The sequence below is a fragment of the Stegodyphus dumicola genome, chromosome 6, assembly GCF_044657685.1.
Source record: "Stegodyphus dumicola isolate Sdum_Otavi_A_Nest chromosome 6, ASM4465768v1".
NCBI lineage: Eukaryota > Metazoa > Arthropoda > Arachnida > Araneae > Eresidae > Stegodyphus > Stegodyphus dumicola.
This window is the reverse complement of record NC_140773.1, coordinates 39973355-40117533: the sequence shown is the minus strand read 5'-3', so window position 1 is coordinate 40117533 and position 144179 is coordinate 39973355. Positions and strand designations below refer to the sequence as shown.

Sequence of the window (144179 nt, the reverse complement as noted above, 5' to 3'; positions counted from 1 at the left end):
TCGAATGGGTGAGACATCCTTCCCAGACAAACAGTGGGGACAGTTAATTTTTATCATGTCTATAAGACATAATAAAAATTAACGAAAAGTTTTTTTTTTTTTTTTTTTTTTTTTTTTTTTTTTCAGCTGTGAGAAATTTTTTCCCAGCCGACTCGATGGACAAGATACCATTTTTTAATAATGGACTCTCGTTTACCTATTTAAGCTTTCCAAGTTTCGTTTCAGATGAGTCCGTGCTGCGGATACTGTTCTCCTGAAGATCTTTCAATAATACCACTTTCTCGGATAAAATTCATCACCATTCGCTTTTTTAGCATAACTTAGATAGATATAGAGAAATTCCTCATTTTTATGATCTTTCGGGTAATACTCATTTCCATTTTCGTCTCGTGCATATCGGATGTAATTCGTCTCTGGCTTTTCCCGAATTCTATCCTGTATATAATATTCTTTTCCAATGCTGGATTTAGGATAAATCTCTCCTCCCCTCGCATTGACAGCATACGTTTTCACATTTACATCCAATGAATTTAACGGGTATTCTCCTCCATTGTTTAATTTAGGATAAAATTCGTCTCCGGAATTGGATTTGGCGTACCGACGAGGAAGCGCTATGTATTCATGACCCCGATATTCCACAGCGTAATATTCATTTCCATGCTCGTCTTTGGCAAAAATAGGTCGATTGTCATTATCGAAATAATATAGCTCCTGTTTAGGTTTTTTAGGATCTTTTGGATATCGTTCTTTTCCAAATTCATCTATGGTGTAAACCGAAACCATGTTTTTTTCCTTTACCGATCTTGATATTTACATGAGTCACCTCCGATTATCCAGTTATCTTTTGATACATCTTTCGAATCCAGTCTTCAATCGATTGGCCCGTCGTTTTGAGATGTTCGGAATTATGAACGGTCAAATAAGCCATGTAAGCAGCTAGACCAAACGTGAGGACTAATAAAAATAAAAAGATGAGCCGGTTCGTTAAGAGGGTGACTGCGACTAGGATGATGCTGATATAAACCGTAGAGTAAAACAATATGCCTTGACCTAAATAACGATCCATTTTTTTTTCTACTTTATTCCATTTGAATCAACGAGTCGGCCGAGACCGGATAGTCATCGGTCGTGACGGGCTTTTCGGTCATTTCACCTGTGTACAACAACGTCATGTCAGGATCGGGGAGGGCTTTTAATTTTCGGTCTTCCCAGTAAGCTGAACGAGGATGCGTGACGAGAATTCTAAAAAACAATTTCCTGTCGCGCTCGGTCCAAATTTCATAGACTGAAGTGAGGAGGGGGATACCTTCGGGATGCTGCGTCGCATCAAAAACAGCTTCTCGTCCATCTATTTTATATCGCGCTCCATGTTCCGGTATAATACGACTCAGCTCTTGAACTTCAAGTCGAAGGGTTAATCCAGCCGGTAAAATCCCTTCATAGGCTTCTTCTTTGGGTACGCATACGTGATACCCATACGGAGTGACTCGAATTCCTTCTGTGGAGGAAGAAGGACAAAAGACAAAAGGTTGACGCCAATTACAAGTGGCGTATAATACGGAATCGGGAATAAATCGTCCCGATCGTATGCGATGGCCTTCACGACACGTTTCGGGAACACTATAAGTCGAAGCCTGTTTCACGAATCGCTGCGACCAAAATTTCAAACCTTGCCGTCGAACGCCTTTCTTTCGAATTTTTCCCTTTTCGAAAAGACACATGTGAGGAGAAGTGGGTAAATAAATAGCCGTTTTCAATTGTTTGAGGAATGGGTACGGCGTGCAGTCGGGATGAGAACAAATATTATAGCCGGGAATATAAACTTCTTCGTTGGTTTCGTCACAAGAGGCACGAGGTTCATGATCAAGAGTCGTCCAGGGCCGAATCCAATTCGCAACGATCGATAAATGATCGAATTTAAACACATCGAGATGCCGATACTGAAACGCGCCGGGGATGCGCGGTCGACATTCATTTCCGTCAAAAAATGTTTGAGGAGGACACGTTTGAATTTCCCTCCGAGCGCAATCAAAATATCGATCGCTCGTATCGCCTATCGCGAGTTTCGACGATGACGATTTATCCTCACAAGCCCATTCAACCGTATATTGATCCGACACTCGATAGCCTGGTTCTAGAACCGTACGTTTTCGGGTTGGATCACACGTGTAAGCTACAGCTCGATCCAAGGATGTTGAAAATTGATAGGACGGGAGATGTTTCGTATACTCGTGAGCGGGAACGACAATTTCTTTCGAGCTCGGTTGAACATTTTCACAGAAAAGAGGCGGTTGACATGTTTGGGACGTTTCGTCGTACACCATCGGTAAATGGAATAAGGCATCGCCGATCCATGTGTCCCAGGAAAGAGGACAGGATATAGTGTCGCGAACCATTCCGTTTTCACAAATCGCGTAACCCGGAGAGTACAGAAAAGATCCTTTTTGGACGATGGGGAGAGGTCGTTGCGTATTATCCGGAAATCCGTCGCAGAGATCAGACACGCATCGCCGATAATGTGTCGAATATTTTTCTCCGGGCGAACATCGAATCATTTTCGGTCGATGGCCACGACACTCGATATACGTCACCTCGTCAATCGGAAAATGTTGACCGTCTTCACAGTAAGATACGAAATGTTTTCGCGAAGTGCAAGCGTCGTAGTAGAAAAATGTCTTGGGCGGACAGGCGATTCGAATCGGTTGTTCGTTCTGGCATTCGTAATAAAAACGTCGATTGGTTGGATCGGGTAAAACCGATCCGTCATGCTGATCGATGCAGGGATTGACAGGAATGCAGGTAGAAGGAGAATGTTCTTCTTGACACATGAGCACGTCTAGAACACGACCGCGCCGACATCGATAATAATAATACATCATGGACTTTTCGCGGGGTACAAAACTCTGCGATCGTAATAAAAACAGGTAGAGGTTTTTCCCCGTTGCGGGGAGCTGAGTATCATCGGGCTGTCCAAAACATTCATCTTTTTCCCAAATCCGTCCTTCCGCGAAATAATATTCGGGTGGGAGAGAAAACGTCCATGTTTTTTCCGTGGAGGTGTGAAACGAAACCTCGTTGTCGTTTGAGGTCTCGATCTGATATTGGAAACGCGTCGTTGTCGTCCGAGGAGAAGAAGGAACTTTCGGGGACGGGACCGAAAAATTATAGAAATACAAGTAGCAGTAGTATAAACCCAAAACGAATAAAAGTATGGCGAGCATCCAGCCTTTATTCATAAACGAGATGTGCCAATTATGGAAAGAGCAAAAAATTCCGAAAAAGGACGCAGCAGCGTGTTGTTCCAAACCGAATTATCGACATTTTTTAAAACAAGATCGCGCGTTGGATGAAATGCCGGCTCTGTATCGTGAATGTTTATCCTGTCAACAAAAAAGAAAGATCTTGGCGCGATAAAAAAGTAAGTCAGAATGGATTCGTATCGTCTAACCCGACGTTATTTTCGTCAATTGCAACGGCTTCACTTCCTCTCGCAAATGCGGCAACGCGATTGGTATCATCATATCGTCATCCAATACGTGATGGATCCCCAAAAAGGACGCCATTTCACACTTTTTCATCCGGCTATGGATACCCATACAGAAGAGTCGCTGGTTTTCTTTGGAAAACGTCGCTTGTTTCTTACGTTTATGTTGAAACGGATCGATCACCAAGGTTTGAATGCCGAACAACGGTTACAACCGAACGCGTTATTGCCTCTCAAATCGCTCGACGATCCCGTCTATGAAACACAACGCAAGGCTATTCAAAATATTTGGGAGGTCGATGCTCATTGGTATACTACGGAGAATAAAAACGATATTGCCGTGAAGAATACGGCTCCTTTCATCAAAACTGAACCTCAAGCTCTGTAATTTAAAATATCCATCGGATGGGTGAGATGATTCGGATACGACACGATTTCAATCGTATGAGGCCATTTTAGCATGTATTTATAATGTAAAAGATCGTGCCGCTTCAGCGTATCGAGCCGGATAGCTGAAATATAGGTTTTTTCTTCGTTGGTTTTCTCGTACAAATAACAAATACCTTGATCGACGAACACGTAAACATCTTGAGGAAACAGTTGCAGAAGCGACTTGTCCTTGGAAAAGTGTCGAATCGCAGTATAATGAGAACTCGTAGGGATTGGAACCGGTTCTAATTTATAAAGGAGGAAAGAAAGAAAAATGATACACCCGAGCGCGATCATTCTATGCATTGTATTTCTAGTGACTCTCTTGAATCTTTTTTATAAACCCGATCTCCGGATGCCTTCTATTCCTCCCTCATCATCATTAGCCTTACCAGAAATTTCAACCGAGACGTATTGCCCTTTCCAAATCTTTCAGTGTCCCGATAGCCATTGCGATTGTTCTCAGCTCTGTGAAACAAATCCCACGTTTTACGAAAAACTCACTCTTTCTGATAAAACATGGAATCATCTCGAACCGGGTACTTATTGTATTCCCCAAGGAATCCGGACCGCTTGTCTTTCTTCCTCGGAAATTCCTATTTTTTCGCCCTCGGGATGGCTCTGTGCTCCTCGTTCCTCTTTCACCCATCCCTGTCAACATCCAGAAGCCCGTGATCCTTCTCTCAATGTTTTAATAGATCGTCAAACCCAACAACCCGCTCAAGAAGTAGCCGATTATTACGAAACGTTAGAAGATGGATCGTTCCGATACCAATGTCAATGCCATTCTTTAGATCGACGAGGTAATCGAATGATTCAAACATCTCCGTGGGTCTGTTCTGTCGATTACTGCGTTCGAGATTTGTGGAACGTGCCCGGACTAGGATGGGACGCCGAACGACACGTCTGTGAATGTGGACCCTACGTGCATCGAGTTCTGGGCGATCTATCTTCCCCTGTGTTTTGGAATATACACACATAGACGAAAAGCATAGGTTAACGGGAAAACGAGAATGTATGACTGACCAATCTGTTGAATTCCGACCAATTTATTGTCCAGAGAATCAGTCGGTTTTATGGTTCACAAAACGGGTCTTGCGAGGCAACACAGCGTACGATTATGTCATTGTACATGGAACAAGTGTTCCTAAAATTTCGAGAGGTCAAGAATGACATCTCATTTCAAACGAATCGAGAAAAATTTTCAAACGGACCAAGAATTGAGTCGGTTTGAAAAGGAAGACGAAAGCCCCAAAGAGGAAGGATGGTCGAAGAGACAAACGTTCGCCATTCATTTACTACTGGTAACGGCAGGTCCTACGATTCTTTTTGCTTTACTGGGCAACGTATTGAAGATTCATTATTATGTCGTCTGTTTAATTCTATTATTTTACTTTGGAGCTTTGGCCTACTTGATACGATACCGATTTCAGTGGCTATTGAAAGCTTTTAAAGAAAGCCAGAAATATATTCGTTGAATATGGGACTTGAAGAGTGGATTATATAAAAAAAACTTTGAAAAAAAATGAAGAGGGAGAAGAGTAATAAAAAAGGAAGAAGCAATAATTTAACCATGGCGATGGATCCTGTACTTATTCATCTATCTCCCAAAAATTCTGAAGGTAAAGAGTTAGATTTGGAAATATGGATAAACCCCGATGATACGGATGACAAGATTATAGAAATACATCGTCATGATCGCAAAGACAAAACGAAAGAATTTGAACCCTGTTGTCAAAATCCTTTTTTAACTCCCGCTATCCTCCAACGTAGAGAAAATGAAAAGAATAAAACGATAGATAAAACATTAGAATTGACCAAAGAAGCCATCCACATGTTGAAAGAAGTCTTTTCGGGAAATGGAGAATTCAGTACAATGGAATTTGATGCATCGTCCACTGAGGTAAGAGCTGATTTTAGACAGCCGACCAAAGAACCTGAAGTTGAGAAAGCAACAAGTTGTCAAGGTCGTAAACATAAGAAAAGAGTTAATAAAAAGAAATAGTACATTTAAAAAGACCTCCCCATCTTTCCATAAATTTCTTGAACAATGAACTGTTTTCACGAGACACAATCCACATCTTTGCTGGATCTAAAGAGAATCTTGAGAGAAGACATGGCTTAAACTGTTTCCAGGAGAGTTGAAGTGCAGGCTTTTTCAACAGCACAGAGGGATCTGAATCAAAACTTGAAATGCTGAAATATATAGAAGAGAAATTCCATTCTTAAAAAAAAAACTGGGATGCCTTGTCAATCGAATCGGGTGAAAAAAAAAAAAAAAAAAACTTTTTGTTAATTTTTATCATGTCTTTAGACATGATAAAAATTAACTCTACCCTCCTTTTTGTTTTGAATGATGTCTCACCTTTCCTAAAAATAGATTTCTAAGAATGATCATGTTTTTCTTGGAAGTCTATTGTTTACAAACATGTCTAGACAACATGTTGACATCATTCAAAACGAAAAGGAGGGTAGAGTTAATTTTTATCATGTCTAAAAGACATGATAAAAATTAACAAAAAGTTTTTTTTTTTTTTTTACTGAAGAATTTTTTCTCCTAGTTCTTAAAAATATTTTTCAACGATATCTCGATACCTCTACCTATTTTATTCCCCCCTCTCTTAGTATATAAATGGTTGAAAAAGAAATCGGGGTTCATTGTGTTTCGTAAAAAGATAGCGAACACATGGCAACGGATAACTTAGTCATTTCATGTGAAGAAGATCCCTTTGAGGATATTCCAGATACGGAACCCACTTTTTATGGACCATTTTCACCCGTTTTTAGAGTACCGAAAAAGTCTTCTCCTTCTCCAACTCATTCTTTGGAAATACTGTCTTCTCCTCCCTCGTTATCCACTCATCAGCGCTCTAGAAAGAAGAAGTCCTCACAGACCAAGCTCCACCAAAAAATTGTTGGTGTGTTGGCTGTCACCTCTGATGGATATACTCTTACGAACTGCGTCCGGTTTATAGCCAGAGACCTGAAAACACATACGAAGGAATTTATTCAGCAATTGAATGCGGATCTGGAACGACTTCATATTGAAAAACTCTACGTGGCGAATGAACCCACTCGAGAAAAAATTCATCAAAAGGTACATCTCAAGTTTTTATGGACTGTTATTTACAAACCCCAACATCGTCAGCCACAGCAATGTCCATCTTGTCGATCGAAATCTTGTCATCGATTTATGGCCATGCTAGCGCTCCAACGATTAGTGAAATTTGCTGTTCATAAATGTATTCATTGAGTGGATAGGTAATCAAGGAATTTTTCTATTTTTTTCCTTTTTTCAGATGATCCCGAGAAACAAATACTCTACTTCATATGGTTTAGTGGTAAAGACCTCATCAGGACAGGTGGTGATGATTCATCGAAAAATGCCATACTGTTTTCAAAATTATTTAATTCAGCTTTTAAAAAATAAACGTATCGAACCACCCTTCGATTTGGAAAAAATATCGGTGCTTCAAGATGAATTTGAAAACCATATTTATCCGACTCTCCATCCCAATTTACAAGACGATTATGATCGGTACAAGGCTAAATTAGCTTATGAAGATGAATGGGATTTCCCGCATGGACAAATGGATAAAAGACGCTTCAAGAAAGACGACGACCCTCGATTCAAATGGTTCAGAGTCGCGTATCAGGAATTTGAAGAAGAGTCCGGCTACCGATTCGCCTACCAACCCTCGGACGTGGCTCAGTATCCCTTAATCAAACTAGAATTTACGGGATTAGATCAATGCATTTATACACAATATTTTTTTATAGTCGAACATCCTAAACATTTACGCCGTAATACCTACTTTGATAATTTTTCTCCTTTCCAATCTCAAGCTGCTTATAGAATGGCTCTCGAACGCAATATCGGGAGTATTGATGATCGGATGGTCTATCGGGGTTACTTAATTAAAATCGAAGAGGCTCTAAAGTACCTAACACGTCAACAGGAAATGAAAAAGGACGGGAAGGATCAAGTGTTGCTATATTTTTTAGAAGGAGATAAATGGAATCCACCCGATTCTATTTGTTATTTAGAAAAGTAAAAAAATGGAATATAATCCCTTAGCCACCCCGCATTTCCCATTTGAAGAATCCATCCTATCTATTCTTTTTTTAAATGTCTCGGGATGTCATCCGACGTATTCTCTCCGCCAAAAAAACGAGTTCCTCCCACCTACCCCAAAAAGAAAAAGAAGAAGAGGAAATTTCCCATGAGTCTTTTCGAGAACACTCCTTCCCCTCTCTCTTCCTATATATAAAAGAAACCGAGAGAAAAGTTGTCTTTTCTTTTTTTTCCATCTCATCCTCAGGAGAGAGAGAAAAAACCAAACGCCATAGAGTGGTTACGGCGAGAGTCTTTTTCCCTCGCGATTCATTTCCGTTTCGCCAAGACAATTCCCCTCACGTTTTACTTGGGGTCGGGCACGCTCTATTTTCGAGGATCGGAACTCGTGACTTGCCTTTCCCAGCAAGGGACTTGGATGAGTCCGAAAAGGCAACGGACTATTCAGCAATGGATCTCTCGAGCCCCTTTTCGCCCTTACCGATCCTTAACGACGGATCTCTGGATCGATACGTCGGACCGCCCTAGCCGGATTCTCCGCTATACTCCTTTTATCACCTTCGATTCCCTGGAAAAACTGCTCAACGATTTGGGTCCAGACGCTCTCCTCTTTTCGAGGGGACCTATCTATATATAGAGAGCTATATATAGATAGGGTCCCTCCTAACTCCCTCTATTATGACTATTAGTCTTTTTTTTTCCCAAGAAATATAGAAAGAATGATCCACAGTTTTATTTTTCCGTTAATGAAAAAACAAATATGCTTCTACCTTCCGACTTCTTTTTAGTACCTCTTTAGGTGTCTCCTCCTTCTGGATCTTTTCCTTCTCCTCTCTTCCTCGCGAGCAGGGAATTGGAAATGCTGTTCAGGATGCAACGCTCGTAAAGACTCCATTTTCTTCCTGGAGAGGACGTCTACGGCAAACACCGTCTTGTCATGAAATTGGAGTTGGTAGTAAAGAGGTCCGTAAATAATATACACGGAGCGAGCTCGCAGTCGATAGGGAATCATACGATACCCGTCGGCTTCTGATTCCATTTCCCATCCATAAAGGCGGATAGAAGCTTCTCCGGTTTGAAGAATATGAACCCACTCGGGTGAAACGTAAAACAGTTTTAAAAAAGTTCCAGCATCGACGGCGATCACATTTTCCCATCGCAGATAAGCGTGTAAGCGAAAGGTTCCTGCCTCCATCATCGATTGGAAAGCAAAATGCTTGAAAACTTCGATGGACGAAAAATAATGCAGGATTTTTCCATCGTAACAGGATAAATAGCACATGGTTTCTTGGACGATTTGTTCCATACACTCCGGGTCCCGAAACCATTCTTCGAAACGGGAGAGAGGTTCCCATTGATCAGCTACATCGAGATGACAGACGGGCGTGATTTCCACCAGGGTAGGTAGAACTGCAACGGCATCGGTCGACATTTTAGTTTTGCTCGGTTGAAAAGGAAGAACGAGAATGAACCCTGTAGGCAGAAAAACTCGGATCTATATAAATACTAGAGGAAAAAAGGCGGGGGGAAGGGAAGTTCTTCCTTCCTCCCAAAGAATAAGAAAAGTGGAAAGAAAAAAACCATTTCACTCTCAGGAAAAAAAAAAGAATTTTTTTTCTTGTCAACATGTTGTCTAGACATGTTTCTAAAAATAGATTTCCAACAAAGGTTCATTCTTTTCTTAGAAATCTATTTTTAGAAAAGAATTGACATATCCTTCACAACAAATTTCTTTTTTTTCCCCTCCCTCCAGCAGCCAACTGGATGGGCAAGCGTTTCGGGTCAGATCAGTCCGTGCTGACATTATTTTTTTTAAATACAATGGAATTAGTATAGGAATGTACTAGAAACTGACCCAAGGTTGAAAAGAAAATATCAAAATCAATACTCACTTCTTGACGATTTCTTTTTTCCAAAAACCTGTTGAAGAATTCTTGATGGGTTATCCAATCTCTAGACCTGTCTGAAGGGAATTCAATCTAAGGTGAGCGCGCATTTACCTGACGCGAAATTCGGAATATCTGCATAAATAACAAAACGTCCATTCTTAAAAACTTATCGTCTAGTCCATTGAGTTGGTTGGAGGGGGAGAAAAAATTTCTAAGCAATAAAAAAAAACTTTTTGTTAATTTTTATCATGTCTTATAGACATGATAAAAATTAACTGTCCCCTCTTTTTGTCAAGGAAGGATGTCTCACCGTTTCGAAAACGAAACCAAAACTCATCCTTCTCATGGCAATTATTCCAAGAATGAGTCACGGTTTGTTTTTCAAAACGGTGAGACATCCTTCCCAGACAAAAAGAAGAGAGAGTTAATTTTTATCATGTCTAGAAGACATGATAAAAATTAACAAAAAGTTTTTTTTTTTTTTTTTATCACTCAGAAATTTTTTCCAAAGCTCTGAGAATTTTTTCCCAGCCGACTCGATGATCCAAACAAGACAGATCCAAATTGTTTCTAGAAGGAACTCCACTCGTGTTTCCAACTTCAATTCAGTCTGTGCTGTGAATTCGACCTGGATACACACTTCTCACTTCCTGGAAAGAATTTCTGTGAAGGTATGCGAACATTTTTCTCAGCTCTTAGAAAAATTTTACCAGCTGACTTGATCGACGAGAGACATCTCCAACATTCTGTTATCTGCGGAAGTCGTTTCATTTTCGTGCAGTCCATGCTGTGGACTCACCTGAATATCCATTGCTCCCTCCCCCTTCTGGAAAGGGTAGTAGCTTTTTTAGATCCTCGTCGCTCTTTTTACGTTTCGTTGCATATCTAGGACGAACTTTTTTACCTTATTCCTTTCAAACTCTAATATTGAGGTTGGAGAGCCGTCATGGAAAATCAGCCATGATCCTGACGAATCTAAACCGACTCCTTGAAAGCAGAGCTATGTCATGTTTTTTTTGATGACAGATTTCCAAGCTCCGAGTGATGAGAAATTTAGAAATTTTGCAGTGTTAACGGAAAGGAGGAGACAGAAACCTGGAGAATGGAAATGAAGCTGAGAAAAAATGCTAAAAGCTCAGGAAAAAAAAAGGCTCTTTCCAGGAGGGACGAGAAGCGCAATTCTAGGTTGAGTGCACAGCACACACGGATCTGAAGTTGGAAACGCGAGGGGTTTAAATAGAGAAGCGAGAGTTTCTTCTAGAAACAATTTTGGATGTCTTGTTGTTTGGATCATCGAGTCGACTGGGAAAAAAAAATTCTCAGAGCTCTGGAAAATATTTTCTGAGTGATGGAAAAAAAAAAATTTTGGTTAATTTTTATCATGTCTTCTAGACATGATAAAAATTAACTGTCCCTCCTTTTTGTCTAGGAAGGTTGTCTCACCGTTTCTAAAAATAGATCATGACTCATTCTTGGAATAATTGCCTTGAAAAAGGGTGAGTGATGGTCTATTTTTAGAAAGGGTGAGACATCCTTCCCAGACAAAAAGAAGAGAGAGTTAATTTTTATCATGTCTGTAAGACATGATAAAAATTAACCAAAAGTTTTTTTTTTCAATCTCATTTAGAGAATTTTTTCTAGCCGACTCGATCGACAAGACATGACATCACCATTGTTTCTTTTTTTTTAATAATGGACTTTCACCTATCCCTTTCAACCCTCCGAATTTGGCTTTGGATCCGTGTCCTTGCTTCCACATTCAGAGCTCTTTTCTTCAACATTTCGTTGCAGGGGAAGAATCAATTCTCTCACGACGTTTAGATATTCTTTCAGAATGCTAGAAAACTCATTCAAAGAAGAAGTATCTAAGGGTGGAGTTGCCGGTTGAGGAAAATTTACGAGTCTTGGAATCGGATTATGCGAATCCGTCTGTATGCCAAACTGTAAAGGAGAACCACCCGCTTTAGGAGAGCAGATAATAGTAAGATCCATCTTTTTTCAATTTTTGATTTGAATATACTTGTTTCTTCTTACTCGGAACATTTTCCTTTTTCTTCCTCCTCATCCAGGAACTGAATTCCAGGTGGAACGGAAGCATTTGTAATAAACTGTTGTTTCTTGGTTCCACACGCCTGACATTTTCCCGTGACCATCGGCCGTCGATTTTTCGACATGCGATAGTGGACGTCGACCGTATCGGTCTTGGTTCGGCATTTCACACACCAAATGGAATACGAAACAGGTTCCGCGTCAGAATGCTCCATTGCAGTAACACACTCTTTATTATTTTCTTCTCTTTTGAGAGAGAGAGATCTTAACCAGAAATGTAGATATAAAATTTAGGATACGTTTCGGATCCGTCGGCTCTTTTCGCATACCCCACTTTGTAAGGATCTTAAGTTTTACTAACGTTTATTTTATTTTAAATCTTTACTATCACTTCTTATTTTCTACTTCCGGCCAGAATTATAAGCGTGAAGGATTTTATGCAAAGTTGTCTGGCGAACGCCAAGTATTTAAGTGTGGCCTTTTTGCCAAGCAGGAGAGAGGAAGCAGTGAGTTCGAAGCAGGCCGCTTACCTTAGAAGTTACGCAGTTGCTATTTGCCTTCCAGGCCAGAGGTTTTAATCCTCTTGATAAATTAAACGTATTGTAGTGTTCACAGTCTCTGTGCTACATACGCTTCCTGTTATTATAAGGCCAATCTTATTCTAAAGTTAAATTAGAGTTTAGTTTTATTTTTATACCTTTTACGTTAGACCCCGAGTGGAGGGTCATTGTATTCCGAAGTACGGAAGTCATTGTATATAAAGAAAAATAAAGGGTCTTGTATACCCTTCGTCTGTATCCTGTCTACTTACTACAATTAGTGAACATAGCTTTAGTAAGCTCTCTGTTCCTAGTCAGGTCATTGTATGTTTCCGAAGAAGGTTAGAAGAAACATTGAACCTGATAGTGGCGCCCGACGAAGAATAACCATGGCCGAATTTCAAGAAGAACCTGTGCTGCCTGCAGAAACGTCTCAGAATCCAGAAATGCCAGCTGCCGCTCTGGAAGGATTTGGGTACATCGTCCAGACCATGCGCGCTTCGATGAAACCAGAAGCAACGTTTAATGGAAACTCACAGGTAACCAGTTTTTTGGAAAAATTGGATGACCACTTCATGCTGTACCCCGTGCACGAGTTTCAAAAAGTTACCTTAGCTACCAGCGCTTTGAGGGGCCAAGCGCTTAACTGGTTCAAATGTATCGGCAGAAGTCTCTTGGGTCAAGCAGGAAGTCCCACCTATACTTACGAAAATTTCAAGACTGCCCTACTAAAAGCCTTCCTTGTTGTAAGGGATCGTGCGAAATTAGAAACAGAACTTTTCAGTATATATCAACAAAGAATGGAAAACCTCTCGAGCTTTATTTTAAGAAAAATTCACGTTTTCAAGCTCTTGTATGGAAACCGTCCGGATCCTGAAATAATTCAAGTGATTTTGCCGAGGTTACTACCCCAAGTGCAAGACTTTATTGAATTACGAAATCCGACTACACTGGAAAAGTTTTTAGAGCTAGTCTTAGATTAAATATCCTGCAAGAGCTCCATGACAGCCCTTTAGCTTCTCATGCTGGTATTCGAAAAACTATCCAACGCGTACGCGAGGCAGTCTACTTTCCTGAACTGCAAAAGTTAACAAGGGCGTATGTCCAGTCCTGCCCAACATGTCAAGCCGTTAATTATATTAATTTCCGCCCGGCCGGGTTTCTAAATAGTATTAAATCCGAATTTCCAAATGAAATAATCGGCATCGATTTATTGGGCCCTTTCCCAAAAAGTCTGTTAAACAAAAGTCGCTATCTCCTTGTTATGGTTGATCATTTTAGTAAATGGACCGAAATTGTTCCCTTAAAACGAGCCTCCGCGAAATTAGTTACTGATTCTATTTTAAATAAATATATTTTAAAATACGGGGCGCCCCTAAAAGTTATATCGGATAATGGTCCTCAATTTGTAAGTAATATATTTGAAGACATGTGCCAAAAACTGGGCATACGTCATTTAAAAATGGTCCCGTATCGGCCGCAATCAAATATAGCGGAACGGGTCAACAGAAATATAGTGAAAATTATCCGTAGTTATGTTAAAAATTTTCATAAAAGCTGGGATAACTATGTCAATGAATTTGCTTTCGCCCTTAGGACCGCAAAACATGATACAACGGGCAAAACTCCTGCTGAGTTATTTCTAGGCAGAAAGGTTATAACACCGTTAGATAAACTATTTTATGTGCAACAAAGAGCCCCAGAATTTAAAATGGGTGATATAGAAAAACTAATAAAAGAAGCAAAAAAGAATACGGAAGTAGCACAAAGAAAACAGAAGTTATACTATGATCTGAAACGACGGGGAGTAACTTATAAAGTAGGGGATGAAGTTTTAAAAATCAAGCATTCACTTTCTTCAGCACCAGAAGATAAAACTGCCAAATTTTTTCCACGCTTTGAAGGACCATATGTTATAGAAAAAATAACTCACGCTGTTGTAGTGTTAAAGGCAAGAAATGGTGAAACCTGTTCCGCAAATATTGATCAAATTAAACCCTACTTCGATCGTAATAAAATGAAAATCTTTTCAGATCTTTTGCAGGATCCGGTACGGCAGACACCGCAGGTACAAGTTCCAGAGGTGGGAAAACGACAAGTACAAGGGCAAGCCAATGAGAGACAGAAGCAAGTGAAAAGAAAATTGCCCCGCGGAAAAACTGAAGGTAAAAAGAAAAAGAAGCCGTTCCACCGTCCAGAAAACAGAGTGCACGAACACCCCCAGAATGAAGAAGGGAGAAGGACGACGTATGTGGAAAGGACGGCAACTATAACCCGGCTGTGAAACGGAAGATTGACTCATCCGACAGAACTCTCCGCAGCAAAAGTCGCCGAACTGCGGAAGGGCCATCAGCGGCGGAGGAAAAAGTACAAGAAAAATTTGAACGGCCAACAACGAGGTCCAAGCAGGATCACGACAGAAGTTTCCCGGTTCCACCAAGACCAGCTGCCTTCAAACGGCCAAGACCACAAGTAGAGCACAAAAGGAAGGTGTTCAAGGGTGGCCGTACTGGTGAAAAACGGAAGCTTCCAGAGGAAAGCACTGAAGGGCGAGCCCGTACAAGAAGGAGGATCAACCAAGCTACTATCAGCTATACCTTTAAAGACTGGGCCCAGAAAAGGATGTCTGAATTTTACAAAGATAAGTAAAATTTTATGTTACTTTACAAACTTAAGTTAATCTTTCATTCTTACTGCAAGTGGCAGATTTCAAGAAGTTTTACTTCATGCGAGGTCTACCTTTATCGCCAAAAGGGCGAGAAATGAGTTGTGACCGATTTTCTTATTATGTTTTTCAATTACTCGCGCGTAAAACTAAAGTTGATGTATAATAGCGTTGTGTAAAGACTTAAATATTGTAAAAAGTTATTGTATAAATTTTATTTAAAACATTCTAGCAAGAAAGAAGTTTTAGTCTGAAAGACCTTTTGAAATGTAGTATTATTTCAATGTAGAAAGAATTGGCACTTGCTTTGAAAAGAATAGAAGTTAACAATGTACTACTAATGTATGTTTTAAAATGTGTAAAATTAACGGCATGTTGATATGTTCTTGTATACATGTGAACTGTTATTTTGAATGTTAAGAAATACCGTGATATGGTAAAAGTGAAAGTAATGTTAAAAATTTTTTATTCGTGTGACTGTAAAGATTAAATCATGGTGAATATGTGTTAAAGGTTGAATGATGTAGTTAGGCTCTCTGACGCTACACTTTAGAGTTAGCCACTTTCAGAATAGTACCTCAGGGTTTAGAGTTGAAAGTAGGGTGTGTTAAGAGGTCTCGTATGTTGAATTTTAACACGTTAGTGTTTTGATTGTAGGAGGAAGTGTGGCACACGTAGACAGAAACACATACGTGTTTGGTGTTCTTTTACAACACATGTCAGAGAGCACGGGGAGAGATAATTAAAATAGTCATGAATGAAATAAGAATGTTAAGAGAAGTATATTCTATATGTTAATTGCAATGTCATTCTGTAACATTTCATTAAACTAGTTTTCCTTCCAGATCTCTGGAAGGAACCAGAATTGAATAAAGCTCCTGTTTAGATGCAGTACAGATGAAAAAAAAAAAAAAAAAAAAAAAAAGATTGTTGTATATCCCGGGAGCTGCTATTGTAACAAATTTCTTTCTTTTAAATTTTCTAGTTTCTAGCTAAGTTATGATTGTAAAAGGTTGGCCTCGCGTTAGTTTTTAGAGCTAAAAGTTTTCAACAAGGTCGTTTTAGACCTCAGTTTCAAACAAATTAACTCTGGCGGGAAGTATGTAAGGATCTTAAGTTTTACTAACGTTTATTTTATTTTAAATCTTTACTATCACTTCTTATTTTCTACTTCCGGCCAGAATTATAAGCGTGAAGGATTTTATGCAAAGTTGTCTGGCGAACGCCAAGTATTTAAGTGTGGCCTTTTTGCCAAGCAGGAGAGAGGAAGCAGTGAGTTCGAAGCAGGCCGCTTACCTTAGAAGTTACGCAGTTGCTATTTGCCTTCCAGGCCAGAGGTTTTAATCCTCTTGATAAATTAAACGTATTGTAGTGTTCACAGTCTCTGTGCTACATACGCTTCCTGTTATTATAAGGCCAATCTTATTCTAAAGTTAAATTAGAGTTTAGTTTTATTTTTATACCTTTTACGTTAGACCCCGAGTGGAGGGTCATTGTATTCCGAAGTACGGAAGTCATTGTATATAAAGAAAAATAAAGGGTCTTGTATACCCTTCGTCTGTATCCTGTCTACTTACTACAATTAGTGAACATAGCTTTAGTAAGCTCTCTGTTCCTAGTCAGGTCATTGTATGTTTCCGAAGAAGGTTAGAAGAAACATTGAACCTGATAACTTCTTCACAGAGGTATTCCGTTTGCTGATCCACTCTTCGAAGATAAAACTCGTTTCCCCAAGCATCGCGAGCATAACGAATTCGATCGCCGGCCGTTAAACAATATTCGACTCCATCCGCCTTTTTAGGATACATTTCATGCCCCGATTCGTCTTTGGCATAAGGGAATAAAACAGACGTATAAAGCGAATACTCGTCCCCATTTTGAAATTTCGGGTAGTATTCTCGTCCAAAAGCCGTTCGGGCATACCGTCGAGGAGCTAAAATGTATTGGTTTCCGTTTAAATCTACTGCGTAATACTCATGACCGTTTTCGTCTCGAGCCAAGATAGGATTTCCTTCAGGATCCGTAACGTATAATTCGTAATAAGGATGTTGGGGGTCGGTCGGGTATCGTTCTTTCCCCGATGCGTCTACTCGATAAACAGACATGCTTAGTTCTCGTCGCCTGCTCCTTCCTTCCTCCCACTCGAGACCCGTTGAGATGAAGGTATGAGGTTGATATCTATAAAATGGGTTGATCCTTTCAAACTATTCCATTGTTTAAAGACGCGTGGGTTAGGAAAAAAAAATATTAATAAAAGCAAATATCTGAACGGTTCAACACAACGGGTGAATGGAAAAAAGGAATAGTTCTCTCTATCCAGTCACAGGATGGTTTCTTCTTCTAGAACGGCTCACACTCAACTGAAGCGAATCTCGGAACTCGAAATGTTTAAATAGATCATAGAGTCCATTCCAGAAAGAATCCGGAGATGTCTTGTCCATCCAAGTCGGCTGGGAAAAAAATTCTCAAAGCTTTGGAAAAAAAAAAATTTGGTTAATTTTTATCATGTCTTATAGACATGATAAAAATTAACTGTCCCCTCTTTTTGTCTGGGAAGGATGTCTCACCCATTCGAAAAAAACAAACCATGACTCATTCTTGGAATTCTTGCTATTAGAAAGGGTGAGTGATGGTCTATTTCTAGAAAGAGTGAGACATCCTTCCCAGACAAAAAGGGGGTTCATTAATTTTTATCATGTCTAGAAGACATGATAAAAATTAACCAAAAGTTTTTTTTTTTTTTTTCAGAGTTTCATAAATTTTTTCCAGCCCACTCGATCGACAAGACGTCCCCATTTTTTTATTTAAGAATGGATTCTTGTTTATTTGTGTAAGCATTCCGAGTTTCGTTTTAGATGAGTCTATGTTGTTGAAGAGAAAACATGGGTACCCTCATTTTTTTTTTCCTATCTGATTTCTAAGATGAATTCAGTGAGTTCACCTTGACCTTTTCAAATTTTGTTTGTTTACTTTTAGCCCAGAGGTCGACGGATAAATCGTTCTGATTTTTTATATATTTTTTTTGTGTCGCTCTCTCTCTTTCTAAGAAACCTATCTCGTTCCAAGTCTTCTCGAAGTGCTATTGGTTCGTTTCGAGACGAGGTCATTTCACACACACACCCCTCGTCGAAAAGTATATGTATATAAATTAAAGGAAGTGATTTTTTATACACACACTTCACCTTTTTGAGTGGTGTCACGATGAGCCTATCCAGTAGAGAACGTCTTAGGGAAAGAATGCGTGAACAGAAACGACGCTGGCGAAGCAATTCAGCTAATCGAGAGCGAGAACGAATACTTCAAAGGGAATGTTATGCTGTTCTTAAAAAGAACTCCCGACCGCGAAAGAAATATCTTCCTCCCAAGCAGTGGGAAAGCTATACGAATTTGCAGTATAAGGATATGTGGTCCGAAGAAGCCTATCAAAAATGTATTCGACAATGTAATAAAGAGCAATACAATTTCCTGATCTACGTTCTCGTCCGTTTGTACACTTATTACGCGTTACCTGAATCGAAACGTCCCCCTCCTCTGGATATTATTGTGCAAGGATCTGCCGGAACGGGTAAATCTTTCCTGATCCAAGCTTTATACCAAACTCTGATTCGAACGCCTCTTTTTAGCGAAGCGTGCTCGGTTCTCAAACTCGCACTCAGTGCTCAAGGAGCGGTCTACATTACGGGAGATACTTTGCATCATGCCCTGCGTCTTCAAATGAACGGGACTTTTGTTCGACCTCTGACCCAAAAGACTTTAGACTATTACAGACCCCTGTATGCTCCTTTACGGATGGTGATTTTGGATGACGTTTCCACGATCGGATCCAATTTATTTTCGCGCCTCGACCAGCAACTTCGACAATTGTGTCATGTGCCGGATACGCCGTTTGGGAATGTGCATATGATTAAATTCGGAGATTTGCTGCAGCTCCAACCGATTCGCGACATGCCCATTTTTTATTCTGAAGGGTGGTGGACGCCTCAATCCACGCTCTACTATGAACTAGTCAAATGTATGCGATTCTCTCTGGATTACGAGGAGAGACTCGATCGTTTAACGAGAAATCACTTTTTAGAACCGGACGAAGTGGCATTTTTTCAGTCCCGCGTTCGCAGTTTCGACGAAATTCCTCGCGAAGCTATTATTCTCTGTTTTTCGAGCAAGGATGCAGAGAAATATAATATGAAACGTCTCCAATCCCGAGGGACGTACTGTTCGTGTCTGGCTCGAGACGTGATTTATTCCGAGAGCGAAAAATTGCGGAAGAGGATGATGAAACGGAGTCAACATTTACATCGATCTCAGATCGCGAATCTCGAATCCATCCTCCATTTACAAAGAGGAGCGCGATATCAATTGACTAAAACGCTCGACAGATCCAAAGGATGGATGAATGGAGCGATTGGAACACTACACCAAATAGACCAGGATGAAGACGGAGTTGTGACGCGAGTCTGGCTGCAATTTTCGAATAGTCTAGCTCCTATCGATCGCGTCTCCATTCGTATTGACACCTGTTCGACAAAAACACTCGCATTTTATCGCGAACAGTTTCCTTTGATGTTAGCCGAAGCGATCACGGCTCATAAAGCCCAAGGAGCCACCTTTCCGTCGATCGCAATTTACATGCACGGACCTTTTAATCGATTTCAACAATATGTCGCTTTTTCTCGAGTGACTCAACCCCAGGGATTGTATATTCTGGACCAGTTTCGTCCCCGCATGAAATTGGCGAGCAAGCAAAAATACGAGGAGGAACTGGAGCGATTGCAAAACATGTCCCGGATTCCGTATGATATATTTTCTCGAGAAGAGAACCAAGATCCGTACGAGTTTCTCATGAACCTTCTTCAATGTGGGAATCGTCTTTCCTTCCATCTTTCCAATAGAAACATCTCCCAAGAAAAAGAAATCGTCAAACTAGAAGAAAAACCTTCTTTCCATGTAAAACCTGTTATAAAATGTGAATCTTAAATCTTTTTTTTTAAAAAAAATTCAATAAAAAGAAATATTCTCTATCAAAACCCCTCCATTCTTTCAAAGCTTCACAAAACGCTCAACAATGTCCACACAATGGGAAGAGAAAAATCGATCTCAACGGTCCACACAACATGTTGACTCCTCAAAATATGTCTCTCCCAAGTGACAGGATGCTTCGTCTTCAACGGCTGACACTCATCTAAAGCCAAACTGGGAATGCTTAAATAGATAAGCGAGAGTTTATTCTTAAAAAAAATGGCGCTGTCTTGTCAATGGAGAATCGAGTCGGCTGGGAAAAAATTTTGAGAGCCGTGAAAAAAAGAATTCTCTAACTCTTAAAAAAAAAAAAAAAAAACTTTTGGTTAATTTTTATCATGTCTTCTAGACATGATAAAAATTAACTCTACCCTCCTTTTGTATGGGAATGTTGTCTCTCCGTTTCTAAAAATAGACCAGAACCCATTCTTGGAATTTTATTCTTTTTAGAAAGGATGAGTGATGGTCTATTTTTAGAAACGGTGAGACAACATTCCCAGTCAAAAGGGGAAGGTAGTTAATTTTTATCATGTCTAAAGACATGATAAAAATTAACAAAAAGTTTTTTTTTTTTTTTTTTTTTTTTTTCAGAGTTAGAAAATTTTTTTTCCTGGCTCTCAAAATATTTTCCCAGCCGACTCGATTCTCCAATTGACGACACAGCGCCATTTTTTTTAAGAATGGACTCTCGTTTATCTATTTAAGCATTTCGAGTGTCACTTCAGATGAATGTCAGCCGTTGAGGAAGAAAAACACAGATTCCCATTTTCTCATTTCCTTCAGAGAGAGAGAGAGGCCTAGATTTTCGAGACTCGATGACATTTCAAGCATTTTTTGTTTAAGCTATTCGACTTCATATTTGTCTGACGTTCAAGAGTATGATCTCTCGTGGATGGATCTCTTCCACCTCATTCTCTTTCCAGTCGATTTAGAAGGGGAAGGGGAGATTTTTTTTTCCCTCATGGAGGATGTCTCCTGAATACCGTTCAAAGAGTCTATGGAGAAATTATATGGTCAGAGTTACGGATTTCCAGGGCAATCTGCTTCTCAGCTAAAAAAAAAGGATCTCTCTTTCCCAGCCTGTCTTCGATTGCCTCGTTAACTGTGAAACCCATCGCTTTTCCGATTTTATGGTTCTCCCAGTATAATCAGACAGTCGGTCACAAAAGTATTCGAACACCGGTACCCTATCAGAAAATGACAAGATGGCGTTTTTTTTTCTCTTTCTCTCTGTGTGTCGTGTTATTCCATCCTAGGTTTTCTTCTCCCCCCCATCTTGGAAAAAACTGGAAAAAATTAGTCACGATCTCTTTTTGAATGGGGAGATGCCATTTTGAGAAAAAGCTGACGACCCTATCTTGGAGAATGAACATGACCGCTCTACACACCTTTTCACTCTCTCTCTTTCTCTGAATTGGGAAGCCATTTTCGGAAAAAAGCAGACGACCCTATCTTGGAGAATGGAAATGAACGCCTCTCCCTCTCTCTTTGAAATGGAAAGCCATTTTGGGACCCTCTATTCTTGGGAAGGGAGAAAACTGAAGTCTGCACTTCGCTGTCTCTGAATGCGGAAAGCCATTTTGGGAAAAGCGGACCCTCTTCTTCTGATCTTGAAGAACTGAAAATGAACGCTCTACACGATCTCTCTTTGAATTCAGAAGGTATTTTGGGACCTTCTAATGTTGGAAAACTGAAATGGACGCTCTACGCTTTCTCTCTCTCTTTCTCTCTCTCTCTCTCTCTTTGAGATGAGTAGCCATTTTTGAGGATTCTCCACCACCATCCTAACCTTGGAAAACTGAAATGAACGCTCTACACCTTCTCTCTCTCTCTTTCTCTCTTTCTCTGAAATGGGTAGTCATTTGAAAACTCCCTAACTTTGGAAAAAAAACAGAAATGAACGCTCTACACCATCTCTCTTTGAAAATGGGGGTGTCATTTTGAGACCTCCCTCCCCTAAATTTGGAAAAAAAACTGAAATGAACGCTCTACACTTTCTCTCTTTGGACATGGGTAGCCCTTTGGGGACCCTCTCCTCTTGGTAGGAAAAAAAGAACTGAAGTGAAGGCTCTACACAATCTCTCTTGGAATGGGATCCATATTTCGGGAAACGTGGATCACCTCATGCTGGAAAACTGAAGTGAACCACCAAGATTGGACTCTATATAATATTTTTTTTTAAATTGACATCATGACCCTCCTCCAATTTGTTATTAAAAAATTGTTTTTTTTTGTTTTGGTTTTTATCCCATTTCCGATGTGATTTCAGAAATGCAATTCCATAACAGTTCAATTTCATTCGAGGTTAAATGATCTAAACAGTCTTTGACCCACCCATCCGTATGATTATTTTCTTCTCCTTCCTGTTGCACCAAATTTTGTAAGTCCATATAATCATTCCATACGGGAAGGGCTGGATCCTCACAAGGCTGTCTTGAAACACTTGGAGTCTCTTTGGGATGAGTGGAGGGATCTAGGATGTCTGGACCCGGCTGCGATTCTACCTCCATGATTTCTGGACCCGTTGGAACTTGTTTACCCGGCTGAAATTCTACCTCCATGATTTCTGGACCCGTTGGAACTTGTGAACCCGGCTGTGATTCTGCCTCCATGATTTCTGGACCTGTTGGAACTTGTGGACCCGGCTGACATTCTACCTCTACGATGTCGGGACAGGTTGGAGAAGAAGAAGAAAAAGAAGAGGATACTGGAAGAGGTTCTGTCTGTGAGGAGTCCGAAAGAGGTTGCCTGTTTGAACAAGTCGGAGAAGAAGAAGAAGAAGCTTCTGGATTCTGAAGCGGATCTTGCACGCCAGGTAGGTTCCGGTAAGTCGACCGTTTTTTAAGAGGTAATTTTTTTTCTTCCTCCTCATCTTCAATTGTGATGACTTCAATTTCATTCCGTTGCCGGGTCGATTTTGTTTCGGGAAATAACGGTTTGGTCCAGCTCCTCTTATCATCTAAGGAAGGGATGGGTAAAGGTGGCGGAGGGTTTTCTTCTTCTTTTTCTTGAAACATCATCGGCGATTGGAAAGAAATCTCCTCTTTCAATTGTTTCCAAAGCGAGTACGAGCACCGATCGACGAGAAAGAGACTCTTCTGGGTTGTGACGATGAGATATTGCGTTTTCGGGGGAACGACATAGTTTTGAAAACGTCTTAGAATATATTTCTTATATTTCATCCTGTCGCTGACTTTAAAACTTCTTTCCTTCAGATTGGGGGACGATGATTCGTAATAGGCGAGAGGAGCGGCTGTGGTTTGAACAATATGAACTTCGTCCTCAGCCGTCGTTCTCACTCCAAACGTAAAATATCGTTTCGTGAGAAAAATATTCTTCCACCGAAAACTCGTGCGCGGATCTGTATATCGCCGGTCTGTTTGAATGGGCCGTCTCAAAGCTCGATCCATCCGATTCCAAGAGAAGGGAGATTCCTCTTTCGTTTGTTGCGATTCGAATAAATTTCTGTATATATTCTGAACGAGCAGGTTGGAGGATTCGACATCTTGGTTGAAAGAAACGATCGCTTGATGAGGCGGTAAATGCGGAATAAATGTCGCACAATGACACGCCAAAAAAATTTTCAAGTTGGAGGTTTGCTTTAGCGTCTTCAAATCCTCCCCGTTCGAAATCCGTTGAGTTGGAAAAATGTCTAATAGCGACATGGCTCCCAATGGAAAAGAAATGATCTCGCCCAGTACTCTCGTCTTTTTATACTCGTATATCTATATAGACACACACAGACACACATAGAGGCTCTATGACGTCCGTTTTATTTGTTTTTTTTTTGTTTCTCTCTCTCTCTTCTTTCCAAGAAATCTTATCTCCATGACCTCTTTTTCTTTTCTTAAAAAGATGAATGTGTGTGGGAATGAGGAAGTGAAAGTAATAATTTAATAAACAAAAAATTATCCAACCATGACCTTCTTTTTTTTTTCAAAGTCAACCTTTCCAATCCAAGGACGTCCAGAGATAGAGGAAGCAGAGAGAGAGGAGGAGGAGGGAAGGGAAGGTCACACTCTCTTTCTCTCTATAAATAAAAGGGGAGAGCCCCAAAGTCGTATTTTTGTCCAAGTGGATCATGAGGAGGCATCCCCAGCTCACTACGTGTATTCCTTTCAAATATAAATATGTTGATCTTTCCTTTTATATCATCCAAGGAGTCGTTTACCTGAAAGCCTCCGATTTTTCAAAATGTGCGGGTTATTATACCGTGGGGAGTTATCAAAATATGCGGGACGAATTTTTATCCGAAATATAAAAAATCCTCGAGCAAGAAAAAATAGAATGGTGGAACAACTACCCCATCCCTCTCCCCGAGCATCAAGAGGAGCCTGTTCAGAAGAAAAAGAAAAAACCTTTCCAAAAGCCTATCCTCATCCTCCTCGATAATGATGGGGATGAGGAGAAGCCTGTTCAGATTCCTCTCAGTTTGTCAAAACCCGTCGAGGATGAAAAACCTCTCCCTTCCTCAAAACCCCTTGAGGAAGAGAGACCCCTCGAGAAGGAGAAATCTCTCCCACGAGAATAAGGGAACCAAAACTTCTCTCTCTTTCGAAGAGGAGGGACCTCTCAATTTGTCAAGACCCCTCAAGAATAAGGGAACCGAAAATCCTCTCCCTTTCTCAAGACTTCTCGAGGAGGAGGAGGAGAGACCGCTCCATGTCTCAAGACAGGACCCCCCTCTATCTCTTGAGGATCCGAGGGAAACGATTCCTATTGAAAAAGCATCTATCGACGATCCCCAGAAAAGGTCTTCGGAGGAGATTAGGCTTCCATGTAGAAAACGAATCTGCCACAATAATAATAATAATAATAATAATAATAATAATAATATACCCTCTTCTCAACAACAGAATCCTTGCATTCAAACCAATCCCTTTATAGTAACCCTTTTGATTGGAGAACCCGTGCATTAGCCTCGAAAAATAAAATGAGATTCTAGACTGTTTCTATGACCAGAATGTTAAGCCAATAGATAGGTCTAGCTCAGAATTTTCCTTTTTAAAAGAAAAAAAAATAAATAATACAAAGACTATTCGTAAATATAAATGGTAAAGTCTTGAGTCGGCTGGAAAAAAATTTTCAGAGCTGAGAAAAATTCTACAACTCAAAAAAAAAAAAAAAAAAAAAACTTTTTGTTAATTTTTATCATGTCTTAGACATGATAAAAATTAACGACCCCCTTCCCTTTTCGTCTGGGAATGTTGTCTCACTCTTTTGAAAAACAAATCGTGATTCATTCATGGAATGATTGCCATTAGAGAAAGGATGAGTCATGGTCTATTTTTAGAAAGGGTGAGACATCCTTCCTAGACAAAAAGGGAGGGTCATTAATTTTTATCATGTCTAAGACATGATAAAAATTAACCAAAAGTTTTTTTTTTTTTTTATCATTAGAGAATTTTTATCTCAGCTCTGAGAAATTTTTTTTCTCCCAGCCGATTCGAGAATTTACCATTTTATTAAGAATGATTTCTCCCTGATCTATTATTTCAAAATTCCAAGTTTCGCTTCAGAACCATCTGTGCTGTTGAAGAAGTAACGTGATATATGTATTTTTTTAATGAGTTCTGTCAAGATTGAATTGTGCAGGATCGACCTTGCGAATTTCTTCTCTGTGTCTTTAAATAATAATGATACCGAACCGCTTTTTGTAGAGCGCAATGGAAAAAACCTTTTGTATGGTTAGGACAATTCATGTGTTCGATCCCATTGTATTTAGAATCTCTTGCGTCGATCCCGAAATGCAATAAATGGATCTTTGCAACCATTTCTCTAAAAACTGCCGTTTCATTTCTCCTCGCACCCAAATCATGGAAAAGGGTTCCGTCAACATCGTTAACACCCATGGAAAATAACTGTACGGAATTTACCACGACAAGCCGTGATAATAATCACTCGCCCACACAGCGGTTCGTTTTTCTTTCTCGGTGAGCATTTGCCATGGAAACGGGGGTTTAAAAACAAATACCCCTCGAGAAGTACCGTCCAATGTGACGTAAGCCAATTCTTTCACAATAAAGGCTCTTTGAGAATCGTAGAAACCTTCAAAGTCGAGCACGAGTTCCATGTTTTTTATTTCTTTTTCTTTCCAAGCTGACCTTTATTATTATTATGATGGATGTGTATTGAGATACGCACCATATTATTCAAAAAACAAATATATATATACGAATGTGACCTTTCCCAGAATTCATACGACCTGTCACGTGCAACCTTCTCTCTCTATATATATAAAAGAGGACACGGCGAGAGAACGCTATCCATTTTTCCTTCAGGACACACAGCGAGAGAGAGAGAGAGAATTTTGTTTTCTTTTTTTCCTCAATTGAAGAAGATGGACATTTTGAGTACCAAACCTTTCAAAGATTCCTACATTGTTCTGGACATGGAATACTTTCACTGTTATGATCCAAAGACGGGAGATATATGTTTCATCTTGAAAGAACTGGGCTACATCACTTGCGATTTAACCTTATGCGGATCCATGATTTTTCTCCCTCCTCTCCATTACGATGACTTATCGTCCCGCAATCAAGCTGTGGTCAACCAGACTACAAATAACCGATACGGCCTGCAATGGTTCGAGGGTCGTCTTTCCTACGAGCATCTTCCTACGATCCTGAAAATACTGACCGAAAATGTGGAGGTGATCTACGTCAATGGATAAGATAAAGCCGAATTTTTCAGCAAGCTCTGCCAGCGATCCGTTTACGAGTTTTACATCCCAAGGAAAACCGAGTGGCGGAACAAGTCGAAATGCACGCGACACCAATATTTCCAAAAGATGATTCATTGTGCCGAGAACAAGGTGAGAAATTTTCGATACCATTTGATGGAGGGTAGTTACGTTTTCCGGAAATTACATTGTTACCCCTCCGAGAGCAAAGCTGTCGAAGAGGAGGCGGAAGAATCTCCCCAGGAGAACTCGTGCGACGATGATGAGGAGGAGGAGGATGAACTTTCTAATAATAATAATAATAAATGTCTAAGTTGGGATGCTTTAGAGACCCAAGAATATTGGTCTCAACCCTTATCTCACCTAGACCTGAAAGAGGATCCTCAAGTGTACTCTTTGTGGTCCTCTTCTAAAATTTGGTCTTGGAGAGAACCCTTGAATGTTCATGAATGAAATGGTATGTAAATCCCTAGAGAAAAAAAAATAGAAAAAAAAAGTTCTTTTTTTTTGTAATATGTTGATTTCTTTCCAATCCCATTTCTTTTCCATAACTCCACCCCAATCGACGAGAAGAAGAAGAATTTTCCAAGTTACACAAGACGTAGAAATATTTCACAAGGATTTATAAATTACACGCTCCCACATGATATATGTATAGAGAGAAAAAAACCCTCTGTTCTCTAGCCAATACGTCAAGACTTCCCTAAACTAAGAGAGATCATGAGTACCGAGGAAACCTTAGCAGAGCAAGTTGAAAGACTTTCAAAGAGATTAGAAGAGTTAAGACGGGATAGATTTACAGTTCCGCCGACTAAAGAGGAAACTGTCATCGATTTCAACAAACCGCTGTACTTTCATCCCCTACCCCAAAGAATGAGACGAATGGACTCGCCGTTGAACAGTTCCAATGAGAAACAAAATGTCACTTATTTGAATAGTCAATTTCAACACATGAATATTTCATAAGTATTTTTTTCCCTAAAGCGTAGGGAGATCGGATCAGTAGTTTTTCCCTTTCCATCGTCGAAAAAGATTGGGAGGAAAAATCTTTCTCAGCTCTCTCAGAAAAATTTTTCAGCCTTAAAAAAAAAAAAAAAAAAAAAAAAAAAAACTTTTTGTTAATTTTTATCATGTCTTAGACATGATAAAAATTAACTCTACCCCCCTTTTGTCTGGGAATGTTGTCTCACACTTTCTAAAAATAGACCATCACTCCTCCTTTCCTAAAGAATAGAATTCCAAGAATGGGATCTGGTCTATTTTTAGAAACGGTGAGACCCTATTCCCAGACAAAAGGCGGGTAGAGTTAATTTTTATCATGTCTAAAGTTCAGGGTCCATCCATCTTCTTATGTGAAACGGTGACCCTGACAAGATCGAGATAAACAAGTCCTGTGAGTTGTTTTGTAATCTTGACGCGATCCAAGAAAGACTTTTTATTATTTTTTTTGAAATAGGCGGGGGGGTGGGGAGAGAAAATGTTCTCACGACCCTCAGATATCTTTTCATAAATATATTTTTTATCAAAGTGTTTCTTTCATTCCGATCCTTTTAAGAGGTTGGAATGACCCTGACATTTAGATGGGGTCGCGATCCCGACAGATGTCGCGCGAGTATAAAAGTGTGTATCCTCCGCGAGATTTCTTCAGAGAACAGAAGAAGACGTGAACTGAGCTGGTAAGTCCCTTTGGTCCTATGAATATGGTTTAATCATAACTTCATTTAAAAAGACCTTTGAAACTTTGAAACTTCTTAACCCTTTGAAAAGAAAAATGTCTCTTTCAAGACGACGACTCTAAAACGTTTTATTGTTTTTTTCCCTTTCTAGATCTTCCCTGTTATACATATATACCTTTTCGATTCTTTTTTTTTGCTCCTGTTTGTGGAAGACATCACCGTATTCATCGCCATGGCGTGTTCAGAAAACTTTATCGTGCTCGATCTAGAGGGTTTCCAGTCCTACAACCACAAGAAGGGTGAATTTACCTACGTTTTAAAAGAATTGGGCTATGCGACAAAAGATTTTTTGACCGTGGGATCGTTGACGTTTGCTCCTCCTCACCCCTTCCACCAACTGAATGAAAAAAACCAAAAGACGAATGCCTGGCTGACGAGAAACCGGCACGGACTTCGTTGGAACGAGGGTCATATTCCCTACAACCATTTAGGACGCATTCTCCAATCGCTCACTCACAGCTTCTCCACGATTTATGTGGTGGGATGCCAGAAAGCTAAATTCTTTGCTAAAGCCTTGGATTATCAAAAACCCGTGACGGAAATTTATGTGCCAGATGGAATCATTTGGAAGTATCGGGAAAAATGTGCCCGACATCATCAAAGGATGAAATATTTCCATTGTGCCGAAAACAAAGTGCGCAACTATCGATGGCATATTATGGAAGGAGATTTTCATATCAATCACGTCTATCCAGACGGAACGGAGAAAGAGGAGAGGATTCAGGGGGAAGCAGACAATCCTCTGCAAGCTTTTGATAAGGCCTACGATCAGTTAGAGAAGGATCCGTTCCCAAAAGCGTACGATAACCTCATCCAGAAATGGGATAATCTGTCCTGTTTCCAAGTGATGGAACATCCGGATGAGTATACGCCTTTAAACTTGATGGGCTCTTCTTCTTTGTCGTCAACTTCCTCCAATAACTCGAGGAAGACGGAGGGTTGGGGAGACATACCTGAAAATATTCCCCATTACGATCCAGCAGCCTGTTGGGACGAACCTTCCAAAGAATCTCATGAGACCCCCAAAATATCTTCAGAGGATCCAAAGACAAAATCCACTGAGTGTTGGGACAATGAACGGACGACTCATGCTCCAAAATCTACTGAGACTATGTCCACTGAGTGTTGGGACAATGAACAGACGACCCATGCTCCAAAATCTATTGAGACTATGTCCACTGAGTGTTGGGACAATGAACGGACGACCCATGCTCCAAAATCGACTGAGACTATGTCCGCTGAGTGTTGGGACGATGAAACCGAAAAGACGACAAAGAATTGGGATGACCGTTCTCAAAAGTATTTGAATTGATATATACATAAACTCAGGAGAAAAAAATAAAGAAAAGATTTTTAGAAATAAGTAGGGAAAGGTTCTCCGCTTTCCCTATATTTATGGAAATGGACTGAGAAGAGAGAGAGAGAGAGAGAGACGAATCAGGAGACCAAAAAAAAATGGGTATTGGAAGGAATGAGTGCAAATGCATTCGATTCCTTCCGAGACCCATTTATTTTGGGTCCCTCTCTCATCCAATCTTGGAAAAGAACTTTGTCCTATTTTTCTAGGTCCATTGAAAAAGAAATGAATCTATCCATAAATTTTCTTAAAAGAAAAAAAACAAAAAGATCCGTTACCTCTTGACGGTCCAAAGTCGAGAATTTTGGAAAAAGTTATCCACTCTCTCCATCCAGTCAAGCTTCTCTGTAGAAAATCTAGTAGGTGCATCTGCATTCTCGAACACCCGGCAGTTATTATTGGACGCGAAACGTCGAATGCTGAAATAGTTAACAGTGAGCCCATTCTTAAAGAAACGGGGATGTTTTATTCATCCAGTCGAGTGCGGAAAAATTTCTGAGAGCCGGAGAAAAATTTCTCTGGCTGAAAAAAAAAAAAAAAAAAAAAAAAAAAAAACCCTTTTAGTCTGAAAATTGATGTCTTCAATTTTCCAAAAATTGAAGACATCAATTTTCAAATTTTCAGAGTAAAAGGGGGTTATTTTTTTTTTTTTTTTTTTTTTTTTTTAATATCTAACTTTGAACCACAGAAATTTTTTCCGGCTCTCAGAAACTTTTCCCAGCCGACTCGATGTGAATAAAACTTTACTGTTTGTTAAGAATGTTATTTAATGGATCGATTTCAACCTATCGAGTTTCGCTTGAGTTCCGGCCGTGCTGTGGGCCCACCTGGATACAAGTTTTGCCCTTTTGGAATAGAATTTCCGTCAAGGTAGGCTACTTTTCCTCTTTTTGCATTTTTCATGTCATTTCGTTTGTATTACAATATACTGAATACGGGCGTTCGAACTGATTTCTAGGCTATTTCTATACAAAGAGCTCGATCCAAGAAAGAAATGATGTCTTTTATTTTATTTTGTGGACTGCCAATTTGTATTGGAATATACCGAAAACGGGTGTTTAAGTCGGTTTTCAGTATATTTCAATACAAATAGAGCTCGATCCAAGAAAGAAATGATGTCTTTTTTTTTATTTTGTGGACTGCCAATTTGTATTGGAATATACTGAAAACGGGTGTTTGAGTCGGTTTTCAGTATATTACAATACAAATAGAGCTCGATCCAAGAAAGAAATGATGTCTTTTTTTTTATTTTGTGGACTGCAGATTTCTATTGGAATATACTGAAAACGGGTGTTTGAGTCGGTTTTCAGTATATTTCAATACAAATAGAGCTCGATCCAAGAAAGAAATGATGTCTTTTTTTTATTTTGTGGACTGCCAATTTGTATTGGAATTTACTGAAAATGGTCATTCACGTCGGTTTTCAGTATATTTCAATACAAGTGGAGCTCGATCCAAGAAAAAAATGATGTCTTTTTTTTATGTTGTGGACAGCCAATTTTGTATTGGAATATACTGAAAACGGGCGTTCACGTTGGTTTTCAGTATATTTCAATACAAATGGAGCTCGATCCAAGAAAAAAATGATGTCTTTTTTTTATTTTGTGGACAGCCAATTTTGTATTGGAATATACTGAAAATGGGCATTCACGTCGGTTTTCAGTATATTTCAATACAAATGGAGCTGGATCCAAGAAAAAAATGATGTCTTTTTTTTATGTTGTGGACAGCCAATTTTGTATTGGAATATACTGAAAACGGGCGTTCACGTTGGTTTTCAGTATATTACAATACAAGTGGAGCTGGATCCAAGAAAAAAAATGATGTCTTTTTTTTATTTTGTGGACAGCCAATTTTGTATTGGAATATACTGAAAACGGGCGTTCACGTTGGTTTTCAGTATATTTCAATACAAATGGAGCTGGATCCAAGAAAAAAATGATGTCTTTTTTTATGTTGTGGACTGCCCTATTTTGTATTGGAATATACTGAAAACGGGTATTCACGTCGGCTTTCAGTATATTACAATACAAGTGGAGCTGGATCCAAGAAAAAAAATGATGTCTTTTTTTTATTTTGTGGACAGCCAATTTTGTATTGGAATATACTGAAAACGGGCGTTCACGTTGGTTTTCAGTATATTCCAATAAAAATGGAGCTGGATCCAAGAAAAAAATGATGTCTTTTTTTATGTTGTGGACTGCCCTATTTTGTATTGGAATATACTGAAAACGGGCGTTCACGTTGGTTTTCAGTATATTCCAATACAAATGGAGCTGGATCCAAGAAAAAAATGATGTCTTTTTTTATGTTGTGGACAGCCAATTTTGTATTGGAATATACTGAAAACGGGTGTTCACGTCGGTTTTCAGTATATTACAATACAAGTGGAGCTCCATCCAAGAAAAAATTGATGTCTTTTTTTATTTTGTGGACAGCCAATTTTGTATTGGAATATACTGAAAACGGGTGTTCACGTCGGTTTTCAGTGTATTACAATACAAGTGGAGCTCGATCCAAGAAAAAAATGATGTCTTTTTTTTATTTTGTGGACTGCCAATTTTGTATTGGAATATACTGAAAACGGGCGTTCACGTCGGTTTTCAGTATATTTCAATACAAATGGAGCTCCATCCAAAAAAAAAATGATGTCTTTTTTTTATGTTGCGGACTGCCCTATTTTGTATTGGAATATACTGAAAACAGGCGTTCGAGTCGGTTTTCAGTATATTCAAATACAAATGGAGCTCTATCCAAGAAAAAAATGATGTCTTTTTTTATGTTGTGGACAATCAATTTTGTATTGGAATATACTGAAAACGGGCGTTCGAGTCGTTTTTCCGACTATTTCTACACACATTCCACTATATTAAAATGACGTCATGGTTGAGTCCAAACAGAGTCGTCCCCGGACAGAGTCGTCTCCGGACAAAGTTGTCCCCGGACAATTTTATACCGAATTTGTATAGAGATATACTTAAAATGGGCTTGGAGGGGAGGGCGCTTTCTAGTATATTCCTATATACATTCGGTTCCATTCAGAAACAAAAAGAATGTCTTTTTGATGGACAAAAAACTTTTTGTTAATTTTTATCATGTCTTCTAGACATGATAAAAATTAAATCATCCCCCTTTTGTCTGGGTATGTTGTCTCACCGTTTCTAAAAATAGACTAGAACCCAGTCTTTTCTTGGAATTCTATTCTTTAAAAGGATAAGTCATGGTCTATTTTTAGAAAGTGGGAGACAACATTCCCAGACAAAAGGGGGTGAGTTAATTTTTATCATGTCTAGAAGACATGATAAAAATTAACAAAAAGTTGTTTTTTTTTTTTTTTTTTTTTTTTTTTTTTTTTTTTTTTACATCTCAGAATTTTTTTCTGAGCTCTGAAAAATTTTTCCTAGCCGATCCCATTTCGTTTTTCGACTTTCACTTTCAACTCTTCACTTTTCCTATCCACTGTCGTTGGAATTGTGTTCACTGGAGGCTATTTCTTTTTTTGCAATCTCGCTTTTAGTTTTCTCTGAGATTCTTTAGAAATGGCTATACAAATTTCACCATCTATATAGAGATGATGTCCAAACAAAGTCGTCCCCGGACCATCTTGATGACCGAATATGTATAGAAATAGTCTGAAATTGGGCTTGAGTACCGGTTTCTGGACGATTCCTCTACAAATTCGGCCGCATCCAGAAAAACAAAAATACATAGTTTCTTTTTGGGTGGACAGGAGATGATAAATTTCTTTTCTCTCTCTCTCTCTCTCTCCCAATATTGGAGGAGAGAGTGGCCCAAAAAAATGGGTCTCGGAAGGAATCGAATGCATTTTGAAATGCACTCATTCCTTCCAAGACCCATTTTTTTGGTCTCCTGATTCAACTCTCCAGTCTATGGAATAGGGAAAGCGGAGAACGTTTCCCCTTCCTTAAGCGACTGGAGACCATATCGCATCATCATCATCATCATCATCACCATCACCATCGTCCTCTTTCTGATACTTTTCAACGAAGGCTTGATGTCTCTGGATGATTTTGGGGAGATGATGGATCCCGAATTGAGTGATGAAAAAGAGAGGACTCTTTTTCCTTTCTTGTTCGTCTTGCACAGTCTCTCGGAGGTTGATATACGTTTCCCCGTCCTCCTCAATTTTCGTCAGAGGTCTCATGAATATTTTACACATCCAAGGGAAGAGCGACTTGTTATGCAGGGATTTCGAAGCGACGAAGGCCGCTTCATTCGAAGTGAGGACAATCTGGTTCGGTTGACCCCATTCTTTGGAGTAGTTGTCCAAATCGCCTAGTCGAAGAAAATGGTGTCGATTAGGAAAAAAGACTTGCAGAACACTCGTCGTATGCGAGACGTTCGTAGGCAAGAGAGTCAAGATATCTTTGGCATTCCAGTACAGGATACCTAGATCCACATACGCGTGCACGTAATAGTCATCGTTATATTCCAGTTTGAGCAGCATGGCTTTTGTATTTTTTTTTTCCGTTCTCAAGGCGAAACACTCGTCTGATATGAACAAGAGCTCGCTGGCGATCCGTTTATATAGACTCCTCAGAGAGAGAGAGAGAGAGGGGAGGATGAGGAACAAGGTTGATGAATTCTAAAATAAAAAAAAATGATAACGAAATGAGATCGGCTGGCAAAATATTTTCAGAGCTGAGAAAAAAATTCTGAGATGTAAAAAAAAAAAAAAAAAAACTTTTTGTTAATTTTTATCATGTCTTCTAGACATGATAAAAATTAACTCACCCCCCTTTTGTCTGGGTATGTTGTCTCACCGTTTCTAAAAATAGACCAGAACCCAGTCCTTTCTTGGAATTCTATTCTTTAAAAGGATGAGTCATGGTCTATTTTTAGAAAGTGGGAGACAACATTCCCAGACAAAAGGGGGGGTGAGTTAATTTTTATCATGTCTAGAAGACATGATAAAAATTAACAAAAAGGTTTTTTTTTTTTTTTTTACATTTCAGAATTTTTTTCTGAGCTCTGAGAAATTTTTCCTAGCCGATCTCATTTCGTTTTTCGACTTTCACTTTCAACTCTTCACTTTTCTATAAAAGCATTCCACGTTTCTGTTCAGAACAGTGTCTCTCTCTACCCAAATCTGAAACCCTAGTCACGAGAGAATATGAGACTAGAAAAATAGTTTGGCTTATTGATCTAAAAAATGTTCCATGCTAGAACTCAGAATTATAATCAGAGCGGGGCTTTCCAGTATCCACTTCCAAGATTTTAAATTTGTCATGGGTGACATGTTCCCAAATTCATAAATTCTTCAATTATAGTCCCCTTCTTTGACAAATGGCTAAGAAATTCTTAGAGAATATCATGATAAAGATTTAGCTATCTATATATAACATTATGTTTTCTTTTCAAAAAAAAATCCAGTCTTGATCGAAATGGACTTTACGCACAATTTATTGTATCCCCACCTTTCCAAGATTGGTTTGAAGAAGTGATCAAAAAAAATGGGTCTGGAAGGAAAAGGGTGCAATTCGAGAAAAGAAAAGAGGACCCTCTTTTTCTCGCAATGCACCCGTTTCCTTCCAGACCCATTTCTTTTGCCTCCTCAGAACTCTCTTTCTTTTCTCCTCCCTCTCTCTCTTAAGAGGGATTGAAAGACAGAGGCTAGATGGAAAAGTTTCTTTTTTTTTCTTTCGAGAAGATAAAAAAAAATTTGGAGGAGGAGCAAATTTTTTTTGGGTGGTGGTGGTTGTTTTTTTTAGAAGGTGATAACTTTAGTGACATTTAAAGAGACCACCAGAGGATCCGTTTGAGTCTCGACGACCTTTTCTTGACGGGGGTCTGTCTGGCAATAAGCCCTGGCATATTGTTTAGGGTAAGTAGAAGAATCCGTCATGCCTGGATGAGGCGGTATGTAGCGCACTCCCAGATTAAAGAGGGTGATGAAGTGAAATTTCTCCCCCGGATAGAGCAGTCGGTAAACGGGTTGACTGGGTACAACTCGAACCAGCGGCTGAGTTAAAATGCTATACACCCAGGCCAGAAGCTGATTATTTTTAGGATTATTTTCGGCCAGATGTAACATTTCTTCGCTGGAGAGGACATATCCCTCTTGAGAACTGCCGAGACTCTCAAGATCTTTTATTTTCCTGAAGACGTGGTGTTCGTCGAAAAACACGGAGAGAATGTCCCAGGTTCTTTTACTGGAAGTATGAATCAGAGGCAAAATGTCCGTAGCGTTCCAAAACAATCTTCCGTCATCCACATAACAGCGAATGCTGACAAACTCATTATATAAGACGCGGATCATCATCTTGAGTAGAAATATGGATACGCACAGCAGTCTCTCTCTCTCTGGGAAATAGAGTCTGTCTTCCACTCGCCTCTCTATATATACGAGAAGACCACGTGATGGGCGACGTGACGGTTGACTTCTAGAAAAAAAATCAACTTTGTCTATCTCTCTCTCTATGACCTTCTATTTTTTTCCTAAAGGACACCCCGTCACCTTTTCAAAGGTCATGGGATTGAGAGGAACGAAAGAAAAAAAAACAACCATCCTTTGTATACTACTTATGACCTTCTCCTAGAGACCCCTGTCATTTTCTTCTCGAGAGTTACGTGATGAAAGCTTTTTTTTATTCTAAAGTTTATCAACTTTGTAGACACATGACCCCGTCACCTTCTCAAAGGCCATGTCGTATGGAATGGGACCCTTTTGGTTTTTTTTTTGAGAAAATAAAAAATAAAACAACTCTATAATCATCTCTCTATGACCTTCACAAACACTCATTTCGTTATCATTTTTTTTATTTTAGAATTGATCAACCTTGTTCCTCCTCCTCCCCTCTCCCTCTTTCTCTCTCTGAGGAGTCTATATAAACGGATCGCCAGCGAGCTCTTGTTCATATCAGACGAGTGTTTCGCCTTGAGAACGGAAAAAAAAATACAAAAGCCATGCTGCTCAAACTGGAATATAACGATGACTATTACGTGCACGCGTATGTGGATCTAGGATTCCTGTACTGGAATGCCAAAGATATCTTGACTCTCTTGCCTACGAACGTCTCGCATACGACGAGTGTTCTCCAAGTCTTTTTTCCTAATCGACACCATTTTCTTCGACTAGGCGATTTGGACAACTACTCCAAAGAATGGGGTCAACCGAACCAGATTGTCCTCACTTCGAATGAAGCGGCCTTCGTCGCTTCGAAATCCCTGCATAACAAGTCGCTCTTCCCTTGGATGTGTAAAATATTCATGAGACCTCTGACGAAAATTGAGGAGGACGGGGAAACGTATATCAACCTCCGAGAGACTGTGCAAGACGAACAAGAAAGGAAAAAGAGTCCTCTCTTTTTCATCACTCAATTCGGGATCCATCATCTCCCCAAAATCATCCAGAGACATCAAGCCTTCGTTGAAAAGTATCAGAAACAGGACGATGGTGATGGTGATGATGATGATGATGATGATGCGATATGGTCTCCAGTCGCTTAAGGAAGGGGAAACGTTCTCCGCTTTCCTTATTCCATAGACTGGAGAGTTGAATCAGGAGACCAAAAAAATGGGTCTTGGAAGGAATGAGTGCATTTCAAAATGCATTCGATTCCTTCCGAGACCCATTTTTTTGGGCCACTCTCTCCTCCAATATTGAGAGAGAGAGAGAGAGAGAAAAGAAATTTATCATCTCCTGTCCACCCAAAAAGAAACTATGTATTTTTGTTTTTCTGGATGCGGCCGAATTTGTAGAGGAATCGTCCAGAAACCGGCCCTCAAGCCCATTTTCAGACTATTTCTATACATATTCGGTCATCAAGATGGTCCGGGGACGACTTTGTTTGGACATCATCTCTATATAGACGGTGAAATTTGTATAGTCATTTCTAAAGAATCTCAGAGAAAACTAAAAGCGAGATTGCAAAAAAAGGAATAGCCTCCAGTGAACACAATTCCAACGACAGTGGATAGGAAAAGTGAAGAGTTGAAAGTGAAAGTCGAAAAACGAAATGGGATCGGCTAGGAAAAATTTTTCAGAGCTCAGAAAACAACTCTTCAGTCTATTTCTCTAGTCTATTATTTTCTATTAGTCTCTAGTCTATTTTTAGAAACGGTGAGACAACATACCCAGACAAAAGGGGGATGAGTTAATTTTTATCATGTCTAGAAGACATGATAAAAATTAACAAAAAGTTTTTTGTCCATCAAAAAGACATTCTTTTTGTTTCTGAATGCAACCGAATGTATATAGGAATATACTAGAAAGCGCCCTCCCCTCCAAGCCCATTTTAAGTATATCTCTATACAAATTCGGTATAAAATTGTCTGGGGACAACTTTGTCCGGAGACGACTCTGTCCGGGGACGACTCTGTCCGGGGACGACTCTGTTTGGACTCAACCATGACGTCATTTTAATATAGTGGAATGTGTGTAGAAATAGTCGGAAAAAGGACTCGAACGCCCGTTTTCAGTATATTCCAATACAAAATTGATTGTCCACAACATAAAAAAGACATCATTTTTTTCTTGGATAGAGCTCCATTTGTATTTGAATATACTGAAAACCGACTCGAACGCCTGTTTTCAGTATATTCCAATACAAAATAGGGCAGTCCACAACATAAAAAAAAGACATCATTTTTTTCTTGGATGGAGCTCCACTTGTATTAGAATATACTGAAAACCAACGTGAACGCCCGTTTTCAGTATATTCTAATACAAAATAGGGCAGTCCACAACATAAAAAAAAGACATCATTTTTTTCTTGGATGGAGCTCCATTTGTATTGAAATATACTGAAAACCGACGTGAACGCCCGTTTTCAATATATTCCAATACAAAATTGGCAGTCCCCAAAATAAAAAAAAGACATCATTTTTTTCTTGGATCGAGCTCCACTTGTATTGTAATATACTGAAAACCGACGTGAACACCCGTTTTCAGTATATTCCAATACAAAATTGGCTGTCCACAACATAAAAAAAGACATCATTTTTTTCTTGGATGGAGCTCCACTTGTATTGTAATATACTGAAAACCGACGTGAACACCCGTTTTCAGTATATTCCAATACAAAATTGGCTGTCCACAACATAAAAAAAGACATCATTTTTTTCTTGGATCCAGCTCCATTTGTATTGGAATATACTGAAAACCAACGTGAACGCCCGTTTTCAGTATATTCCAATACAAAATAGGGCAGTCCATAACATAAAAAAAGACATCATTTTTTTTTCTTGGATCCAGGTCCACTTGTATTGTAATATACTGAAAACCAACGTGAACGCCCGTTTTCAGTATATTCCAATACAAAATTGGCTGTCCACAACATAAAAAAAAGACATCATTTTTTTCTTGGATCCAGCTCCATTTGTATTGAAATATACTGAAAACCGACGTGAATGCCCATTTTCAGTATATTCCAATACAAAATTGGCTGTCCACAAAATAAAAAAAAGACATCATTTTTTTCTTGGATCCAGCTCCATTTGTATTGAAATATACTGAAAACCGACGTGAACGCCCGTTTTCAGTATATTCCAATACAAAATTGGTTGTCCACAAAATAAAAAAAAGACATCATTTCTTTCTTGGATCGAGCTCTATTTGTATTGAAATATACTGAAAACCGACTCAAACACCCGTTTTCAGTACATTCCAATACAAATTGGCAGTCCACAAAATAAAAAAAAGACATCATTTCTTTCTTGGATCGAGCTCTATTTGTATTGTAATATACTGAAAACCGACTCAAACACCCGTTTTCAGTATATTCCAATACAAATTGGCAGTCCACAAAATAAAAAAAAAGACATCATTTCTTTCTTGGATCGAGCTCTATTTGTATTGAAATATACTGAAAACCGACTCAAACACCCGTTTTCAGTATATTCCAATACAAATTGGCAGTCCACAAACTAAAAAAAAAGATATCATTTCTTTCTTGGATCGAGCTCCATTTGTATAGAAATAGCCTAGAAATCAGTTCGAACGCCCGTATTCAGTATATTGTAATACAAACGAAATGACATGAAAAATGCAAAAAGAGGAAAAGTAGCCTACCTTGACGGAAATTCTATTCCAAAAGGGGAAAACTTGTATCCAGGTGGGCCCACAGCACGGCCGGAACTCAAGCGAAACTCGATAGGTTGAAATCGATCCATTAAATAACATTCTTAAAAAACAGTAAAGTTTTATTCTATTCCAAAAGGGGAAAACGTGTATCCAGGTGGGCCCACAGCACGGCCGGAACTCAAGCGAAACTCGATAGGTTGAAATCGATCCATTAAATAACATTCTTAACAAACAGTAAAGTTTTATTCACATCGAGTCGGCTGGGAAAAGTTTCTGAGAGCCGGAAAAAATTTCTGTGGTTCAAAGTTAGATATTAAAAAAAAAAAAAAAAAAAAAAAATTCCCCCCTTTTACTCTGAAAATTTGAAAATTGATGTCTTCAATTTTTGGAAAATTCAAGACATCAATTTTCAGACTAAAAGGGTTTTTTTTTTTTTTTTTTTTTTTTTTTTTTCAGCCAGAGAAATTTTTCTCCGGCTCTCAGAAATTTTTCCGCACTCGACTGGATGAATAAAACATCCCCGTTTCTTTAAGAATGGGCTCACTGTTAACTATTTCAGCATTCGACGTTTCGCGTCCAATAATAACTGCCGGGTGTTCGAGAATGCAGATGCACCTACTAGATTTTCTACAGAGAAGCTTGACTGGATGGAGAGAGTGGATAACTTTTTCCAAAATTCTCGACTTTGGACCGTCAAGAGGTAATGGATCTTTTTGTTTTTTTTTCTTTTAAGAAAATTTATGGATAGATTCATTTCTTTTTGAATGGACCTAGAAAAATAGGACAAAGTTCTTTTCCAAGATTGGATGAGAGAGGGACCCAAAAAAAATGGGTCTCCGAAGGAATCGAATGCATTTGCACTCATTCCTTCCAAGACCCATTTTTTTTGGTCTCCTGATTTGTCTCTCTCTCTCTCTCTCTTCTCAGTCCATTTCCATAAATATAGGGAAAGCGGAGAACCTTTCCCTACTTATTTCTAAAAATCTTTTCTTTATTTTTTTTTCTCCTGAGTTTATGTATATATCAATTCAAATACTTTTGAGAACGGTCATCCCAATTCTCTGTCGTCTTTTCGGTTTCATCGTCCCAACACTCAGTGGACATAGTCTCAGTCGATTTTGGAGCATGGGTCGTCCGTTCATTGTCCCAACACTCAGTGGACATAGTCTCAATAGATTTTGGAGCATGGGTCGTCTGTTCATTGTCCCAACACTCAGTGGACATAGTCTCAGTAGATTTTGGAGCATGAGTCGTCCGTTCATTGTCCCAACACTCAGTGGATTTTGTCTTTGGATCCTCTGAAGATATTTTGGGGGTCTCATGAGATTCTTTGGAAGGTTCGTCCCAACAGGCTGCTGGATCGTAATGGGGAATATTTTCAGGTATGTCTCCCCAACCCTCCGTCTTCCTCGAGTTATTGGAGGAAGTTGACGACAAAGAAGAAGAGCCCATCAAGTTTAAAGGCGTATACTCATCCGGATGTTCCATCACTTGGAAACAGGACAGATTATCCCATTTCTGGATGAGGTTATCGTACGCTTTTGGGGACGGATCCTTCTCTAACTGATCGTAGGCCTTATCAAAAGCTTGCAGAGGATTGTCTGCTTCCTCCTGAATCCTCTCCTCTTTCTCCGTTCCGTCTGGATAGACGTGATTGATATGAAAATCTCCTTCCATAATATGCCATCGATAGTTGCGCACTTTGTTTTCGGCACAATGGAAATATTTCATCCTTTGATGATGTCGGGCACATTTTTCCCGATACTTCCAAATGATTCCATCTGGCACATAAATTTCCGTCACGGGTTTTTGATAATCCAAGGCTTTAGCAAAGAATTTAGCTTTCTGGCATCCCACCACATAAATCGTGGAGAAGCTGTGAGTGAGCGATTGGAGAATGCGTCCTAAATGGTTGTAGGGAATATGACCCTCGTTCCAACGAAGTCCGTGCCGGTTTCTCGTCAGCCAGGCATTCGTCTTTTGGTTTTTTTCATTCAGTTGGTGGAAGGGGTGAGGAGGAGCAAACGTCAACGATCCCACGGTCAAAAAATCTTTTGTCGCATAGCCCAATTCTTTTAAAACGTAGGTAAATTCACCCTTCTTGTGGTTGTAGGACTGGAAACCCTCTAGATCGAGCACGATAAAGTTTTCTGAACACGCCATGGCGATGAATACGGTGATGTCTTCCACAAACAGGAGCAAAAAAAAAGAATCGAAAAGGTATATATGTATAACAGGGAAGATCTAGAAAGGGAAAAAAACAATAAAACGTTTTAGAGTCGTCGTCTTGAAAGAGACATTTTTCTTTTCAAAGGGTTAAGAAGTTTCAAAGTTTCAAAGGTCTTTTTAAATGAAGTTATGATTAAACCATATTCATAGGACCAAAGGGACTTACCAGCTCAGTTCACGTCTTCTTCTGTTCTCTGAAGAAATCTCGCGGAGGATACACACTTTTATACTCGCGCGACATCTGTCGGGATCGCGACCCCATCTAAATGTCAGGGTCATTCCAACCTCTTAAAAGGATCGGAATGAAAGAAACACTTTGATAAAAAATATATTTATGAAAAGATATCTGAGGGTCGTGAGAACATTTTCTCTCCCCACCCCCCCGCCTATTTCAAAAAAAATAATAAAAAGTCTTTCTTGGATCGCGTCAAGATTACAAAACAACTCACAGGACTTGTTTATCTCGATCTTGTCAGGGTCACCGTTTCACATAAGAAGATGGATGGACCCTGAACTTTAGACATGATAAAAATTAACTCTACCCGCCTTTTGTCTGGGAATAGGGTCTCACCGTTTCTAAAAATAGACCAGATCCCATTCTTGGAATTCTATTCTTTAGGAAAGGAGGAGTGATGGTCTATTTTTAGAAAGTGTGAGACAACATTCCCAGACAAAAGGGGGGTAGAGTTAATTTTTATCATGTCTAAGACATGATAAAAATTAACAAAAAGTTTTTTTTTTTTTTTTTTTTTTTTTTTTAAGGCTGAAAAATTTTTCTGAGAGAGCTGAGAAAGATTTTTCCTCCCAATCTTTTTCGACGATGGAAAGGGAAAAACTACTGATCCGATCTCCCTACGCTTTAGGGAAAAAAATACTTATGAAATATTCATGTGTTGAAATTGACTATTCAAATAAGTGACATTTTGTTTCTCATTGGAACTGTTCAACGGCGAGTCCATTCGTCTCATTCTTTGGGGTAGGGGATGAAAGTACAGCGGTTTGTTGAAATCGATGACAGTTTCCTCTTTAGTCGGCGGAACTGTAAATCTATCCCGTCTTAACTCTTCTAATCTCTTTGAAAGTCTTTCAACTTGCTCTGCTAAGGTTTCCTCGGTACTCATGATCTCTCTTAGTTTAGAGAAGTCTTGACGTATTGGCTAGAGAACAGAGGGTTTTTTTCTCTCTATACATATATCATGTGGGAGCGTGTAATTTATAAATCCTTGTGAAATATTTCTACGTCTTGTGTAACTTGGAAAATTCTTCTTCTTCTCGTCAATTGGGGTGGAGTTATGGAAAAGAAATGGGATTGGAAAGAAATCAACATATTACAAAAAAAAAGAACTTTTTTTTTCTATTTTTTTTTCTCTAGGGATTTACATACCATTTCATTCATGAACATTCAAGGGTTCTCTCCAAGACCAAATTTTAGAAGAGGACCACAAAGAGTACACTTGAGGATCCTCTTTCAGGTCTAGGTGAGATAAGGGTTGAGACCAATATTCTTGGGTCTCTAAAGCATCCCAACTTAGACATTTATTATTATTATTATTAGAAAGTTCATCCTCCTCCTCCTCCTCCTCATCGTCGCACGAGTTCACCTGGGGAGATTCTTCAGCCTCCTCTTCGACAGCTTTGCTCTCGGAGGGGTAACAATGTAATTTCCGGAAAACGTAACTACCCTCCATCAAATGGTATCGAAAATTTCTCACCTAGTTCTCGGCACAATGAATCATCTTTTGGAAATATTGGTGTCGCGTGCATTTCGACTTGTTCCGCCACTCGGTTTTCCCTGGGATGTAAAACTCGTAAACGGATCGCTGGCAGAGCTTGCTGAAAAATTCGGCTTTATCGTATCCATTGACGTAGATCACCTCCACATTTTCGGTCAGTATTTTCAGGATCGTAGGAAGATGCTCGTAGGAAAGACGACCCTCGGTCCATTGCAGGCCGTGTCGGTTATTTGTAGTCTGGTTGACCACAGCTTGATTGCGGGACGATAAGTCATCGTAATGGAGAGGAGGGAGAAAAATCATGGATCCGCATAAGGTTAAATCGCAAGTGATGTAGCCCAGTTCTTTCAAGATGAAACATATATCTCCCGTCTTTGGATCATAACAGTGAAAGTATTCCATGTCCAGAACAATGTAGGAATCTTTGAGAGGTTTGGTACTCAAAATGTCCATCTTCTTCAATTGAGGAAAAAAAGAAAACAAAATTCTCTCTCTCTCTCGCTGTGTGTCCTGAAGGAAAAAATGGATAGCGTTCTCTCGCCGTCTCCTCTTTTATATATATACAGAGAGAAGGTTGCACGTGACAGGTCGTATGAATTCTGGGAAAGGTCACATTCGTATATATATATTTGTTTTTTGAATAATATCGTGCGTATCTCAATACACATCCATCATAATAATAATAAATGTCACCTTGGAAAGAAAAAGAAATAAAAAACATGGAACTCGTGCTCGACTTTGGAGGTTTCTACGATTCTCAAGGAGCCTTTATTGTGAAAGAATTGGCTTACGTCACATTGGACGGTACTTCTCGAGGGGTATTTGTTTTTAAACCCCCGTTTCCATGGCAAATGCTCACCGAGAAAGAAAAACGAACCGCTGTGTGGGCGAGTGATTATTATCACGGCATGTCGTGGTACGAAGGAGAAATTCCGTACAGTTATTTTCCATGGGTGTTAACGATGTTGACGGAACCCTTTTCCATGATTTGGGTGCGAGGAGAAATGAAACGGCAGTTTTTAGAGAAATGGTTGCAAAGATCCATTTATTGCATTTCGGGATCGACGCAAGAGATTCTAAATAAAATGGGATCGAACACATGAATTGTCCTAACCATACAAAAGGTTTTTTCCATTGCGCTCTACAAAAAGCGGTTCGGTATCATTATTATTTAAAGACACAGAGAAGAAATTCGCAAGGTCGATCCTGCACAATTCAATCTTGACAGAACTCATTAAAAAAAATACATATATCACGTTACTTCTTCAACAGCACAGATGGTTCTGAAGCGAAACTTGGAATTTTGAAATAATAGATCAGGGAGAAATCATTCTTAATAAAATGGTAAATTCTCGAATCGGCTGGGAGAAAAAAAATTTCTCAGAGGTGAGATAAAAATTCTCTAATGAAAAAAAAAAAAAAAAAAAAAAACTTTTGGTTAATTTTTATCATGTCTTAGACATGATAAAAATTAATGACCCTCCCTTTTTGTCTGGGAAGGATGTCTCACCCTTTCTAAAAATAGACCATGACTCATCCTTTCTCTAATGGCAATCATTCCATGAATGAATCACGATTTGTTTTTCAAAAGAGTGAGACAACATTCCCAGACGAAAAGGGAAGGGGGTCGTTAATTTTTATCATGTCTAAGACATGATAAAAATTAACAAAAAGTTTTTTTTTTTTTTTTTTTTTGAGTTGTAGAATTTTTCTCAGCTCTGAAAATTTTTTTCCAGCCGACTCAAGACTTTACCATTTATATTTACGAATAGTCTTTGTATTATTTATTTTTTTTTCTTTTAAAAAGGAAAATTCTGAGCTAGACCTATCTATTGGCTTAACATTCTGGTCATAGAAACAGTCTAGAATCTCATTTTATTTTTCGAGGCTAATGCACGGGTTCTCCAATCAAAAGGGTTACTATAAAGGGATTGGTTTGAATGCATTTATCTGCAAATGTTGTAGGATTCTGTTGTTGAGAAGAGGGTATATTATTATTATTATTATTATTATTATTATTATTATTATTATTATTATTATTATTATTATTGTGGCAGATTCGTTTTCTACATGGAAGTCTAATCTCCTCCGAAGACCTTTTCTGGGGATCGTCGATAGATGGTTTTTCAATACGAATCGTTTCCCTCGGATCCTCAAGAGATAGAGGGGGGTCCTGTCTTGAGACATGGAGCGGTCTCTCCTCCTCCTCCTCGAGAAGTCTTGAGAAAGGGAGAGGATTTTCGGTTCCCTTATTCTTGAGGGGTCTTGACAAATTGAGAGGTCCCTCCTCTTCGAAAGAGAGAGAAGTTTTGGTTCCCTTATTCTCGTGGGAGAGATTTCTCCTTCTCGAGGGGTCTCTCTTCCTCAAGGGGTTTTGAGGAAGGGAGAGGTTTTTCATCCTCGACGGGTTTTGACAAACTGAGAGGAATCTGAACAGGCTTCTCCTCATCCCCATCATTATCGAGGAGGATGAGGATAGGCTTTTGGAAAGGTTTTTTTCTTTTTCTTCTGAACAGGCTCCTCTTGATGCTCGGGGAGAGGGATGGGGTAGTTGTTGCACCATTCTATTTTTCTTGCTCGAGGATTTTTTCAAAAGTCGTGGCCTCTCTATGATGAGACGAAGGAGGAGAGTCCTAGAGAAGAATATAATAGGTATTCTTCCCAGTCTTCTCGATCGAGAGAGGTTCGTGCAAACATTTGTGCAACCATTCACTAAAATGAACGAGAATCCCTTTTGTCTTCTCAAGACGATCCATAATCCTATTCATTTGCGAGACGGTTAGAAAGTGGGACGTGTAAAAATATTTGGCTCGATTCATTAACAAAATTTGTGCATCCAAAGGTGGAATGTCACGAGCCATCAACACGTTTTCGTCGGATAAAAATTCGTCCCGCATCTTTTGATAACTCCCCACGGTATAATAACCCGCACATTTTGAAAAATCGGAGGCTTTCAGGTAAACGACTCCTTGGATGATATAAAAGGAAAGATCAACATATTTATATTTGAAAGGAATACACGTAGTGAGCTGGGGATGCCTCCTCATGATCCACTTGGACAAAAATACGACTTTGGGGCTCTCCCCTTTTATTTATAGAGAGAAAGAGAGTGTGACCTTCCCTTCCCTCCTCCTCCTCTCTCTCTGCTTCCTCTATCTCTGGACGTCCTTGGATTGGAAAAGTTGACTGAAAAAAAAAGAAGGTCATGGTTGGATAATTTTTTGTTTATTAAATTATTACTTTCACTTCCTCATTCCCACACACATTCATCTTTTTAAGAAAAGAAAAAGAGGTCATGGAGATAAGATTTCTTGAAAAGAAGAGAGAGAGAGAAACAAAAAAAAACAAATAAAACGGACGTCATAGAGCCTCTATGTGTGTCTGTGTGTGTCTATATAGATATATAAAAAGACGAGAGTACTGGGCGAGATCATTTCTTTTCCATTGGAAGCCATGTCGCTATTACACGTTTTTCCAACTCAACGGATTTCGAACGGGGAGGATTTGAAGACGCTAAAGCAAATCTCCAACTTGAAAATTTTTTTGGCGTGTCATTGTGCGACATTTATTCCGCATTTACCACCTCATCAAGCGATCGTTTCTTTCAACCAAGATGTCGAATCCTCCAACGTGCTCGTTCAGAATATATACAGAAATTTATTCGAATCGCAACAAACGAAAGAGGAATCTCCCTTCTCTTGGAATCGGATGGATCGAGCTTTGAGACGGCCCATTCAAACAGACCGGCGATATACAGATCCGCGCACGAGTTTTCGGTGGAAGAATATTTTTCTCACGAAACGATATTTTACGTTTGGAGTGAGAACGACGGCTGAGGACGAAGTTCATATTGTTCAAACCACAGCCGCTCCTCTCGCCTATTACGAATCATCGTCCCCCAATCTGAAGGAAAGAAGTTTTAAAGTCAGCGACAGGATGAAATATAAGAAATATATTCTAAGACCTTTTCAAAACTATGCCGTTCCCCCGAAAACGCAATATCTCATCGTCACAACCCAGAAGAGTCTCTTTCTCGTCGATCGGTGCTCGTACTCGCTTTGGAAACAATTGAAAGAGGAGATTTCTTTCCAATCGCCGATGATGTTTCAAGAAAAAGAAGAAGAAAACCCTCCGCCACCTTTACCCATCCCTTCCTTAGATGATAAGAGGAGCTGGACCAAACCGTTATTTCCCGAAACAAAATCGACCCGGCAACGGAATGAAATTGAAGTCATCACAATTGAAGATGAGGAGGAAGAAAAAAAATTACCTCTTAAAAAACGGTCGACTTACCGGAACCTACCTGGCGTGCAAGATCCGCTTCAGAATCCAGAAGCTTCTTCTTCTTCTTCCCCGACTTGTTCAAACAGGCAACCTCTTTCGGACTCCTCACAGACAGAACCTCTTCCAGTATCCTCTTCTTCTTCTTCTTCTCCAACCTGTCCCGACATCGTAGAGGTAGAATGTCAGACGGGTCCACAAGCTTCAAAAAGTCCCGACATCGTAGAGGTAGAATGTCAGCCGGGTCCACAAGTTCCAACAGGTCCAGAAATCATGGAGGCAGAATCACAGCCGGGTTCACAAGTTCCAACGGGTCCAGAAATCATGGAGGTAGAATTTCAGCCGGGTAAACAAGTTCCAACGGGTCCAGAAATCATGGAGGTAGAATCGCAGCCGGGTCCAGACATCCTAGATCCCTCCACTCATCCCAAAGAGACTCCAAGTGTTTCAAGACAGCCTTGTGAGGATCCAGCCCTTCCCGTATGGAATGATTATATGGACTTACAAAATTTGGTGCAACAGGAAGGAGAAGAAAATAATCATACGGATGGGTGGGTCAAAGACTGTTTAGATCATTTAACCTCGAATGAAATTGAACTGTTATGGAATTGCATTTCTGAAATCACATCGGAAATGGGATAAAAACCAAAACAAACAAAAACAATTTTTTTAATAACAAATTGGAGGAGGGTCATGATGTCAATTAAAAAAAAATATTATATAGAGTCCAATCTTGGTGGTTCACTTCAGTTTTCCAGCATGAGGTGATCCACGTTTCCCGAAATATGGATCCCATTCCAAGAGAGATTGTGTAGAGCCTTCACTTCAGTTCTTTTTTTTCCTACCAAGAGGAGAGGGTCCCCAAAGGGCTACCCATGTCCAAAGAGAGAAAGTGTAGAGCGTTCATTTCAGTTTTTGTTCCAAGTTTAGGGGAGGGAGGTCTCAAAATGACACCCCCATTTTCAAAGAGAGATGGTGTAGAGAGTTCATTTCCGTTTTTTTTCCAAAGTTAGGGAGTTTTCAAATGACTACCCATTTCAGAGAAAGAGAGAAAGAGAGAGAGAGAAGGTGTAGAGCGTTCATTTCAGTTTTCCAAGGTTAGGATGGTGGTGGAGAATCCTCCAAAATGGCTACTCATCTCAAAGAGAGAGAGAGAGAGAGAGAGAAAGAGAGAGAAAAAGCGTAGAGCGTCCATTTCAGTTTTCCAACATTAGAAGGTCCCAAAATACCTTCTGAATTCAAAGAGAGATCGTGTAGAGCGTTCATTTTCAGTTCTTCAAGATCAGAAGAAGAGGGTCCGCTTTTCCCAAAATGGCTTTCCGCATTCAGAGACAGCGAATTGCAGACTTCAGTTTTCTCCCTTCCCAAGAATAGAGGGTCCCAAAATGGCTTTCCATTTCAAAGAGAGAGGGAGAGGCGTTCATTTCCATTCTCCAAGATAGGGTCGTCTGCTTTTTTCCCAAAATGGCTTCCCAATTCAGAGAAAGAGAGAGAGTGAAAAGGTGTGTAGAGCGGTCATGTTCATTCTCCAAGATAGGGTCGTCAGCTTTTTCTCAAAATGGCATCTCCCCATTCAAAAAGAGATCGTGACTAATTTTTTCCAGTTTTTTCCAAGATGGGGGGGGGGAGAAGAAAACCTAGGATGGAATAACACGACACACAGAGAGAAAGAGAAAATAAAACGCCATCTTGTCATTTTCTGATAGGGTACCGGTGTTCGAATACTTTTGTGACCAACTGTAAGGCTACTATAAATAAGGCTCCTATATACTATATTTAGAGGAGCCTTAACTATAAAGTATCTCTAGTAGCTCTAGTTCGTAGTAACTCAGACTGATCAAGGCCAACTAGATATCTATTTCGCATCTAGTTGGCTTTGAATTGATTTTCTCGATAAGCTAGCTTTGTTTTTATGAATAAGAATATAAATAAACTTTCTGACGTATTATTTCTTGCCTTTCGGGAGAAAAAGATTAAAGTTTGGAACATGCCTTCTTCAGAACAGCAAGCAGTGCATTATTTACAACGTTATGGAATCTTACCTTCAAAAAGTGTATTAATGGATATTGAATATAGCCAATAAAACAATTGGACAAATTATATGCAAAACATTGGCACTCATAGGTTCTAAAGACAGCGTCTGGCAAAATCAGAAAACCTAACAAAACAATAGATATCAACGAAAACTCAACGGTGTTTTTTATGGAGCTCAAAACGAAGCAGGTCGAATTTAGAATGAAGTGTATATTTGTACCTATGCTTTCCGTTTTGCATTTTGAATCTGTTTATGATTTTGTATTATGTTAAAATTATGATGCCTTTAAGACTTGCACCGCCCTTAAGACTCTCACCGCATGTTTAACTTTATTTTTGTTTACATACTCACCAGTTCGACAGCTCGCCTTACATGTTTCGTTCGTGCCACTCAGACGGTGTAGTAGTTAGTAGAGCTACTAGAGATTATATATATATATATATATATCCTTTATACTACACACACACACAGATCGTATTTTATTCTCGAGTGTCAAGATGTAGAAACATCTTTTTACTCGACTTCTGATAAAGAGCAGGAGGAGGAGAGAGAGAGAAGGGTGAAAGGAGTGTGGGAGGCGGATGAAAGAGAGTGAGGTCCACACTAGTGGCGGCGAGAAAAGGCGGGTGTCAAGTTCAGTGTCGTTATAAGATGAAGCCGTGGGTGGTAAAACCGCAGAGTCAGTTTTGCGTGAATGAGTCAATTAAGGTTGTGAATCTTATGTGGGGATGATATCACAAGGGTAGCGATGTTTTTCTCTGGGACGCGGGGAGTGTCTGAGAGTGCTAATAAGGCTTTTACTGTGGGTTTGTACTGAATAAAAGAAGTTGACCGCTAATCGTTTAATATACTCTTGAATAAGTTCCATTCGAAGGTCTCTGTGGATATAGATGTTGGGAATATACCAAGGGGCATTAATAATTTCTCGTAAAATTTTATTTTGTAGAATTTGTAATTGTTTAATATTGTTTTTAGCTGCATGTCCCCAGATCGGTGCTGCATAAAGAAGAGCTGGGCGCAGTATGGAACGATATAGAATTAATTTATTTGTTGTAGATAAGTTGCTTTTTCTACCAAGAAGAGGTCGCATAGTAGCTGTGGTGATTTTAAATTTTTGTACTACGGACCGGAAATGGGTTCTGAAGGTAAGTTTTTGGTCAAGGGTGACTCCAAGGTATTTGGTTTCATTAATCCAGTCTATTTCTTCGTTAAATATTTCAGGGGGTGGAGGATAGTATTTCATGTTTCCTTTACGGAAAATTATTGCCTTAGTTTTATCAGTGTTAATTTTAATCCTCCAAAGGGTAAGCCATTTTTCCAGTTTTATGAGATAGCTTTGGAGTTGGTTTCTTACGGCGATAACAGTGCAGGCTTTAGTAAGTATGGCGGTGTCATCGGCAAAGAGTGCAAGATGAACAGAAGGGTCTTTAGGGATATCTTGTGTATAAATATTAAAAAGGTACGGCGAAAGTGCCGACCCCTGTGGGACACCAGCATTGATTACTCTGGTGGTAGAGTAAACAGTACCGATTTTGATTCTGAATGTTCTGTAGCTGAGAAAAGAGGCTATTAAGCGAATAAAATGATCTGGAAAATTGAGAGTGATTAGTTTGTAAATAAGTCCTCGATGCCATACCCTGTCAAAAGCTTTCGCGATATCGAGAAATATCCTTTATACTAGCAGCCTTAGTAGTTAGGGAAGCCTGACTGCAATAACAAAGGGCGTGGGGTTCGAATTCCGGAGAAGCCATGGATGTAAAATTGTCTGTCCCTTCATAGGAGGTAGCAGTGGCTGCCTCTTGTAGTTGCCTCCACAATAAAATGACCACCACTTCTGGCTTTAGTAGTGACCCATACCGTTATAGGCAAGTGTCCGCCACTGGGAAAAAAAAGTTTCGTTCGTAAGAGAAGTAGTATGTGACAACGGTACTTTTATGCTTAGAACTTTTTTAATTCCTTAGCATTTAGAAGCATCTGTGCTACTTCACAGTAAATTCGAAAGTAACTATTTACTCGATGGAGGTACGTCGGCACACGGTGTTTGCACCAGTCGAAGAAGCTGTATCCACCAACTTTCATGATTCGATGGTAGCGAATTTCTCGGTCAACAGAACAATACCTTAGTACCGAAAATTCAATTCAAGTTTTATTTCCAACGGTAGAATGGATTGACTGCGTAAGGTTTTCTAGATGTTCTTTTGTATAACACAAATACCGGTCAATTTCTTTCAAACTCTAGCTTTCTCTCCTTTTAACTACCGCTTTCCTCTTTTTACCCATTGTTTGGATTGTGGATTGAAAGTCATCCACGAAGGCATCCTTTCTCTTAGGCAAATATCGCTCGAGGCTTTGCCTTAATCGCATAAACCAAAACAAACCAAACCTGAATTGCCGCTTCTTGTTTAATGCCGACAAACCTCAAAATTTAATGTAAGAGGAATTAGAGCACTTTTAAATAAATATGAAAGCAATAAACTCTGAAACAAGACAAAAATCCTGGAAAACTTCACAAATAATTTACGAGTACTTAATGAAAACAAGATCTTTCATCAAAAGTTTGTCGTTTCAAAGTAATATTTGATAATCTGAGTACAACGGAATCATTGCTTTAAAAAACGTTTTAAAATCTTGATTAGCTTTTTGAAAGACAACAAAGTTTCCGAATTTTTATCATATTTAAGAAATATTTCTATTAGTCGATTGGTAGGAAGTAAAATTTTATATTCGGAGATTTTCTTTAATTTTTGCTGCTTGTATGTAGTTTTTTTTTTTTTTTTTTTTTTTTTAAACAAAAATTGATTTGAAGTGAAATGCTTGCTCGTTTTCACAAGAGCATCTCGAACTTACGACGGGCGCGTAGAAGTTTGATGCTTTGAAACTGATAGAAGGTCTCTAATTTGCTTTCACTGTGTTATACATTTAATTTAATTAAAAAAAAATGGTGGACTATAGCAAGTGGAAGAATATTGAGGTAAGATAGTAATTTGGCATATACGACAATACAACTCTTTTGAACATTTTAAACTGAAGTTGGGTAAGTATCGTGATCATAGTAATTGGTGCATCTGTCGTTTAAAATTAATGCAAGGTTTCCTTTAATAGACATTTATGGGTAAAATCCTAGTATACAGTGCAGCCTTGGCGCGACTTTGAAAATTATCGCCAACACCAAAAATGGAATCAATTTGAGAACATTTTCGTACGATTATTTTTCATATCTGTTGATGTGGATTATCAAGACTAGAGTGCTGCGATGAACTTAATCCTTTATACAGTGATAAAACAGCATCCTACAGCACTGTAAAAAACTGGTATAACAAATTCGGTCATTGTCGATGTTCACTCCAGGATGAGTGAAAGTTGTTTAAAATCAGTTGTGCCAGGAAGTATCGATGCTGTGGAGTGAACTGAAGCAAGATTGTCATGTGACATACTGTGAGATTAAGGCATCTTTGGGCATTGGAGTGACAAGCATCGATAAGATATCTCCAGTCTAACCTCCCGCGTAATCTGACAAATGCTCAAAAGAAGGTTCGTGTTAATTGGTGCAAGGAAATGTTGAAAAAGTATATTCAAGGTGCATTAAAGTCTGTGTATAACATCTACACAGGTGACCAATCATGGATCTATGCATATGAGCCCAAAACAAAACAGCAGTTGACTGTATGGGTCTTCTAAGATGAGTCAAATCCAAAAAAAATTGTGGCTCTACTCTTATATGGGCCCTAAAGATCCCCAAATATGGTGATATGTGTTCTGTGCTGGTTTTTAGTGCGATTGCATGTTGTATGCCAACCTTTTTGGCGTTGAAAAGTCTTTTGCTGAACTGGTTTAATTGCTCATTGGTTTGTGTCATGCGTGTTTTGAAATGGCCTATGTTGCAATGAGAGATGTGGTTGCAAGAGGGTCTGGGAGATTATTTTTAGTGGCTGTGCATGGTAGAAGTAAGGAAACGATGATGCAGTGTATTAAAAAGTGGATTGAGCCTTGTACAACTATTTTTTCAGATGGCTGGAAATTTTACAAAGATTTAGGAAAAGAAGGTTTAGAACATTTATTTATGAACCATAGTATGAATTTTCTGGATATTGTGTCTGGCTGTCATATAAATACGGTAGTGATTATGTGGCGGCATGTTAAAGGCGGTATGAAATTGGTATTTCTGCTGTTCGAAAAAGCATTCATTCATGGTAAGTGTATTTTATTTTATTCTTGTTCTTATTTTGTAGAATGTTATGTTCATTTTTTTTAGTATGAATTTCTGTCGTTATAGTTTTTTTTTAATTGTTTGAAATTTATTTTAGTTTATTTTGTTGATTAGTCCACAGTGCCTGGATTGTGCAATTCGTAGATATTTTTTAAAGTTGAAACAGAACGCTATGTGCATGGTATTCTTTGAAATTTATTGTTGTTATATTAATTTATTAAAGCGAGGTGTGTATAGTTCGTAGATTCTTTTGCTGCCTAGATTGTGCAATTTGTAGATGTTTTTTAAACTCTGAAGTTGAAACAGAGCGCTGTGTACATGGTATTCTTTGATATTTATTGTTATTATGTTAATTTATTAAAGCGAAGTGTGCGTAGTTTGTAGATTCCTTCGCTGCTTAGAATGCGCAATTCATAGATTTTTTTTTTTTTAAAGTTAAAACATATTGCTGTGTGCATGGATTCTTGTCAAATATTTTTGGTTAGAAACTTTACGTTTTTGCTATCTAATTTTTTTTTTTTTTTGTGCGTTGTTGTTTTGGATTTTTAGCTTAAATTGTGTCTTCAAAACGTGGTTTCTGCATGTGCGAAAACCGCGTTTTTGGAGACATTTTAATCTTAAATTTCGAAATGTAGACAAAAAATTTAAGTAGTAATATATATTTAGGCAGCATAGAGTTTCTCACGAAAAATGTACGACGAGAAATTTGGCAACCTGAGGGTGCATATAAGAGTAGTTCCAAAGTTGTTTGCAGAAGAAGTAAATCGTTGACTGTTTCTTCGGCATTACCGGCCACATGGTGACAATGGCACTGGATGCAATGATGCAGGATGTCAATTCCAGGAAGCAGGGTACACGACTATTTCTTTGTCAAAATATATTTGCGGAAATGCAGGATATCAATTCCAAATGGTACATGACTATTTCTTTGCCAAAGGTCATTGGAGAAATTCAAAAAAAGCAGAAGAGGTGAATCATTCTACATCATAACAATGCTAGCTCTCGCACATCAGCTGAAACAAAGGAATTTTTGATGGGTCATCCACTGTACAGCCCTGATTTGGTATCCAATAACTTTTTTTTATTCCCGCACATAAAAAATAAATTACGTGTTGCGGTAATTTGCGACACCCGAAGAAGTGGTTGATGCATTCAAAATGCATGTTTTGGAGTTACCTCAATCAGAGTGAAAAAAGTACATAAAAAATTGATTCAAATGCATGCAAAAGTGTATTGATGTTCATAGAGAATATTTTGTAAAACAATACCAGTTTCGATCATAAACATTTGTTTTTTCGGAACTACTCTGATATGCGCCCTCAAGTCGCCAAATTTCTCGCCAAACATTTTTGGCGAGAAACTTCATGCTGCTATATTACTATCTAAATTTTTTGTTTATATTTCAAACTTTAAGCCTAAAATGTCTCCAAAAATGCGGTTTTCGCACATGCAAAAACTACGTTTTGAACACACGATTTAAGCTAAAAATCCGAAACAAAAACAAAAAATTTAGATAGTAAAAACGTTAAGTTTCTAACCAAAAATATTTGTCAAGGATCCATGCACACAGCCACATGTTTTAACTTAAAAAAAGTCTACGAATGGCACAATGTAGGCAACAAACGAATTTACAAACTACGCACACCTTGCTTTAATAAATTAGCATAACAACAATAAATTTCAAAGAATACCATGTACACAGCATCCTGTTTAAACTTAAAAAAACATCTACGAATTGCACAGTTTAGGCAAGGAACGAATCTACGAACTATGCACACCTTTCTTTAATAAATTAACATAACAATAAATTTCAAAGAATACTGTGTACACAGCATCCTGCTTAAACTTAAAAAAACATCTACGAATTGCACAATTTAGGCAAGGAACGAATCTACGATCTACGCACACCTCGCTTTAGTAAAATAACATAATAACAATAAATTTCAAATAATACCATGTACACAGCGTTTTGTTTCAAAAACAACAACGACAGAAATTCATACTAAATAACCAATGAACATAACATTCTACAAAATAAGAACAAGAATAAAATAAAATGCACTTACTATGAATTAATGCTTTTTCGAGCAGCAAAAATGCCAATTTCATACCGCCTTTAACATGCCGCCACGTAATCACTATCGTATTTACATTACAGCCAGACACACTCCAGAAAATTCATACTATGGTTCACAAATAAATAAAATCACAAATCCCTACTTCTATCATGCACAGGCATTAAAAATAATCTCCCAGACTCTCCTTCCACGCCTCCAAATATCCACTACCCCTCAACAGGATGTCCACAATGATATTTCCTTTTGCCGAACTTCAATTCAACAACTTCTTTATCTTTCCCTCCCATCTTCTCAGACACAGACGCAAATCAACGAGCTCCAGCTAAAGATTGTTCAACGTCAACAGGGTTGCCATAGAACACGCTATAGAGCCAAAAACCAGCGCAGAACACATATCGCCACATTTGGTGAAATTAGGGCGTATATCAGAGTTGTACCGTTTTTTCATTATTAGGCTTGAAATATAAATAGCAACCCTTGTATGTACCTACATACACAAAGGGAATTTGTGAGAATTTTTTCTCTCGTGTTCCAATTTTTCGAATACAAATTATTCACAACTTATTTTAATATTATGTTTATATTAAATTTCCAAATACTTTAAATTTATTCCAGTTTAAAGTATTAGATTAAAATAATTCTTTTGATTGCATCATAAATTTATTAGTAGTTAGTTATTTATGACATCGTTTTGACTTGTGAGAAATAAATAATGTATTGTAATCGTGAAAAATTTTGATTTTCATATTCCAAAGGAAATTTCCATTTTGATTAGTTCCATCATGATGTTTACACGTATGTATGTCGCATAACTTCCATAAAATGTTGAAATTTTATATTTGGGACTTATGACTAGTTTTGCGCGACGTATATGTGCGTATATATGCATGTATATCACATAACTCAAAAACAATTAACCGTAGAATGTTGAAAGTTTCTGTATGGGATTGGTGTAACATCTAATTGTGCACCTCCCTTTTTTATTGCAATCGGCAGTGGCAAAGGGGCATTTCATCTTGTTTGTAAATATTTTACAAGAAAGATAAGAAGTAATCTAACTAGCATACCTTGAAGAGAAACACATTAAATACACTTTTTTTAAAGCAAAATTTAAAGAATAAGTGATTAAATTTTCTATAAATCCCTTTTGTAAAATATTATATAAGAAACCAAATATTGTTTCCAGAAAGACTGATTTGTAGAGTGATTAGGTTTTTTTTTATGCTAAGGACATGAAGAATGAGCAGTGCCCTCGCCGGGATTCGAACCTGGACCTCTCCAATATGCGCTGAGAGTACTACCATTACACCATGAAGAATGCAGTGAGAAGTTAGTAAATGTCTTATATATTCCACCTTTTAAAGGCCGACTGGAAATTAGAAGACCCAATTGCCAAATCCTGGTGGTAAAGAATCATCATCCATCCCATTTTTTTTTTTTTTTTTTTTAGTTTGGATGCCACTGTAGAACATTAGGTTATTTGTGGAGGAGACGCATAAAAAATTAGCAAAGCCCTAGCCAATAATCGAACCTTGGACCTCTCAAATATACACCGAATGTGCTACATTACACCACGAAGGCTTGCAGAAAGGACGGAGAAAATACCAACTTTAAGGAGGAAAGTATTGTTTTAAAATGAATATCGCACAATAATTTCCACTTTAAATTGTCTTTCTGAAAAATATTTTTTGTAATATTCATTCTAAAATTCACATAAAGAAATATTTCTATACATAAATGTTATATTCTTAAAGTTATGTTACCTAAATGTATTTGTAAGCAATCAGTTAAAACACAATATGACAACTGCGCAAGATCCTCATAAAGATCCATTTTTATCGTCTATTTCCATCTATTCTGTTATCCGTTTCTATCTTTTCTATGATCGGCCAAAATAGAGTTATAATTATCCTCTTGAATATTTGAACGGGTAAAATATGTCAATATGACGTGTGTGTTCAATCTATTATGAACCTGTACACATTCAAGAATTTTTATTGAAGATACAAAATGTTACAGAAATGCAATGCCAGTCAAAACTCTTTACTTTTGAGATACATGGAAATCTTTCAAGTATTTGCAATACAAAGACACATAACATTTAGTACAAACAGTTATATGACTACCACAGCTTTGCGTCTTTTAGTATGGGAACTTTTCATTTACTTCTTCAATTTAAAGAAATCTACTTTGTATGATTCTGAGTTGCTAGGTTGCACTCTATCCCTTCTAGAAGTTCTGAAACGTCGTGCTGAGACACCCTGTAGAAATAAAGGAATAGTAAATGTACCAAATAAGTCAAAATGAATATAGCGATTACAAATGGCTATAACTATTTATCGAAAACAAATTTATCTTTAACACATAATGTAGAGGAAACTTCAAAAATTTTTATACATACATCATAGATGTTCTATGTGACTTCTGTTGGTCACACGGACAACATCTAGGCAGTAGTTCATTTCATATCATACATTCTGAAGCATTTGTTCAGTTACCAGCGCAAGCACATTACAAATGCTTGAGTTTTTGAATTGTTTTGGGCATTGGAGGCACAAACACCCTATCTTCCACATAACCCCATAGAAAAAAATTGCAGGGTGTCAAGTCCGGAGATCTCGGTGGCCAAGAGTAGAAGACATTGTCGGCAGCTCCACTTTGACTGATCTAACGCTTTGGAAGATGTTGATTTAAAAATGTGCGAACCTCCATACACAGGTGTGGGGATCTTCATCTTGCTGAAAGATGTAATCTGTGGAATGAGAGTCTAGCTGTGGCATTTAAACATTTGATGTCACACTTCGCTCACTGAAGAAAAAAGGACCCTACAGTTTATGTGATGAGATCACGCAGTAGACATTAACTTTCGCTATGTCACGTTCATGTTCAATTACAGTGGAAGGCTTCCCCGTACCCCATATTCGACTGCTGTACCAGTTAACCTTCCCACTTATGTGGAAGACTGATTCTTTGCTAAAAATGAGACGTTCAGCCATAGTTTAATCCTCCATGCTTTCCGGCATAAACATAGCATAATATACGTTTGCCGTCATCTTCCTGTTTCAATTGCTGCTCAAGTTGTATGATGTACGGTTTCATTTGCAGCCTCTTTCTGAGAACATGCCATACCATTTTTTGGGGCATATGTAACTCCCTACTGCCTTTGTACATCGATTTTGGTGGGTTTCATTCATATGTACAGTGAATTATCTGCTGAAACGTGTGGCCTTCCGGTACTTTTCCCTTTCCACAGACATCCTGTTTCTTTAAGCATCCGATGCCATCTGCGTATGTTGTTCGCATTTAGAGGTTCTTGTTTGTAACGTGGATGAAATCTTCTCTGCACTGTTGTAACAGAATTTTTCAAATTCTAACATGCAGAATGCTTTCTGTATGGGACTTGCCATTTTTACTAATGAGACAGTCGCAATGAACATGTTTCTTGTCATTACAAAGTTTCAATTCACATACGTAGGCTTCCGCTTCACTGCACGTTACATACAGAAATTTTGTAGTTTCGTCTACATTTTGTGTTACTCTTATCGATAAATTCTTTTCCGATAAATAGTTATAGCTGTTTGTAACCACTATATTCATTTTGACTTACTCTGTATTACAAAGAAAATTTGAAAATTTTGTGGGGACAAACATCTGTTTAAAAGCATTTATTAAGTTTTTCTGGCCATATAAATTTTAAAATTACTGCTTTTTAATATTACTGGAATTTCTTAATTACAGAACAAATTGAAAATAATTCTCTATTATATGCAGAACATTTCTGTTGACTTTTATTGAATTTATTTAGCAAAAAAAGCTGTAGGTTACCATGTTTCTTAAGACAACTACATAAGAGTATCGCTGATTGAAATATCTGAACCATCTATCTAGATGCTTAACTGGGCTTTGGGAATAAGGTGTATCAAAAGGGTGACCTCAGCAGTAGCATTTTTGGCTGCAGTGAAAGCTTCTGTTGCATTTTCTTTCCAATTTAATGAGGACGAATTTCAAACACGAGCAAGAGAATTCTTTTTATTGAACTGTTCTTCAAACAGTTTTATTTAAGTAGAAAGAATATGTGCTACTTTAGGTATGAAACATGTAAAAATTAAATATGCCTAAAAATCAGCAAAGCTGAATAAAAGGTGGTTGGTTGAGGAAAATCTAAAATACATTTTACTTTGCCAAAATGAGGTTCAATTCCATTTTCGGTGAAATGAAAAATCTAAGAAATCAATACGTGTTTGACCAAACATTATGAAACATCTAAGCAAAACATGGCTGATCTTTAGATTATGGTAACTTGGCGATTTTTTGGCAAAAATTTGGCAACCAACTCTCCTACAGCAACCCTCTATTTTTTTTCTCCCCGCCGCCATTTTGTCTTCACGAAGTAAAGACATGTTTCTTTTCTTTTTATCTACTGAACACTTCTTCCAACAATCTACTAGCCGAGTTACACTTATGCTAGAAATTTTATCTAACAAAACTGCTTAATCATGACAAATATTCACTGCAAAATTGGGAAAAAGTGCACAATACCATACTCCTTACGCGTTTTTCAAAATAACACATACACATAAACCATGTACACGTCGACTTATTTTTACTTAAAAAAACATCCCAGAATTACACAAAAATGGCATTGCGCACACTCTTCACTATATTCATGTACACTGCTTTTTTCTCATAAATTAGAAAATTTCACGAAAATACATTACAATTTTCTGAATCTTTAAACCCGGTAAAAAGAACATATATGAAATTACCTGATCGCGAAAAAGTATATACCCTTTCCAAATATGAACATTTCCACATATAAAATAAATAAAATATCCAAAAACTTTTACCTCTAAATCATCTATTATATTATAAACGTCACCAACGAATTCATACTGCAAGCATTACAAATACTTAGTGTCAAATATTTAAATTATTTCCATACACGTTTACTTCAACTAAAACGTATACCAAATTCCTACAAACATAAAATTCACAAAATAACTATCATTTAATTAAAATATCACTAAACCACGTACACGTCGACTTATTTTTACTTAAAAGAACATCCCAGAATTGCACAAAAATGGCATTGCGCACACTCTTCACTATATCCAAGTACACTGCTTTTTTCTCATAAATTAGAAAAATTTCACGAAAATGCATGACAATGTTCTGAATCTTTAAACCCGTTAAAAAGAACATATATGAAATTACCTAATAACGAAAAAGTATATACCCTTTCCAAATATGAACATTTCCACATATAAAATAAATAAAATATCCAAAAACTTTTACCTCTAAATTATCTATTATATTATAAACGTCACCAACAAATTCATACCGCAAACATTACAAATACTTAGTGTCAAATATTTAAATTATTTCCATGCACGTTTACTTCAACTAAAACGTATACCAAATTCCTACAAACATAAAATTCACCAAATAACTATCATTTAATTAAAATATAATTAAATTCAAAAATACTACTTAAAATATAAATAAGCACATACATTAAATTAATAAAAATTAGCTTACAATCCTAATTACTTTAAACTAAATCATTGCTAATAACAATTTTCCCAATAATACCAAATTACTTTACTTCCACCTTACATTTAGAACAATGCATAAAAATAATATCCTCAAATAATTAAAAATACTAACTTACCTAATCTTCTTCAGAATCTTGCTTACATGGTGGATACACTTTTATTATGAACCTACACTCATGCACCATTCAAACAATTCTTTTGAATTATCACACAAACGCATTAAAAATCTAGAATTCACTTTAGACAGCGCCATACAATCCCAAAATTATTCAACCCTACTTCACACAACACACAAGGAAGCTTAATACAAAATAATATACAGCCACAGATATTTTTCCAAATTCCCCCCTTTTCCGATTAAAGAACCATAATTCGTCCATTAATATCACATGACATATCCCATGATCTCTCAGTTCCCTCACACAAAATAATGCGTAATCGGAACTGAGTACTGCTCACATTATTATCAAAGTCCCAGGTAGTAACCTTTATCGCCTCCAAAATGTCGCCAAACTTCCAGTTACCATATTATAAAGATCAGCCCAAAATCCGTATTCCTGAAATTTTAAAAATAAGGCTTTCAAATGCCTGCAGTGTTCCTCGGAAACTGTAGACTATGAATAAGTCATCAACGAAACAGTAACACCTGCTACATGTGACTGTAAAATGTTGAAAAGTAGTGCTGTATAAGCCAAACTGCTTGTGGTGCTTTCAAATAAACTGAATGCTATACATAATACATCAGAAATGACGGATATTGAGGGGAATGAGATGTTCTCGATAATCACTTCCGTGACTTATTACTATGAATGAACAAGAATAAATATTACTTTAGTAATAAAATATGTATTTTAGAAGTATTATTTTTATTTGATTTGATCTTGTTTTACAGATTTCAGATGATGAGGATGATACTCATCCTAATATTGATACCCCCAGCTTATTTCGTTGGCGTCATCAAGCAAGAGTTGAGCGCATGGCTGAATTTCAGCATGACAAAGATGAATGTGAAAGATTAACTGCAGAGTAAGCAGTGTTTTGTTTTAATATAGTGCTGCAAATGGGAAGTTGATATATGTATTAATACGTATATTAACGTGAAAACTCTTAAAATATGCTTTGTAGTGAATGTATGTGGCTGCTGTATTTAGTGATAACTTTATATATGTGGTTTATAAATTTTAAAGTAAAAGTTCATTTCGGTCTGTATTTTATTAATATTAAAAAATTCTTCACATAAGCATTCTTTAAAAAAATAAGTTCATAAAAAATGTGCTTATGCAAAAGTATTTGGCTGTTATTGAGCCAAATAGTTTTGTTTACTTTGCATTTTAATTATTTCTTGAAATATTACATTTAATTAAATATATTTTGGAATTTATAATTGCTGTTGGTGTCTTACCTATTGGTTGATTAATTATTGGCTTCTGCATGAAACTGTTTATGTTCTGTGTTGGTAGCACTGTTTCTGGTCATCCTAATAATTTCTGTTCTTATGCAGAAGCTATATGCCAGAATGATTCAATCCATAACTTGATTATATTGCAACTCAGAATATCTCCGTCTAGCAGAATCACAAATTGTTTCCAAAGATCATGATGCTTTTGCACAAGAGATTTGTTTTAAAGCCTTCCACCATGATGTTGCAATGTCTTCTGGGTAATTAATACAGCTATCTAATTTAGTATATCTGTTCAGATCATTCAAATGCTTTGAAATAATAGAAATTATAATACTCTAGTAAATATAACAGCATAAGTATAGCATATCTCTCGTACTTAATATTTTATCAGCATAATGCAAAGTTCAAGATCCAGACGTCAGGACTTGGGCAATTCTGGATTTTAGGTCATCAATTTAGAATTTTCATGATTGAAAAATGCTAACTTCCCACAGTTACTAAAGGGCCAAAGTTTGGAACATAGGAAAATGTTAAACACTGTTCCGACTGCAATAAAATTAATATTTATTTACATTTTTTGGATATCAAATTACACAGACAGAAAATCAGTCATTGTTTTTTTTTTCTTCTTGAAGGCTTAATGTTGCCACTCTGGCAAAAAGAAAATCGCACACAAGGGAGTTTCACAGGTAGCGCTCTGTTAATGCAAATGATGTCGCCACACACGCCCTTCCCAGTGATAGCGTTAAACCATGTAATCTTTCAGATATGCAGGCCAGCTTTTGTGTTTCTAGGATGAATATCTTTGGAAGAGTCTCTAGGAAGTGGGGGTGAGGATTTTGGAGTTACCAGCTACATGTGTCTGGAGATTTGTTATTATTTCATCTTTGAGCCTGAAACATGCTTTCAGTATATCTCTCGATATCCTCTTAATTTTACCTGGAACTTCCACATTGAAAATTTTCTCAAAACGTTGTTTAACTAAATATGGCCTAAGGTTGAAGAGAAGATGAAATTATGTTATTATAGATGAATATGTGTAAACAATTTGCTAAGTCCTCATACACAATTTTTTTTTTTTTTTTTTTTTTTTTTTTGCATGTCTGGTTGTTGATGTTGGTTTTATGTTTTAGATATGATTTTGCAATTTTTGTATAAAATCTGAATGCATGACAGTGGAGGCATAACTGAAAAATTCTCAAGGGAAACAGATTGGTGTACTATACACAAGAATGGGTTAGAGTAGATTTAAGAGTGCCCCTTGCATTATCGTTGCATTATAAGTCATTTATGGTAACCTGAGTAGCTGAATGCTATGAAACACTGTTATGACGTAATTGGTTGCATGATTGCAGTGAATTTGAGTGAGGGAGAAAAAGGTTTGAAAAGGCTTGTTTGTGTGTCGGATTTTGGATAAGAAGTACGTTGTTATTTTGTGGTTTACATGGTAAAATGGCTGAATGTGGTAAGATTAATTAAGTTTCTGCTCGATTTGGAATGAAAGAGGAAAAAACATTAATTGACTGGTTTGTAAATGAAAATTTGCTTACTGGTTTGAAGTTTATATACAGTCAAAAGTCTTTAATCTGGACCTCAAAGCTACAAACTTTCTGCGCATGCTGCAACACATAATGTATTAACGCATGCGCATAACAAATTTGCGTATGTGCATAATACGTTTATGCATGCGTGTTTAATATTTAACGGGAGGGTATAAGCTAAGCGAAAATGATCTAATTATCTATTTCAGTTAATGTTGCAGATTACGTAGTTCCTTAATCTTCTAATTGGATCAGGCTTATTATTTTTTGCAGACTGTTAGAGCAATTTTATAAAAGTAAGCTTGAACTTTCGATTATGTCTAAAAGAATTTCTGATTCTGGAGCTACCAAAGGATCACCAAAGCGAAAGCATGTTTCGATGTCCATCAAACAAAAAGTGGAATTGCTGCAAAAAATGGATAAAGGCATATCCTTTGATTCTCTAATCATTCTGAAATATGTTTATCAATTTCACGCTGCTCTGCAGGGGGGGGGACGCGGCACGCAATGAACTGGAAGTTGATCTGTCAGCACAATCCTTATCTTCAGGGCAGATGTTTTTATTTTATTCGGCTTATAATTCCTTACTAAATGTAGTATTTCATCTCGATCTACTCCATCTTTGATATGATTTAAATCAAATTCCTCCTCATTATAAATATCACAAATACGCATCAAATATTTTTCTGGTTGCAATTTTCTAATTTTGACTATGCGTAATGTATGCTTTATGCTTGCACGCGTTGAAAGAAATGTTTAATAATGTAAACAAATATATATATAAAGCTTTTTTTTTTGTTTGTAAATGTTGATACCCTTTAGATCATAATTGCTCTTTATTTCATAAATTACGGTTTCATATTTTTAATTTTATAATTTTTGCATGCCATCTTACCAGATTTAAACTGATGATCTATAATCCGGAATCGTCGAAGTCCCGACAAGTCCGGATTAAAGACTGTTGACTGTATAAGTGTCCTGTTTATGAAAAGGAAACGTGTATGGTTGAATGTCGGAGGACATTTTTTACTCTTATTTTTGTGAATTTATGTGGTGATACCAGTATACAGATTCTAGTTCAGATAATTTTAGGAAGTTTTTGGATATGGTTCAGTAATTTTATTTGACTGAAGATACGGAAATTTCTAAATAAGGTAAGTGGATATTTTCTTTGTGTAGTGCTAAAATGAATTTCCCTTTTTATGTTATTTCATTGTTTGATTTAAAATGTAGTTTATTGATATTTTATACTTTTTGTTGGCTGCTCCTTTGACTTTTTAAGTGAATATAGATCAATGTGTACATGGACAAAGGGAGTGCACAATGGCTAGTTTGTGCTATTCTCTGATTTACTTATTTATTTTGAAGTGAAAATGGCTTAATGTGTATGTGGATACAGAGTTTGTGCAATTCTTTGGCTTGTGATTTGTGCAGTGGCGTTTTTTGCAAGTCATAGACTTGCGCAAACTCAGTGTGTATGTACTGGCAAAAATTGGCAGTTCTCACCAAGGGGCACCCGTAAATACATTTTTACTAAACAATGCAAATTATCTTTAATGGTGGATCAAATGCCAAAAAGAATCAAAGGTATGACATCAGTCGAAGAATTTGCCGTTTACAGGTGGTATTTTAGGCTGTTTTTCAAAGTTTGATGCTGTCGTTCGATTAAACCATTAGATTATGGATGGTAAGCTGTGGTGCTGTTAGCCTTGAAGCCTAGGTATTTGCTCAAGGATCAGAAGAGTTGGCTGTCATCGTCAACCTTGGTCAGATATTATCTTCTCTGGGATTCCAAATCTCGAAATCCAAGTTGCGACGAGGGCATTTGCGATGGATGAATTCAGTAAACCGCTGTCATACTGTCGGTCCACAGATAGGTATTTTCTTCTTGAATTGAAAATAGTTCTTTTAAATTTTCAGGAAGTCTTGCTGATGTTAATGCTCTGAACAGTGCACGTAATGGCAGGCCGCACATTGAGTTGAACAGTGTTAAGCAAATTTCGCTTACTGCGCATGCTTGATGGTGTACCTTTGGCGCAGGAAGAAATATTGGCGACTAAAAACAACCCTACGCTAGCTTATTCGTGATCTCCATGGCTGTCGAATGTGGGCGAATGATATGTATAACTGCAATGTTGTGGAACTTTGTTTATTAGTTATTTTAACGTTCATACCGATTGCACTTGCTTAATTTTCTAATATATGTTTCATTTTAATTTGTTTAACAGTGCATTTAATAATTGCTACCATATATTGTGCTTAATAATTCGTTATTTAGCTGTAATTTGTTTACATGTTATAATTCTCAGTAATGTAAAGTTTAGTTTGTTAACGTATATTCGCGCTTTTATTTCTTATTTTAAAGAATTAAATAAACAGCATTTTTTAATTGTAAAATTTCTTCAATGTTATTTGCAAACACTTGCTATATTTTTTACGTATGTCCATGTTTCTTTACGTATTTATGAATGGAACGTATGGTGAATTCTGAATTGTTTTTATTCCTTAAAAGTGTAATGAATAAATTTTCAACTAATATATCCTAAATTTCAGTCTTTTGAGCGAAAATTCGTACAGTTCCAAAGTAAAGTGCAGAATTTCATAAGTATAACATATTACATTTTGAATGCAAACACTGCTTCACATTATTTCGTAATAATTATTTACATCTCCTCTATCTATGCCTGTATCAATTTTTTCATTGGGTTATTTGTCAATATATCCTGGTAGAATTAGAAATATATTATTAAAAAATGTTTTTCCTGTATCATCTGCAAGGAACAGAAATTTAAAGCGATGAATTATTGGAATGAATTTTAGTCAGCATTTGAAGTTATTTAAAATTCCACTGCTGTGGGAAATATGTTATTTAGATTTCTGTTGCATTAAAAATTATTTAAAAGCTCCATAGAAATATAATTTTGAAATGCAAACATTTTAAGTACCAAAATTAAAAGTATTTAAAAGGTAGCTATTGTCATTGATGATAGATTAATTGACTTGTCAAGGAAACAAACCAAGTCTTCAGTACATAAACAATATATTTTTTATTCTGGGGGGTGAACATTGTTATTAATGGTTGTTATTAATGGTGATATAATCAAATAAATAACAAAGAATCTGCAAGTGAAATGTATTTTACCATTTCTTTGAATTTAGATATTTTTACGAATATTCCAAGCATTTAAAAGAAATATATTTCACAATATTTTACATATTTTGTAACTGTGAATGTATTCGTAGTTCCGGAAGTTCTGAATATTTGCAGAAACACATATTTCGGTCTATGATTTAGCTGGCTTCGTAAGTTAAGAAATAAATTTTTCTTTAATATTAACAAATGATTTTATATTAATAAGAAATTGGTACATTTGTAATTCCCCCCAAAAATTCTTTAAGACTAGCAAATACGTACATAAATTTGATTCCCCCCAGTATGTGTGACGAGTACGTTCCATTAGACTTCGTGATTATTTTGTAACAGCGCTACTTATTGCCAAAATTGGATCTTTATGCATATATATATATATAATGCATACAACATACATGCAAAGTTATGATAGCTGTTAATATATCATAATTGACTAGACATTACGAATATTGTTTCTCTTTCAAGACATGTACTTTCAAATGTTTTCATAACAACTTCTGTATTTATTTAGAATTGCCATGAATTTCGGTCTTGACGAGTCTTCGACCCGAGGGTCTTTACTCCTACATTATTTCCCCTACTGGGGCAGTCTTGGTACGCATAAATTTTCCTTAAAAAAGGAGCATGTTAACATCTTTAAGAACAGGAGGAAGGCGAGCGTGTCACCATCTATTGACGGTGGAAGTAATAAGTGTCTTGGAGTTTAATAAGCAGGACGAACGTAGTAGAGGTTACCGCAATTATAAGGATGAAAGTGAAATTGTTGCATAAGAGAAAATGAGTATATCAAGTGTGGTGAACGTAGCAAAGTGGTGAGGAGAGTAATATTATCCATATGGTCACTGGAGGTAAAATTAAATTTTTTTGCAGGTCACGTGATGCGATATATACAAGTCCTTTGCGGTTTAAAGTTCTGCTGAGGATCGAACCCTGAATGCTATGAGTAGCGAAGTAGTGAGGGGTGACCGCTCAGCTATGAAGCTCTTATTTAGTTAGAAAAAATTGTACTGATAAAATACTACACACAGAAATATTTTTAAAATGGTGTTTAAGAATGCTGTTGAATTTTCAGAGACACAGTAACAATTTAACTGGTTATAACCTTAACAGAGCAGAGATGTCAAACAGAAGAAGAAATGCTCCAATGCCAAATTAAAATATTTGATCATAAAACAAATGTAATTACAGTTAACTTATTTTCGAACTTGAAGATTGATTATCAAGTATAAGTTAATGTTTAATAAAAGAATTTCATGAAAACAACCTAAATTGGAAGTACAATGAAAATAGTAGATTTTATTTTACCAAGATAGCTTAGTACAATGATTTTGTCAATGTATTCGTTATGTTTATTTATGGGAAATTAACAGAATGTAACCTATGTTATGAATATAAAGGTAATTTTTATTTTTAACTCTCGCTAATTAAATATAAAACATTTACAAAAGTTTGAATATTTGGTGTAAAATTTGATTTTTCATTATTAAGATTAATTGCCCTTTCCACTGATTACTTTTCTTGATTTAATAAATTTCCTTTTGGTCTTTCTTACACCTTATACGAGTTTCACCCACTTTGGTAATGTATACTGTGTGAGAACTCTGGAAAACTTAAGCGACTTCTCGTTATGTTTTGGAAATTACAACAGAGGTTTGGAATATGTGTAAAAAAAAAACCTTTTTATAGACTCGGACAAATTAACAGAGTGCACAGTGTGTTCATACAGAATCAGCCAGCATTTATGGCGTAAATCAAAAGTAACGAAATGAATTCAACTAAGTAAATTTTAGTTAGTCCGAAGGCTACACAGAAAGAAACTGCACAAATTATCTCAGACCTAATATTGTAGTATGATATTCAAATAGATTCTCCCATCTAAAACCTCTTCCTTTCAATACTACTGCTTTCTACCTCATTCGAATACACTCAAAATTAGCATTCTGGCAGGAAAATGGAAAGGAAGAAAGAAAAGCTAATTATCATAAAATAGCTGGTTAATAAAAATAAATGAGAACTCTACAACCTCAATTCACTATTTTAATTTAGCCATTTTCATTTTTATGCAGCCTTTATATCGAAGTATGCATTTGTTTTGGTGTCAATAAACTTAATTCTTTCATTTTTTACCCGATTACGTAACATCACATGCGACAGCTGTAAATATGAAAAACACATGCATATATCCAGCAGCATGGTAATTTCTTTTGAATATATGGTGTCTGTAATCTACAAAAGAAAACTGTAAATTCAAAATACAAGATGTAAACATAGGTCTCCTGTTGGATAATATAAGAAAGTCACACTTTCTGGTATTACTATTATTTTTTATTATTTGTAGGACCTAGGTCCTACAAATAATAAAAAATAATAATTAAAAATTAAACACTGTGTAGAGAGTAAAAAGCATAACTTGTTGAAAAATTAACATGTATATCACTTTGCCCGAGTGTTATGGTCAGAATCCCATTCTGTATAATAATATATGCATTTGACATTATTAGGTATTGCTAATTAAATTAACATTTAAATACTTCAATGAAATATTAAGAAAATGAGAAAAATTATGAATACTACTTACTATATGATATGAATTTTTTAAAAGTGAGCTAATTAATAAACAAAGAGCAAAATATATAGTTCCATATTCTTTACACTGAAGTCTACTTCATGCTTATTATATCATCATTAGTTATGAGGGCAGAATATTTGTGGTCTTCACCTTGTAAAATCATGAGGAACATTTTAATAATATAGGAAAATTTAATATAATGGCCAGTAGTTGAAGTGAATGAAATGAGTATTTTAAATTCACTAGAAATTTAGGGTCGTGTAATGTTTAAATATTTCAAGTTTTGGAAGAAACTATTTAAAATGTCTTCTGTTTTGGGGATGGGTTGCTTTAACTGCTTTTGGGCTACAGATTTCAGCCATATAATCTGATAAATAGCATTTAAAGATTAATTTTTTAACCCAGGCAGATCATATTTCCTCATATGAAATTATTGTTCAAAATTTATTCACTGCCTTACTTATTCATTACACACAATATATTCATATACTAATTAATCATATATTAATACAATATTCAAATACTAATAATTAAATCCTTAAAAAATGTTCCTATATTAAAAGGAAAAACATTTCAAAATGTCCAATTGAGCAGTATTTGTTTTACCTCAAAATATGTCACTATTGTATTATTTTTCAAATTCGTTATTAATACATGAATTAAGTAAACTCAAGTATTATTTAGAATCGAGGATTAGTGATATGGGATGTTTAGAATGTTCAGGGTTTTATGGAAAAGTACTACTGAATGGTAAAAAGGTTTATTAAAATTCAAATACAGTGATTCAATGATGTAATATATACACATATAATTAATATGCACAACAAACGATTATTGTATGAAATGCATGACAGAGCAAGAATGAAAACATACATGAATTTACAATAACATAAGCTGAAAAATAAACAGAATACAAGAAAACTCACATAAATTTACAATAATATGAAACAATTAAGTGTTATGAGTAATAATATTAGTCAGATTTTTCCTTATAGTTAAATCTTCATTTTCATTGCTCTCTTAATATCTTGTGTTGGTGGTTGGCCTGCACGCATTCTTTAAGCGATAATCTCTGTGGCACTTCATCAAGCCCTAAATTGTTGAAACAAACATTACCAAATGCTAACTTGTAATGACATTAATACATGCATCATAACAAATACACAATGAATATTAAGAAAATGTTAATGTACCAATATTTCTTGTTTCAGTAGTATCAATTCTTGAAATATCATAAAAGAGGAATTAGACATTTTTGATTAAACATTCAATTATACATCTATCAATTTCAGTGTTATCATGTGGCACCAGGGTAACTATGCAAGACACACTAATCCCCTCAAAGATTTCTGATTTACAAAATAATTTTGGGAGTAACTTGTAAAGGTTAAAAAAATATTATCAAAAAGATACAATTCTTAAGTAATTACGTATATTTTGCAGAAATACTTCGGAACTGTTTGAGCTGGTATTCGTGAGAATCCTTGAGTAATTTTTTGAATGCAGAATAGTTTAACTGAGAAACAACAGAATGCAGTCAAATGATATCCCTAAATGACGTTGCGGCGTGCAATGAACTGGAAGTTGACCTGTCAGCACTATACTTATCTTCAGGGAAGATGTTTTTATTTTATTCGGCTTATAATTCCTTACTAAATGTAGTATTTCATCTCGATGTACTCCGTCTTTGATATGATTTAAATCAAATTCATCGTCATTATAAATATCATGAATACACATCAAATAGTTTTCTGGTTGCAATTTTCTAATTTCAACTATGCGTAATGTATGTTTTACGCATGCGTGCATTGAAAGAAATGTTTAATAAAGTAAACAAATAAATATTACGGTTTTTTCTGTAAGTTTTGATACCTTTTAGATCATAATTGCTCTTTATTTCATAAATTACTGTTTCATATTTTTAATTTTATAATTTCTGCATGCCATCTTACCAGATTTAAATTGATGATCTATAATCCAGAAAAACTGATAATCCAGAATCGCCGAAGTCCCGACGAGTCCGGATTAAAGACTTTTGACTGTATTAATATAAGCTACATAATGTAATATACTACGATTGATTTGTCACAGTAATTAGAATAAAAGTCTGAAATATTGCCGTGTCTTGCAAAATATCAACTAAATCTGTACACAAGATACGAAATATCAACTAAATCTATACACAAGAATTTTCCATTAAAAATTTCTGTGCAGACCTGATAATCATTATATATACTGCTCCTTGTATAATGTACTGAACTGTAAAGCTCCAGGTATACAAAACATTTCAAGACACTCGATATTTATTCTGTTGCAGAAACAGACTGTTTATTTTCAATATATATAATAATAAGTGAAGATGATACATGACAAATCTTTCAGTTCTATAATTTTTATATCTAATATTCAGCACACTATTATGCTAATAAGCAATCTTTATTCTCAAATCCTTGCATTATATGTTGGTGATTATGGGTGGTCTATTATTCATCTGTTTTCTTATCTGTCATGGCGACTACACTAAGTCTGTTAATCAAAGCTCAAATGTATGCCTGTCTCCTGTAATTTTAAAGAAATATTTGAAGGAAAGATAGGTTAAATTACATAATAATTATACATACTTTGCCTGTGTGTTTACAGTCAGACATAATATTCAACAACTAATATGCTTGAAAATGCCCAAGTGGGATTTGAATGGCTTCAATAACATATACTGGAAAATTAAATAAAAGTATTATAAAAATATTGCACCCATTTGGATGGCTTAAATAATAGTTGTGTAATAAAAGAACATTTACATGATATTAACTAAGTAATTTTTTTTTAATTTTATCTCTTTGACCTTTAAAATGAAGAGGTAATGTTTCTAGTTGATATTATATAGAAAACCTGAAAAGCAAAAAAAAACTACACTAATTCTAAAAATGTTTCCAAAGTTCACACATCTGCAAGAAACTAATAAGGTCAACAATGCCTGATTAACTGAATTTGTTGGCAGATGATGATTCAAATCTGAATATAGAAGACATGTAAACAGTATAAAAGCATACCAAATTTATATCAGTGTATGAGTCATCATATGTGTGAATGAGTGCCTACTATAAATTAAGTACAAGTCTTACTCTGAACTACTTAGTATGCTTATACACTAATTTTTGCATTTTCTTAATTCATATTTTTAATTAGCATCATTACAAAATTAAATAATATCTGTAATAATTGTAACTGAAACAATTGTATTTGAAATTTCACCTCTTTCATAATAACCACAATTGCCTAGTACATATTCATTAGCAAAGCATACAATTAAGTGCTTCACAGTATTATTAACAGTAAGGATGCTATCACACGTCGGTTTGTTTTGGAAGAACAACTGTTTGGAACAATTTTTCTGCTTTGTCACAACAGCCAATTATCATAGATCACTTTGGGGTTAACATGGAAACTGGTTTCCCATTACAAACAAGCTGATAGCTGATTGATTGAAAACGAACAATTTGCAATTTTTTTAGAAAGGAAGGAAAAAATCGCATGTCTTTCTTTCAATAGTAAACCAGGCAGAAAAATTGTCCGAAACAAGTTGTTCATGTTCATGTGTGATAAGGGTCTCAGACATCATTACTTACATCTAACATTTCACTTCCAGAAACAAGGGTCAAAATTTTTCAGCTGCCATTCACTGTGCCAATGCCTGAAATTAAAAAAAAATCATTTTATAAAAATCTTTAAAAGGATGATTCAAGTATTGAAAAAATCTTAGATCATAACTTGGTCATACACACAAAATATATTATTTTTATACCAATAAAATAATATGTTGTTCAGTGCTGAATGAATTATTTAACAATAGGAGAGTGTCAATGGTTGTGAAATCACATCATAATAATAAGAGAATTTATAAAAAATGAAATAAGGGGTTTTATTTTTATTTTATTTAAATTTTACTATTTAGTTAAGAATAATTATCCTACTAACTTTAATTCATATATTCAACTCTGAAACACACTTTCTACATCTTATCTTTGGCTACTATAGTCTGTGTAGTCAGCTTGATAGATACAGTCAGCAAATGATGATTGACAGCCATAATTGTTATCTTGTCTTCCTGGTACATGTGCAGTACACGTACGTGTTTTCCTACAACTTGCATGATCGCATACATACTTTTTCACTGCAGAAATATACAATTTTATGAAGAACTAATTTGCAATAATATATAGCACACTTGAAAACAAGCCAAGCATACTTTACATTAAAGTGCAATGTTATGTAATCATTGATGAAAATTACATACATCAAAATATACTTTATTGTTGACTTTACTATTACTTTAGGATTATTAAAAATCATCATCAATTCCTACATGCTGTACAATCATCTGCCTTTTAAAAATAGAACATGTTACATTTAATATTTCAACAGGTTTTTCTATTCAATAGATATTTGATGATAAGGAGTTAAGTAAATTTGAACTAATTATATTTTATTTTTACCAATTCTTAACAGTTATACCATAATTCATTACATTACGAGTTCATTACATTGTTTTATATCATATTAACTTCAACCAAAACATTTCAACACATTTGGAGATAAAAGACTCAAGTACCTTGCATCAGTTTTAGCTGTAATAAAATTACGCTGTACATACTAATAACTTTCTTCTTGAAGTTTCTCGAAAATGATGTTTCTTTTCGAAAAAATTAAAACAGTAAGGAAACAAATTATTTCTTAAAACATCTTTCTTAATGCTACATTATATAGAAATGTAGGAAATGTTAATGAACTGTATATGTGTTAAAATACAATATATCACATATTGCACATATAACATATCAAATTTACTGAAATGGGAAAATATATACATACCTGAAAGCAATCTTGCAATAGCATTTGGTTTGAAGCTCGTGCTATCCACTGGAGCATCTACATTTACGCTGATTTCCTTTACCCATTTTTTGCACTCTTCAATCGAATTTAAACTTGATAGTATCGTTCAACTTTCCAGTTGTTGGAGCAGTACAGGAAAAAAAATCTAATTTTACACAGTAATTACTTTACATTGCACATATACTCTACGAAGACTTAAACGCCGGATTTGTTTACAATCAGATGGCGGTGCATCTACCACATACCATATTTATCCTCTTTTCAAATCGTGCCAACATATAATTACGCCAAATTTGTTTCTGGGCATGTGTAATATGCGACATTCGTTTAACACTGTTCAACTCAATGTGCGGTCTGCCATTACGCGAACAGTGCTAACCTTGGCAGTGTGAGTTTTTGTTTTATTACTAGATTTAATACTAGATTTTGCCGTAAGGAACACTACCTGCCCTTCCTCAACCAATCTAAAATAGCGACTGCACCATTCATATTAAAGATGTATCACAGAAAAATGCATTTCAGTATCTTTATTTTGATTCAATTTGCTGGGCAAATATTTGCAAGAAATTTCGAATAACTTTTCAGTTTCACTGTTCCACTTGGACCACAACACTACTTACATTCAGTTGGAACCTTGTCAAATTCTAAACTCAACTGCCAAAAGTTTTGCATTATCAATTTTGTACGTAATACAAGTGGTGGAAGAACCTACTGGATCAAAAATAATAACAGTTATCTTTAATATATTTCTTTTTGTTGGGTTTCTACAACTCTTAATGTTTCGCACAAGTTATCCATGTTCAAGGAAATTACTCTATACTCATACACCAGTTAAGTCCTAATTGGTGTACAAGTTATTTCGTTCTCGGAATACGGAGTTATTTCATTCATTTTATGACTTTGTTCCATTATCATCCCAAAGTTTTTTTTTTTTTTGAGTTCCTCTGAATTTGTATTAAACTGATGCAGAAAAGCTTAATTGTAAACAACAAGAAAAATTAAGGACTATCCTTCTATGAGAAAATGAGTACTCTTTGATAATCCACACTCCACCCAAAAGTGGCGAACCCATTGCCAACCAAAATTTTGCCAAGCTAATGTGCAAACGTTTAAAGCTATTTTAATATGGTAGCACACTAAGAATTCTTTAAAAGTAATAATTATAATTTTATAATTCTTTTATCAATCGATAAAATTAAAAAAGCAAGAAACATCGGTAATAAAACTTTTTTTAAGAGATTCTTTACTTTTTTTATGCTGTTGTTCTTCCCATGTAACACTGCAATCTGTTTTCACCGGGAAAAAACAGAGAATTTCACAATTTGTACCCACAAACCTATAGGTACTGTAAATGAGATATGGCTGTCCTCAAAGCAATCTCTGGCCTGCAAATTTCAAAGCAGTTTCTGGCCTACACTTTGCTTGCAATTTTCCCCTTTGGATTTCCATAATATTGAATTGTTTACGAAGTATAACTTCATAGAATGTGAATTTTTGCATTCTGGACTGGTAGGCAAAACCATATTTCTGCTAAAAGCATTTTCATTAGCTAAAAAACATCTCAGTCCCATTACAGTCTGTTATAAGAAAAACAAATATATTCAGCACAGAAGGAAGGAGTAATTAAAAAAAAATATGGTTGAATTTTAAAAGTGCAGACCCACATGTAAACTGATGTGGGCTATTTGCATATTTAGGTTATCACATAAATACTTTTTTTACGACATACTGCATTGTCTTATGAATACTTTTCCACAATTGTTAGTTTGGGTTACAGATAATTAGAAAATACTGGAAATGTCTTAATTTTATAGGTATATGTAGCATTTTTCACTTACGTAAAAGGTTTCTGCCATTCATTTGATTAAATTTTCAGTTCAGTGGGCTATTGGAAATATGTGCTAAAAGGATTAATATAAACTGCAATAAAACTGTGTCTGATGAGGAAGAAGAGAAAAGTACCTCATTTCCGGATTAATACCAAAAATCTTAGAATTTAATAAATAAATTTCTATTTTTTTGTATTTCATCATTTGTGTAATTAGAGAATCAAGCATATTGCTTTGTAAATAATACTTTGTTATTAAAAATAACACATAAATGACTTTCAAAGCAGTGATATTCAAATTATGGGTCACAATCCCATTTGGAGTCAAGCAAATTTAGTAGGGTCACAAGGTGGATAAAAATCCTAAAAAATATGAATTGATGGTGTGTAACTGTCAACATTCTGAGTGGGGGCTTGTGATTTTTTTTAACAAGCTTGTTTGCATTTTTATGGGATCACATTACTATAAAGTTTGAATACCACTAATTTAAAGTATTAGATGAATTAAAAAAAAATTCTTTTTCTATACTTTTGTGTCATCTTTTTAAACAGAAAGTGTTTAAGTGTTATGTTGTACTGACTATAGATTTTTGGAAAGATCTGTTGGAAATAAGTTAATCATTTGTGTATATTTAATGTACTCTTCTTCTTCTTCTTATTATTATTAAAGGAATGAGCATAAGCAGGTTGATGTGAAAGAAAAAATTAAGTATGCAGAAACAAGTAATGAATTGAACATGGATGAGTTAAAACAAGAACTTAATAAATTAGAAGAGGAGGCAAAAAGGTTACACAAGCAAAGGGAAGAACTTCAAAAGAAAGAGAAAGTATGAGACCTTTTTATAGATAAGTTAAAAATCATGATTAAGCTAAATTTGTAGAGTATTTAATTGGGTACTTCAGTATTAAAATGACCACTGCATATGTTTTGATTAGTATTAAAAAACACCATGGGAACCTTAATTGCAGAGATCGTATTTTTGGAATTGCTGTTATAAAAGAAATATTTTGTCTCATCTTACATGGTACCATCACATAAATTCCCCTAAACATGAATCTAAATGTTGGCAAACTCCTGTTTGTCTCTTGTTTCTCCATTTGGCCAGCTTTCCTACAAATAATTTCATTTTGTGGCCATATTTACACTTTTGCTGTATGTACGAAATTATGTGCTCATGTAAGAAAACCACCACTTTTTCAGTTGATAACAAATTAAATATGGTTAACATTTTAGAGGAAGAATTAAAAATGAATATGAAAAATTGTAGACACCAATTTTTTTATTTTCAAGTCTGTTAATCTATGAAAGTTAAAAATTGCAACATCTAAAAAGTAAACAGTTAATGATAGAATGATATCATACAGTCAAAAGAGATAGGGATGATAAAAAATGAAACTCATTATAAATCTTAACAACAAACAACAGAACAAGAAACAAGAAAATTATTTTAACAAGAAATACTGCTTCTTTTCTAATTGATTATAAGTTAAAATGCTAAACAGTTAAAGGGAAAAAAGAATTACTGAATCAATGATATCATAGGCAATCAAAGCAGTGCAATCAACACTGCAATCAAAGCAGCCTGAAAGTCAAATTTGTTGCAGGCTAAAAATCTGGAGATTATATTTAGCAAGCTTAGCAACTTATCTTCTGATTTGGGTGATTGACCAAGGTGGCTGCTTTAATCTTGAAGTACCTTTAATTGCTGTATGCTTTTCACTGTTATTATTTTTCATTGTTTAAAAGTTTAAGCTGTGTCTATTGTTTCAAATATAAATTTTCTTTTTTTTCCACTTGAAGACTGCTCATCTTAGATATGCAATCTACCATTTACAAATACAAATGGTGGATTTAAAGGTATGATATTTAGACTATTTAAAAAACTTTGTAACAGTCACCTTCATCATATGCTGTTGATATATACAACGGTGTCTTGTTTGCAAGTACTCTCCTTATTTTTCCTTGTGAAACACTTTGAAAAATCTAAGATCCTCTAATATCTGAGACTGTTTAGGCCAGTATAGCATATAAAATTATGTCTCATTAGAGCATCCTTAAAAAAAGGCAGCAAAATGTCATGTCATATAGTTTGGTAAACATTGTTTTTATTTGCTGTTGCTAAGTGGTACTAAGACCTTGATATTTATTTGTGTGCTTGTAAAAATTATAAATATTAAAATAATATTATAATTATATTCTGTACACTTTAGCTATATCTCATTGTATCTTAATGTGTGGTGTCCTTATTAAATGTAACTTTACCAACCTTCATATTCAAACATGTTATATGTTGTACTATATATAGTTAAGCATTCCAAATTTATATATTTTATTATTTGAAATGCATTAAGTTACTGTAAATATGTAATAGATACCTCTTTTGCGGTCTGATTAATGGCCGACACCCAATTTTGAAAAATAAATGCTTTTAATGGATCAAAATATGTGCATAGCCATAAAATAATGAATCTCAGTGATGAGTAAAATGCGTACATGAGCAGAAGGCGAAAGTTCTCTTTTGCAGTCGTGCAGAGATGATATTCTGATTGCACATGCGCGAAGAGGAGAACTTGAAGCGTCAAAAGAAATGTGAGGGAAAGGTAGCCCCACACTCAAAATATTTGTTTCATTTAAACGGCCAATGTTACGAGTTAAAAAAATGAAATCATATACTTGCTGACCATATGAAATATTCAAAACTGTACTAATATCTTTTTTAAATTTACAGCAGAGAAACTACAGAGGAAGCATTGTTCATGGCAAAATATTGATTTTTGTCTTAAGATTGCAAACAAGACAAAAATCAATATGTTTTTATATTAATACTTTTTAATTTCATTTTGCATGTCATTTCTGATTACAAAGAAGACACTTCTAATAACATTTTATTAAATATATATATATGCATGTAAATTTAAACAAATTTAAATTCTTAACAATCTTTATATGTATGTATATGTTCTTTTTTAGAAAAAGTTTTTCATATAATATCTCCACGAAACAGAAATTCAATTAAAGCTATGAATTATTATAAGAAAAAAAATTTTAGTCAGTATTCTAATTAGCATTTTAAATCAGTATAATCTAGTCCTCTATTGCAGTAAAAACTATTTAAAATCTGTAAAGAAAAATTCTGAATTGCAACTATACCAAGTTCAAAAGTAAAAATTTCAAGTAATGAAAAAGTAGATATTGTTATTTGACTTATCAAGGGGAACAAATCCAACTACTATTGGTTAACAAAAACACAATTGAATGAGAGTGTTTCGTCTTTTTTCCAAGTAAGGACTAAATAATTATTTTGTTAGAGATCCTTTTCAATTCAGGTTACTCGTTAAGAACAGAACCAGACGAGATTCTTACTTTGAAAAAATATTTCCCAACACTCTCATATTTAAACTCAAAATCAAAAGTAAAAACAAAAGTTATGCATTTTTACTATTGAAATTTAAAATCAAAGGAAGATCAAAATTTGCATAACCTTTTAAATTAAAGTTTAATAAAAAGTAGTTATTTATATATTTTAATAACAATGTCAGGAAGGAAATTAAAATAAACTTACTTATCTGCAAAATTATTTTATTATATATATATGTATTTAATTGCTCTGGATTTTTCATATGTGTTGTTTTTATATTAATACTTTTTGTGATTATTAATCAATAGAAATATTTATTTACAGTTAATGCCTTGGAATGTGGACACTATAAGTCATGAAGGATTCACAAAAACAGTAAGCACTTTTTGTTTAAGTAGGATTTCTTTTTGTTAAAAAAAAAATGTAATCTAATTTGTGGTGTTTTCAGCATATAAACTGATGATTAAAGCTCAGAAAATATTCCTCAAAAATCCATTTATGTGTTGGATATAAAATTAGTTTCTATAAGTATGCTTAAAATTTTAGATTGTAATACAAACTTTGTGCTAGATAATAACTTTTAAATTTTGATAGCCCATGAAAGATTTATGGAAAGTGGGAGTAAAAGTTGTAAAAATGATGTATTTTGTAAAGTTTTGATAGTATTCATATCTCAGGAGATATTAGGGAATTTTGCAAACTGTAGATCGTGCCTTTCTAAGTTTTGGTTATATTTTCCTCTAATTTTGATGTTATATCTGGATTAATGACACATATATATATAGTATATATATTTGTAATAAAATTCCATAGTCAAGCATACACTTAAAATTCTAACTGTATGTTCTTTTCATTTTTAATGGTGACGTTCTCTTATTTGAAAGTACGTGGAATTAAATCCACAGCCCCTTAGTTAAGTTGTTTTTCATGCCTTTTCTACACGTACAGTTATAGAATGTTCTGGAAATATTTAAAGCGAACTGGATTGGCTGATGAGGCTGACGTCATTTCTCGGAAGCTCCGTCTTTCCAGAGGCTATAAAAGGACTCGCAAAACTATAACAGAGGTAGGAATAGTCAACAATTCAGACAAGCTAATTACCGAAATAATAATCATCAGTTTGTTGATAATCGACCCAATGTATCTAATTACAAACCTCGTAGTTTTCAACAAATTGGAAATCCATTGGGATGTTCCCGCGTAGGTTCGTATCCTACCGACTCCTTGGTAGCAGAGCGTGGTTTATAAGCATTAATCATGTGGTCTACTGCATGGGGCAGTGTCAGTGACACGTGGTTGCAGTGAATCAAGGTAGGAGTTGGCTTTCGCCTGGTACATCAATTGAATTTTCACTAATTGCCGCGTGAAGCGGACAACACACATCAGCATCCGAAGGTTAGTACTGAACAGCCTGCTGAACAGGATCCATTTTATTTACTCCAGAGATCTTAATTTTTATAACTGCTATTTTCTCCTGAAATATAATAAATGGATCCTGTTTTTTAAACTTATCGTCTGATAATTTAAGCTACGACTACATCTATGATTCTTCATTCAATCTATTTATTCCGGACAAAAGCTGGTACATCACAAGGAGTTGGCAGGATGGGTGTACCCAAAAGGAAAGAAATTCCAATGGAAGAGAAAGAACTTTTTAAGTGCAAGTTGTGTCTGTTTTTTACAACTGAAGAATTGTGATACAGCTTTGTCTTCGAATTTTGAGTGCGTTTCATAGTTAGAACCGCATGATTTGGATATCGTCTGCTGGAAAGAAGCTGAAGATTTTCAATTATTTATGCTGTTTTTTTTTTTTTTTTTTTCGCAATTGAAGAATTGTGAATTGTGATACAGCTTTGTTGTCGCATTTTGAGCGCGTCTCATAGTTAGAACCGCATGATTTGGATATCGTCTGCTGGAAAGAAGCTGAAGAATTTCAATTTTTTATGCTGTGTTTTTTTTTTAACAGCACACAAACGAGCAGGATTAAATAGTGTACTCAACAGCCAAGTAAGAACATATTTTAAGAAATTATTTTTTCTCAGTGTGTGAACTAAGTTGCTACGACAATAGTTTGGTTTAAATATATTATGTTAAAGTAATTATGAGTTTATTTAAATTTCAAGTGTTATTCTAATTAATAGTATTCTAAGTAAGATTTGATATTATCCTGAAATGTGTAGTGATAATCATAAAATTTGAGAATACAAAATTTTTATTTAAGTCTATTATTCTATGAACTGTTGACAATACTCTGAAGAGTTTTTGGTTTAAAAAAATACTTTTAACTATTGTAAAAATATTTTGAGAAAAGTGCACATTTTTGTTCTCAAGAAAATTTTGGAAGTTTCAGTTACAATGTCGACAAATCAGGAACCCATTAATCTTGATGATTCAGTGAACGTGAATCAAGATACAATAGATTTAAATATTATTCCATTTGAAGATTCTAAGGACAGTGACATAATTTCTTGGTTAGGTTATTTTAACAAAGTCTGCCAAAATAAGGACGAAAATTGGAAACTTCAAAATATTTCTCGTTACATTAAGGAAAAAGCCCTCTGGCTCTATATTAAAAATTGCCATGAGCTAAAAACTTACTCAGAATTTGAACAAATATTAAAAGAAAACTTTATCGATCCCACCTTAACTACTTTCGGCGACTTCGCTAATTTAAAATATAAAGCCAGAGAAGACATCACAAATTACTTTCAAAAGAAAATTGAAGTGGGTAAGCAGCTTAATTTGGATAAATCAATTATTTTAGAAGGTTTGACAGATGGTTTGCCAACGAACTTAAAGTCTTGGATGATTGTTCAAAGTCCGGCTGATCCGATAACTTGGCTAGAACAAGCCCACTAACTTTGACAAATTCATGAATTTAAAGATGAAAATCCGCAAAAGAATATCGGGGCTTTTTCTTAAATGTCATGATGCAGTAAACTTCATACAAAACGTTATTAGTAATTCTTTTTTATTTTACTCCGGAGATCTTAATTTTTGTAACTGCTATTTTCTCCTGAAGTATAATAAATGGATCCTGTTTTTTAAACTTATCGTCTGATAATTTAAGCTATGACTACATCTATGATTCTTCATTCAATCTATTTATTCCAGACAAAAGCTGGTACATCACATATATATATATTAGGAATGCAATCAATATATAGAAAAAATGTAAAAGAGAATAACTTTTTTTAAGGAAGCAAACTTCGAAAGTAATTTCATTGTTGGATGCATAATTTTTCTGCATGTCTGTTTTTTTCTTTCTTTTTTTCCTTTGAAATAGTTTTTTTTATGCTCTTAACCACTGAAACTAGTCCTGTGAAAATTTGAAAATACAGCACTGATTTCTGTTGTTTGACTTCTAAATTAATATTGTGTTTGGAGTCAATTTTGGATGATATCACCAATGTTGATGTTGGTGACAACTTGGAAAAGTAGTCACCAACCCATTGTTCCTAAGGCTTTCCCTAATTTGAAATCTTATGCTAATTCTGTCATTATGTTCGACACATGGGCAATTTTATTAATAATTCTATAAAAAGTTTAAGAATAGATATTTTGGATTTATTAAAAAAAATTTGCCTATTATTAAGCCTTGTGTTCTATACCACATATTTCATTTTTAAAGGTGGAAAAATCAGTGTGAATGTTATTTTCAAGAATCAATCCCTTTTTTTTTTTTTTTTTTTTTTTTTTTTTTGTTCGTAGAGTCCTTGTTGCATGAAATGCTAACAAACCAGCTGCCAGATGTATTTAAATTTTAATGCAGTGTCTGAAAAATTATACACAAATAAATAACTTATTGACACATGCCACATGATTTTAAAATTAGTTATTCACATAGGATCAAAATAAATATTAAAAGACAATGGAATATGCACCCAAAAATAAGGATTTATTTAAAGCAAAGACTTTAGATCTATGGTCTTTGATTATTATAAGTGCTGAAATGAGTCACAAAAGGCAAAATAAGTTTATAACAAGGGAAAAAAAAAAAAAAAGGCATCTTCAGTTAAAACATATATATATAATCTTTATTTTTTTAAATATTTATTTTCATATACATGTAAATTTCTGTTAAATTTTCTAGAATCAAAAATTTGTTTATTTACATTTAGAACCAAATGCAGATTACAGATATTCATGGATTAAGCATTGGCAGATTATAAGAATTTTACTTGTTTGTTTGTTTGTTGTCATGTCCACAAAGTCAATTAGATGGTACCATGGGCATTGCAGACTGTCTTAGCTATCTCAAGGCAATTTTCTTCATAGAGGTCTTTTGGGGGGTAGTCAAGATGTGGTATCGTTAAAGTTCGATTCCAGAGCAGTTTCTGCAGACAGTGTAGGTTCTTCTTTTGTCTGGAAAGATTTTCATCCCTCTGAACTAGCAGTTTTATATCTTGCCAAGGTTTTGAAAGTAATTCTGTTGGCTTTGAATTTGCATAGTTGAAGTTTCCGCCTGATGGTCAGTTTTCTTAGTTTTCACTTAGCAACAGAATTCATGTTAAGTGAGGTGGGATGATGAGATTTCTTTGTTTAATTGTCTCGCTTTTTTTACCAGGGCATCTGCAGCTTCATTGCGGTCTATGCCAGTGTGACATAGACAGAAAGTGAAGCCCTTCAGCTAAAGTTACTTTGAATTCTTCATATTGGTGCTACCATCATAAATTTAATGGAAAGCTCAATGTTTTGTTTCAGGAAAAGTGTAATGTTGCACTTTACTCACTCTTTCTCATCCCCTTTTTATTAGAGACAAAATAAATAAATAAAAAAATTTAAAAAAAAAAAACAAAAAACAAAAAAAACTGAAAGGTTTCAGATTTTAAATTACGTCCAAAAGGGTGTGTTTTAAACTTTTTGTGTGTTACCTTTATTTATTAAATATCATGTTCTTCGCGCTTAAACTGTAAAATTCAGTTTAATAGCAATGTCACGAAATAATTTTAAAATGAGCATATCTTTAGAATTTCCGATACACAGTTCTGTACCCAAGAGATAAAAAGTTTTTTTTTCTCCGTAGAGGGTTGCCATTGCTTGCTTTTAATCGTTGAGTTTGTTATTCAAAAATTTGTAAAGTTTTACGAAACATAAAATCGATAATAAAATAAATTCTAAATTTCAAATTTGATCTTCCATACGTTACATTATTCAAAATTCGATGGCTCTGTGTACCGTTGTTTTATTACAATGAGAGAAATATACATACATTTATGCAGATTTTTCATTCCTTAATTTCTTCAAATGTAATGCAGTACTCTAACATTTGGTGGCAACAGTTTGAAAAGTGATTCGCCGTGTATAGTGATTCAACGCAAAATTGCAAAACGAAAACAATAGTCCTTCAGGGACAAAGCTCCTTAGGACTAATAAATAAAATCTTCTTTGACACTCACTCTGATGACAGTTTCATTTCAGCAACAAAAGAAGAAATATATCAGTTGCCTATTTTGATGCTTTCTATAGCCAACAGTACTCCCATTGCAGATTATGGATATAAAACTATGTCTCGACCAAGATGCTCATTGCAGTTTTTTTATGTGTGTAAAGTATCAACAAATATTAATGTAACCGATTTTCTACATTATTTTGATATATACCAGATTTAAAAAATAGAAAACTTGTAGATTTAAAAGCTAATTATATTATTATTAGTTCACATTAATATTCTGTCAAACCAATTACTGTAATTAGCGTATATACTAAATTACTGTTAGTCCTTCACTGTCAAAGTTTCTTGATCTTATGAAAGTATTAATTGTGTGTAATTATTTGCATTTTGTTGAAACAGTAGATCTTCCTGTATCATATAGGCCTAGGAGGATTAGCTCCAGGTAGCTTAAAAATTGCTGAAAATGAAATCAAAAAATGATCAGTTTAGGCCATATGTGACTCTTCAAACGTAATAACTCCTCTTCTTTACGTATGATGTCAAAGAAAGGTACAAACAAATGGAAATCTGCAATAGATTTTTCAGAGGTTAAATGCTGTGGCAATGAAAGATTCCCAACATTTGTGAATTTGCAGCTGAATTGTATGATGCAAAAGTATTTTCTGATTTAATGAAAGCCTATCGTCGAATTCCAATTAATCCTTCTGGCGTTCACAAAATGGCTATTGCCACTCCTTTTCGACATTTTAAGAGTACAAAAATACAGTTTGAACTATGAAATATGCTTTCAAGGGCTCATTGCTGAAAACTCGTAATTTTCTAGGAATATTTGCTTTTATTGAGGATATATTAACTGTGTCAAAGGATGTAACTAAGCATTTGGCACATTTGAAAGCTCTTTTCAAAAGATTAAGTAATCATGGATTAACAATTTATGTATCTAAATGCATCTTTTATAACATCTTTTAGAGTTTTTAGATTTTTCACTTCTCTGAACAGGGTTTAAAGCCTTCACCATATACAGTGGAAGCCATTCAAAATCTCCTCAAACCAAATTATCTGGCGAAGTTAAGAAACTTTCTCAGCACTTTTATAGATGTTTTATTCCAAGATCTTTGCATATTCTAAGCCTCTTAAAAAGGTTATTGAAAGGTCGCATTAATAAAAAGAAACCTTCATAGCCAAGTAAAATAAAAGAACACCCTCTCGAATGGGACAGTGAATCTAAGAAAGCATTCATCAGTGCAAAAATGCTAATTGCTGATGCTCTCCTTCTCAGACAATAGTTCCTGTTGATACTTTAAAACTACACTGATGCATTAGATGTTGCAGTTGCTAGCTCATTAATGTAAATGTAATTCAGATTGGCTCCCATTGCACTTCTCTTTGTTAAGCTGAGCAAAAGGAAATGGTTACTCGTATATGATTGAGAACTAATGGCAATATATTTTTCAATCAAGAAATTTTGTCACATGCTCAAAGGCATGTCTTTTACAGTTTACATGGACCAAAAGCCTTCTAAGCCTGAAAATATTTTCTGAGGTGCAACTTTGCCATCTTGGTTTTATTAATAAATTTTCCATTGAGACAGGATACATCAAAGGTCATGACATCATCATTGCCGATGTTTTATCCAAGGCAGCAGCAGATGCAGTTTCTTGTAAACAACATACTGATTATTAAGAGGTATCTGAAGCACAACTTAAGGACTGCGAAATTCAAAATTCTGTATCTCAATCTACACTTGTTTTTAAACTAGTAAAACATTATTTTCCTATAGATTTTACTCTTTACTGCAATATGGACACAGGTAGACCTCATTTGATCATTCCTAAATCATTTTGCTGCAAAAAATTTCCCAGAAGACTTACTGTCTTTCTCACACCAGCATTGCAGCCTCACAAAAGTAATCATTAAGTGATGTTTTTAACCTTATATGAAAAAATTTGTTAAAACTACCATTCAGGCTTGCTTACAATGCCAGTGCTCTAAATTCATAGACATTCAAAATAACATTTAGGTACTTTTTCCCTGCCTGATGCAAGGTGTTCATTTGAGTACTGCGAGCAGCATATAAAAAAATAAGATTGCTTATCTTGTTTATTTAATGGTTAGGTAACTGATATATGATTTATCGTTTTAGAATGTGTGCGAGTTTCTCTTTTCTACTTGCTGCATGTGGCAACAAGACTAGTGGCTTGTGACTGACATGTGGAATTGATCGCTGTGTTGTAGTAATTTTTGCATAATTAGAATTAGCGTAATTAAAGAAAGCTAAAATACAGTCCATTTGTCATGTGTTTATTTCTGTGTACCAGCCACATGAAATATGTATGCACCACATTGTTTGCACATATGCTAAACATTACCTACTACTGAATTTTATTTTTCACAACTTCAATCAGTCATGTATTCACTCAAACCATTTCCAACATAGTAAACATGTTGAGCCATCAATTTTTGTTAATCAGCCCTCCAAACTTGTTCTTGTGTATTTCTAAGGATAGATTCTGTTAAACCTCTTCTAATTGCACTTTACATTGGATTTAATGCCATTATTAAATGAACAGACAAAAATTTTATTATTGAGGTAGATAAAAATATTACTGTTTCTTTTGACTGCTTAAAACCAGCGTATATATTGCTGGAACATATAGTAACAACTGTAATTCCTCAGATTTTGCATTAAAAAGTCTGCAAAGACTGAAACTTTATTCTAAAACAAATAATTACTCACAGTGAATGCCGTGTTAATTTTCTAAAAAGATTTATCATTGTAACCTCATAATGATCATTGTCATCACCAAAAAGGTGGTTGTAATATAATTGAAATTTTTTTGTTTATCTGTTATATGCATACTTAATTTTTTTTAAATGTTTGCGAATTGTCTAAAATTCTGGTTTTACTAACTTTTTATTGTTTTTATTTTATTGTAACTTTCATTTGTATTGTTATATATTTTAACTAGCATGTCATGTTATATTATTCCATGCATATCAATTTGTATATTCTGTATTTTATTATATATACATTTCAGTAAGTATATCTCTTATTTAATTTCTTTTAATCAGCTCCTTTTTTTGTTTTGTTCCTATGTCACTTGGGGATATTCTGTGATTATCTTCTGTTCAGCTGCATGTGCCGTCAGCTGATGTAACATTGTTTCGCAATATGGCACCAGCTGATGACCCATTGTTTTTACCATCTGCTGTGTGAAGTTAGAATCCTGTGTAATATATCCTGTTTCAACGAATAAATTTGTGTTAACAAAATTGATTGTTTTAAGGAATGAGGAATCAGCTTATAAGAATCAACAGCAAGTCACACCAAACCCTTGCAATCTAATGAATTGGAAATGCAGTACTTTTTTTTTAATAGTATCAGCTTTAATTTCTTCTCATACTTTTATTATAAAATCCCACAAAATGTCAAATAGAAGAGATCATAGATTTCTTTTTGCATTAAGGTGCTTGATACTTTCTGATTACCTGCACCTTCGATTTCAGCATTGAGTAGAACTCCCTAATTTTGGTGTGTTTTCAAGGTGCATGCATGTAGCACACATATGTTTGAGTATGCATAGATTTAAATGCCTTATATTTAACCATTATTTCACTGAACATTGTCCACTGGCTGCAAAAATGTAATTATTGTCCATATAGATTTTTATCCTCATAACAGTTTTCCTTTCTAATGCTTCTTTTTATTTATGAACAAAAGAGTATCTATGAGCTCCAAAGATAACAAGACAAAAATTTTTTGTTGATTTTTCAAAGGTCCGAGTTAATTGGTGACTTTTTATGGCATTGTGGATAATTGGTTTTGTTTATGTAATTACGGCAAAGCCTCAACGGCTATCTGCTTAAGCGAAGGAATGCCTTCGTGAAGGACTTTCTGAGGGAAACTGGCTCATATGTGCATTACACATGGGAAAAACCATGAAAAAACCCATGCAGCCGGCCTTGTGATACTTCTTTGACAATATGAAACAAATCCAATGATGGAACACAGAAAAAAACTTTATTTAGCACTCAAAATGGCGACATACAAAACAAGAAGAAAAACGAATCGTAACATTTTAAAAATAAAATATGCTCGTGGCACTTGAACCTGGTTTCAAACATTGCCATTTACAAATACCTTAATGTTCATTTATTTAAATTATTTAAACTACAAGATTTTAATAATATTTAAAGCTGTTACAACCTCTTCCCCAACGGAGAGACTTTTTCCGAAGGGAAAAGTTCTGTAAAATTCGACAGTTTAATAAGCTCGGCTTGCTCATTTGCTTAAAGAGAAAAGATAACTTCTCTCATAAGTTTCCAAATAGGCCAGAATTTTTAAGTTTTAAACAAATATTTTTACACCACGTTTAAATAGAAAAAAAAATGGAGAACGTTCAAATTAGTCTTCCTTTTTTTTTTTTTTTTTTTTGATGGTGCCTAGATCTGACGGTGCATGTTGGACCAGTTCCTCGGCTATAATTCACAGCAAAGCCTTTCCTCAGTTCATCTGTGCCTTTCGGATAATATTCAGTTGTCATTTGCTTTCGACAATTGTTTTCTTCGTCTGTTATTAGTGGCTTTGATATTAAATCAAAAGCCGAAAGATGATGATAACACTGCATTGCAAAATGATTCTCAATATTAATTTCTTTATCGTTTTTTAAATTTTCATGAACATCTTCCACGTTTAATTCCGGTGATTTAACTTCTTCTTGTCTCTGGATGCTTTATTTTCTTCCTTTATCGGTTCCAAGATCTTCTCTTCAACTATTTTTCTTTTCCTTTGAGCTCTGGTAGACACGGCATTAACCTGGTGAGGATGACTATCAGGTTCCTTTCCTTGTTTATTCAACAGTGCAAAAGTTCAATTGCCTAATAAATACCTTCCCTTGTCGAGTTCATTTTTAATAAAGGCAGCCTTAGTTATTACTCACCCAAGATTGCAATTTAGTTCTATCTCAGCCAATGGTAAACAGGTTGGATTCAAATCTAATGGCTGTTGCACCCGCACATTTTTACCTGTCAGTATTTCCGGCGTGATGTATTTGCAACAAACTGTATCAATACTAGCACTGAATCCCTTAATATAGGAATTTTATGACCATTTACATAACCCGTACTAGTATAAGGTAATAGAAATTCATCTTCTGGTTTTGCACTAATTCTGTTAAGATTAGCAGAAGATTCAGTTCTATTCTTAAGTTTTGGACATTGGGATCTTAAATGTTGATAGTACCCACACTGATAGCATTGTTATGTCTTTCGTTTTTCATATTTATCATCTGAACGTGGACTTCTAGGTCTATGAAACCAGCTTTGCGAATTAGATCCTGACAACAATTTTTTTTTTTTTTTTTTTTTTTTTTTTTTTTTTTTTTTTCAGTTTTATTTTTATTATCTGAACTCAATTTACCTTGAAGTAGTGCATTGTATCTTTCTTTCTGCTGATCCACTACAGGCCTTTTTTGAACGTTTCCGCAAACATTTTTCATAGACATCAAGTTTTTCAGCTGATTTTTTAAATAAAGTCATCTCTACCCACTCATCAAGAAAATGATCTCGAATTTCAGGAGGAACTCGATGCTTAAGTTGGTCACTCACCATCAAATCTAGCAACTGATCAAAAGTCTTAACTCCTAGACCACTCACCCATTCTTTGCAATAATTTTCTATTTCATAATTGAAATCCACCCATGTGGATTCGGTACTCTTTTGATATTTCATAAATTTCTGCCTAAACTTTTCCAGGCTTAGTTTAAACCGTCTTAACAATAAATTCTTCACGTGTTCATAGTCTTTAGCTTTGTCGAAGGGTTCTCTAGCTATTAACTGGGTTACTTCATAAGGAAGTAGTCCTAGTAAATGAGATACAAATTCTTCTTTATCTTAGCCCATTCTGCTTGCCTTTCAAACAATAGCAAATATAGACTGATATCTTCCTTCTTGTCATCGAATTTCTGCATAAGGTGATGCAGCTCTGTTTTCGGCTGGATCTGTCCGGAATTTTGAGACTTTGTCTCTGCTTCAAGTCTTAATCTCTCTAATTCGTACTGTTCTTTCCTTCTCCGCTCTTCTGCTTCTTCCTGTCTCCTACGTTCTTCTCTTTTCCTTTCCTCCCTCTCTTTCCATTCTATTTTTGTGTCTAAGACTCCTTTGACGAATACTTCATTATAATCTCTTACTTTCTGTTTTAAATCGACTATTGTCAAATCTGCAGTCACATGAACTCCCAGTTCAGCCGCGAGATTTTGCAAATCTTCCTTACGAGCTCTTCCTAAGTAAGACATTGTTTCTATGTTTAAAATTAACGAACACTGTGTTCTTTATACTTCCTCAAAATAGCTCAATTCAATTTAATTAATTAATGCAGTCAGGAATCACGGAATTAAATGCACTCTGTTAAGTACGTATACCTCAAAAATGAAATATTTAAATTATATGAAGTTTATTCTCTCTACCACATTAATTGTGACTAAAATAAGAATAACAACATAGAGCAATATATACATCTACTGTCTGGACAACTAAAATGAATATTAAAAATAATATCCAATACGGTAATAAAATAAGACAATTCAATATTAACAGGAAGTAATAATGTGGTATTGCTAATATTCAGTTCAGTGATGAACTAATAAAATAAAGCAATTCAATATTAACAGGAACTAATAATCTGTTATCACTAATATTATGTTCAGTGATGAACTAATAAAAAAAATAACGCATGATTATTCGATCTCGTCAGTGCCTCCAAAATAATTATGACTGTGATACTTCTTTGGCAATATGAAACAACTCCAATGATGGAACACAGAAAGAACTTTACTTAGCATTCAAAATGGCGACATACAAAACAAGAAGAAAAACAAATCCTAACATTTAAAAAATAAAATACATTCTTCGTGCGAGAGTCGCACGTGGCACTCGAACCTGGTTTCAAACATTGCCATTCACAAATATCTTAATGTTCGTCTATTTAAATTATTTAAACTACAAGATTTTAATCATATTTAAAGCTGTTACAGTCTGTTTGTGGGATTCGAACTTTGGACCAAGCTACCAGTGTTCAGCGACTTTACCGTTCGGCCAGGCCTGTGGATAATTAGAAAGTATCATTGTTTTTTAACTTCTGTTATCTATTTATTTCATACTGCATAAATTTTAGCAATAATGATATTGTATGCAATCTACTGCTTTGTTATTTTTCAGATATAACTAAAATCGATTGTTGTTCTAATCATTTCTTTTCCCCTCTATTTTATGCCTTCCATATTTATTTTATTCAATATGAGATATTGAATTTTTTATTTTATGAAGCTGTTCTTACTTTATTATTCATGTATTGAAGCTAAAGATTCTACAGCATGCAGAGTACCTCACCGCAAACGCTGGCATGTTATCTCGCAGCAGCATTGTAATGATCCATTAAAAGTAATGGCTATTTTTTGGCCATGCTGTGTGACATTCATTATGTATATGGCTGAATAAATCATAAAAAATGACCCTTTTAAGGGCCACTCACACTTTTGTTTTGTAAAATTGGAAGGAATTTAAATTTACTGGAATTAAATATTTAAGAGATTATTAATTAATCAAATAATTTTTATTTATGCATTGTTAATTATTTGTATTTATTTTCATGTTTAAAAACAGCCTTTTAATCGTGCTATCTAAGAAATAGCTAACTAACTAAAAGTGGTAAATCATTTACTACATCATAATCAAACATTCCCTAGGGAAATTGGTATTTGGAAAATATTCTGTTTTAAAGCGATTATAAATTTTACCACAGTAAATCCTACTTTTTATAACCAGGTTTTTTTTTGTTTTTTTTTCACTAGTAGAATATCATCACCCCTACATTTATGTTTCCAGGCACATCAAATGTCATTGGGATTTTGTTCGTATTTCTGATATTTTCCTAATTATAATTAAATGTAATGCTGCTGAATCATAAATTTCTTAAATTCAGTTGTCTATTTTTGAGATTTTCAGGTAATTTCTGTAATAATATTATTTTCTATAAAACAAACCTATTGTTTCCAAAAACTATCTACATTAACTGACAGTATCTTTAAAATTTTTCTACATTTGGATTAGGTTTAATGTATTTAATAACATAAATCCCAGTTTGTCAGATTTTCAGAATTCGTTTTTTTACTGCATCTTTTAAATCTTACCTATTTATACCAATAGCATTTTCTTGTCCTTAAATTGCATTTTGATTTCAGCATGCCTTTTAATATACCCTTTATTTTCTTCCATTTCTGGATAATTTTTTAATCTATTCAAACATTGATACTTTAAAGCTTTTAGGGTTGACTTGTACATCACAAAATGCAGCATGTGTAACTGTTGAAAATTGCATCTTTGTTAAAGAGTATTTAAAAAAAAAGGTTATTTTATAGTTTTAAAGTAGGTTTGAAACACGAGAAGAATCCTGATTCTTCTCTTCTCCTCAAATATTTGCAAATTTAAGAGACTTGCAGTTTTATAAATTTCATGTTTTGAAAATGTTTCTAGTGTGAAAATTTATAATAAATGTGTTAAACCTTTCCAAGTTATTCATTCAGAGAGACAAGAAAAACGTTTTAAATCTTTGTTCTGAAATTTACATTTTGGGGAAGTTTTGCCACATTTAATATGGTCTGAACGGATGATGTTTTTTATTTCATCATTTGAAAATTTAAAAAAAAGTTTATGATTTAAAAAGTAAATAAATGTGTAGTATTTTCATTCTCATAATTGCTAATATTTTCTGTTTTATCAATTTTAGGTCATAAATAAGGCAGCACTACTCAAGTACGAAGAATTAACAGAAGAGCAAAAAGCTGAAAAGCAAGTATGTGGAACGTTATATAATAGAACTTTCTTTTTTAGGATGTTTGGACTTCCAGTATGGAAGCTAATATTATATAGGTTGCTTGATTACATTTTCAGTACTAAAGACAAGTATAAATTGTACTGTTCCGAATAATAATTTTATTTTCATATACTTCTTTTTTCATGCGTAAAGCCTATAAGAAAAACGTTAGCGGTGGTTTTGATGTCTGGATTTTAGAACATTCCGGATAATGGGCATCTGGATCTCAGACTTTGTACTGTATTTAACATTAAACAGAACTCCTTTATGGTGTACACAAATTTTCATATACAGTACAAAGCTCAAAATCCAGACTGGTCGGGACTTCAGCGATTCCGAATTTGGGATTTTTCCGGATAATAGATCATCAATTTAAATCTCGTTAGAGGGCATGCAGAAATTATACAATTAAAAGTATGAAATTGTAATTTATGAAATAAAGAATTATGATCTAAAGGGTATCAAAATTTACAAGAAAATGCTTAATATTTATTTATTTACTTTATTAAACATTTCTTTCAGTGTAAGTTGTTTAAGATGCTTCCACAAAAAATTCTAAAGTTTCTTTTTTCTTTTTTCTTGTGTCATATACAGTAGACTTTCTAATGCCATACTCCTCGCATAATTTTGAGACGGATATGCCTTTATCCATTTTTTGCAGCAATTCCACTTTTTGTTTAATAGACATCGAAACATGGTTTCGCTTTGTAGATCCTTTGGCAGCTTCAGAATTGAAAACTCTTTTCGACATCATCGAAAGTTCAAGTTTAGTTTTTATAAAATTGCCTTAATAATAACAATCTGCAAAAAATAATAAGCTGGATCAAATTAGAAGATCACGGAGCAGCACAGTCTGCTACATTAATTGAAATGACTTAGAATCAGTAAAGATAATTTTAGCCTAGCTTAATAGCTTCCGTTATACATTATTGGCTGTAAATCATAAGATTAGCCGCGAAAGCCAAGTTGGTTCGCGAAATTTTGTCTTGTTCCTATTGCATACTGAATTAAGCCTGAATTGTATTAGTTATTTACTATAACTATGTTTATTTCTTGCACATGCTTCAAACTAATTCTGAGTCTTGAATAAATAAACTCCCACATATACTTAAAGCTTTATCTAGGGCCGGTGCTCGATACCACCTGGTGCAGACTCTACGGGTCCTAAATTCTGCTACAAAGTGCTTTCTTAAGTTTTTAATTTTCACTGTAACTAAACTTTGGATTCCAGTGCTTTCCCTAAATCATAAAAACTTCTCATCCCTTAATTTTGCCACTCAGTGCTTCCCCCAAATTCCAAAAATTTTGTCTTCCATAAATTCTGCCGTCCCGTACCGACATATTCTGCCGCCGCGTCTGGGTTTATGGTGAATTACGTATCAGTTATTCTTAATTAAAATAGCACTAAATGTAATCTTTTGGCCTATGAGTTTCATTAACAAAGTCTATTTTTAGCTTATGAAAAGAAATTTTTTTGAATTTTTCTCAACAACTTTTCTTAGAGCATTTAAAAATCTATAATCATCACCAAGCATAATGTTAGCATAAAAGGTTGCCATACTCTTGTTATTCAATTACTAATACAAAAAAAGTTTAGACATCACAGCATGAGTTATTACCGAAGCTATCATGTATTGATAAACATGCGGTGATGAAAGCAAAATATAATAAATAATGACACGCCAGGTCGGTGTCGGGGATATAAAATAGGTGAATGTTTTGGTTTGAGATGTATGCCAAGTAGATACTCAACTACGGAGGCAAATTATTAATCTCACAAATTTATGCTTACATGATTATTTTTCCATAACGAAATATTTTTTTAGTGTTTAAGTGAAATTAAGAATGAGAATTTTTAAGTGAAAATCTCGACATATTTTATTATGGAAGTAAAAATCAAATGCGCATGCGTAAAGCATTAATATTAATAAAAAAATGTTTGTGGCTTTGAGGTCCGGATTTTAGATCATTCCGGATAATGGACATCCGGATTTCGGACTTTGTATTGTATTCTCTCGTATGGTCTGCAAAGATTTAACTTTAGTAATTAGGATGCAACTTGTAAAATTTTCAGTCCCTGAAGTTTCCTTTTTTTAATCATTGACTTTGATTTGAAAACTTATGGAGAGACTAAGTACATTAAGGTTGGTAATTTTGGGTGTTGATGAAATTAAGGTTGCTAATTTTATCAGATACTGTAATGTGATTTCACTTATGTCACATAACACCACAATGTTAAAATTTGCTTTTACTGATTGGGTGATACAAACGTTTATCAGAAAAACTTAGAAATAATATAAAAGAGCTTAACTAATCGTGTTATTTCTGTTTAAGATTTAAACTAATGTAAGTTCCAAGAATTTTACTTTGGAGGCATAAGCATTTTAATATTGTTTAAATTTTTTTCAAAGGAGTGTTTTGTTTCCCTTCTTCACATAAATTCCACGAGATAACTTTCTAGATGATGACATGCATTCCTCTGTGTTTCTTATTTCGCCATTTGGCGTGACCCCACAATCTTCCTTTTTTTTTTTTTTTTTTTTTGTGTGTGTGTTCCAGATTCCAGATCAACAAAATTGTATTCATGGTTTACTTTGAAATGTTCGAAACTTTTCTCTTCCAGTTTCTCAGTGCAGTATGATTTCCATGAATTGGAATATATTATAATTCTTTTTCAATATTTTGCTTAATTACTCCTAATATAATGCTCATGGATCAATTTGGCAGTTTCACAAGGAAACATTTGTTTGTTTCATGGCAAACTCCACCAAAAATCCATTGTTGTGATAGAATCCATTCCGCTTTGTTTTTGTGCTTCAAGAACATACTTTCATCCACTTCGGCGATCATACCAGTTCCCCCTATTTTCTGTTGTTGACGCAAAGAATCATGCACAATTTGTGCATGTAATTATTCCAGTCCACAACTGTTCTGTGATTGATTTCCAACTACTTTTCACTCCATTTAACTGAAGTTAGTTCCTCATTCCAGCCATAAACCTCACACACTTCAAGAAACTCAATTGTGATAACTCAATCTATGTGTCTTTGCAGATATTTTATAACAGGGGACCGGAAAGTAATGTCATTTCTGCGCATGTCGACAACAACATGCTAAGGGCAGAAGTGGAAGCAAATCCATGTCAACCACTCTTAACCAACCTTGGTCGACCATCCAAGAACATTTAAAAAATAAGCAAAGCAGGTGTTTGAGTCCCCCATAATCTGTCCGAAAAGAACAAAGCCAACCTATCCATCACATGCAATGTATTGCTTCAACGGCACCATACAGAACCGTTTTTTGATCGTTTGATTAGTGGAGACAAAAAAATAAGTCCTATATGATAATCCAAAACTCAAAAGGCAGTTTTAATAGGGGTTACAAAGGGTTTACATCCCGAAAAGGCGCTTCTGGGTGTTTGATGGAGTAGTCACGGAATTGTTCATTTTGGATTGCTGAAACCTGGACAAACTGTTAATGCAGACCTTTATTGTGAACCAATCTTTAATCGAAAAATATCAGTTGTCAACAGAAAAGGCGTCATTCTGTAGCACGACAATGCAAGACAAACACTAGAAAAAATTAACGAATTGGAGTGGGAGGTACTGCCATACTCACCCACCCACCATACTCGCTGATATCGCAGCATCGGATTTCCATTTATTCGGATCCCTACAACATTTTCTTAGTGGCAAAAAATTTGAAAATTTGGATGTTGTCCAAAATGTCCTCTTGAGATATTTTACTCAAAAACCAATTGATTTTTATCGGTCCGGGGTAGAAAATCTGCACATTAGATGGCAAAAGGTTGTTGATAACAAGGGTGATTATATTATTGATTAAAAATAAAAACTTGTTAAAATTGTATTTGTTTGAATTTAATGTAAGAAAGTGACATTACTTTCCGGTCCCCTTATTATTTACTGCAATAAGTTAAAAAGTTGTAGCGCCACTGAATTTCATTTCTGAAATGCAATTTAATTTCATGTTTATTATCATAAGTAGCAATTTTCGGGAAAATGCCTTTTGCTTGAAAGAATCTGGCAGGTTCTTCCTCTGTTCTGGGCAAATCCCAAATTTTCATTGTTTTTTCCATCTATTTTTGACATATTAGGAAAAAGACATGACTAATAAGAAATGGTCACGACTTACTTTGAAAATGTGGTGGTAAAAGGTTACCAGTGGAGATAATTTATTTTAGTGTCTATTGTATCATTTTTGGCGGCATTATCGCTTATGCCATGGAAATAGAAAAGTACCCTTTATTGTGGTGAGGTTATATATTGTCATTTAAATAAATACATGTATTAGTTGCTAGATTTTGAGTGTGTGTATGTGTACATGCATATGTGAGAGTTTTATATAAGTAGGTGAAAGAAACAGACTTATACAGCTATCTTAATGAGCATTTTATTTTTGCTTACAATTTTAGGTGATAGTATGACTCTAAGTATTGAGCTTAGGGTCTCAATCTGAAAATACATACTTCATCATGTAACTGTTTAGAAATTCTGGACACAGGAATATTTACATCTCAAAGCACTTTTTAAACATTAATTCTAACATAAAGTGTATCTTGACTGAACGTGCAAAGGTTTATTCTTTTCTTATTTTATAAATTATGTAAAAATATATTTTATTTTTAAACAAAGTGCATTACTTTTCTATAAAATATCACTTTCTAAAACTCTATTATGTTTAAATCATTTTCCTTTTTCTTCTGCAGCGTATTTTTGTTCGAGAAAATGAGGAATTACTGAAAAAGTTTGGTTTGTTTCAAAAGTATGAAGATAGCAAAAACTTCCTTCGGGAGCATCCTCATCTTGCTTGTGAAGAAACTGCAAATTATTTAGTTATTTGGTGCATAAATTTAGAAGTAGAAGAGGTAATTAATATTTTTTATTCATGTCGGTGATTATAGAAAAATGACAGTGACTTTTCATGTAACTGTAAAAACATATTTTTGGTAATTTGTGCGATAAGATTTTCAGATATAAATTTTGTTACTTAAAAATATTTGGACAAAATAAGTTTTTATTGTTATTTATTTATTTTTTCATTATATTAAATGCATTATGTATAAAGATAAAAGATATATAGAGGTAAAACAAAATTCCTTCATGGTGTAAAGCAAATAAAGAAGAGAGAAATACTTTTTAGAGTCCATACTAAAGCAGATAGCCTCACTGATCTGTAGTGACTGAATCAGAAGAAAATTTTAGGATTTCTGTAAACTTTCATAAAAATATAGATTAGGGAGGGAATTTAATTTGTGCTTAAAAATCTTCAAGGAACAGCTATTAGATTTTTAATTCAGTTTAATTTTTTCCTTTAATTAAATTAGGTATCATTAATTCAGAAGTCAAACAACAAAAATCAGCGTTATATTTACAAAATTTTCACAGGACTAGTTTCGATGGTTTTACCGAACCACCATCTTCAGCTGCAAAACCGCAAATGAACAAGATAGGAAATAATGATTAGATAAGATAAGAAAGCCTGGACAAGAATAAGCAAGTGGCGCCATCTGTTGGTGAAACCAGAACTAAAACATAATTTCTTTAAAGGCCGAAGGCAAATTTGGATTGGAATTAGGATCGTTAACTAGAACAGAAAGATTTTTATGAATGTGAAATGCCTCTAAAAAATCCAGTTCTCCAATGGAGGATGTTTTTTGAATAATTTTGGTAGCAGAAAGACTGAAAGTGTGGTTTTCGGACCAACAATGTTGAGCAACAGAAGACTTCTGTGTTTCCTTTTTTCTAACATATGCCTCATGTTCCTTGACGCGAAATTTTAAGGTTCTTTTAGTTTGGCCAATGTAAATTAAACCACACTGGCAAGGAATCCTATAAATACCCCAGGAATTCATATCCGGAATGGGGTCCTTGAGTATGGCCAAACTAAGAGACATTGGCCAAACTAAGAGAGCCTTAAAATTTTGCATCAAGGAACATGAGGCATATGTTAGAAAAAAGGAAACACAGAAGTCTTCTGTTGCTCAACATTGTTGGTCCGAAAACCACACTTTCAGTTTTTCTGCTGCCAAAATTATTCAGAAAACATCTTCCATTGGAGAACTGGATTTTCTAGAGGCATTTCACATTCATAAAAAATCTTTCTGTTCTAGTTAACGATCCTAATTCCAATCCAAATTTGTCTTCGGCCTTTAAAGAAATTATGTTTTAGTTCTGGTTTCACCAACAGATGGCGCCACTTGCTTATTCTTGTCCGGGCTTTCTTATCTTATCTAATCATTATTTCCTATCTTGTTCATTTGCGGTTTTGCAGCTGAAGATGGTGGTTCGGTAAAACCATCGAAACTAGTCCTGTGAAAATTTTGTAAATATAACGCTGATTTTTGTTGTTTGACTTCTGAATTAGTATTTATTCGGCGTGTTATTGTGTCTTAATTAGGTATCATTAATTATTACTGCTTTGTTTAACCTAAAGTAGATAGATTTTTTTTCTTTAATTACGAATGGGTTAATTGTTTGTGGGATGTAGCAACTTCATATTATTAGTTTCAACATGCATATAATATTTTTTTAATTGTTAAATTAATAATATAAATTCAAAATTTGTTTACTTTCAATTCCCAGCATTTTTCACGGTACTAAATTTTAAAATTTTTTTCTTGTTTCTGATTATTAATTTTGTATTTTTAAAGTAAACTGATTGGTTGTAATTTCTGCATTTTAGAAACATCAGTTAATGGAGCATGTGGCACATCAGTGTATTTGCATGCAGTATATACTTGAATTGTCTAAACATCTGAATGTTGATCCACGCTCTTGCATATCCTCTTTTTTCACTAGGTAATCTAATTTTTAAGTAGCTTTTAATGGATTTTTTTAAGATACTAGTTGAAAACTATCCTGACTGAATTAAACTTACAAATTCCTATTAATGATAAATAAAATACTTGTACCTCTATAATATTTTTATTTGGGGCTAATGAATGTATTGTTATGATAAATAAGTTTTGAATTAAAAACAAGGCAATGAGAAGGTGTTGCCGCTGGAGCCGGCACTAAGGTTTTTTGAACCTGCAAAAAAACAAAAATTTCAAATGCAGAAATGGCACCTTTGAGAAATTTTTTATTTCCATTTTCATTGTGTTGCTGGAGGAAATTTGGTCAAACAATGAAATTATACATGAACAATAATTTGTTGCTTAAGCTTTTGTAAGATCTCTTTTAAACATCTGATTTGACGTACATGTAATTTTCATTTGCTAGCTATGCAAGATTTCACAGCCTCCCTTTTTGTGACATCATGTGTATGATGTAATTTTTAATACTAAATTTAGTTTTGAAAGTGATTATTCTCTAGTTGCATCATCAACAAGTAAAATCAAAAACATTTTAACCTTAAACAGAAGTCAAACAACAAAAATCAGCGTTATATTTACAAAATTTTCACAGGACTAGTTTCGATGGTTTTACCGAACCACCATCTTTAGCTGCAAAACCACAAATGAACAAGATAGGAAATAATGATTAGATAAGATAAGAAAGCCTGGACAAGAATAAGCAAGTGGCGCCATCTGTTGGTGAAACCAGAACTAAAACATAATTTCTTTAAAGGCCGAAGGCAAATTTGGATTGGAATTAGGATCGTTAACTAGAACAGAAAGATTTTTATGAATGTGAAATGCCTCTAAAAAATCCAGTTCTCCAATGGAGGATGTTTTTTTGAATAATTTTGGCAGCAGAAAGACTGAAAGTGTGGTTTTCGGACCAACAATGTTGAGCAACAGAAGACTTCTGTGTTTCCTTTTTTCTAACATATGCCTCATGTTCCTTGACGCGAAATTTTAAGGTTCTTTTAGTTTGGCCAATGTAAATTAAACCACACTGGCAAGGAATCCTATAAATACCCCAGGAATTCATATCCGGAATGGGGTCCTTGAGTATGGCCAAACTAAGAGACATTTAAACGCTAAGTTAGAAAGTTTTAAATTATTAGTTAAGGACTGTGAATTTGTTAATTTATTTTCCATGTAAATACTTCTTTATTTAAATATATAATGCTAAAATTCATGTATGTATGTGTTTTTTAATATATTTTCATTTTTGTTTCTTAGCAAAATAAAAAACTATATCACTGCCAATTGTTTGTTGTTCAAAGATTTCAATTTAAGTGTAGGCAATATCCAAAAGCATTATTTTTATCTGAATTTATCTGTAAAGATTTTTGTGATTTGTTATTATATTTTGGAAACTGTCATTCTAATATTTCATGTATTATATTCTTTAGTATTATTTTTCTCCTGAGTGTCAAACACATTCAGTAGTATGGTCTGTTCTATGTTCCGGTTGCTTCCAATAAGTGCATTTACAGTGAATTAAAAAAGAAACATAATATTCAGCTTTCATGTGAGAAATATTTGCTGATGATATTTTAATTGTAAGAATGTCATGTCAGAGTAGCAAATAGAATATACATTTGAAATCATTTGAATGCAAAAATGTTTCATTTTAATTAAAAGTATCATAATTCATAACCTTTTTAAGTAGATTTGTAATTTCACAAGAAATGTGGGAGACAGATTCATCCTGTAAAGTGATTTTCATCAAAATTTGTATTTCAGTGCAATATTATTTAAAGTTAATTTTTTTGCTCCTTTCCTGTTCGATGTATTGTATACTTGACTGCTGATATAATAAGAGAGAGTAATCATTGTTTCCCCAAATATTTAATTATTGCTTCATATCTTGTATTCTCTTATATGTAAGACCTATATTTTTTTCGCAAATGTGCAGATGAAAGTCTTTTTTTCTTTTATATAAGTGAATGATTAGAACGAGGTTGTAGCATCACAGACAGCTACTGAAATCAGAACTGAGAAGGCACAAGACCTTTATTTCTTGCTAAAATACATATGAAAAACTATTTACTACAAGTCATAATGTAAACATTATTACAACACAGTTTGACTCTCGCTTTCACACCCAGGTTCTGGTATGGAACTGGTTTTGATGAGAACAGCTGTCAAAAAGTGAAAAAATTCCAATTTTTCAATCTGCTCACCCTTTTATGTTCTCAACACATTAGATGCCCACATGACATTGGATCTCATGCTGTTGGCTTACCAGCTTGTGACATTTGTCTCTGATCTTCTGGGGAAACTTGTTGCTGGGGAAGGGAACATTTCTGAATGCCCACCACAGAGTTGCCAACTCTCCCGATTTACATGGGAGACTCCCGATTTTCTACAGCTCTCCCACCAACCCGATTTACAATATATTTCTCCCGACTTTTTCTTATTCTTAAAATTACTCATTTTTATTGGAACTTGGCTTAATACTTTGTTATATGAACAAAAAAAAGTGATTTTTGATGTCCGAAGCAAATGAATTTCATCTAGACTATATCTCAAACAAAACCTTGCGAATTAGATAACTTCTGTATTGTGAGTGAGAGCATATACGTATCCAGAAACGTCCTTCTCCAGTTCTCCAATGGGCATCGTGCTCCACTGCATGTCATCTGGCATATATTAGCCAATGAGGACAAAACAAGCTTTTATTTGGATGTTCTTCATTTATTTCATTCATCTTGTCCTGAGTTGTGTGAGTACGCGTGCCTTCGGAAAATAGTTTTAGAAATCTGCGAGAATCTTTTGTTATGTCTGCGAGAAAGGTGAGATACTCACGTACATTTCAAAAGTTTTACACATTTGACTTTCCTTCCATTACATCCTCAAGGAAATGTAATAAATTTGCGATGTGTACCATCTGTCATTGTGATATTCCGATTTCGCATGGTGGAAGGGCGGATGTTCTCAAATATGTGCGTACACAAAAACACAAGGACAACATAAATTGTTATGAAAAAAAAAACGAAAAATTGGATTTTTCTTCGGAAACAAAGGACCTAAAAGTTATTAATGCAAAATGTCTGTTCTCTGCCTTTTTACTGGAGCACAACCTGCCACTGAATGCATCGGTTCACTCTGCAGCTTTATTTAGAAAAATGTTTCCCGATAGTCAAATCGCTAAGAAATACTCAAGTGCAAGAACCAAAACAGCTGCAATTGTTAAAGAAATGGATTTGAAAAATAATTCTTCAGTTATTGAAGTCTGAATGTATTAAAACAGCTCCGTTCTACCTCTCTACGGATGGAAGCAATAATACCGATTCGAAACTGTATCCAATTGTTGTTTCTTTTTTTAATCCAGAGTCTTCAGAAATTGAGTGCAGTTTACTTTCTGTCCCCACTTTAGAAGGACATTTGACAGGCTTTAATATAGCACAGCTAATTATTAAAACTTTAAAAGAAAATGCAGTCTCTCTGGATAATTGTTTAGCGCTTGGTGCCGATAATGCACCAGTATTGGTAGGCTTGAAGACTGGTGTTGCAGGCATCTTGAGAAAGGAAAATTCAGATTTGCAGATTATGAGGTGCACCTGTCACATCTTAAATTTAGCTGCTGAAAAAGGGGTAGCTTCTTTACCAATAAATGTGGATAAACACATTGTTGATATTTATTATTATCTTGAAAGGAGTTCTAAAAGGAAGGGAAAATTGAAACAGTTTCAACAGCTGCATAATACTGAAATGAGAAAAATTTTGAAATGTGTGTACACGCTGGCTGTCTTTAAAGAAATGCTTATCTAGAATCCTCGATCAATGGAACCTACTTCTTGCATGTTTTAAAGAGAAGTAAATGCTTCGAGATTTAAGATAAAAGGCTCGATTGAAAGTTATAAAATACCTAAAGTAAATGGAGATGTAGTTACTACTTCCATTGTTAAAAATAGTTTTGAGAAAAATAAAGTAATTTCTGCATAATTCACCAATTCAACTGGCAGTTCTCAAAATATAAGCGTAAAGCTGATACAAATTTCTCTCAAAATAAAAAAAAATTCACAACACACGAAGCATTTTCCGATTACTGTATGTTTATCTTGTGAAGAACGAATATTTATGTTTTTTCCTTCGGACCTTAACAAAGCTTTTTGCTTTTTTTTTTTTTTTTTACGATTCATTTTGCTATCATTCGATGTTCTTAACACAGTTCTGCAAAGCAGAATTCCATTAATTCATGTTTTGCCATTAATGATTTATGATCTGTTTAAAAACATTTTATCAAAGTTTGTAAAACCAGTCTGTGTTTTGTCTTGTAATTCTATATATGATGTGATTTATGGTGAAATAGAAAATCAGAAAAATGATGAAGATTTGGTAATGGGAGCTGCAACTACAAAAGTAGAAGAACTTTCAGAAGAAGACAAAAATAAGTTTTATTTTTATATTAGAAGTTACTTGTGTCGAGTATGTGATTACATACTACATAAATTTCCAGTCAACGATGAAGTGATTTTGCATGCTAAAGTTGCTGATGTTTCTGCTCTAGCAAATGCATCTTTTTCTGATATAAGGCACTTTTTGAACACATTTCCTGTGTTACTCCATTTAGTCATGAAAGATGATGATATTGATGTTGCCACTGAAAATATTGCAGTCGCAATTTTGTAGTTTACTATTAGAAAACTGGATGAAGTTAGAAAATCAGCTAGGATTGACATCCAGTGGAGTTTAATTGGAAAACTGAAAGGTGCTGATAGAATTTTAAAATATATAGAACTGTCTAGAATTATGTTGGCCATCTTGACAGTTCCCCATAGTAATGCAGAATGTGAGAGGATTTTCAGTGCTGTTGCGAAAATGAAGACTAAATTTAGATCTAATATTAGTGATCACACATCAGAAAAACTTTTATTAGGTAAAGCAGGCCTACGTGGCAATTGCTATGAACAAAATTATGAAGTTTCTTTCTAAACGAAAGCAAAATCTGCCACTGTTCATAACATTTGTGCGAAAATTGATTAAAGTGTGGTTCCCTCCCCCTTAAACAATGCAAGTACTAAAATGTTTTTTAAGTGTAATTTATTTTTGTGTTCCTTGAATTTAAGAATTAGTAACTATTTAAAGTTAATTCATTATTAAAAACTACATTTTTATCGTTTAAAAAGTCTTTTTAACATTGTAAAAAATCTCCTGATTTTTGAGTGTCATAGGTTGGTAAATATGCCACCATCTTTTTCCAAGGTCGCCATGTGTTCTGCTGGAACCGTGTAAGGAAATCAAAGCATAATTTCCCACATGTGTGGAAAAACAAATTAAAATTCAATGCCATTATACTCCAAACCTACCAGAAGATCACACTTGTGCTCAATGCCCTTGCAAATTTTTGCTTGCTCTTGTTGTAATAAATGCTACTGTAATATAACTTCACATATTTTTGACTAGATGGTAGTCATTTTGTAAGAAAGAAGTACATTTGACTTTTCCAAATAGTGCAAGTTTAAACTCTGTCGTACAATATTACTTATATACAGATTCTGACGTACTTATACAATTTTTTACTTACAACTTACTTAAATGCAAATCATTCAATATATACCATTTAATAGGGTTCACAGTGGTACAATTTATCTCAGGAAAGTATAACACAGATTCCCTTATTAACACAGATAATCTCTCAGTATGGTATAGCATTATCTGCGACTCATTTTTACTGGTGCAATACTTTGTAATGCAGTATGAAATGGATTGCATACATAATGTTATGAATTATGTGAAAGAGGCACTTTCGGAATCCCCTGAGTTTAGACAGTAAGTCACAGAAGCTGATATGTTTGTAGACAGTGATACAGAATTTCTCAAATTCAGGAGGGCCTACCAGTGGCGAAGAAGTAACGTTGCTGAACACTGATAGTTCAACTTAGCTTTGTTTCCAGGCGAATGGGCTGTCTGAATGGCCACTTTCATGATTTTCTTGATGTATAATGTGGATACAAGCCAGTTTCCTTTAGAAAGTCTACCACAAAGCCTGGGCAGATAGCCTTCACGTGCTTTGCTGTAATCAAATAAAGCAAACCAAATTCAAGTCGAGCAGGTTACAAACAGTATTTGCCGTGTGCCGGTATGGCCGTGTCATGCAGGAGGGATGGGTAGAGTGGTGAGAGAATGATGTTTCTTCACATTTTCACAGATATATGCAACAATGAGCATGATTTTAATGTATTAGTTTATATCTGCTTTAGGCAATAAGCGCCCTCTTTTTGGGGGGAGGGGTGTTGAAAGAGTAAGTTATTTAAAAATATGTGTATGTTTCACGTTGATACGAAAAGAAACTGAGTATTGTAAAAACAATAAAATGGATTGAAAATACATTAAAAATTGTAGCTTACTTTGGAGTAATTCAAAATCTGTTGATTTATTCAGGGTAAAAAAGATGCCTGCAAATATTTATAATTGATCCGTAATTTCTAAATGAAATTATTTCAGTTATTTAGACTAGATATTCTGTAAAGTAAAGTACGCTAACAGTTAAAGGTATATTAAAAAGATTTTCAGTTTGAAAAATGAATAAGTAGATCTTAATAATCTTTTTAGTATTTTTAATTATATGTGCCCCTGTGAAAAATTGCTTATGTTATGAACTACTAAAAAACATTTGTTTATCTTAACAGCTCATAGGCTGTTCATGAATATTATTATTAGAAGCATTTTATAATGAAAACAAAAGTTTGTATTGCCAACATTTCCACTTTTACAGCTGACTTAATAAAATATGATAAAATATATAAATCTGTGTGTACTCAGACGTGTGGTGTTCATGTGAATAAGTTGGCTGTTTACTCATGTATTTTCAAAGTAGTTTTTAAAAATTTCTTTGATTTTATTTGTATGAAAAGTGTATGAATCATGATAGAGTAGTTTTCTATATCAGTGTCTTAATGTATTAAATTTTATATTTTTTCATGCTGGATAACAATTGAAAAAAAATTTGCATATTTTGATTATTTATTTATTTTATTTTTTGATTATCAATCATTTGATTTTATTTTTTGATTATCAATATTACAGCTTAGAATTGTAATATTTTGGTGCATTTTATTTATATAATTATTTCATTATTTCTTGGTCTTCACTTGAGTTTGATATAATATTTATTGTAGCTGAAGAATGTAAAACACATTTTCTTTTTAAGATATTTTAATAATCCAATCATTTTGTAAAAAGAGCCATGTATTATAATATTATAAATGATTCATAATAATTGGCATATTAATACACGCATGAAAACACAAAGTAATCTAGAATGGCATAATTAAGATGCAATTAATTAATTGGCAGTTAGCTACAAATTCATGATTATCCTAAGTAATTCAATTTCTATGTTCAGAGCTTTATTATTATTATTATTTATTTGACAGAGCACCACCTAAAAGCAGGGTCAAAGAAGAGCATCTTAGGAAAAAGTATTAGAGAAATTAAACTCCTAGTTTATATATATATATATATATATATATTTACTTTTGTCTTCATGGAAGCACATTTAAGAAAACAAAAGGTTTATTTTATGGTAGCTTATGTAAATAATTTGTAAAATAAGTAACATCATACTAATGATTCTCATAAAGAGAGGGAAGAATATTGCTCATTGGTTAAATCATTTTTAAATAGATACATAAGTTTAAAAGAAGTGAAAGGTATACAGAATCTAGTGATATCAAGTATAAAATTATGTAGAAATCAAGATTGTTGATATGTACTACTCATCACCTGTGTCATTGGTCTTCGTACAATTTGTAGTTGAATGGTAAGACATAATCAGAGTTGCCAACTCTCCCGATTTCTAACTGTTCTCCCACCAACCCGATTTACAATCTATTTCTCCCAATTTGATCTTATTCTTAAAATTTCTCAGGATTTTTACGTGGCTTGGCTTAATACTTTGTTATCTACACGGAAAAAAAAAAAAAAAAGGTAATTTTGGGCATCTGAAATCACTTATTTTTTCCTCTATATTTTATAAGGAAAACAAAGTCATTTCATCCATGAGAAACTATGGCACCCTTCTGTGAGTGAGAGCGCATATGTTCGAAAAAGTCATATTCTAGTTCTCCAGTTCGAGTGCCTTGTGCGTGTCATCTGGCATACATTAGCCATGGAGCATAAAGCAAGATCGAGGTTGTTATTTTGTACATCTTACCTCTGAGCAGTGTGAGCGCATGTGCTTTCGAGAAACAGTTTAAGGAATTATGATCTTTCGTTTTAATTATGTCTGCGAAAAGGCAAAATACTTATATACTTTTCAAAAACCGTGCGCTGATGACCTTTCGTTCAATTATTTCCTCAAGGGAATGTATACATTTGTGATGTGTATTTTTTGTCATTGTGATTTTTCAGTTTCGCACAGGGGAAGTGCTGATGTTCTCAAAAACGTGCTTACACAAAAACATAAGGAGAACATGAGTTTTTTTTGAAGAAAATGAAAAATCAAATTTTTCTGTGGAAGCAAAGGACCTTTAATGTAGAATGCTTATTCTCTGCCTTTTTATTGGAGTACAACCTACCATTGACTGCATTGAATCAACCTTTATTTAGAAAAATGTTTCCCAATAGCAAATTTGCTCAGAAATGCTCAAGTGCAATGAACAAAACGGCTGCATTTGTTAAAGAAAGATACTGATTGCATTAAATCAGTTCCATTCTGCCTCTCTATAAATGGAGGCAATAACATAAATTTAAAACTGTATCCAACTGTTGTTCCATTTTTCAATCCAGTGTCTTCAGAAGGACATTTGACAGGCTTTAATATATCACTAGTTATTAAAACTTTTAAAGAAAATGCAATTAGAGGAATTGCATTTTCTTTCTAATAATTGTTTAGCACTTGGTGCCAATAATGCACCGGTAATGGTAGGCTTAAAAGCTAGTGTTGCAGTGATGTATTGTGGATGTCACCTAAAGACGTTTTCCCTCTTGATGAAACCAGTCTTTTCCTTCATCTCATCCCTTAAATTGCTTAGCCTCGAAAGACTGATAAAGGCTCTGACTAACTGATGAAATGGATTGAATTGGATTATTAAGCTACGGTAAAGCAGAGCTATCTGCTTAAAAGGAGTGATGCCTTCGTGAAGAACTTTCTAAGGGAAATCAGCTGGCATACATGTTACAATGAGAAAAACCATGAAAATGCCCATGCAACCAGTCCGTTTGGCGGGATTTGAACCCCGTAGCGAACTACCAGTGTTCAGCGACTTTACCTCTCAACTGTTGGTGGGCCTTTATGAAATGGAAGGTGAGAAGTTTATGTCAGAAATATTAAGATGTTTTGAAAAGTTGGATGCTTTTTAATATACATGCAGAATGCCTGAAGGAAAAGAGCAGGCCATTAAGGAGAAAAAAATTAATTTTTGCATAAAATTTAGTATTTTTTTTAATTTAAAACTTTTCAATTTTATGGTATTTTATTCTTGCAATTTCAAAAATAAAATATTTGACTAAAATATGAATAACATTTTAAGAAACTAAATGTAGGAGGATAAAATTGTGTAAAGCTATGAGCACAATGTTAAAGCTATTTAAAGCAATATATGCAAGTCATCCTAAGTTAAAATGTCAGTTATACATCTTTCTCATTTATATATCTTTTCTGAACGAAACATTGAAAGGCGTGTTAACTGTGCTTTACTGTATTTTCTTTTTTAATATATTTAGTTTTCAGATGCATCGTAATCTGAGACACAAAGTATTCTTCCAAAAGAAATGCAATTCAAATAAATAAAATAAAATCCTGGAAAATTTATATTAATAATTATAATTAATTATTAATATAAATTTTCCAGTTAATTAATAAATATATTTAAAATGCTCAGTTCGAATGAATAGAAAATTTTAAAACAATTGTCTGAAGAGGCAGTGCTACACAAACAATTAAAATAAAAGTCTAAAAATTTAAAAATTACCTAAAATAATAACTATGACCCAAAAAAATAAATACTTAAGAAAACTATATGAAAAAAATAAATGATGCACCTTTTATTTAAACTATGCAATTCGAATGGGTAAATAGAAATTTTTAAAACAGTTATTCAAAAGAAACCATGAAACTTAAACAACTAAAATGAAATTCGAAAAAGAAAAAATTAAATTAATAACAATTATAATTAAAAATATAATATAAAGTACATTATTTGAAAAAAGGAACGATTATGACTTTTTCCCCTGCTCATGGTAAAGGAAAATAGGTTGCCATATAATAAGAAGTTCACCAAGTGAACTATTCTTGGCGCAAACTGAAAAAAGCGCAAACATAAATTTGTGAATTTCTCCATGAATTCCGCGCCAAATTTTACAAAATGTCATATTTAGGCATAATTTGAATCGTAGAATCGAAGTATGGAAAAAATTCGTATGTTATTTCAGAAAAAGTCCGGTTTTGTGTCAAAATAACTATGTTAGAATAGAGCTATATATAAATCTAATATATATTTTAAGTCATGCTTTCGAGACATGAACGCAATTTGAATTTTGTCAATCGGCCCAGTAGAATGGGAGATACAGAACTGTACCCCCTCTCCTTTTTTTTTTTTTTTTTTTGGCGAAGTATACATCTCATTATAGCAAAATCTAGCATTTGACATACAGTAAAAAGTCTGAGATCCGGACTCGTCGAGGCTTCGTCGATTCCGGATCATCAGTTTAAATCTAGAGAGGTGGCATGCAGAAATTATAAAATTAAAAATATGAAATCAAAATATGAAATCATGATTTTTGAAATAATGAAGCATCTATGATCTAAAAAGTATCAAAATTTGCAAAAAAAAAAAAAAAAAAAAAAAAAAAAAAAAAAAAAAGCTTAATGTATATATGTTTACTTTATTAAACATTTCGTTGAATATAAGTTGTTCAAGTTGCTTCATTTTTTGTGCTTATACTTTCTCTTCAATCCTGTAGACAGACATAATTTCTTGTTCAGTTACAAAGTTCCACTGTTCAAGTCCTGTAGTTGCTGCAGTCCGTTGATTGATGATTGGAACATTACCATCGCAATGAAAAACTTCTGCTATATCATCTTCATTTATTACCGCTTCTCCACATTTCCTTACAAAATCCATTGATTAGAAAAGCAGATACGCAGCTATGGAACCAAATTATTGATCACACAAATTTATACTAAAATGATTGTAGTTTATTCAGTACCAAAATAATATTAAGAATCAGGATTCTCCACCTGCTTTCTTACAAGGAAAAAAATCTAATGCACATGCGTAAAGCTTTAAAAATAATTCCTAAAAAATTTTTGTTGGTGGCTTTAAGGTCCAGATTTTAGATCATTCCAGATATTGGACGTCCAGATCTCTACCATACCAGTTTGTTTTTCCTTTAATTTTGCAGGCTATTTTTATAACAAGGGGAACTATTAAGTAGTACTGATAATAAAAGAATAAGTATTGAAATTATCATATGTTAATTGATAATGCAAATTCAGAATGTTTAATAATAAATTAATACATTTGCTGCTAATTTCTCTGAAGCATGAAAAATATTTTTCTTTCTTCTAATTTTCCCTATTTCCTTGAAGGATTCAGATATCTGATTCAGAATATAAAGAAGCTTTTAATGTTGAACTTGAAGCATTCAAAAAACGTGTTAAGGAACGAGCAAGAATTCGAATTGAGAAGGCAATTCAAGAAGCTGAAGAGGTAATTTCCTTCCATTTCTTAATTTTCTCCATAGAGTATTTTAATACACAATTAAACAATTGATTATTATTATTTATGCATCTCACATTTTTATATTCAGGAAACTTGTATTAGTATTAAATGTTGTATATCTGCTCATTAAAATAAAAAATAATATGAATGTAGATTTTGATGTGGATGTTGATTCACATATAATAGTTGCATTAAAATTGTAACTAATAAATCATTTTCATTTTTCATTATAAAATATTTTTAATCTAGTTTTTTGTATTTTAGATAATTTTGGATAACTTTCAATTTATATAAGATTAAACTGTTATCTTTTGTAATTACAGGAAGATAGAAAAGAACGGTTAGGACCAGGGGGCTTAGATCCAGTAGAAGTTTTTGAATCTCTTCCTGATGTAAGTATATTGTACGTGAATTCACTTTCATACTTGCCAACCTATGACACTCAAAAATCAGGAGATGTTTTTAAGAAATCGGGAGATTTTTCACAATGTTATAAAGACTTTTTAAATGAGGAAAATATAGTTTTTAATAATGAATTAACTTTAAATAGTAATTAATTCTTAAATGCAAGCAACACAAAAATACCTTACACATAAAAAATTTTTTATTACTTGCATCGTTTAAGTAAACCCCCCCCCAAAAAAAAACACCTTTAATCAGTTTTCATACAAATGGTATAAACAGTGGCAGATTTTGCTTTGTTTAAGAAAGAAACTTAATAATTTTGTTCATAGCAATTGCCACGTAGACCTGCTTTCACTAATAAAAGTTTTCTAATGTGTCATCACTAATATTAGATCTAAATTTAGTCCTCGTTTTCGCAACAACACTGAAAATCCTCTCACACTCTGCATTACTATGGGGAACTGTCAAGATGGCCAACATAATTCTAGACAGTTCACTATATTTTAAAATTCCATCAGCATCTTTCAGTTTTCCAATTAAACTCCACTGGGTGTCAATCCTAGCTGATTTTATAACTTCATCCAAGTTTTCTAATTGTAAACTGCTGTTATGCAGCTGTTGGACCTGTTTCAATTTTTCCTCCTTTTTAGAACTCCTTTCAAGATAATAATAAATATCAACAATGTGTTCATCCACATTTATTGGTAAAGAAGCTACTCCTTTTTCAGCTGCTAAATTTAAGAGGTGACAGGTGCACCTCATAATCTGCGAATCTGAATTTTCTTTTCTGAAGATGCCTGCAACACCAGTCTTCAAGCCTACCAATACTGGTGCATTATCAGTACCAAGTGCTAAGCAATTATCCAGAGGGACTGCATTTTCTTTTTAAGTTTTAATAATTAGCTGTGCTATATTAAAGCCTGTCAAATGTCCTTCTAAAGTGGGGACAGAAAGTAAACTGCACTCAATTTCTGAAGACTCTGGATTAAAAAAAGAAACAACAATTGATACAGTTTTGAATTGGTATTATTGCTTCCATCCGTTGAGAGGCAGAATGGAGCTGTTTTAATGCAATCAATAACTGAATATTTATTTTTCAAATCCATTTCTTTAACAATTGCAGCTGTTTTGGTTCTTGCACTTAAGTATTTCTTAGCAATTTCACTTATCGGTAAACATTTTTCTAAATAAAGCTGCAGCGTGATCCGATGCATTCAGTGGCAGGTTGTGCTCCAGGAAAAAGGCAGAGAACAGACATTTTGCATTAATAACTTTTAGGTCCTTTGTTTCCGAAGAAAAATCCAATTTTTCGTTTTTTTTTTTTTCATAACAATTTATGTTGTCCTTGTGCTTTTGTGTACGCACATATTTGAGAACATCCGCCCTTCCACCATGCGAAATCGGAATATCACAATGACAGATGGTACACATCGCAAATTTATTACATTTCCTTGAGGATGTAATGGAAGGAAAGTCAAATGTGTAAAACTTTTGAAATGTACGTGAGTATCTCACCTTTCTCGCAGACATAACAAAAGATTCTCGCAGATTTCTAAAACTATTTTCCGAAGGCACGCATACTCACACAACTCAGGACAAGATGAATGAAATAAATGAAGAACATCCAAATAAAAGCTTGTTTTGTCCTCATTGGCTAATATATGCCAGATGACATGCAGTGGAGCACGATGCCCATTGGAGAACTGGAGAAGGACGTTTCTGGATACGTATATGCTCTCACTCACAATACAGAAGTTATCTAATTCGCAAGGTTTTGTTTGAGATATAGTCTAGATGAAATTCATTTGCTTCGGACATCAAAAATCACTTTTTTTTGTTCATATAACAAAGTATTAAGCCAAGTTCCAATAAAAATGAGTAATTTTAAGAATAAGAAAAAGTCGGGAGAAATATATTGTAAATCGGGTTGGTGGGAGAGCGGTCGAAAATGGAGAGTCTCCCATGTAAATCGGGAGAGTTGGCAAGTCTGCACTTTGAAGAGTACTTAAATGTTATTTTATGATTCATTCAGTATTCATATAATTGTATGCCTTGCATAATTAATTATGTGAATACTGAAGGATAATATAACAAAAAGAATGGATAAAAGCTTTACATCAGCATTGCATCAAGTGTGATAAACATATAGTTTAACGTGACTAAATAGATATCTGTACCTACTGAATCTAAGTAACAGTAGCTTTTAATATACAATTATCATTAACATGAAGATTTACTGCAGCCAAGATAATTCATGCTTTTTGGGAAAATTATATTAATTTTATATCGCACTTTTTTATCATATGCTGGATTACATCTCATGTTATTTAATTTTATTTTAGGGTAAGGTAATGGGTTTTGTATAATTTATATTGTTTACAATTCAGTTGTACATTTTTCTATAAAAAGGGTTTTAAGTTTCTTATGTATTAATTATATGTCACCTTGAATTTTATTAGCATTCTGTAAAATTTTTTTTCAGCTTATGCCTCCAATCTATTGGCATTCTATTTCTTTTCTTTAACACAAGAAAGTGAATCTATTGCTCTCTCTATTCTTCTTTATCTATTACTACACAAAGATCATACTCTGTTTGTGATCAAAGTGATTTTTTGTAAATGCTCATTAAAAGTTAAGTTGTTGATTCTGATGTGGTAATAGACAAGTAAAATCTTAAATAAAATTGATAATCAGAATGTAATACTTTAAATTAATGCCACCTCACTCATACTGTTAATACACTTATTCTGGTAATGAACTGTGACCAGGTCCGTGCCAAGCCTAATCGGCGCTGTTGTGCAAATGTTTAGCGTGCCTTTATGTAGTGACAATATTAAAGCAACATTGCTTATAGATAACATTTAAAATGCAGCATCATTACATAATAATATGAAAAACCAAAAGAATTACATTTTATCTTTTGTCTAAATATGCAAACATTTTTGTGCTTTGTTAAAACCCACACTCAAATATGTTTATTGAAGAATTATACATACATTTGTTATAAAAAGCCACCTAACCAGTATAGTGGTTAGCGTTGCTGACTCCCATGCCAGAGCCTGGGTTCGAATCCCGGAGAAGACATGGATGTTTGTAAATGTATAGTGTCCGTGTGGCATGGGGGAACTCTAAATATGTGAGGCGAAAGTCCTCTCGAAAGGTTGGTGGTAGGGGAAGAGGAGTGGAAGACGGTTGGACCCGTCCCCCAGGGTGCTCTTTATCAAAATTGGGGGCGAAACTGAGCTAAATCGCACTGTCTTCTGTAAGGTGCTCAAGGCCATTGCCAACGACAAGTGTATCTTGCACTCCTTGCCAAGAGGAATTTCGTGGGTTTGGGCTGACTATAGGTGAGACAAGTGAGCATTTGTCAACAACAACAACATGCTATAAAAACCAAGGTTCGTACGGTCCTTAAAAGTCCTTAATTTTTTCAAAAATGATTTTTATTCCTTAAAAGTCCTTAATTTTGGCCAAAATGAATAAACGGTCCTTAATTTTGCTCATTTGACATTTCTTATCATTTCTAATGATTGCCATTCTATGTGTGAATTCCGATTTCTCATGAATACGGAATTAAAATTGCATGGCTCTTAACCAATCTGTTGGTGGATTTGCGTTGCAAACAATTTAAAAAAAAAAAAAAATTAGCTACCCGAACGAAAGTATCGGTGTCTGATTGGCTATTCACCCAATCTTTCGAAACAGGTGTTATCCATAAATTTAGGCAGATTGTGACGAAAGCATGAAGCCAGTAGTTCTTTAAGAGGCGAAAGTGATGATGAAGGTGCTCGGAAAAAAAAGGGGGGGATTCTGAAAATATTTGCCAAAATTAGAGCAATTCCAACCTGGAAGGCCACAACCCTTCCGATGCCAATAGGAACGAGATGCCTGGAAAGTGCATTTTCAATAAACTGTGGCTTCATCAAGCTGACTACAAAGACTGGATATTGATGGATGACAATCCTTATAAAGCTAAATGTGGTCTTTGTTTGAAACAAATCGAAATTTCTATAATGGGAGAGTCAGCGCAGAAAATTCACATGAAAATTAAGCTTCGTTTTATCATTTCAATTTGTTTTTACACGGTTTTGCTTAGCTTAATTGCTGTGTTTGTTTCAATTAAGCCATAAATTAATTTTTTATCACCTTCTACGGAGTTTATTCTCTTTTTCACATACTATATATATGGGATATCGGGATTATGAGTTTATTTCTGCAGAGGGTCTGTTATCGATTTTGCGGGAAATCTGTTGGCTCCATTTCGATTTTAGGTCGCCAAGGGCAAATTCGGTAACGTTAGCCGAGAAAAAGTGAAGTTCGGAAATACGTTTTGAAGCTTCAATAGACAATTAAGTATTTGGTTTAATCCTGTGCTGTTGATAGTAATGCATTATTTTTGCTAATGGCGATACAATTATTAGTTGAAAACAACTAACTAATTAAAAATTTTTTAATATTTTTAAAGCTGAAAACAACTAATTGAAACTAATTTTCCTGAATTAACTAGACGCCAAATTAACTTTCATGAATTACTCAAAAGTTATTGGGTAGAAGTTTAACTGAAAATATACATTCCGTATATATATATATTATTTATACAGTACAAAGTCCAAGGTCGGGACTTCGGCGATACCAGATTTGAGATTTTTCCGGATATTAGATCATTCTAAATCTACTAAGATGGCACGTAGAAATTATAAAATTGAAAATATGAAATCGTGATTTATGAAATAATGAAGCATTTATGATTTAAAGGGTATCAAAATTTACAAAAGAAAAGAGCTTAATATTTATATGTTTACTTTATTAAACATTTCTTTCAATGTGAGTTGTTTGATTTGTTTTCTCTGCTGATACTTTAGACTAATACTATAGACATATAATTTCTTGTTCATTTATTAAGTTCCATTGTTCAAGTCCTGTAATTGCTGTGTCGAGAATTCCGAATAACTTGTCAATCAAAATTTTTTCTTGTTCAGTAACCTCTCTGTTACTTTCTTCACTATCGGTAGCTGTATTTTCTGGATTTAGAACCATACTGCAGATTTCGCCCTCCGTTAATTGATTGATGATTGGGCATTGTCATCGCAATGAAAAACTTCTGTTTAACTTCCCTAAATTCTGCCACCTGGTGCGGCCATGCGAGCTCTGGCGCTGGTTCTGGCTTTATGTGAATAACAAATCAGTTATTCTTAATTCAAATAGCACTAAATATAATCGTTTGTCCTATGAGTATCATTAACAAAATCTATTTTCAGCATAAAGAAAGAAATTTCTGTTAAATCTCCCCTAGTAAACATTTTAGCGCATTAAACTTAAATATGTAATTGGATAATACTCTGTTATTTGGCGTCCCTGCATGAGTCATCACTCAAGTTGTCATCCGTTGATAAACATGCGATGATGAAAGCAAAATACAATAAATAATGATTCGCAATTTCGGCATCAAGGATATAAAATATTAGTTGGAGTAAAATTAACAAATGTTTCGGTTTGAGATTATGCCAAACAGATACGCAGCTATGGAGTCAAGTTACTAATCACACAAATTTATGCTAAAATAATTATTTCTTCAATAATGAGATATTTTATTTAGCGCTAAACTGAGATTAAGAATCGGGATTTCCGGCATGTTTTTTTATGATGAGGAAAAAAATCTAATGCGCATGTGTAAAGCATACCCCTTCCCTCCAAAAAAGCCCTAAAAAATTGGTTGGTGGTGGCTTTGAGGTCCGGATTTTAGATCATTCCAGATATTGGATGTCCGGATCTCGGAATTTGTACTGTATATATATATATATATATATTATATGTACTATATATATATGTACTACAGTCAAAAGTCGTTAATCCGGACTCGTCGGGACTTCGGCGATTCCGGATTATCGATTTTTCTGGATTATAGATCATCAGTTTAAATCGCGTAAGATGACATGCAGAAATTCTAAAATTAAAAATATGAAACCGTAATTTATGAAATAAAGAACAATTATGATCTAAAGGGTATCAAAATTTACAAAAAAAAGCTTAATATTTATTTGTTTACTTTATTAAACATTTCTTTCAATGTAAGTTGTTTAAGTTGCCTCGTTTTATGTGATAATACTTTCTCTTTAATTCTATAAACAGACATAATTTTTTGTTCAGTTACAAAGTTCCGCTGTTCAAGTCCCGTTAATTGCTGTGCCGAGAATACCGACTAACTTGTCAATAGAAATTTTTTCGTTTTCACTAACCTCTCTGTCACATTCTTCATGTCTTTATCCATTTTTTGCAGCAATTCCACTTTTTGTTTGATGAACATCGAAATATACTTTCATTTTGTACGATCCTTTCGGAGCTCCAGATTCGGAAATTATATTTGACATGATCGAAAGTTCAAGTTTACTTTTATAGTATTGCTCTTACAGTCTGCAAAAAATAATAAGCCGGATCCAATTCGAAAATTAAGGAACAACGCAATCATCAACATTAACTGAAATAGATAATTAGATAATTTTAGCTTATACCGTTCGTTATACATAAAACACGCACGCGAAAACGTATTCTGTGTTGGCTTTAGTTTTCCACATGCAAATTTTGATCGGAGGTCGATCGGCGGTAAGCTAACGTGGTTGCCGCTGATTGGCCGATGACGTAAAGATCGGCGGGTTGGCCGAGTATATATGTACGCCGGTATCGGCGAATGTTTTGTTCTTGTTCTCTTGTGTCATTATGAGTTAGCATTATGCTAGTTTGCTTTCAATCAAATGATTTTAAAATGTAAAGGCTACAGTGTTAGCTCTTTTATTTTATTTACGGAATAAAGCAAGAATTTTATTTAGTTTAGTCTTAGCTTTATTTAAAGGAAGCAAAACATGCTTTGCCTTTATCACCACTGCCAACAGGGTTATGGGCTCAGCGCCAACAGCTAATCAGTCATCCAGTTCAACTCAGCATTGAAGGAATGTAGGTGAAGAGGGCCCTTATCCACGAAAAGAAGCTGACCTGTCTTAGAAGTTTGTTCAAGTCGTTTTGCTCACACTTAATTGAAGATGTCATTACTACCTGAAGGTTTTGTGTTGTTAAACCATGACAACTGGGATCGATGGAAAGTCGATATGAAAATGCTGTTACTGGATAGAAATTGTTGGAGCTTCATAGAGGACAAAGAAGAAGAATTAGATAAAAGTGCAACAAGGCCTGAAAAGCAGGAGTTCACACTGAGGGAGAACAGAGCCTTCACTACATTATATTACGGAATTAAAGCTGAGTTCAGGCCGCTGATACAAGAATGTTCAAGTGGTAAAGAAGCGTGGGAAGTTCTACAGAAGCAATTCGAACCCAAAACAAGAGCAAGGATAATTCAGTTACTGGATGAATTTTCTTAGTATTAGATATACGCCAAATAAAGAAATAGGATTATTCATCGCAAGAATAAGAATGACTGCAAAGAAGTTGGCTGAAGCTGGTCACAACTTGGCAGATCTTTTTAAAGGATTCCAGGCAATAAGGAGATTACCCCAGGAATACTCCGGCATTGTACAATTGATCTATAGGTGGAAGGACGAAGATTTTACGGTGGAAAGAATTGCTGAAGAGCTGGTAAGGGAAGAAAGCCGACTTTGCCAGGTAATTGCCGATTTAGAAGACAGCAAGGTAAGCATGTTTAATACTATTAGTTTAAAAGCAGGGAAAGATAAAGTTGAAAATAAAACTAAATCTAAGAAAAAAATGGGGAATATGAGAATAGGACCTTGTTTCAGATGTCATAAATTTGGGCACTTAATTGCTCAATGTAAAGAAAATGTAAGTAAAAATCAGAAGTTTAAAATAGACGATAAAAACGGACAGTTTAAAGATAAAGAATTAATGTTAGTAGAAAATTATGTAACAACTACAGATAAAGGAGGTAACGCAGATAAATTTAATTGGGTCGTAGATACTGCAGCTACAACTCATTTCTGTAATAATAGAAATTTAATGACAAATTTCGAAGAAATAAACGATATACATGTGTCTTTAGCTGTAGGAAATTGTGAAAGTAAAGTACTAGGAAAGGGTACTGTCAAATTTGCAATAAAAGTAGGCAATCAAATAAATTGGATTGAGTTAGATAATGTGTTATATAATCCAAATCTAAGAAGAAATTTATTATCGGGAGCAAGGTTAGAAAAGGCTGGTGCTCATTTTGTGATTTCAAAAGGGAAGATGTGGATATACTTTAATAATTGGGATAGATTATGCTACGCTAAACGATATGACGGACTTTATCACGTAAAACCATTTTAGATATGCAACAGGTAAAAGGGAAGCTGGTTACGGTACAGAAATTGGAAAGTTAAATATAATAGACGATGCAATGCTATGGCATCGGAGATTTAGCCACGTAAATTTTGATTATATTAAGAAAACTAGTAAGAATCAAAGCGTGAAAGGGTTACCAGAAATTGAAAAACCAATAGAGAGGTGTAAATCGTGTATTATTGCTAAATCTAATAGAATAACTTTTAAAACTATTCCGAAGAGATCGGATAAACCATTGCAGTTGGTTTATTTAGACGTTTGTGGCCCACTACCAGTTCCATCTAAGGGTGGGAGTAAATATTTTCTTGCTATTGTAGATGACTATAGTGGATTAGTAACAGTGTATTGTATGAAAAATAAAAACGAATCGTTCTACAACTTTAAGAATTATCATAGGCAAATGGAAAGACTGACAAATAGAAAATTAATAAGTATATGCACCGATAATGGTGGGGAATTCTGTAATAGGCAATTCGAAGGGTACTTAGCTGAAAATGGAATTAGTGTTGAACGCACGAACGCGTACACCCCAGAAGAGAATGGTGTGTGTGAACGTTTTAACCGAATGGCATTAGATGCAGTTAAAGCTATGCTTAATGACGGTAAAATGGGAAAAGAATGGTGGGCAGAAGCTCTTGGCTGTTTCGTACATACGTGGAACAGAGTATGTCATAAAAACAACCGAACCCCTTATGAAATGTTCCTAAATAGAAAACCCAGTGTTGTTTATTTTAAAGTATTTGGTTGTAAAGCCTATGTTGGCGTGCCAAAACAGATTAGGAATAATAAATTAGAAATGAGGTGCAAAGAAGGAATCATGGTAGAATATGCGAAGGAAACTAGGGGTTATAGGATATGGCTGCCAGAAAAACGCAAATTAATAGAAACCTGTAATGTGAAGTTCGATGAAAAACTGTATGCAGAAAATGGCATCCTGGAACAGAAATCAAAACCTAAATTTAAAAGACTAGAGGAATCTGAACAATTAGCAGAATCAGATGAAGAACAGGAAATTTCTAGAGAAGAAATAAAGTTGTCAGATGACAAATCTACTCTGAAAAAAGTATCAGACTTAAACTGGCAAAGAAAAGCAGTTAAAAGGCCAGATGGAATACGTGTAGACATATATTATTATGTAGAGGGAACAGACATCCGTTTTAGATCCTATAATGATATTGAAAAGTATTGTGAGGCAAGAAATATTAAATATGAAAAAGATAAGTTTGATTTTAGTGGAAAAAATGAATACTCGGGGAAAGTTAATTTCGTAGAACAGGAGACTAGCTCTGTGTCTGAAGAGGCAAATTCCGTAGAAATAGTTATCCCACAAAATTTTAAAGAAGCACGAAAATCAGTAAATGCCGAAGAATGGGATAAGGCAATGAAAGAAGAAATCGACACAATAAAGAAAAGAAAGGTTTGGGAATTAGTCGAAAAGCCAGAAAATAAAACTATAATAGGAAACAAATGGGTCTATATGCTAAAAAGAAATGAAAAGAATCAAGTGGTTAGATACAAAGCACGCTTAGTAGCACAGGGATTCAGGCAGGAAAGAGGTGAAGATTTTGATGACGTTTACAGTCCTGTAGTAAATTTTTCAATCATAAGAATATTTTTCACTATACTGGTATGTTTATATGGATGGACTAATTTTCAGTTAGATGTAAAGAATGCATATTTATATGCAAACCTAAATGAGAAAATATATATGACCCAACCAGAGGGAATTATCAAAAAGAAAAATAAAGTGTGTTTATTACACAAGGCCATTTACAGTCTACATCAAAGTGGCCGTGAATGGTTTTGTGAATTTGAAAGTACTTTAGAAAATCTACATTTTAAGAAAATACAATGGTGTAATTGTGTTTATAAGGGTTCAAATGTTATATGTAGATGATATTATGATTTTTAGTAAAGATCAATATAGTATAGATAAAGTAATTTCACAGCTGAGTAAGTTTTTTGATCTTAAAGTATTAGGCAAAACTAAAACGTTACTTGGAATTGAATTCTTAGAGAATGAGAATGGGGTTTTTATACATCAGCAAAAATATATCGAAGAAATTTTTGAAAAATTTAAACATTTCCAGATACCAATAACTTCACTTCCCATAGCTAAGAGCACTAAAATAATAAATAGCTAAGGGCACTATTCTTACAAAATTAGATTGTCCATCTACAAGTGCAGAAGTTGCGGAAATGCATACATTACCCTTTAGAAATCTGTTAGGATGTTTAGTTTTTGTAGCTAACAGGACAAGGCCTGATATTACATATGCAGTGAATATCTTATCACAATTTCAGGAGAATCCTGGAATTAGGCATTGGGAAGCATTGTTGAAATTGCTTGGTTATCTCAATAGTACTAAATTATATAATTAAACTTATCGAAGATTAAACATCTAAATTTATATTGTTATTCAGATGCTGATTATGCAAGTAATAGAGATGACCGCGTGTCCATGGGAGGATTTATATTATATTTAGATGAAGTACCGGTAATCTGGAAATCTGTTAAACAAAAATGTGTAAGTTTATCAACTATGGAAGCGGAGTATATCGCCTTATCTGAAGCAGCGAAGGAATTAATGTGGACGAAAAATGTCTTACAAGATGAAATTTTAAAGTTTAATTTAAGAGAGTGTAAACTATTTTGTGATAACAAGTCTGCCATTGATTTTTCTAGATCGCCAATAGAAAATCGCCGAACTAAGCACATAGATGTAAAATATCACTTTGTTAGAAGACTAGTAAATGATGGAGTGTTTGACCTTGAATTTATCACCAGTAAATTAAATACTCCTGACTTATTTACAAAAGCAGCGACTGCTGTTAATTTAAGAAAGTTTTGTTTAGATGTTTTCAGTGTTTAAAGACAATAAGTGTTTTCGTATAATAAAATTGAACTATGAACTTCTGTGAAAGTTTTGTTTTTGTCTTTGCATGGGGAAAAGAGGGCCGTTTGTTGGCTTTAGTTTTCCACATGCAAATTTTGATCGGAGGTCGATCAGCAGTAAGCTAACGTGGTTGCCGCTGATTGGCCGATGACGTCAAGATCGGCGGGTTGGCCGAGTATATATGTACACCAGTATCGGCGAATGTTTTGCTCTTGTTCTTTTGTGTCATTATGAGTTAGCATTATGCTAGTTTGCTTTCAATCAAATGATTTTAAAATGTAAAGGCTACAGTGTTAGCTCTTTTATTTTATTTACGGAATAAAGCAAGAATTTTATTTAGTTTAGTCTTAGCTTTATTTAAGGGAAGCAAAACATGCTTTGCCTTTATCACCACTGCCAACATTCTGCACTTGCGCACACGCAAATGCGCAGTCGTAAGTGGTCTTACGCGCACGTGTAAACGCCTATGCGCATGTGTCAACGCGGCGCATGCGCAGAAAGTTTTTAGCTTTGAGGTCCAGATTATGGGTGTCCGAATTAACGACTTTTAACTGTATATATATATATATATAGTAAAAAATGTATATTTTCAGTATACATTTCTTATTATATATATATTTCTTATTTTCTTATATATATATAGATAGATAGATAGATACATTACATACATATATATGCGATACTTAATTTTACTAATGCCTTGCATGTAATGCCCCTTTTAGCCGCAAAACATCTTTCTCTTCTCAACTGCAGAGTTTCTTCTAACAGTATCATGAATTTTGTCAAGTTAGAAGAACCATCTACTTCAGGAAAAGATGTAACTGCTAATTCAACATCAATAAGTGCAGAAAATAATAAAATCAATTCTTTTCTTTTCAAATCTGAAGTTACAGATGCAGAAATATTGTGGGCTTTTAAGTGCATCAAAAGCCACTATTCTTTTAAATCGTGCGATGATATTGGGCCGTTATTCACTAAAATGTTCCCGGATAGTTCCATTGCAAAATAGTTTTCATGTGGTGAAAAGAAATGTGCTTATATCTGTTATTTTGGTCTTGGCCCTTGTTTTAAAACTTTGTTACTAAAGCATTGTAAAAATGCTGAGTTTTTTACATTACTATTTGATGAGACTCTTAATCTGACAAATCAAAAGAAGCAACTAGATATTTATGTGAGGTACTGGCATCACGAAAATAAGGTCAGAACTCAGTACCTTACTTCTGCATTTATAGGGCATGCAACAAGTGAAATTATTTTATCCAAATTTTATGAATGTGTTGAAAAACTAGACTTGTCAAAACTCTTACAAATATTGATAGATGGTCCTGCAGTAAACTGGAAATTTTATGATTTATTGCAACAGGACTTGACAAAGGAATATAACATTCAATGCTTGACATTAGGGACATGTGGTTTACACATTCTTAACAATGCTTTCAAGCATAGGATGTCATCCACTGGCTGGGACATTCCATTATTCTTATCCTCCTTATATTGGATTTCTAAAGATTCTCCTGCAAGACGTGAAGATTTTTTAAGTATATCTGGCTTAAAAAAGCTACCTGTGAAGTTCTGCTTTTACCGATGGTTGCAAAATGTCCCAGCAGTTGAAAGAGCCATTGAAATATGGGATGACTTGCTACTGTAAAGAAGTTGAAATGGGGAAGTTTTAAAAAAAATTCATCGAAATCCTTCTCAAATATTTTGGAGGCAACTAAAGATAAAACATTTCTTATAAAATTAAATTTTTTTCTCTCTCTGTCGAAAATATTATTGCCTTTCCTTGAATATTATCAAAGTGGTAAACCACTTATTCCTTTTTTTGCTGAAGATATCTTAAAACTTGTAAATGATTGCCTTCAGCACTTTAAAATTTTGAAACTAGAATATTCAAAAATAACTAAAGCAGAAAATCTTTATAAATTTAATTTTAATGGTCCAAATTGTTATAATGATAAAAGCAAAGTTTATTTGGGATTCATTGCTGAGCAGTTAATGAATGATAAATACCGTAAGAAGGACATTTCACAAGCTGAAAGTTTTGAATTGAAGCAAGGTCAACAAGGTGTCTTAACAATAGTACAACACTTAATTTCTAAATGTCCAATAAATTATTCTCTTATTCGAAGTGCATCTTGTATAGACCCGCGATTGATGGTTAAAAGCCCAGAACAAAATGAAAATAGTTCTAATGGTATTAACCTTTTCCAGGGGGCTGGGACATATATGTCCCGCACGTTCACTACTTTAAATGCGTCTCAAGAAATTTCAGTAAACTAATGAGATTTAAAATTTACTCCTTAATATGGATTAGGAAGTGCAAGACCCTGTCTATTTGTTTTTCTGTTCCTTTCAGTTAAAATAAGTGACTAAATGGCCAAAATAGATTTGAAATTGGCCTCTATAGCCCACGGGAAAAGGTTAATGCAGAATAAACGTGTTTTACAAGATGATTGGGATGAAATTCTGCTGCAGTTTGGAGAGTTTCTAGACAAAGTAGTTAAGACAAATTTACATGAATTTTCTACTTTTGATCCTCAAAATCTTTCTCTTGACACATTTCTCACTTCTTATTTTCATGATTTTCACTATTCAAAAGTATGGAAAATAGTGAAAATGATTCTTATCTTGTCACATGGACAGGCCTCTGTGGAAAGGGGCTTCTCTGTAAATAAAGCAATTGAAATTGAAAATTTAAGTGACTCATCATACATTTTTCAACACACAGTATTTGATTACATAAAATTTTCTGAAGTTGTTCTTAATATCGAAATTAATAAAAAGAAATGAGATCAGCAGCAACTTCTGCAAGGTCTAAATATATGCAGTATTTAGAAGAACAAAAATCTTTAACTAAATCTGAAAATTCAAAGAGGAAAAGAAATGTCATTGAGGAAGAAATTGATTATATGAAGCAGAAGAAAAAATTTCTTCAAAGGGACATTAAAGATATTAATGAAGAAGTAGATGCTTTAGCAGATGAAGCTGAGACCAGCATGAACATTGATTTGTTTATCAAAGCAAATGAACTTAGAAGAATAGTTAAAGAAAAGGAAATAGACATAAATAAATTAGATGTTAAAATAGCTGAAAAGATTTCAGATTTAAAAAAAGCACAAATGTTTTGTATCTTTTATTGTACAGTTTATTATTCTAGTATCTTTCAAAAAACCAAGGAAATAAATTGTATGTTTACAAATCAGTTATTTTAATCTGCAAAATATTCTTACATTGTGATTATAATAGTAGTTGACTGTGTTTAAATAAATATCAAATAAGTTAATAATAATCATGTAAATCTCTAAAATAGTGACTGTTATTAGTGTAAAATACACTTATACATGTTTTTAAAGAAATTATGTTCCTAATTTAATGTTATCTACTTCATAACTTGTAGGGAGTTAGTTTAATTTTCAAAATTGTTTTATGGTAAGTATTAAAGTGAATTTAATAATAGTGCATAATACACACTTCTGTTAGTTTCTTAAAGTGAAAATTACAAGCATGAAGTCGGTTGTATGGATAATTGCTTTATTCTATTTGTTTTTTTGTTTGCTGATAGGTCCTTAATTTTTTCTTTGATGGTCCTTAAAAGTCCTTAATTTTCATGTAAGGAAATGTGTACGAACCCTGAAAACGTAACACTGCCAGCAAAGCAAAATACTAAAAACATATTGGATACCAAATATATTGCTGAACACTATTTATTATTTTAAAATTAAAAACAAATTAATTTAGATATCTAATAAGTTTGCACTGAATAAATTGTTGTTTGCATCATAGTTTATGACAAGGTTCAAACTGTGATTACAACAGGGCATGATTACTACAAGGCACAAAAATGCTCTAGGGCTGATATCTAGGGATATATCCAAAATTCTTTTCTGCACACCGCTATGTTGTTGACTACGCTGTAGCGTAATTTCAACCGGCGATACTACATTTCCTCCAAAAGTTGCAATTCATGTGCAAGATTTATACTATTTATATCGCTTTGATTTTTATCAGTTAATGCTTTTTGCAGTTTTTGACATAAGTTGAGTTGATATTGTAAATATATGTAAACAAAAATACTTAATCCGATAGGTATGTAAGGGTACAGGGGTGCGCCATAGACGCGTTCCACAAATTGCTTAGTCCTTATTTTGTGTCTACTGTTGCGATCGTAGTAATTTCTGCAACATTTATCTTTTTGTGATTGATTGCTTATTGTTATTGTTATTCTACATAAAAAAAAAGGTAAGTGCAGTTGCATATTATGTTAAACTTAGGTTAGCTTTTCAATTCAGAAAAGCGATAATTTGAGCATAATTACTCGAAAAATATTTTTTTACAGTTTTAAAGGTTCTTAGATGCATCAACTGGTGTAGAATAAATATATTGAAGAAAATGAGGACGGAAGTGATCATGAATGTTTAGCTCATATGATAATGATTCTCAGAAATTGATATAGATTCTGAAAACAAAAGTAAGAATGACATAAGTTGCTTTATTGGAAAAAAATGATCAGGAATGATTTAAAAAAAAAAAAAAAAAATTTACCCAGCAAAATCACACACAAAAATGAAAACGCACTGCGCAGAATGTGAAAAATGTTTGTGGAACGCACAACACTTTGTACAAAGTACTACTAACATTTCTTGTTGCATTTTTTCTTGGTGTCTATAGTGCTAATAAAGAAAATAAAGAATTGATTCTGCGTAAACAACAGAGCTAATAAAGAAAATAAGAATAGACTCGAAGATAAAATATTTTTAATATGTAATATAAATTTCTATTCCTTTTAGAAATTTTATTTCATAAAAGCATTTGCAGAAATTAAAAATTTTAATAAGCATATTTTTTCATGTTTGATTCTAAAATTTACTATTGGCACAAATGTAACACATTTTCTGAAGATTTAAAATTTTTTCTGGAAAAACCCCAAATCGGGTGTTTTGGACCCAGTGCGCACACTCCCGGTGCACTGGGTAAAAAAAAAAAAAAAAAAAAGATAAATGTTGCACAAATTACTACGGTTGACACAGTAGACACAAAATAAGGAATAAGCAATTTCTTGAATGCGTCTACCCTTACATCCGCATTGGCATCAAGTATTTTCATGGTTGAAATAAGACAGAAGAGAACACCATAGACTAACTCCTGCCCTAGTCATAATTTTCAGTCAAGTCAGACAGTGTGCTAGGAGAAAGGGCGCCCAGACCTGGCAATCCAAGAGGCCGCTAACCTACCGGCCGAGCCGACGAGCTAAGCTGAGTCAACAAGAATACCTAGCAACTCACATTCCACGTTCCCGTTGAGGGATGGTAAAAACATCAACAGGGGCCCCAACCTCGGACAGCAGAACGAAGTCACTTATTTTGTAATAAATTCTTGTGGTCATAAATTGTACAATATGTTTAAAATTTGATTTTGACTATATTAAACCAAACATCTCATCTTGGAAGATTTTGATTTTATTTACTTTGATAAAAGCTATCCAGTAAGTTAATGATATCTCAATAAATTACTATAAATTAACAGCTTATGCTTTAATTAAATAATATTAGTGATATTTTTAGTTGGGAATAACCATCAGTAATTGTATTAAATTACTGTTTCATGTTTGCTTTCTAACTCCATAGTATCTCCTCTAATTTACAGTTATCTTTTCAGTGCCAAGCTCAAATTTATTGTACAGTTAAAAGCTATTTATTTTAATAAATATGCAATTTATTTAGATTTGTGATTTAAAAGCACAAATTGGAAAATATGAAACTTGAGTCATAAGTTGTAAGAGATACCTGTTTTAAAATTTAATGTATTAAATCAAAAATTTAATACATTTGAAAAATGGTTTCAATTATTATTACTATTTTTTTTTTCCACATATGTAGCCTTTAAAAGTTTGCTTTGAAACCAAAGATATTGAATTGCTGCAGAAAACTATTGCAGCAATGCCTGGAGAAGAAGCTCGTTATCACATCAATCGCTGTATAGATTCAGGTCTTTGGATTCCAGATGCAAAAAAAGCCGAGCAGGAGGCTAAGGAAAATTCAGAGAGCATTAAATCCTAGAATTACTTGTAAATGCACAAAAGCTCTTCAGATCAATCTTGATTTTATTTATACATATGGACAATTTAGTAAGAACTCAAAAATAACTTGACAACGATATTACCTTTTTCCACCCTAATTTGTTAGTTTACTAAAAAATTTGTTTTCAACAGAAGTAAATCTGTATGCAAGTTTTAATGTAATAAGTTGTATGTATTTGTTGCATTCTAAATTTACAGATATGTTTATTGAAGCATAAAATATGAGGAATTTAAAACTAAAATTTTTGCTTTTCTCTGGACCTATTGTTTTACCCATATATTAATATTCTGTTAATTTTTGCAGGGTATATATGTATAGATAGTAAAGGAAATGAATTTTGATCTTATTAAGTATGTCTGTGTTCATTTGTCAATTGCATAATGTAATTAATAGTGATATTTATTACCTTGAATGCAAAATTTTTCTTTGCTTGAATGAAATCTAGTTAAAAAATTAATTTGACTTGTTGAATAAATGTTTTAATAGTAATGCTTTTATAATATAAGCCAATATTGTCTTTATTATTAATGAACCGATCTTTCTTGCAAATTGTTTGATTTGTGGAGTTAGTTTCTCTCTTCTTTCTTCATTTTACCTCATGACCTTTCTTACTGTTGTGACTAAACTAAGAAGTAATGTGATTTGGGGTATCATTACTTAAGAATGAAAGGATATTTTTTCTTTATGGATGCTAAGCCTTTCATTAGTTTATGGATATAATCTATCAATTACGACTTATAAATCAAATTGATTATTCCAAATTTTAGTTTATTTCTTGCCAAAAACTACTTGCTACTTGAAACCATGTATTTTCAGCAGTGATTTTGCTGAGCTGAAAAAGTATAACAGTGGTTTTGCAGCTTTCTAAAAATTTTATATTTCTTGGAAACTTTTATCTTCTGCTTGAAAAATATCTCCAATATATGAATGTTGATACTTAAGTGGTATTTTAGAGCTTATGTAATTTATCTTTTATTAGATGTAAAAGACAGAAATGCATTAGTTGATATGCTATCGGGTAATATGCATCATTTGTTCTTTCAGTTTATGCATTTAACCTGTTTCTTATCAAATAAGAACAGATAATTGAGATTCTGTTGAAACTTTTGGCTTTTTTTTAATATGTGTATTTGCTAAAGTGGAGCTTTTTCTGTTATTTTTTTAACCAATTATAAAAAGAGCCCACTTAGTAACTAATATAATGTTATTAAATAATTTTTATCTTTCTTGTTTGCCATCTCTTCTCCCTAGTGATCCTTATTATTATTATTTGGGAATTAAATAATTTGAATTTTCAGCTGCTGTCATTTCTTTTGATTTATAATTTTTTTTAGATTATTATAGTTTTTGTGAACACAAGTGATTATTATAAAGTAGCTTCTCTGTTATTGCTTTCTTTTTATTATTACTGTGGAATGAATTTCATTAAAGGTATCTCTTAAGCATGTGTTTATTCTATTACCCCTCATTTTGTATTTAATCTTGTTCTGTTACTGCTCATTTTATATTTGATATATCAACACGCTATCAAGCAGTTATTACTTTAAAAGAACTATGCATGTATATACATTTTTCATTAAAAAAAATTTCTGTATTTTGATATATATAGGCTTCACAGATTAATATAACTGTAGGTAGCTTCAAAAGAAGCAATGAATAAAATAACATTTGCACTATTTTAGATGCACCTCAGCTTAGTCTTAACTATGTGCAATGATTTCCCCCTCCTCTTTTGGCTTTGGAATATGTATGATTCAAAATACAGTCAAAAGTCGTTAATCCGGACTCGTCGGGACTTCGGCGATTCCGGATTATCGATTTTTCCGGATTATAGATCATCAGTTTAAATCTCGTAAGATGGCATGCAGAAATTCTAAAATTAAAAATATGAAACCGTAATTTATGAAATAAAGAACAATTATGATCTAAAGGGTATCAAAATTTGCAAAAAGAAAAAGCTTAATATTTATTTGTTTACTTAAATAAACATTTCTTTCAATGTAAGTTGTTTAAGTTTTGCTTCGTTTCATGTGATAATACTTTCTCTTTAATTCTATTAAACAGACATAATTTCTTGTTCAGTTACAAAGTTCCGCTGTTCAAGTCCTATAATAGCTGTGTCAAGAACACCGACTAATTTGTCAATCGAAATTTTTTCGTTTTCAATAACCTCTGTTACTTTTCTTCGCTATCGGAAGCGAATTATAATGACGAGGAACTTGTTTTAAATCATATCAAAGACGGAGCATATCGAGATGAAATACTACATTTGGTAAGGAATTATAAGCCAAATAAAATAAAAACATCTGCCCTGAAGATAAGGATAGTGCTGACAGATAACTTCCAGTTCATTACGCGCCCGCCGCGCGGCGTTCCCCCCGCCGAGCAGCGTGAAATTGATAAACAGATTTCGGATTTCAAAACATACTTTTGCTTTAGATCCTTTACATATTAACAAATATATATCGGAAATTCTATTTGATATAATCGAAAGTTTAAGCTTACTTTTATAAAATTGCTCTTACAGTCTGCAAAAAGTAATAAGCCGGATCCAATTCGAAAATTAAGGAACAACGCAATCATCAACATTAACTGAAATAGATAATTAGATAATTTTAGCTTATACGTCCATTATACATAAAACGCGCACGCGAAAACGTATTCTGCACTTGCGCACACTCATATGCGCAGTCGTAAAAGGTCTTACGCGCACGCGTAAACGCCTATGCGCATGTGTCAACGCGGCGCATGCGCAGAAAGTTTTTAGTTTTGAGGTCCGGATTATAGATCATTCCGAATTATGGGTGTCCGAATTAACAACTTTTGACTGTAGTTGTAAATAATTCTTGGATTTATGTTTGAATATTTAAGGTTCTGTTATGGGAACTTAATGCATAAGTATTAATGAAACAGAACTGTAAATTTAATATATATTAAAATTATTTATAGCATGTTTCAGTAAATGGCAGAAACGTTAAGTCCAGTCAGCTGATTAATCTAATAATACAAATGTAATTTGCAAAATTGCATTGCCATTTTACCAATTAATTGAGTACAGTATTCCCATGCAGAAAATTTATTATTGAAATAAAATATTTTATGTGTTTTATGTTTTTTTCCATAGCTGTATTTTTTGGGGAAGGAGGGGGGGGGGTTGAATATTGAAGTAAAAATCAATAGCAAAAGTTGAAGTTTTGCTAAAAAAATAACTATGCAATTACTACTTTGTCAGTGCCTGAGTTTTTGTAAGAGCTTTGTTAGTAATATCTGTGTAAATTTTCGAATATTTCTTTCATTTGAAAATAGGATGTATTTAATACAGACTGTTTTTTGTGTCTCTTTTGTGACATTTCAGGATATAAATATACCAATTTATGCTGTTTGTGGCATTTCATTTGGATTACCAGCTTTAAATTTTATATTTATGATAACGAAAATTGTATTTACCTTATATACTCTGTTTTGAACATTAAGAAAATTTTTTAAATGCACTTTTTTTTTTTTTTTTTTTTAATAACAACATTTTTATATTATTTACCAAGTAATATCTTTTAATCTAATGTAAGCTGTATCCAGACTGGAAAAGATAGTTAGAACTCAAATGCACTTCACATTTACAATTTATCGTACGTTTTATACCATGGTCTGAGTTTGGAAATTGTACCTTTTCAGAGAAATTAGTAATGAAGATGCTCAAATATTTGTGTTTTCACATTAATGGAGTTTTTACCATTTTTCTTTATATTAAATTGGATATCTGTTTATACATTTCTGTAATATTTATGCTTTTTAAAGAATTTATATTGACAGTGTGACTAAAAACTTGCTGTAGTATATTTTTATGACGTGGCTAATTTGTGAATCCTTCCATGTAATTTAGATAAAATGTTTCCAAAACTAAGTTGGATTGTTTTGTTGTAAAGTTAATATCAAATGGCATAACTCTATAAATGCTGTTTGTATGAAAGAAATATCATGTTATTTGAATAGGTACATTGTATTCTCGGTATCCCCCTTTCCTCTTACAGAACAGAATTACACTGCTTTTTGATCAGTTCGAAACTGATGGTCCTTCTACAGCTGGTATCCAAATGGGAAAAAAATTCTGTGCATTTATAATCCTCCCTCACCTTTTTTTTTTTTTTTTTTTTGTTGTTGTTGTCAACATTTTTTCTTTATATGTAGAATTCTTTGTGAACCTACCAAATATAGGCCTCTGCTTATGATTTTTTACCGAAGCAAGCATTACAAATTAAAATTACTTTCTATGGAGTTCAATAAATTTTGGAGAGGAAGTTTTTTTTTATTTTGCCAACTGATAGTGTCACTTGCATGCTAGAGTCACTATCAGTTATGCAAGGTTGCATTATTTTGTCATCTATTTCAGTGATGGCCAAATTGAAACCTACAAGGTCACATGCGGACCATGAGATATGGTTCGCTATGGGTGGCCACTATGGGTGCATAAACTAAAACATTTGTTATTATTGAGTACAAAATTTGGATGTATGTATGTTTTCTTATTGTTATCTATCTGAGGATTATCTTTAGAATTATTTGAAAATATATTATCAATGAAAACTGACTTTGGTGAACTATTTCTCATCATGATCACCCATAATGTTATCATTGACTAGTATAGTCTTAAAATTCAGGGACATGAACATTCTCTAAAAAAATCTCATCATTGGTTGTCAATTTCTTATGTGTATAGTCTTGCATTCGGTATCTGTTGTGTAATATCTGCAAAGATAATTTGAACTCTTCAGATCTTTACTTTTTTAGGGAAAGATAACATCTGCTTCTGACTTGGGGAGTGGAAAAATAATGCATTGCATGGGGCAGTTCAGTGCAACTCATAGTGCTCATGTTATGTAGCATATAAGAGGAAAAAATTAGACAGTAATAAAAAATGAAAAAAGAACTTGTTAAAAAATCATGCCTATGCTACCAGTATAGAATATGCTGTACTTTTTAACTGAATACAGTTGTACTATTCCTTCCATTGCAATCTCATTTGAATGTTGAACTGACATCTTTCTGCCAAAATGATTGTCTTTCAAAGTATAATCAGATGTTAGTTACATACTAGATGTATCATAAGCAGAGGACTCTGTCTGAAGCTAAGCTTTAAGGAATGCAAAAGAAAATTGCTGATGTAAATAAATATTTTTAATGATTTCTGTAAGAATTTTCCCTCCATGATTGTATTCCTATAAAGTGTAGTCTCGTTAGAAGGAATAAAAATTGTGACTGTTCTTTTTCCCTTTTCGGTTATTAATTTGGTTGCAATATTATATAGTATAATGATTTATTTTTTCTTTTAATAAGATCCTGTATATGTAAGATGCAGTAGATATAATACATGGGAACTCATCTCATCACAATACATCAAAAGATGCATATCAGTACATCATCTTAAATTTTATACATATTGTTGCATGCTTCCAAGTTCATAATAGATTGAATGCACAAGTTCAATAATAGGTTAATAAAATTTTTTCTTATCAAAAGAAATGTATCAGAATGCTGGAATTTTCCTCAGATGTATTCATACAAGTGTTCACAGTATAATCAGTAGTTATACTTAAACTACTAAAAATGTTAAAATAAAATGCAATGCACAGTGTATCTAAAACGAAAGCTAAATCTGATATCGCAGTCCATGCAGAACTTGCGATAATAGTAACCAAGCAACTGAGCTGAGCTGAGATGTCTCTCTCTCCCATGGAAAGCAATAAGAGGATGGATTACGGTTGCAGCTATTATAGTGGTCAATTACATTTATTCAGTTTAAATACAAATTACCGAGATATCCACTTACTGAATGTTAAATGCACGTGCCCCTGTATTCTTACTTTTCTGGCAGGGCTTTCTCTTAAAATTTGTCTCGTATTGCATTGCACAGGGATATACAACAATTCTAAATATAATTCTACTAAAATTAGCTATCTAAATACAAAATTCGTAACATTGCCCCCTTCCCAAGAACTGCACTTTCCGGGCAGTACAATCCCTGGAGAGGAAGCCATACTTACAACTGAGGCATCAATGCAATAATAAACATCACAGCACAGTAACAAACAATATAAACAATAATTGCAATAAATAACTCAAACCAATTAGTAAATCAATAAATGACAGCACAAATTTAGAAAAAAAAATAGGTTTTATATTATTTACATTATGTATGCTACGTAATATGGCCATAGTAAGGAGCTAGTCTGTCGTAATGAATGACTTTAGGCTTAGAATTCAATGACTTAACGGATCCGAACTAGACATCGTTCAGCCTCTTTAGAATTGTGTAACAACTATCCCAAAGTGACTGTAATTCAGAAGAGAGTCCTTTCTATCAAATCGTATTCCAAAACAACACTTTGTCACCTTCGTTGAATCGATGTCCTGTAGCTCTCATGTTGTATCGGTCTTCATCTTCTCTGTTGCCAAGTTGATTTACTCTCATGCAAACTTGTGCATCATTTCAAACCATGCCTGGGAATCTTGGATGTACTCCTCATGCAATGAAGGTGTATCTGGAGGATGACCAAACATAAGATCACAGATGCCCCAGCAGGCTAACAATCTGTAGAATAGGCTCATTAGTACATTGCTGAGTTTGAATGGAAGATGTGATAGGGTGTTGTTGGAGATGAGACTCCTTTGATAACACAGTCGAGTATTTGCTATACAATGTGTTCCGTAGTACATGCTCATCTGAGCTAAGTCCTGATTTATTGTACAGTACATTTTGGATCCTGATTACATTCAGAATTTCTCACGTTATTCTGCCTGGCAGATTTCAAGCCCGTAATACTCAGTTTTTCCATAATATTTTTGAGTTTTGGCAGGATGTGTCACTGTGTAATTAATAGACATCGAAATGGTAGTGAAAGCTGCAGGTCCCTTTCAAGAATTCTTTTGTGAGTGGACAGTTGAAAGCGTAATGATCCACATCGCCTTATTCTCCACATAAGCATGTGTTGGTATTTGCGAAGTCCTTTCAGATGTAATCTGGGAATAGGCTATGGCCTGACACATTGTGTTAGGAAGCCTTGTGTACTTCTGGTTTTGTTGTCCACTTTTAGAAAGAATTCGTGTATGCGACGCACCGTTGTCAATTTGCCATGCTCTTGTTGTCAAATCTTTTGTGTCTGCAAATACAGTATATTCCTCGGGTGGGACACTGAAAATGGCACATTGAGCAGTTCTCCTATTTGCTTTTGTGCTCCCTGTTCTGGTAGTCTATCTTCAGTGTCGTTACCCGAGTCTTGTGGCCTTTTATCCCTATGAGTGTAATTTTTGTATTTTGTGTCCTTTTTGAGTATCAATTAGTTTCAAATGCAATTTTAGAGTTGTTGACCGAGTTATAAAGTGATAATATTGCCACCTGGCTGTCCGATTTAAATAATGATATAGGCGATTCTCTGGTCATTTCTGTTTTTAATGTTGCTTTTGTAGCAGAAAGTTCTGCCTGATGAATGTTGTTATTGTTCCTTGGTTATCCTTGCTGTTTTATACACTTGTTGAGATTCTTTGGCATAAGGACTGCACATGCAGTTTTTCCTTCTATTTTGGAACCGTCCATAAATGCTGTGGTTTTGTTGTTGATGGATTCTGCTATTCTTGTCGAAATTTTATCCTAAGCAGGACAAGATGATATCTGTTGTTTTGGATGTTATGGCATTCGTATTCTTCAGTTTTATAAAGATGGTCATTAAAGGAAATGTTAAGTTTTAACTTAAGTGTTGTAAAAATACATTCATCAATTGCTTGTAGAGGGATTGTTGTGGCTAGGATTTCGAGCTCAGCAATTAAAGTTGTACAAAAACCATGTGTTTTGAGTAAATTATTTTTGAATTGAGGTTAGAATTCTCTTTTTGAGTTCAGTCATAGGTATGGCCCAAATGGCTGTGCCCTAAGTCACTATTTTGGTTATTACGGTGTTATATAAAATTTTGGTAATGTAGGGGTTTAGGCCCCTGTTGTATCCACAGTCAGGGTTCATAGCGGTCCTTACAAGTGCATATAAGCCCTTATATTTGAAAGTAAAATATAAAGGCCCTTATAGGTGCTTACTTTTTCTTTAAAGCCCTTATTTTTTTCTTTTAGTGCTTTTTTTAATGAACGCGCATTTTTCCCCCGTACCAAAGCCGAAACTAAATAAACAATTTTTCTTCCTTATATGGAACGTCAGATGGTGAATCATACTCCCGGAAATAAGCTTTTCCCCCTTTCTCTGCATTAACGTAACCTATGGTGCACGCGAGAGTACAGACAGGTGCACATCGTTCTATTGGTCAAAGAATTGCAAAAACCGTAGAAAATTCCGGTACATTCGATATTCTTTTCCTCCCACCCAAATACTACACACGTTTGAATTTCTATCAAGATTTTAATTTGGATTCTCGTTCCGCATGGTCAGTTCATATTCGTGTTTATTATGATCGTTATGCTTATATTATGAGCGTATGTATGAATATTTATAATAATATAGTTGCAGTAGCTGCTGAAGTTTAGATAAACTTCCAAAAATAGGTGTATTTTTACACAGATTAGCTTTCTAAGGAATGTGTTGGAATGGCTTAAATAAAAGGAAAGTAATCGAATAGTCAAAATAATTCCCCCCCTTTTTTTTAATTGCCAATACATTATACAGTACGAAGGTTGGTAAGTTCTACCCTTTCTCCGCAAAATCTCTAATATTGAAGCAGCGGACTTTTTTTTTTTTTTTTTTTTTTTTTTTTGTCACAGTCCAATCTGGATTGAATAGGACTAAAAGTTTTGCGGTCTACCCAATCCAAGCGAAGAAGATTATATTCCGGAAATTTAACATAGTCTGTTCAAAATTAGAATCAAAAACACCCCAGTTGAGTCTCTTTCTTTTCCTTTATTTAGTTCTTATTTTCCAAATACCAGCAGCTGTTGATTCCGATTGCGTAATATCACGGATGGAAGAATGCACGTATTACGCAATAACGTTTGCGGTATTTTGCAGAGATAATTAATTTTGATGTTCAGTCTAAGATTTATTTATGAACACTTAAAAGAGTTTGACTGTGCTTTCTAAGCAGAATATTTCTCAGTTCCGTTGGTCTATTTTTATATGATGCACATATCGAAATGTCAAAATCATTTATTTAGCCGAGAAATCTAAAGAACGACTAAAATCTCCCCCCTCTTTTTTCAGTTACGCTCGACTGTACGGAATATTTGGCAATTTTCAAGTATGCGGGTTAGTTAAGCTTTTACTGTTAAAGGATGACTGCATGAAGCAATTTTCCGTCTCCTGATTTCAGAAATGTTCCTTTTTTTTTTTTTACTTAAATTACTTTGCTTGGAATATATGTTAAGGGAAAACTGTTATGCAATGAAAATTTAGAAAATGTTCAGAATTTTGATTTAAGTTAAATTATTTAAATATTAATATGAGTGGAAAAATAAATTGTATTTATTATTAGGTGCCAAGCGAATACAGTTAATATGGCTTATTATTATTTATTTTCTATATTTTGAACTGAAATTTCATCATTAAATCTTGTAATATAGTTCTGCATAGTTTTTTTTTCTCTCATTCTAAACTAATTCTGTAAATTGAACTGTCATTTAAAATTAAAAAAAAAAAAAAAAGTTAATTGTTTTCCATGGTTGCTCATTCTCTCAATAAATATTGCATTGCTCATATTTTAATTTGCGAGTCTAATTTTTCTTTTAAGGTTATGCCGTTGTGTATAATGTAATTAGACAGGTGCTTATTTTTCTTTCTTAAAATGTGCTTGAAAAGTGCTTATAGGTGCTTATTTTTTTAACTAAAATGTGGCTATGAACCCTGATAGTTCATCTTAGATTGAGTCTTATTTTATCTCCTTGATATGGTGGAAAAAATGTTGCTTTTGATCAAGGCTGAGTCCTGGGTATTTTATTGTTTTTGCGTTTTTAATTCTTCCGTCAACAATTTTCAGTTTATGGTTTTTTACATATATATTTGAAATTTAGAGGCATAAGGTTATTTTGAAGCAGAGACTAAACTCGAACCTTAGACCTCTCGAATACGTATCCAGTATGCTTTCAATTATATGATGAAGGCATACAGGAAAGGATAAAATACTTTATTGTTATGAATTTTGTATTTAGATAACTAACTTTAATAAAATTATAATAAATATTGTATTTCCCTGTGCAATGCAGTGCAAGACAAATTCTAAGGGAAAGCTGTGCCTTTAAAGTAAAACTACAGGAGCATGTGAATTTAACATTGAGTAAATGGATATCTCGGTAATTAATATTTAAATTGAATAAATGTAATTGACTGCTATGTTAGCTGTAAAGGTAATTTTGGTTTCCAGAAATCTCGAAAAGTAGAAAATGCTAGAACTATCTAGCACCACTGGTTGAAAACTATTTAAAGCTGGAGAGGGACATCTCAGCTCAATTGCTTAATGACTGTTACTGTGAGTTGTTTAGTTAGCTGTGGTTGTTATTGCTGCAAATTGAGCGCTACATCGGATTAGCTTTCTCTTTAATTTTCTAACAATTTGCAATTAATGTTTTTTAGTAGTTTGAAGTATAACTACTGATAATTAATGCGAAATATTGTGAACACTTGTACGAATATCTGTGAGGGAAAATTCCAGCGTTCTGTTGTATTTCTTTTACGAAGAATAAATTTTATTAATCATTTATTGGACTTGTGCATTCAATCTATTATGAACTCACACGCACGAAACACTTTTTGGTGTCTGAAGAGGGGTTGAATGCAGGGGCGTAGCTAGAGGAGGCAAGGGGGGCACTGTCCCCGGGCGCAGAATCCAAGGGGCGCCAAACTGATGTTACAACATTTTAGAATTAAATTTTTTCCATCCTTGGCAAGCAGTAGGGGGTGCGAATTCTTCAGTTGTCCCTGGGTGCTGAAAACCCTAGCTACGACTCTGGTTGAATGTCAGTGACAAGAGCGATGGAGGAACAATTAAGGTAACTGGTGGCAGCCTTTGCTGCATTTTAAGAAAAGATGGAAGCTAGTCAAGAATCAGTTAAAGCAGTAATGAAAGCCATCCAAGAAAAGATGGAAGCTGGTCAAGAATCTGTTAAAGAGCAGTAAAAAAGGAATGAAAGGTCAAGAGGAAATGAAAAGAGAAATTACCTGCATAATAAAAAACAAATTTGAAGCTATGGAAGGTAGAACAGATGCTATTGAAAACAGAGTCGACACACTGAAGAAAATTTCTTACGTGAAAGAACAGATACAAGAAAGAGTTTCTGTCGTTCAACAACAAATTGATAACAGTTTCTGCAGTCACCAAAGAAGTTGATACCTTTAATTCGTACCCTAGGCAGGGACTGAGTGATGGTTTTAGATTTTTACCCCTACTTGTCCCTCTCTGAAGCTATCCACATATGATCGAAAGACCCCCTGGAAAGTACATAAGTATATAGTGGTGGATGCACATGGGATGGGATTCCCAAGCTAAGCTGTCACCTCACTGCTTTTCTGAGAGCAGAGGCTGTGGATATTCTTCAGACAGTTTTAGAAAAGCAGAGACTAAACTTCGAAGCTGTATCCGGCACATTGGAGCTGCGCTTTGGTGAGAAGTGTTTAAAAGATTACAGCAGGCTTCAATTAAAATCTCATCCACGGACACAATCCAGAAACTTGCCACGAATGTCGAAAGGCTGTCTGATATCGCCTTTTCGGAATGTCCCACAGAAACATGAGAAATCCTGTCCTTGCAGTACTTTATTAACGGCATCCAGCATCCTGAAATACAGAATGCTCTGCGAATGGTGGATGCCAAGGACTTATAAAGGGCTCTAGTGTACGCCATGAAATTCGAGGCAGCCCAGCAAACAATTCGTAGAGACTGACACCCAATCAGAGGTGCGCAAGTCTAAGACAGTGGATCAAATGGCTAGATGATCTAACCAGACAAGTTAATGTTTTGATATGGAATGGGAGTGACAAGAAACCAGCCTTAAAATGCTGGAGTGGCGGTGGTGAAGGCCAAGTATAGAGGAATTTCAGAACACCCCAAGGTACATAAAATACAACCATTTCCCAGCAACGACGCAAGAAACAAATCAATGGCTATCTTGTGTAGTGGGGGTTGCCAGTTTCGCGCTTCTGATTTCTGCAGTGAGTGGCAGCAGTAATGGGCTTTTTATCATGGGGCATTTTGATGGAATTCCTTCCAATATGACCATCGACACAGGAGCCAATGTTACCATCATTCGAAAAGATTTAGATCAATAATTTACAGATAATTCCGATGCCATCTTGCATTACCCGTCAGACTGTGTCTGGTGAGAAATCCGCAACTGATGAGAAGTTAAACAGAAACATTGCATTTGGAAGTGCGGCCTACCATCACACGGCATATGTGGCGGATATTACACATCCTTGCATACTCAGATTGGACTTTCTAAGGAAATACAATTTTTTCTTGGACTTCAAAAACAACAAACTGCATTCAGCATCTGAGCAGCATAACTAGCCATCATCAGAAGGGATCCTCACCTGGAAACGCTGATGCGTTGTCTGGAATATCCTGCTCAGAAAGCTGTCAATATCATACTAGAGTCTAAGAGAAACACGAGCTGCTGAGTTCAGTCGCACAGCAAATTACAACATAAACATCGGCTGATCGAGACCCATACAGCGACAAAGAAATCAGGAAAGACCAACTGGAAAATTGTGATATTAAACCCATAATTGACCTAACGAAGTCTTCAAACATAAAACCTACTGGCAAAACTTCTAACTTTGGAGACAAAGGTAGAAATTTTAAAGCAAATGGAAAATGGTGAACTACAATAGAGTTAGCAGCTAACTATGGAATCTCCCCCAAAAACAAATTTCTTGTCAACTTATTTTAAAAACAGGGAATCAATTTTCGATGAAAATAAA

The 144179-nt window shown here is 34.6% G+C and overlaps 1 protein-coding gene across 2 annotated transcripts; it reads left to right on the top strand.

Annotated features, from left to right (window-relative positions):
• The first annotated feature begins 53056 nt into the window (after positions 1 to 53056).
• On the top strand, positions 53057 to 136536 carry Cdc37 (cell division cycle protein 37). 2 transcript variants are annotated; one of them, XM_085818248.1, is made up of 10 exons: positions 53057 to 53215; positions 62977 to 63110; positions 78136 to 78292; positions 81149 to 81199; positions 95002 to 95067; positions 99815 to 99973; positions 101791 to 101906; positions 113481 to 113601; positions 113937 to 114005; positions 131078 to 136536. In XM_085818248.1, exons 1-10 carry the CDS (start codon positions 53183 to 53185, stop codon positions 131255 to 131257), a joined length of 1086 nt encoding a protein of 361 aa, XP_085674374.1. In that variant the 5' UTR covers positions 53057 to 53182; the 3' UTR covers positions 131258 to 136536. The 2 variants fall into 2 exon arrangements, with proteins under 2 accessions (XP_085674374.1, XP_085674376.1); XM_085818250.1 differs by having other exon boundaries at positions 53148 to 53278.
• Positions 136537 to 144179: the final 7643 nt, after the last annotated feature.

What these genes read in the sequence shown, in the direction of transcription:
- Cdc37 (XM_085818248.1), top strand. Translation starts at nt 53,183, where the DNA reads ATGGTGGACTATAGCAAGTGGAAGAATATTGAG. An exon ending in ATGAAGGATTCACAAAAACA is followed by an intron (nt 81,200 to 95,001) that starts GTAAGCACTTTT and finishes TATCAATTTTAG; the next exon opens with GTCATAAATAAGGCAGCACT. An exon ending in TAAATTTAGAAGTAGAAGAG is followed by an intron (nt 99,974 to 101,790) that starts GTAATTAATATT and finishes TCTGCATTTTAG; the next exon opens with AAACATCAGTTAATGGAGCA.